The sequence below is a fragment of the Natator depressus genome, chromosome 24 (genome assembly GCF_965152275.1).
Source record: "Natator depressus isolate rNatDep1 chromosome 24, rNatDep2.hap1, whole genome shotgun sequence".
In the NCBI taxonomy this organism is placed as follows: Eukaryota; Metazoa; Chordata; order Testudines; family Cheloniidae; genus Natator; species Natator depressus.
The window spans coordinates 5,398,175-5,516,262 of record NC_134257.1 but is presented as its reverse complement, the minus strand read 5'-3'; the positions used below and the strand labels follow the sequence as shown (position 1 = coordinate 5,516,262).

Genomic DNA, 118,088 nt, shown 5'->3' with positions numbered 1-118,088 from the left:
TTGTCTGCCGAAGTCATGTGTTGTCAATAAAGTTTATTTGAATGGCAGTTGAAGCTAGGAGGCGGCCATGTTGCCAGCACTAAGTCCTGGCAGCGGAGAGCGACAGCTCTGGCGGTGGGCGGGTTAGCCGCGAAATCTCGCGCGGTGAAGCCGGAGCGGACGCCATGTTGCCCGCCGGAGGCATGGGCGGGCAGTCCCGCTCTCGAGAGACCACAGGAGAGGCGGGCGAAGTCTCGCGTGACTTCGAGCGGGGGCGGGGAGAGGGCCGCGGCGGAGCGATGGCGGCCGCGCGGGGCCGGTGGCTGCGGCGGCCGCGCTGCGGGGCGGAGGAGGCGGCAGGGAGCCGGCGCTGCTGAGGAGGGAGGGAGCCGGCCGCGCCGGGCCTCCCCCTGCCGGGCGCCATGAGCCAGGGCAGCGGGACCCCCGGCGAGAGCGGCGAGCCCGAGGCCAAGGTGCTGCACACCAAGCGGCTGTACCGGTGAGGCGGGGCCGGGGGCAGAACCGGCGGGAGGGCGGGGGGGATGGAGGGGAGCTGAGGGGCGACCTGGGGCCGGGGCGGGGGATGGGGAGAGGAGGGTGGGGGAGAACTGGAGATGGGGGACGGGGAGGGTGAAGTATGGGGAGAGGAGGGGCTGAGGGAGAGCTGGGGATGGGGAGAGGGGGGTGGGGGAGAACTGGGGGTGGGGGATGTGGGAAGGGGGCAGGGGATGGGGGAGAACTGGGGGTGGGGGATGTGGGAAGGGGGCAGGGGATGGGGAGAACTGGGGGTGGGGGATGTGGGAAGGGGGCAGGGGATGGGGAGAACTGGGGGTGGGGGATGTGGGAAGGGGGCAGGGGATGGGGAGAACTGGGGGTGGGGGATGTGGGAAGGGGGCAGGGGATGGGGAGAACTGGGGGCGGGGGATGTGGGAAGGGGGCAGGGGATGGGGAGAGGGGGGCGGGGGATGTGGGAAGGGGGCAGGGGATGGGGAGAACTCGGGGTGGGGGAGAACTGGGGGTGGGGGATGTGGGAAGGGGGGCAGGGGGTGGGGGAGAGCTGGGGATGGGGAGAGGGGGGTGGGGGAGAACTGGGGGTGGGGGATGTGGGAAGGGGGCAGGGGATGGGGAGAACTGGGGGTGGGGAGAGGGGGGTGGGGGATGTGGGAAGGGGGCAGGGGATGGGGAGAACTGGGGGTGGGGGAGAACTGGGGGTGGGGAGAGGGGGGTGGGGGAGAACTGGGGGTGGGGGAGAACTGGGGGTGGGGAGAGGAGGAGCTGGGGAGGGGGAGATATAGGGAGAACAGGGGCTGGGGGGCAGCTGGACACAAGATAGCAGGTGGGGGGGTTGGGTCAGAGAAACCTGTGCATGGGGAGGCAGAGGGGCTGTCCTCTTCTCTTCTCATCCCTACCCTGATTGTGCCATTGCTTATATAGGACGGGGAGGGGTGTGCTGAAGAGCTGGGCACTAAACCCCTGTTAATCCCCACCTCTTCCTTCTCCAAAGCAGTTGTATTGTTAGTCTCCAGTTTCTGAGGATCCAGAGGGGCTGGCAGGCTTGGAGGGTGCTGGGCATTCATAGACCTTGTTGGTCACTCTTAAGGGACCCTGTCACTCTAGGTGTTTGTACAGCACCCCAATCTGAGTGGAGGTCTCTGGGTGCTACTGCAATACAAGTCAAGGTAGTACAGCAGGGATGGCATTCTTCTTATAACTTGGAGCAAAGGACAGCTGTAGGCTTCAGGTGTCAGTGAACATTATATCTAGGGAGTGGGGGTATCTCTACACTATGGGGACTATATTGTCATAGCTACAATGCTCTAGCTCTGCTGGCTTAACCCCATAGTGTAGATGCAGCCTATGCTGACAGAAGGTGTTTTTCCATCGCTGTAGGAACACCACCTCCGCAAGCGATGATAGGAAGTATTCTTCTGTTAACCTAGCTGTGTCTCCGCTGGGGGTTAGGTTGACATAGCTGTGACTCAGGCTATGGCTACGCTACACAGTTTTTAGCGACACGGCTGTACTGCTACAGCTATGCTGCTAAAAGCCATGCAGTGTAGCTGCTGTTTCTCAGCAGGAGAGAGCTCTCCTGTCGACAAAAAAGTGCCACCCCTCATGAACGGCAGTGGCTTTGTCGGCAGGAGAGTGCTTCTGCCAACAAAGTGCTCTTCACACCGGCGCTTTTCATTGGTAAAACTTTTGTTGTTTGGGGGTGTGGTTGTTTTTGTTTTTAACATCCCTCAATGACAAAAGTTTTGCCGACCAAGTCCCAATGTAGACATACCCTCAGGCGTGTGGATTTTTCACACACCTGAGGACCATAGCTACATCGACCTAAATTTTAAGTGTAGTCCAGGCATGAGAATAAGGACTCCTGGGTTCTACGTGCTGCATACCCATGACCAAGTCACTGTCCCTCTCTGCTTCAGTTTTCCCATCTGAGTAATTTTTCTTCCTTCTCCTGTAAAATTGACATAACCACGCCTACCTTTGTAAAGCATGTTGAGATCCTTGTACAAAAGTCCAAAGTTTTGACTGGTAGGTTATTAAAAGCATTTCCCTAACTGTGGCTGTGATGGATCTTTATACAATTGCGTGTTTTTTTACATTCAAGTTAAATGACATGTTTTTCATTACACAGAGTGTAGCGAAAAGCAGTGGTTTTAGTTGCCCATGTTGTAGGATGCTCTGTCATGCAGGAGATGCCTACAGCGCCAAAATGTATTAGGGTCTTGGTATTAGCAGTCAGACCGTAAAATACTCCATTCCATACTAACATATTCTGGTGTTCAAGGCAATAAGAAGTAAGTTTTTTATATTTAAACTTCCAGGGTAGAATTTCATTAGACATCTAAGTGCTTGCTGTATTTTTATAGCTGAGATAACTATGTGCTTAGCCTTTAAAAAGGTCTGCTTATTACAAGAGAGGCCAAATTATGTTAGCCAGAAGCCTGTAGCTTGATTTTGTTAAAGAATTTACATTTAGTAAGTCTACTAACATGGCTTGCACACTAAACAGCCTAGTGTCACATCTTGTTCTTCTGTTCAAATGTAGGATTGTGTAAAATGTACAGGTAACTTGCTTTGCAGGAAGATGTACTGTACTCATCATATTCCATGTGCTAGCTGAGGACACGGGCTACGATGTGAGTTTCTAGAAACTTTTGATCCCCGTGTTGATGTGTTTCTTTGATTCATCTCTTCTTGTACGTTCCAGTACAGACTTTAAACTATGCATGAATGGGCTCACCTTTGTGGCTGTAATTGTTGTCTAAGTGTCATGCCTAGTGTCACACAGAGAATTTGTGACAGAGCTGGGAATTGAACTCAAGTCTCTTAAGTCCCAGGCTAGTGCTTCAACAACAAAACCATCCTTCCTTCCGTGCAGAGACTCCTGTGTGAGATTGAGGAATATGCTGTAGGCAGAGGTGGGCAAGCTTTCCCATTTGGCTCTTCTAGTATGTATAATTCCTGAGCTAGTCCAGTCCTGGGTCTCTTAAAAATCTGTCCATTGGGTTAAATTATGTGTTTGTTAACAATATGTGGTTTAATTTGAGACCACCAAACTTGTTTCACCTGAATCCCAAGTCAGAATTGCCTCCAAGTAACCACTAGCCATTCAGCTCTGCATTAACCTTATGTAGTCTACAATTTTAGATTGTACTGCATTATATTATTTTGTACTGATACAAGCTGGAATAAGACAATGGCTGCAGTTCCCCCTGTGGACACATCTCATTCCCACAAGGCTACCCCGATCAGTAATGTTTTAAATAAATAAGATGTGCCATCCTGCCCAATTCCAAAATGTTAATGGCAAGGAAAGAAAATGTTAGATCAGTTTCTCCTCTAGACAAAGAGGACTCATCATTGGATTGTTTCCATGTAGCTTGGCATGAGATGCCAGTCTGTAAAAAGAACCAAACAGGGCATCTGATCTGCTTTCTCTGTGGTTCTGATCTGCTGGCTGAAAGCAGGGATTAAACCCAGCAGGTGTTAAAATATGTAGTGAGGCATGACATCAGTTTGTTAACTCCAAAACGTAACTCAGCCCCTGGTGTCAGTCAGATTAGGACATGAGCAGACTGAGTTATGTTCTGATCAGTGTGTTGTGTATATCTTGTAGAAAACAAATCTTGCTCTCTTTTTTGGCTTTTAGGTTGCAGATACAATGTTAGTTTGTTTGTCCATAGAAACATAGAAAACAACTGGAAGGACCAGTGTCCACTAGTGCCCATCCACTGCAATTTCAGGAAGTTGATCATGTGGGATACACCCTAATGGATGATTCCCCGCCCTATGCTCTAGAGGAAGGCAAAAATACCCAGAAGTTCCCAACTAAGTACTCCCTGGAGGAAAACCTTTCCTGACTTCAAATTTGGCAAGTCGGTTCAACCCTGGTGCATGTGAGCAAGATTCATTACTTAACCATTTGATCCCATTTTTACCCAGCAATACTGTTGATATCCAAATAACAATCTGTTTGGTTTTCTTGACTCTCAGTAAGGGCAATACTGCCAGGTGCTCTGGCAAATTGTCTCCTCAGTCTGTTTAATCTAACTTCATGTGTACATGCAGTGTCCATGTGTGTTGATGTTGTTGCTTAGTTAAGTAGATCCTTACACAAGACTTTGTGATCCCCTTTCGGGTACATATGCAAGAATACAATTCTGTCCTGATCTATGAGCTCCATTGAGCTGTCAGCAATGAAATAATCAGAGTGGTGTGTTCATGTGAGAGATCCATAAAGCAGTTTGAGTTTAATAAATGGCAGGACAAATGGGTCAGTGTTTGATCAAATACAGTTAATTTACACTTCTTTTAAAAGAAGACACATGCTTGCATCACACTGCATCACGAGTTAACATCCCATTTTCAGGGTCTGTTCAGCTGCTTATAAAGAGGTGTTCACTGCTACTGTTTCTGACCCTTGTAGTCTGAGTGACATCATTTTCACTTTTGAGAAGTGTCGTTGTGACTGAGCGAGGCTGGACTGGAGGCAGTACAATTTTTTTGTATTTGACTAGTACGCCAAGAAAAGATGTGGCTTTTTAAACAATAGCTTTGACAGAAGTAAAGAGTACATATTTTGGCCCATTCTTGGAAGGAAAGGAGTCTTTCAAAGGCTTCTGTCTTCAGTATGGGTGGGGGAAAATGAATCAGAAGTTCTGAGTTCTTCTGGAAATGCTAGTGAATGAAACAGAGAAGTGAGCTCTGTTTGATCAAATTAATCTTTGATCCTCCTGTAGTGCTTTGGTAGCAAAGTCTATAGTGAGGTGTAAATGGTAGGACAAAAACTGTAGGATGACAGTTACACAATATCTTCATAGTTATTAAGTTTTATCCATCTAGCTTACTACCTGTGGTCAAAGCAGGGGACCTAGAACTAAAACTCATGGCTTCTGTTTCTGACTCTGCCACTGACTTGCTTGATGTTTGGTGAATTGCATAGCTTCTGTGCCTCTCTTTCCCCACCGGCAAATGTGTCTGTTGCCTATCTACCTCACAGGGCTATTCTGAAATTGGATTGGAGTTTGTAAAGCACTTTGAGGTCCTTGGGTGGAAGGTGGTGGAGTATTCGTAATATACTCTTTAGTATGTGATTCTCAGCCATGAAGAAATACAAGACAAGATAGACCATTAAGAAGAAATTGTTACGTTAAGGGAACTATTTTTTTTGTACATTAGCTATGTTTTCATCTCCCAATCCATTACTTTACAAACAATGATCCTGTTTAGGGACAGAATCATTTCAGTCTCTGTTCCCCTCCGTCCCCCTTTCTTTTGGGGTGTCATGTGAGATGGATATTTTTGTCTTTCTGGAATCCTGAAATTTTTTTTGCGAGATTAATTTTCAGCCTGTGCATTTGTAAAGGAGACTTGATTTGCTAGGAAGGAGCAGCATGTGAAACTATCCGTTGCCTTGTACTGACTTCTGTAGTTTTCAAGGAAACAGTTGTTAGATTCTAATGGGTAGGCTGAAACTACCTTTGCATGTTCTTGCTTGCAGATGCCTATGTGCAAGTCCCCTACACAAACTGTCTGGTGTCCATCTGTGCATATTTCTGAAGAGAAGGTCAGGGAAGTTTCAGTGGGGTGATTTGCTTTATGCTAGTGATGGGGATTTTTTGTGGGGGAGGTTGGTGGCAGCAGAAGTGGCTAATGTTCTGCTTTGTGTAGCCCATATTTGGTCTGTCTTATTCCTTATTTACAGTACAGTTTCTCTATCTTCAACTTCTTGTTCGAAGAAAAATCGCTCAGTTTAGCAATGGAAATATTAAAGTATGTTCAAAGTGGATGAACAAAGACAAGTAAAGAGGAATCTGGGTGGGAAAGAGTAAGTTCCTATATGGTTGATAGCCTGCAGATTGTTGGCAGGATGGAGGAAAGGGGAGTTGGGAGCTGTATTTTAAAGAGAGGATGTGAGGAATGAGTGAAATGCAGAGAGGTGGGTAGGCTGTTTACCATAGCTGATCCAGTGGCCACCAAGTTATAGGGTTGACAGAAGCAGAGGTTAAAAAGAAGGCCCTAAATAATGGAGTGAATTTGACTTGGTCATTACTAAATTTTGTTTTCTTGAACTCCTTTATTAGGTATCAGTCAATGTGCTTTCTGCCTGTACTAGTGTTTGCTGTGGATACTTACAAGATTCTCGGTTTTGATTATGGTGCAGTTGGATGGAATCAGTTTGGCCAGTCAGCTTAGTTCATATCTTCGAATCGTCACATACTTTGTATTTTACACACGTTTGCATTCTTCTCCAGGAGACCCAGGAGTTTCAAGCAGTGACTCATGAATGCAGTTTTTGGACTGATGGTACACTTGATGTTGCCTGCTCAATGTTGCAGCTGGCTTTGGAGAAAACATTTTGTTTTTAATTCAGGTGTTTTAAACTGTTCTGCCAGAAGAATAATAATACTTGGCTCTTATGGAGCACATTTCTTCCAAGGATCTCAAAGTTCTTTGGACTTATTAATTAATGAATCACTACAACAATGATGGGGAAGGTGATGCACAATGAAGGTGAAGAAGTGACTTGTCCAAGGTCATGCAGCAAGTCAACAAAAGAACAGGAACAGGAAATACAGGGCTGTTGATCCTTAGCCCCCTCCTGTAATCACTGAAAACTAATCCATTTTGACTTTTTTTTTTTTAACTGCAGAGGTTAAAAGTTCACACTAGTGTATCAATAGAAGTCTGTCTCATTTAAGTCTGCCAGTGCAAAAATACTTTATATTTGACTCATCAGGTAGTGGTACCCAGTAGCTAAGCAGATGAATTCTAGCATATACTTTATTGGTTACATCAAACCTTTCTTTTTTCTGTAATCTGTTAAGGATAATAGAACTGTTCAAAAATAGTAGATCAGTTGGTGTGATGTAGGGTGGTACAGTTCGTTAATGATCATGTTAAATAAGGCAGGCTTCTTCGCTGGTTGAAGCTATCATGGGTAGATCCTGGATCTCATAGAAGACCGTCACATGTGAATTGTTATCCTGAAGCTCTTCTTTCTGTATTGTCTGGCAGAGCGGTGGTGGAGGCAGTTCATAGACTGGATCTCATTCTCGGTAACAAGGCAGCTTATCAAGAAGTGTTCAAGCCAGAGAACATCAGCTTGAGGAACAAGTAAGTTGGGCAGATGCTGTATTTTAATTTTTGATAGGAGAAATCTAATGTGCTAAGTTACACATGGCTTTGTTTCAGCAGTTTCACAGGGAACTGAGTTTGTAGTGCACCTGTCAAGCAAAGTACCCCTAGTTCTTTGCATGTTCTTTTTGTACAGCTCCTAACGCAACGTTGTCCTGGTTCATGACTGGGGCTCCGGCAAAACAGATAAGTCTTTTCCACTGCGGTTAATGATGATCTGTTTTTATAATTTTATAATTATAATACCTTTAAAATACCTGTATATTGAAGGAATTTCATACATATATAGTGAAGCCTGTCTTCATTTTCCAGGAAAAAATAAAAAATAAGTAAAATAAACTTCTTGCCTAGTAGAGAGGATTCTTTATCTCATGGTTGAAAAAATTTTTACTGGAAGCCATACAGGGATAATTAAAAGTGATTGCTTATTGGGGGTGGTGCTTAGTGCAGGTTTCATTCTATGTAAATGCTACTCTGACAGCATTTTTAGTTCCCTTACTGTGGAAATTTATTATGTGGCTTGCTTTAGTGTTTACTTCTCTGTAAAAGTGTCTTGCAGGTTAGATGCTGATAAATAGCTGGTAAGAGTGCTAGGCTAATTGTATGTGTTCATTCACTCCCTCATTCGCATAATTATTATATCTGATTTTAGCCTGTAAGCTTCTTGTGCAGCTCTGAACACATCGCTGCTGAAAAATAAAGTATATTTATGTCCCTCTTCCACTCTCAAAAGACTTGCAAGGCAGGAGAGTCTGCCGCAATATGCAGGGCTTGGGGGGTGGCTGGAGGGGGAGAGCTTGGGAAATTCTTGACTCTCTGGTCTTGATGTGGTGTGTGTATGTTGGAGGTGGGGGGTGGGCTGCCCCATGAATTGGCAGGCCACAAGCAGTCTTATTACTTGTGCAGAAGAATGGCTCCCAGCTTACAGATGAGGAGGGATACATACAGCTCCCTCAAGAGACTGACAACCCTGCTCCATGCTTCAGCCAGACTGGTCATGAGCAGAGGGGGTGACTGCTCACCGCTCTCCCTTGGGGCTGGGCATGTTGCTGTCAGTCTGGATTGTGAGTGCCCCAGAGTGCATGACCACTAGGTGGCCATGCTTCCCCTTTAATGACATTCAGGCTTTCCTTTGTCCCTAACGCATGTAGTTTTGGTTATATAAGTGGCTACTGCAGCTAATGGAATGGTAAACTTTCTGCTCTGTGTCTCAGGTTGCGAGAGTTGTGTGTGAAGCTGATGTTCTTGCACCCGGTGGATTATGGGAGAAAAGCAGAGGAACTGCTGTGGAGAAAGGTTTACTATGAAGTTATCCAGCTCATCAAAACGAATAAAAAGGCAGGTATCTGTGCCTCTGAGCCAGAAATTCTTGTGCTGTGTGACATGTAAATGGCTTAATTTATTTGGAAACAGCGTCCGAGCACAAGACTGGGAGCCAGAAGCTCCTGAATCCTAATCTTAGCTCTTTCATAGACTTCCTTTCTAACCGTGGGCAAATCATTCTGGCCTTGGTGGTGCAGGTGCAGAGAGCCTCTCCGAATTAGGTTGCTTTCCATTTCCCCATCTCCAAAATAGGAATAATATCTCCATGTGAAGCAGGTGTCGGAATCAATTCATGTGAAGATCCAGAAAAGTGCTAATTAGTTTCATGCTAGAGAGAATCTAGAAAGTCAAATTACTTTTATTATATAGTGCTATGCACATTATCCTGGTGATCTTATCAGACAACTGTCAAATGAACTTCATTCTAATTGGAATACCATGCTGGTCTTATCTAAATTTGGTTCTGCTTTACAGTGAACTGAGGTCTCCTGGTGCCTTCCATCTGAGGATCTCAAAAGTTCTTTAGAAATACTGTGTCAATGAATGTGGCCATAGGACCTCCAAGGTGGAGGGAAGTATTGCAAACAAGTGCTCAGATATCACAGTTCAGATCACAAGGGGTATGTTTATCATCTTTATTTTTTTTAAAAAGGTCAGGAAAGCGAGGTATAGAGGTGTTGTGACTTGCCCAGGTTATTGCAGCGAGTCTGTGGCAGTGCTGGGAATAAAATCCAGATTTCCTGACTCTCAGCTCTGTGTGTTGGCTTCAAGATTATCTTTGCCATCTAGTGAAACTCCATTGGTAGTGCCATAGAATGAAAGTCCTGGTTTGTTTCAGTGCCTCACTATGTACAGATAGCAATTAAAGTGAGTGAAAATATCCTGAAAAAATGAATTCACTTTGAGGTAGGTGTGTGTGTGTGTGTAAATATGTGTGTGTTATCCTATTAGAGGCACAAGTCCTTCAGTCCTGCTGTCCCACAATAGTAAATCAGATGAACCGAGGAGGGAAGAAAGATTGACGCTGCTGATTTTTAGGTGGGATGCTTATGAGAGTGTATCTGCACTACCAAAAAAAAAAGTGTTTGTAACTCAGGTTAAAATAGCAGTGAAGACGTGGCAACTCTGCTTTTAGTTTGGTTTAGCTGCTTGAGTGCAACTCCATGGGCTTCAACTCAGGCTGCTAACCTGAGTTACAAACTGATTTGCTGTCTTCACTGCTGTTTTAACCCAAGTTAAGAGCACACCTTTTCTTGTGGTATGGACCTGCTCTTAGAGGTAGAATCATCTTGGCCTGTTGAGTGTGGCTGATCAGGGAAGGTTTGATTTAGTACTGCTGGAAACAAGGTTATTTTGCATTACCAGAAACCTATTGGTAGTTGTTAAATACACCTGAGAGTGTTGGTGCCTAAATGAAGAATGATAATGTAATCAATGCAGTCGGGTAATTCATAAAGGTTAGAGATCTGAAACCTCTCTTAGATATAGTCTGTTTCCCCCCAGCCAACAAATGATTTTTCTTGTGAGCATTTGGTTTACTCTCTTCCCAAGCTAATGGATCTTTCACCATTTCCCTTGGGAGAATAAAATGGAAATCGGAAACATTTCCTGATTCTCAGCTTGTGTTTTAATTTCTTAATAGTCTGTTATTCCTAGTTATATCTCTGTACAGTGCCTAAGTAATTTCTCCTTTCTTGATGTTTACACCTGTCAAATACTAGATATCAACAATACTGGTTAGGTTATTGAGCAGGAAGGTGGAGTGAATTGCGGGAGGATGGCAAAAGATGAGTTACCAGCTACCTCTGTTTTACCAAGTGCAACTCATGATGTCTGCCGGATTCTTACTGGACTGCATTAACAGGCTCTCACCTGGCTGCCTATTTCTGTTTTCTACAGCACATTCACAGCCGCAGCACCCTGGAGTGTGCATACCGGACTCACCTAATCGCTGGCATAGGGTTTTACCAACACCTTCTTCTCTACATTCAGTCTCACTATCAACTGGAGCTGCAGTGCTGTATTGACTGGACTCACGTAACCGACCCACTGATAGGTCAGTGCCTGATGTGTATTTGCTCTTGGCTGATGCAAGAGTCATAAGCAGATGGCTTCCCCTTGCAAATACTTGTTTCAGTTTCAAAATGCAGAGGATTATCCTTTTCTCATTAGCTTGTTACCTGTTCAAACCACAGGCTGCTCAGCTTTTATTTTCAAGTTAAAACTTTTGGTAATGAAACAAGAGGGGTGGAAAATATTCTTTATTGCAGTCAAACTTCTCTTAGAAAATCCTTTAGCAAGTGTTAATGTTCAGTATGGCAGATCTTACAGCAAATTTTGAAAAAGCACTTACCTCTGGCTATAAAGAGTGAGCAAAATTGTGTTGCACTCTTGTTACCTTCTTTCCTCTTTGTTACATTTGTGTGCTTTATCCCGCATGTGTGTACTAAAATCCTTGATGCTGCAATTGAATCTAGGCAAACCTCTGCACATCTCTGACTTCAGGGGTCTATCCATGTGGTTCCAATTGCAGAAATGGAGCTGAAACTTAAGCTGATCTTTTTTGTATAATAATAATTGTTGTTGTTATCATCATCATTATTATTATTTATATGAGAAAGGAGAATAATGAAACATTGAGAAGGACTTAAGTGGAGAAAAGAGAATTTGGAGTTCGAGATATCCATCTGTATCTAGCAATGGACTATTTAACTTGCTTGTGTTCCGTTCTTAGCTGGTGGAAGATGATTGTATTGCAGTTGGCTTTGAAACATCAGTTTAAAAGGTAGATGTCCTTAGCAACTGTTGCTATAAGAAACATTTTCATGGAACTGCAGGGCTAATAAATCCTATTTTAAATTGTGGCTGGATTTGTAATCCTTGATAGGTGACTGCATTTGCACAAGTCCTGTCCTCTAAGTTGCTGCAGACACTTGCAATTAAAATACAATGAAAATTAAACACTGCAGCATCATTAAAAATGGTGGATGGGGAAGAGTCGTGCTGAAGGGCAGACAACTAAAAATGGGGGAAGTGGGAGGAGGCTAATGGCAAGGTGGCATAAATGGGGATGACAGAGGTACATGGCAAAACATTTTATAGGTTCACCATCAGCTATAGGCACAACTTTGAAGTCAGCGTATTGGTAAAATATCACGTATGCAATGCCTGTAATAATCAGAACATATTCCTCACTGGTCACTGGCTGGTGAGAAGGTGCTGATGGAAGATTGTTTCAAAAACATCTGTCCTGGTGGGACATGTCCCACCAGTGACAAACACCTCCAGGAGTTAAGATGACTTATGCTTGATTGTTGTAGTTAGCTTTAGATCAGCTGATTGGACCCCTCTTTTATTGCTCCTGCCACTTCCCAATGACTGAGTTGTTCTTTTCTGGAGGCTTTTCTCCCTGTAAGACTGCTGATGGCTGTAGCTACAGGAATATGTTTTGTTCTTTATCCCTTTCACCCATTTTATTTCTCTTCCTCCCCTGTTTGTCATCTCATCTTCTCGCCTCCTTTTTCTCCCTGTTATTTTAACAGTCTCGCCAAGCTTATCCAGTGCTGAGAATGCACACCACATTTCTAGTGGCTTGGTGGTGAAAGTTCTGGCCCTGGCTTCAGGACAAATGAGTGAGGTAGCACTGTTAGTGATCGCTGTGAAACAGTGCATTATGCTGCCCTTAGGAGAAGTGAGGTGGCTTTAGAAAAAAAGGATATGTTGAGTCTTATGTAGCCTGAAACAAACCTGCGTTGATCTGTAATACAACACAGACAAAGGCCCGCACTCCGGTCTCAGTGTGTGATCTCTTATGCATATGCACTTAACCGTCATGTATCTCATGAAGAAATATAGGCTGCTGCTGTCTCTTTCCAGCGGTCTTCACCCACGGGCGTGTTGTGATTTGGTATTTCTCATGTAGGCTGCAAGAAACCTGTGTCTGCATCGGGGAAAGAAATGGAGTGGGCACAGATGGCGTGTCACAGATGTCTGGTTTATCTGGGAGATTTAGGTAAGAGCAGTGTTTTCTTGCACGGGGACCTTTAAAATATAAAAGCTGTTGCATGCATAGCAGGGATACCATGATCATTAGTCACCAGTGATAATTCCTTGCAGACACTGGTTTGTCTTAGACCTGTTGTACATTTAGAATTTAGATTGACACAGTTGCATTGCTCTGGAGCAGGGGGAGGGGGAGAATCCACAATTCCGAGTGCCATATCTGTGCTGACCTAACCCCGCTGGATGGAAAATTCTTCCATCAGCCTAGCTACTGTCGCTCAGGGAGGTGGCTTTTCTATAGTGATGGAAAAGACCATTCTATCACTGTAGGCTGCTCCTGCAGTAGAGGATTGTTTGGAAGAGCTACGGCACCGTCGACAGTGTAGACAAGCCCTTACACACATTTGTCACTAACAGATTTGAAGTGAAACCCTCTCAGCTAACAGATCTGTTACAGAATGTGGGGGTCCTGTCTGAGTGCCGCAGACATGGAGTACGCTATTTACTTAGACATTTAACAAGTGTTCTCGGTCTGAATCCGTTTCTGTATAAGAACATAGGGTCTGACTTTCATTTGCACTGCTCTGGCACTGTAAAGAAGTCCTTAAAGTGGGCATAACTTACTAAGTACACGCTAAGACCCTCTGAGCAAGCCTGAGTGGTGCAAGGAGGCCTGAGTGTAAATGAGAATTTGGCCCAACCTGCAGAATTCTAAACTGAATCCAGTGCAGGACGATAATGTCAAAGCTGTGGCCTTTCAGTAGTTAGTACGAAACATGTACATGGGTTGGTCCATTCGGTGGAGGACTTGTCTGTACCTCACAGTCACGACCACAAGAAATGAGTGTGTGACATGATTTAACTTCTTGCTTGAGTATCTGTGTGCGTGTGAAGGAATGAAAGCACATGTGAATGTGCACGAAAAACTTAGAGAGACAGGGTGGGTGAGGTAATATCTTTTATTGGACCAACTTCTCTTGGCAAGAGAGACAAGCTTTTGAGCAACACAGAGCTCTTCTTCAGGTCTGGGAAAGGTACTCCAAGCGTCACAGCTAAACACAATATTGTTCCCTTTATGCACTGGGCAATACCAGGGCTCAGCCTGTGCATGATGTGTCTGTCTTTTCAGCTCGCTATCAGAATGAGTTGGCAGGTGTGGACACTGAACTGTTGGCTGAGAGGTTTTACTATCAAGCCCTTTCTGTTGCACCACAAATTGGTAAGTGAATTGCCATGAATTTTGGGGCCTTCCAGAACAATAAGGTGGCTCACATAACCTAAACCTCTTGTGAAAATGACTGGAAGAAAACACTATTGTAGCAATTGCTCTGCTTTGGGTTACCCTTACGTTTCTTACTTTTGAGAGATTTGTTTTATTATCCAGTTACAATAATTCCCCTTTGAGACTCTCTCTTGCTGGCAAACCAAGGAGAGGAGAGCATCTCTGCTTTAACTCCCAGGATGACTTTGATTTATCAGGTAACTTCATCCTTATTCTCTAGCCGCATCATGCATAAAAGTTCAAATTTACACACAAGTGGTGATGTCATACTTGTCTGGCTCACCCAAGATCCAGCTGCGTGTTGCTGCTTTTGCAGAGCATTATTGCTAATAGAAAAGGAGTACTTGTGGCACCTTAGAGACTAACCAATGCTCAAATAAATTGGTTAGTCTCTAGAGCATTGGTTAGTCTCTAAGGTGCCAGAAGTACTCCTTTTCTTTTTGCGAATACAGACTAACACGGCTGTTACTCTGAAACCTGTCATTATTGCTAATACAACTTTCCCCACTGATATAACTCCACAGCTCTTTTTTTTGACTTACAAGCAGTTACTTTGTGCAAATATAACACAGTGGGAAACTGGGAGTTGGACTCCTGGGTTCTATTCCAGGTGTGCCACTGTGACCTCTTGGGCAAGTCACTTAACACTCTGTGCCTCAGTTTTCACACCTGTAAAATGGGGAAATTTTGCTACATTACAAGGTTAGTGCATGTAAAGCACTCTGATCTTCTCAGTCAAAAGATACAATAGAAGTATGGGAACTTATTTAATAGCTTTCTTGTCTAATGTCTTTTAAATAGTCAGTTGCAATTAAAATTTAGTTTTAATTTCTGTCATGCTCGCTAAGCATATGCACAAATTAGAAATGCATCGATACGGAACAAAATTGACACAGGGTCAATTAATGATTCAAACCTTCCTGAACACACAGACTGCCTGAGCTGCCCTGAAGAAGCTTGGCTGAATAGAGTGGTCTTGCAGAATGCCCTGAAAGGCTTACCAAGTCTGACAGCCTGAATTTGAGAATCAAAGTTGAGGGTTTCTGACTGTGTGCGCCTTTCTAGCAGTATACAGACGTTGAAATGTAGGGTGTCTTAATTAAAAGCCCCAGATGATCTCAATTGTGGGCTTTGGATGTGAGCAGAGGTAGCTAAGAACCTGAACTATATAGATACTTAGAGTCAAATTAACCACTTGAGCTGCATTCAGAAACAAACAATACAGATCATGGAGTACATGTGTAATGAGCCCCCTCAGAGAGGTATTGTTAAGTGGACAGCTGCATTCAGTAGAAGCTAAAGCTTCTGAGTGGTCCTTAGAGGCAGTTTTTGCAAAGAGTACAGTTACAAAAACATAGTGCAAAGCTTTTTCCTTGTTGAGTTGTTGCTATGGCTGACCCCTAAGTGTGAATAATTGGTGTTTATTGATTAAATTTATATAGCATGGTAAATTTACATGGAACTTTTACAAATGTAGATAAGATGTTCTAGCAATCCTTAGCTGACTGGCTAAGCAGCAGTTCTGCAGAGAAGGACCTGGGGATTACAGTGGACGAGAAGCTGGATAGGAGTCAGCAGTGTGCCCTTGTTGCCAAGAAGGCCAGCACCATATTGGGCTGTATTACTAGGAGCATTGCCTGCCGATTGAGGGAAGTGATTATTCCCCTCTATTTGGCACTGGTGAAGCCACACCTGGAGCATTGCGTCCAGTTTTGGTCTCCCCACTACAGAAGGGATGTAGACAAATTGGAGACAGCCCAGCGGAGGACAAACAAAAATGATTAGGGGGCTGGGGCACATGACTTACTAAGAGAGGCTGAGGGAACTGGCATTATTTAGTCTGCAGAAGAGAAGAGTGAGGGGAGATTTGATAACAGCCTTCAACTACCTGAAGGGGGGTTCCAAAGAGGCTGGAGCTCGGCTGTTCTCAGTGGTGGCAGATGACAGAACAATGGTCTCAAGTTGCAGTGGGGGAGGTCTAGGTTGGATATTAGAAACACTGTTTCACTAGGAGGGTGGTGAAGCTCTGGAATGGGTTCCCTAGGGAGGTGGTGGAATCTCCATCCTTAGAAGTTTTTAAGGCCCAGTTTGACAAGGCCTTGGCTGGGATGATTTAGTTGGTGTTGGCCCTGCTCTGAGCAGGGGATTGGACTAGATGACCTCCTGAGGTCTCTTCCAACCCTACTATTCTATTAATCCAAATCAGGCAGACAGCACAGTAGTTTAGGAGAGAAGGGGACAGGTGAATTATTGATGACTATGAGGGCTTGCTTGAAGGAGAAAGGAGAGCAAGCAGAGGTGGGACAGGAAGATGTGAGGGTAGGATGAAGCAGAGTGGGAAAAGGTGAAGCGAGCAAGTAGTCAGAGCCTCTTCAACATGGCTTTGTAAATATCCTTTGTACCTGCTGGCTCTGTACACCTTCTATCATGAACGGAAATGTAGTGAGATGTAAAGGATCTTCTTGCATGAGGATTGTTCAAAATAACACAGGCTTAGTTCACTCTCCTTTTAATTTTCATGACAGGGATGCCCTTTAACCAGCTGGGGACACTGGCAGGGAGTAAATATTACAACGTGGAAGCTACCTACTGCTATTTACGCTGGTGAGTGTCTGTTACATAACATACTGAGGCTGGAGGGAACTGATGTGTCCTCATTGCTCTCCCAGTCATTGAGCCAGATTTTCTCCTTTTTCTTCATGTGTTGCTCCATTTCCTTGCACACCTGCTATTAGTGAGAATGCTGGTGGAGAGAGGTGGTGAAGGCTGCCTCCCTGACAAGACTGTACTGGATCACAGGGCCACCATGCCACCGAATAAATAAATAAAACACAAAGGGCCAGATTTTGAATGATATTTAGGCACTTAAAGATGAAGACAGGTATTTTCAAAAGCACCTAGGTGCTTATAAAGGGGCAGGCAAGTCCCTGCAGTCTAGTGTGGTGCTGCCCATGTGACCCACTTTTAATTTCCCCATGGCAAGGAGAGACCAACACACCAACCAAATAGCATATCCCCTTTTAATAAGGTTTCAGGACCTGAGTGATTACAATAAACAGTTCCTAAGGTTCTCACCTCAGGGCCGTGATTCAGCTCCCAGATTTAAAATCCACAGAACAAAGCTGCTGGCTAGGCCAGTTTCCTAGAGCCTGAGAGAAAAGCACCACTACCCTGCTGCAGCCTGCATGGCTTCTATTCCCCTCTGTCTTACTCCGCTTCCTGTTCCTGTTTAAATATCTCCGTCCTAGTGTGGGGCAGGTCTCCTTGATTATACCCCAGGCTGTCCCTTACAGAGGGAGTGCACTTCTTCACAGTGCCTAATGCCTACTGAAATCCTTATAAATAAATCTATCCCTTCAGCACTTTGAAGAGTCTCACTCAGGACCTATCTTCATATTTAGGTGCCAAAATACCTTTTAAAAATTGAGCCTAAGATTCGTGGCACAGCCCAATCAAAGCCACGAAAAGTAACTGCTGAGAATCCCTGCGGAAAAGTAACTTTTTGTTTGTAAAATGTTGGTATCTTAGTATCCAGTCTGAAGTGTCCTTTGAAGGTGCGTATGGTAACCTGAAGCGGCTGTATGACAAGGCAGCCAAAATGTATCACCAGCTGAAGAAATGTGAAACCAGGAAACTGTCGCCAAGCAAAAAACGGTAAGAACACAAGAGAAGAGGGTGGTTTTGGGACAAGACTTGGAAGGTGATCATCAGTGGCTTCCTTTAGAAACAGGACACTGGGTATGATTCCTGGGGACTTTAATAGGGTCTGGCACAAATCTAGCTCAAATCAGTCGCCAGTCACAGTTGTTGCTGTTTAATAAACTTTTTTTGGATGATCTCAGTCTAGATCCCACTATTGGTCCCTTTAGTGGTGATCTCTGGGAAAGAGGCCAAGGACTGACTAGGTGCAAGGGTTGAATTCCCTTCTCAACCCTAGAGCTGGTTGCTGCAGATCAGGGTTGAGGCATACTGGTGGAGTGGAATATGTATGAAGCTTGCACTGCTACAGCCTATGTACATCCAGCCTGTGGACTTCAGTCTGCCGGGCTGCCACTGAGTCACAAGGACTAAATTTCACTTTACGAAATAAAAAGCAATATGGGAACTCTGGCATCAGGTAGGTACTGAGAGCCCTTTGAATCTAACCCAGCAACCTACCATAACCCACTGTCCTTCACTAAGACCTTGTGTCAGCAATGTAGCCATTTACTTTGTTTTAAATACATCTTTGCTAGTTGTGTTTACTGCTGCCTGTGCAGGAAGTCCATATAGTCATCACCCATCTAGTAGACCAGTATTCATGGTGCATTTAATAGGAAGTCAATAGTATGAGTAACTTGTTTCCATTTATCTGGCCTTGATTTTTAATGCATTAGAATTTTCTGCTAATGGTCTGGTTCTATTCTTAGTGCTTTTCTCAAGTATTATCCAGACTAGTTTCTTCCTTCATGTCCACCACCTGCTTCCAGATATTCTAGTGCCTGAGCCAAATAAATATCATCCAGTAGATATGTAGTTTGTTCCACTATGCATCTCCAGAACCGGACAGATGATTGGTTGGTTGTGTGACGTGGTTCTTGTACTGAGAGAACAAATTTTGTAAATATGTGGATGAAAACTGGAGAAATGAATATTCTTCAACCAGCACCTCTGATTCACAAGAATACTGACATCCTCTGCCTTTACAACTTAAGCTCTTGCTCTGTTTAGTACTGAACAGCCTCAGAATTCTTAACTCCCTTTAATGGTCTCCCACCCCACCACCATTTTTGCCGTCCAGACTCCTGTGTGTATTTCTTGTTTCCAAAGTTTAAACATGATCATAAGTTCTGAAATGGATGGACTATCAATGCCCCTTTCTCAAAGCAGGACTCTCTGATGGCAAAAGCTAGCTTGCCACACATCTGTGCCACTAAAGTGAAGGTGGGAGACCATGAATAAACTAATTTACTAGCAATCCAGATTTACATACACGAATAAGAACATTGCTATCATCTTGCAGCCAAGTGATGGGATACTCACTTAACTGTTTCTCTTTAATCTTTAGATGCAAAGATATTAAAAGGTTGCTGGTGAGCTTTATGTACCTCCAGAGCCTTTTGCAGCCAAAAAGCAGGTAAGGTTACCCTACAACTTCTATCCTCTGTAGGTGACTTGCAGCTGCAAACATTAGAAATGGAAGAGACTTTGCTTTGTACCCTTGCCACAAATGCAAAACCACATATCTTAGTGATGCCTCTACTGAGTCTTTCAGTCAAGAATCCCAAATGTCAGTAAAGTCTTAACACTTCTGTGAGGGAGGAGAGTATTATCACCACCACAGAGAAACTTCATACACAGGGATTAAATCATTTAGTCGTGGTCACTCAGTAAATCAGTGGCTGAGCGAATGTAGAACTCAGAAGTTCTGACTTCCCAATCCCCCAGTGTCATAGTTGTGTTATGATGCCCTTCTCACTGTGTTCAAATGCTTTGCCCAGTCTTAAAATCTGTGCTTCTAACAAGCATTGTCAGAATGACATTGGTGCAAAGGGTCACAATCTGCACACGTGCAGAACAGTAGAGCAGTTCATTATAAACACCTGTAATCTAACCTCCTTGTTCAGGGGAAAGATGCTGTTCTTTCTATAACCTGTTTCTGTTGGAATAAGTGGAAAGCTTTGTACAGTTGCGTGGCTTTTCCTGGATTTTCTGTCTCTGCCAAGAGATTTCAGGTAGCTCTAGGTTAACCCTTTAAATACTGTTTGTTACAGATTGATTTCTGTTAGGGGGCAGTACACACTCTGATTCTCTTGCCCATTTTAATGAATTGATTTGTGCTGGTTGACCCTGGATTTACACTTCACTGTTACTCCATGTAACGCACATTCAGTGGGTGGTGTCTGTGTCTCAGGGTGGAAGAGGAAATAGAGCTCCTCCAATTGCCCGTGTCTGCTATCCTGCTGAAGAGGATTTGCTGGACTTTTTGCAGACAGTTTCTCTCTAAAAGCTGGGAACATCTTGTAATCCACTGTACTGATTTCCATAATGCTGCTTCTGAAGCAGCAAAGAGCTGCAAATGATTCTGGGGTGTGTGTGAGGTTGCAGATGAGAACAGGTGTGGGAGGTCACAGAAGGAAAAAGGTCGAGACCCTCGATTTAGGCTGTTGCAGTGTAATGTTTTAACTACACAGTAGAAGTAACTGATTCTGAAATGTTCACTCTTCTTAATAACGAAGCGTACTGTATATATTGATGCGTATTGCCATATAGTGCCTCCTGACCCAGGCATACTCCCGTGGGAAGAAAGTCACCCAGTGATTATTTATATTTATCCATCTCATGCGGAATTTTTGTGGCTGTTTCTAAAGTGCTTTGAGATCCTTAAATTAGGAGTGTAAAGGATCATATCAGCATCAGATTGAGCTCCAGACTTGTAGAAACCTGTTGACTTTCCATAGCTGATTAGGTCAGTATATTAAAGTAATCAATGAAGAATTAGCTGATGTACTGCTTCATATCCTGGCCATTACTACATGGGATGAAAGGTCAATTGTGACTAGTTTCTCGCTGCTTGGGTCAGCCATGGAGGCAGCATCTTCATCCCAAGAGTGAGGAGTTGAGCCCCTCACTTCATTCTCTAGTGATCCATCCTGGCAGTATAGGAGACACTCCGACAGCTGTTTACTGTGTCACTTTAGTTTACACTCTGTAGGGATGGGAAAGATTGCTCAGATTATCTAGTCTTTCCCCCTCTGCCTGTGCATGATTGTTCCCTTCAGTATATTCTCCAGTGCCTTGTCCTATCTTGTTCTAAATGACTTAAGTGATGACTGAGCTTGCAACAGTTTTTGTTCAGTATCCACATGAACGTTCCAGTTGCCGGGAGCTTGAGACGTAACTGGCTGCAGGGCATTTGAAGAGTAAATCTATTTGTTTTTCCCCCCACGTTAAGCTCTGTGGACTCTGAGCTAACATCTCTTTGCCAGTCGGTGCTGGAGGATTTCAACCTTTGCTTGTTCTACCTGCCTTCTCCTCCTAATCTGAACTCAGCAAGCGAAGATGAAGAGGAATATGAGTGTGGATATTCCTTCCTTCCCGACCTCCTCATCTTCCGCATGGTGATCATCTGCCTAATGAGCGTCCACAGCCTCAAACGGGCAGGTAATCAGTGCACTAACGATGAACACTGGTGGCTCATTGAATTGTAGTGCTGTGAGAGAAGAACATAAATGCTGAACAAGATGACCTGTCTATTCTGGACGCTCATCTTCAATAGAATAAGGCAGTGGTCCCCGAACTGTGGGGTGAGGGGCCTGAGCCAGCCCGCATGGGGGGCAGGGCGGGAGCGCCATTCAGCCCCACTCTGCCTCCAGCTCCACTCCGGGCCAGCCCCAGCCCTTGGCTCCCAGCCCCCAGGAGGGCATGGACAGATTCCATTACGGATAAGGGGAGCCATGACAGAAAAAGTTTGGGGACCACTGGAATAAGGGGACCCACTTTACACAGGTTAATTTAGAACTGGGTAATTCCTATAATCTAACTTGAAATTTGTTAGTTGTTAGTGATGGAGAAGACTTATTATGTTGCATTTAAATCTATCTCCTGGACCAGGTCAGGATTGCTCCCTGCAGTGTATTTTCTAGTGTCCAATTCAATGTGCAATGTCCTAATTAATGATACTTCCACCACTTCCTTTGGGAAAATGTAGATGAAGGATAACCATCTGGTATCGGAAGGATGTCATCACCGAGAAGGAAGAGGAATTGTTTAGAGTGTGCAAGTTCTCTCCCTTCTTGGTGTTTACGTCCTTCAGATACCAGATGGTTATCCTGCTTGCCAACACTTTTTTCACTATAATAGAAAGATCTGCATAAAAAATGATTATTTCCTATCATTAAGGTGAGAGGTGAAATACTATTGATGCCACCTTGGGCTGATTTATGGATTGAAGTTTTTTCAGAAAGTGGAAACCCCTAGATATTGATGCCACTTGTCAAGATGGCTGTGTCCCATGCAATTAGACAGTAAATCTTAAACGTATCTTATTTGACATCCATTTTGCTGCAGAACTGGGGTGGTCTATTCGCTTCACCTCTGTGCTGTCCTGTTGCAGGTTCAAAGCAGTACAGTGCAGCCATTGCTTTCACTCTGGCCCTCTTTTCTCATCTGATAAACCACGTCAATATTCGCCTGCAGGCAGAACTGGAGGAAGGGGAGAATCCAGTTCCAGCGTTCCAGAGCGACGGCACAGGTAATAGGAGGGAGGTGGTGAGTGCTGTTAGCTCAAACTACTTCCCTCTCTGTGGCTACCACGCCCCTTTCCTTAGTGTATTCGGTATGAGCTTTGTAGTGCAGTGCACAGCTGTGGGTTTGCAGAGCTGAGTTTGAAACGCTTTGATCCTTCACTGCCAGGCTGGAAGCACTAGGCACAAATTGTATGCTGAGCCCTGAGGGAAAGGAAGTCCCCTCTTTTACTCCAGAGTGCCCTGTTCTGGATGACTGTGCTTCCATAGGAAGCTATCAGAGGGATGCTTGCTGCTGTGAAAAATAGGGAAGACCCTCTGGGTTCCGAGGCAGCCCATGGGGAAGTGGTGGGGGGCACAGACTAGAGACATTTGCTAAATTGTTGAGCAACAACGTCAGTTTCACAAATGTGACCAAAATGTGTGTCTTCCCTGTCTTGTAACACCTCCGCTTGCTCCTCATTCATTTCAGGGTCTAGTTCAAATGAGTCCTGCATGGCTTTTAAAACTCTCCATTGGCTTTGCTCCAGCTGAACCCATGGATCTCGTCTGTGCCGTTCTTGCTACCTCCTCTGATAAGTTTATGAATGGGCTTATATGACGAGGTTGCCTGCTATAGAAGGGGACTGGACTCGACAACCCAGCAGGCCCCTTCCAATCCTGCATCCTCTGTTCATCTAACACTTCTCTCCCCTGTCCCATTTCATGATCTTACAGTTCATGCAAGAGGCGCCTTCCCTGTTGTCTGGAACAGTCATTCTGTATCTCTCTCCAGCTCATTCTTCTTCAGTATCTCTTCTCCATGTTCACTAAAAGTAGGGCAAGAAGTAATGGGCTTAATCTCCAGCAAGGGAGATTTAGGTTAGAGATTAGGAAAAACTTTCTAACTATAAGGATAATTAAGCACTGAAATAGGGAGGTTGTGGAATCCCCATCATTGGAGGTTTTAAAGAACAGGTGGGAAAACACCTGTCAGAGAGATTCTAGGTTTACTTGGTCCTCCTTCAGTGCATGGGGCTAGACTTGACGACTTCTTGAGGTTCCTTTCAACCCTACATTTCTATTATTGTAGGATAAACTGGAGGGCTTTGGTCTCCAAGGTTGCCTATTGATCAGGCTTTTTATTTTCTTTCAAGTCAATTCAGCTTCGGGGAAAGCTGAAGTCCTGCCCATTTGTTAATTCTGCACAATCACTATCTTCAGAAAAATGGACATTCAGATTTTTCTTGACCCAAGTAATGTACTTGAAGATTCATATTAAACAGGACTCTCCAGTATGTGGCCAGAGATATTTCGGATGATGTAATGACCACGAATTAAAGATGGGAATAACTTAACTCTCATGCTTATAGGTGGAGGTTAATTTAATTAAATGTTGTTGTGTTGGGGTCTTAATCACTGGCCTTAAGCAGTTCCACCGAACACACCAAACATATCCAGAATAATGTACAGACTAGTCTGAACAGTAATAGCTGTATATCTTTAGAATGACGGCATGCTTGTGTAGCTCATTCATTTCTGAAGAAGAGGAATTTAACTTCAGCTTTCTTTCCTTCTTCCTTCCTTTCTTATAAAATTAGTCGAATGTTTCAACCTGTGTCTTGACTACTCCTCTGAGAAAATTCCCACATACCACTGCACTGCAGTGTTGTTTAATAAGCTATTGTGGTTATATAGTTGATGCAGATTCTCCCCCAGCCTTGGTTTTAAATAAAACAAGGTGAATTAAGCATCTTAAGACACTGAGCGCTATCGGCCTAATAAGAAAGGTGGATTAGACCAGTTCAATCCAAGATTACTGAGAGGAGCAGTTCGTTTTAATTTTAAACCTTTTGACATGCATGCAAGTATCCTGCCCCTTTGCTATATTGTCAGCAATCTGAAGTGCATGCAACACGTTTTAGTTGGAAAGTAAAATACAGGCCTGTTTTTAAACCAAGATTTTTATTTTAAATGCATCTCAACTAAGACGAACTAGCCTCTGGTCGGATGACTGAATTCTTGGCAGAAGATTGCATTTTTATCAGTCAGTGAATTTGTTTTCTTCTGGTAAAACGTGTGTATTCCTCTCTTGCTAAGGACCCATTAAGAAGTAAAATTTTCTCTGTAGTTAACTGTATGGGCTCTTTCATTGGAAAGTTGGGCTGGGGAGAAAGTGGTTTTGTGTTTAAATGAATTTTGTACTGGGGTTGCAGTCTTGAAACCTGAAGCCACGTAATGACTGATCAGGTGCATCTCAGACAATATGAAAACAAGCTTCTTTAGACTTCTGCCTGTGTACTCCAGTCTTGTCCTGGACAGACTCCATGTCTAAGGCCCTTGTGGGTTGTATAATATGGATTCCATAACTAGAAACTGGATTGAGATCTGTCCATTCATTTCACACTAGCTGCCCATCTACCAGCCATCAAATGGAAGTGGCTTTCACTTGCTAGGTACAACTTGGGCAGGATTTAAACCAGTGTCATACTGGGTGGAACACCTGTATTTGCTAGGATAAACTTCTGCTGCTGGCTACTGAATGGATCTGGGGATTAGTAAGTGCCATTAGGAGGTAAAGGAATTGTCCGTAATTAAACTTGTCTGTTTCTGTGCGATTGGGGCTTGGTCAGGGAGTTCACATCACTTCACTTGTTGGTGCTTACGTTGACCCATTTGTAAAGTGGGATTATCTCCCAAGGGTGCCTTGAAACATCCTCTGATGAAAGCTGCTATAGAAGTGAGACACCGACGTTTTCCCCGGCTTGGGACTGGCCACCTGGCTGGGTTGTACGTCAAACAGTTCCAAGTTTTTTTTGTTTCGGGTGTCTTTTGCAGATGACCAAGAGACCCGGGAGCCCTTGAACTCCGTTGAGAAGGAAGCAGATGCTGACTTAGCCAACCACCGGCCCAGCGATGAGCAGAGGAAGAAGGACAACAAGAAGAGCAAGAAATACTCCCGTCTCTCCTGCTTGCGCCGCCGGCGCCATCCCCAGAAGGTCGATGAGAGTGACCTGAGCGAGGGCTTCGACTCTGACTCCAGCCAGGACTTCACTAAGGGCAGCGATGGCTCGGAGAGTGGCTCGGAGAAAAGCGACGAGGAGGTGGAGACAGCCTTTGATGTGGAGACAGACTCAGACATGAACAGCCAGGAATCCCGTTCCGACCTGGAGGATATGGAGGACGAGCCAGGGGAGGAGGGATGCGGCCGAACCAAAAGCATGAAAAACGGGGCCAAGGAGGCCTTAAAAAACTGCATGGAGGGGAGCGGGCTGGTGGACTCTAAAAGCCTGAGTGTCTCCAAGACTGAGAATTCAGATGCTGCAGTCAATGGGCCAGGGTCCATGGGCACTAATGAAGCTAGCATAGCCAGTAACCTCCAGGCCATGTCCACACAGCTGTTCCAGACCAAACGCTGCTTTCGCTTGGCCCCCACCTTCAGCAACGTCCTCTTGAAACCAACTCATGAATCAGCTGCCTTGAAGCAGGTAGTGGACAGCAAGCCTTGTGTCAATGGGGATGTGGAGAAGCCCGGCTTCCCTGAGCAAGGTAAGGATGGATACTTGGTTACAAATTATATCTTTACTGGCATGGAAGAATACACAGAGCTGGGTAGAAAATGATTGAGCAGTAGCAGTCTTCTCGAGGAGTGAAATCTATCCCTGTGCAACACTATAGTGCATTACTGTGCACTACCGTGGCACCTGGGAGCCCCAGTCGTGGACCAAGACCCTGTTGTGCTTGGTGCTGTACAGACTCAAGATGGTCCCTGCCCCAAGAGGCTTACAATCTAAATGTAAGAAAAGAGACAACAGACGGATATAGGGAGAGAACAATGAGATATTGTTTGTCAGCATGATACACTGAAGTCCCCTGGAGCCCTGTTTTGACCAGAGTGGGACTTAAGTGGTGGACAGGCTGCCTGTTTGCATAGGAATTAATTTCACCCTTAATGCATGGAAGGCCAGTTCCATACGTTACCGTAAAACGAGAGGGCAGTGCATCAGGACAGTGTTGTATAATATTTCTGTGTGACGTAATAAAAGAGGATTAACCTGTTAACACAGAACAATTTAGTGAGATAACTTTACTTATTGAACTAGTTGGAGATAGTTTGTAAGCTTCTGTGCAATAGGCACAATAATATTTCCAACTGGGTGTTTAGGGGCTTTATTAATTAATACGGAGGGACATTATAAGTCAGTGTGTTTCCCAAAGTATGGGCTGTATTCCCCTGTGGGATGCAAAGGACAAACTGAGGAGGTATCAGTGGAACTTAGTTCTCAAAAGTGTCATCTTTTATTTTTAAAGTCTCTAGCTGTTATGGTTGTGAAGAAAACCTTCAAAATGTGAAGCAAATGTAACTCGTACAGAGATGTCTGCCTGAGTTTTCAGAGAGCCTGACATAGTATCTCTGTGGTCTGAACTGCCCTATTCATTTCAGTGAGTGCTGATTTACATGCCAATGAGAGTTAACAGTGTTGACATTTAAACACTTTGCTGCTCTTCAAAGCGTGTAAGAAAGGAGAGGAAAGGTCATGTTATGAAGATCTATACCAGCATTTCCTAAAGTTTGGGGTGCAGAGGATTAGATTGCAGGGTGGAGATGATGTATCAATTAAGGCTTTCTCTACACTACAGAGCCTGTTCTGGCATAGTTCCCTAGTGTAGATGCAGCCTAAGTGGCAGGACTTCTTCTGCTGGCATAGCTACACCACCTCCCTGAACTAAGCTAATAGAAGCATTTTTCTGTAAGTATAGTTGCTTCTGCGTGGGGGTTTTGCTGGCACATGTTGGCTAGGGGCTGTGAATTTTTTCACACTCTAGATGACATAAGTATGCCAGCATAATTTTGTAGTGTGGACCAGGCATTGCAGGGTAGCAAAAGAGTTGAGGTCAGTTTCATTTTCTTCAAAGGGGGATCAACTTTCAAAACTTTGGGAAATGCTGTTATAACCTGTTCAAAGGGAACAGTCCTGATAGATAGGAGGGGCCGGGGCTACTCCAGAGAAGGCTGCTGGAGGGATGGGGGCATTTCTACAGCCCTCAGCACCATAGCGTCTGGACCACTCCTCAAAATCAAACCCGCTCGGAGACTCTGACTCCCCTTTACGTTCGGAGCTGGTGTCCAGAGAGGCTGGTGCTTTCCACGCTGCACTGGGGCACCTTGGGGACACACATGGCTGGGAGAAGGACCCTCACGGCACCGCGCGGGAGAGTCTGCAGCTCCAAGGAGGTGCTATAATATATATATATGTATATTTATTTATTTATTTATTTATTTATTTTTTAATTTTTTTTTTTTTAATCTTTTGGGGGGAGGGATAGCTCAGTGGTTTGAGCATTGGCCTGCTAAACCCAGGGTTTTGAGTTCAATCCTTGAGGGGGCCATTTAGGGATCTGAGGCAAAAAGGAAAAAAATTTGGATGATTTAGTTGGGGTTTGGCCCTGCTTTGAGAAGGGGGTTGGACTAGATGACCTCCTGAGGTCCCTTCCAACCCTGATATTCTCTGATTCTATGACTAGGTCTTTCTCATCTCTGACTTCTGTGGTAGTACGAAAAGCAGACTTAGCACCATTCTTCTCTGTTGCCCTGCATTGTACAGTCATTTACACCATTGCAAAGTATGTACAAAATGCTACTGTTCTGATTTGCAAGTGTTTCATAGAGCATTAGTGTAAATGCCTGCACAAGGTGTAGGGTAATGGAGAAATGGGCCATTAATGTTTAAATGCCAATGTAAAGTCACCAGCATATCTGTAAAATTAGTTTTGGGTTCTGTGTTTTTGTCAATGCTTCCTGATGAAATTCATTCCACTCACAAAGCTAAAGGTCTGTTCAATTGCTCGTGCTGCAGAGTCTAGCTGAATTTGAAATTTGGGCTGTTTTACTGCTTATTAAATCATAAAAATGTCGTGATTGGAACTTAACTGGCAATTCTGATGATGAATGAGGAAAATAGAATCCAGGTGACTCTCCCCTAGCTGTACTGGCTTGGTGAGCTCTGCAGAGTTCACAGAAGTGAAAACTTGTTTGTGTCAGTAAAAGTCAGCAGATTTGACTGAGTGACATGCAAAGAGCAGAGATGTGGCATTAGGGGCAATTTCTATACACTGTCAACCATAATATCACATCAGTCTTTAGGTTTGTAGGGCCAGATTCTAACTTTTGATGCACAGTAGATGGCACTGCAGATTTCTTAAAGCTATTCAGTGACATGTATTATTCAAACGAAGTAATGTTCTGGGAGAGAACAGATAGAAAGAGAGATGATATAATACAAGTGCATTGTCTGTATTTCAGATAAACCACTTGGGCCAGTCTGGTCTTGTTTGTTAGTCACTCCTTCCAGCTTCCCTTATATCCGGGAGCAAGGAAGCATTTTGCATCAAGCTCAAACCTAGTTTCCATGGGAATGCAACTCTGACAAGGACTCAGGCTTTGCCTAGGCTAAGATTTAAAGGTACAGTGTGAGATCATGTTAACTAGCTTGAGCTAACTAACAACTTTTAAAACTCTAGTCAAGAAAAGGCAAGTTGTACTCTAGCATACTAAATCTGGAGATTTAGAAAGGGATAGATCAAGTTAGCTAACATGATCTAATGCCACACCATTAAATCCTAGTCTAGACAGAGCCTCAGGGCTTGTCTCCCACTTCCAGGGGCGGGGGGGGTGGGGGGGAGGGCAGAGGGGTGACCGATGTGCAGCAATGTGAAAACCCGCTAAATCAACCGCCGATCGCTCTACCGTGGACTTTGGTACTCCACCGGAACAAGAAGCATAAGGTAAGTCAACGGATAAAGATATCACGGCACTTGATGCAGGTGGAATAAAGAAGCATTCTTATCCCCACTGAAGAAAGGATAGGCAGGGAGGGTCAGAGGGTCACTAACTTGCTTAGGATAACACAGCAAGTATGGGGAAGTTGGAAATCGCTCCCAGGTGTGTCAGCTGTTCTTCTAGCCACTAGTTTATTATTACTTTTATTATTTGATTACTGTAGTGCCTAGAGATCTAGAGATGGACCAGGACCCCCTCATGGTAGGGGCTGTACAAATGTAGAACAAAGGGCGGACCTTGCCCCAAGGAGAAATCTAAGTGTAAGAGAAGAGAGAACAGATGGATAAGCGAACAGACAGGAGAGTACAAGGAAACAGTGAGACTATACTGGTCAGCATGATGAGCCTGCTGCCTTCCAAGAGATAGTTACACCAATCAGTAAAATACTGTTGTGGGTGTGTGCGGATGAAGCAGGGAATGTTGAAGCATCTTTCCCTTCCCACTCCAGTGGTGACTCGCTGTGCAAATGCCAATATGGTTTCTTACCAGGTCTCCGCTTGATATTTAACGCAGGGTATCTTTGCTCTTTTCGTTGTTGTTTCAGATGACTTGTCCGACTCTGAAGAGAGCATCACCAGTAACAAATCCTGTCGGAACGAGAGATCCCTCCAAGAGAAACTAGAGATCATAACCAATGAGGGCCTGCTTCCGACTGTCAAGGTGTTCCTGGACTGGTTGAGAACCAACACTGACCTCATCATCATGTGTGCCCAGGTGTGGGGGTTTTGTTTAAATGTACACTGTTAATGACAGCGTCTCAAGTGTCAGCTTGGGTGATTATATTGTGATAAGCCTCCCTGTAGATTCAGGTGGATACATTGTTTGTCCCTTCCTGGCAAAAATAATTATTGTGACTTTAATGTGTATTGTTAAACAGATCCCATGTTGCACCATAGATTCAACAGCAACTCAGTGATGGGGGTAGTGATCTCTGTGCATGGTTTGCAAATCAGTGTGTTAAGTTTGTAAAGCACTTTGGGTTCTCTTGGGATGAAATGTATTATTCATAATCAAATTACTTCCTCTCACTTTTATAACTATTTTTTATTGTTAGGTTCTACCCTACAAATACGTTTTGGTGATGGGGGAACAGGGGATTCAGGGTTATTAAATAGCCCTGACCTAGAAGCCATGAGAATGAAACAAACCCACATCTAGACACAGGGATCATCTATCACGATTGCTATTGAGTCTTCTGTCTGTTTCAACAACTCGCCAAAAAAATGAGAGGGTGGATGTAGAGGCAATTGCTGGTTAGGTGGCCTGCTGGCTAGGTCAGGAGACTGGGCATCCATAGGCCAGAGATTCTATTCTTGACTCTGTTAGTGTCTTGTTGTGTCTTTGAACAAGTCATCCTTGCCTCTCTACCTTGGTTTCCCTGTCTATCAAATTAAACTAAATCTCTACATCACAGGATGTTGAGGCTTAATTATTTGCAAAGTGCTTTGAAGTCTCTGGAAGGTGCTATCAAAGTGCAAAGTATCCTCATAATTATTTGCATCTATCTTGACTTGAAGATTTGCATGACTTGATATATTTTGCAGCCTTTTTTTTTTCCTTCTTCCAGAGCTCCCAGAGTCTATGGAACAGACTGTCCGTGCTTCTGAACCTTCTGCCTTCTGCTGGAGAACTGAAGGAACCAGGTACCGTTGGAGCCCATCCCGTATCATTATCTTCCAAACAAACAATGCTCCCTGCACAGATTCAACTCCTTATTTTTCAAACCTAGTTATCAGTGGTGCTTATAGCTCATTATCCTGCAAGGTGAGAGTAACTAATGCAACTTGGTTTACAAGGATGAGTAAGGCCATGTCTACCTTAGCCTCTGTTGTGTTGAATCATGATTCAAGTTAGTTACCTCCCATGGTTTGGTTAGCTAGTGTGGATGGAGTCAAACTGTACTAAAGCAGGGTACTTGACTGACTGGCTCAAACCTTAATGGAAACTGGTAGCATGCCATAGACATTCCCGTATGACCAAAATGCTTGAACTTTGAAGAACATAAAGCACAGCATAAGACTTCGGACCTCAGCTGTCCTGGCATCAGTGATGATCAGTCACATCTTACTGTATTTCCCCCCAACAATCTAGGGCTGGCTCTTGGTAATGAGGTCAAGGACTTGCTGATTGGCTGTGAGCTTCCAGACTTGAGCACCAGCTTGCTGCTTCCAGAAGACGTGGCGCTCCGTAACCTGCCCCCTCTGAAAAATGCACACAAGAGGTTTAACTTTGAGCAGGACAGACCCATACTCTCAGCGGTGGAGGAGGTGAGGATAGGCGAGCCCTGGATTCTTGCTACCAGCTAAATTTGTCTTGATAGAAACTTTTCCTTATCCTAGCAACGCAGGAGGAGAGTCTAGTTTTATTGTGGGAGAGAGTGTGCCCCAAACTGAAATACCTTTGTGAACCTCAGGATGATTCACATTGCTTCTAGCTCCATCGCCCAGGCAGTGTCCAGAAACTTCCCTTTCCCCTCAAAGCAATGCAGAGCTGCTACCTATTGGTTTCTTTGCTGTGTTTAACCCCTCACCCTCCTTGTCTGGATAAATCAGTTGGGACGAGTCTTGAACCGTTTGCAGGCTATCTCCTTTAGCCCTGTGTCAGTGACGACGACTGGCAGTGGCAGAAGTATTGGCATTGTGCCATACTCATGCCCAGAATGGCTTTAATTGTCAGCCCAGCTGCAGAGTAAAAAGGGCTAAGATCATCATTACTGCATAGGGGAAGGTGAGACATTTAGGGAGAAAGTCAGGAGAGTAGTGGTCCATCTAATTTTGCTATGGCAATCTCTGAACTACCTGATGACTTAGAGCACATTAACATTTGTCCACCTTTGCTACCTGATTTTTAAGGGAATGTTATGGCCTTTGATCTGGGAGCTGCGTTTTTAAAAATGTAAGATTCCAGCTGAGGAAGCCAGGGGATGAATTCCTGGATGTCTCCTCATGCTTTTGGTGCTCTGTGGAGAAACTCTGAGGCAAGATACAACAATCCAAAGCCGAGTACAGTCCCTCCTTTTACCAAAGTCTGCTTAGCTGTCCTGTTAGTTATGTCACCCCTCTTCAGAGAGATGACGACTCAGGTTCCAACGATGGGATAACTGGCCGGCACAGATTGCTCTGAAAAGCCAGATGTCATTGTTCTCTGTTCGAAAACCCTGACTGCAAACATTTCAAAGCACTCTGGCTGACTTTCCTGCACCCCTGACCCCATTTATTTTCTCCAAAGAATTATCATGTCCTGCATCTTCAGGAACATTCTAACAATTTTTCACTTTGTGTGTGTGTGTGTGTGTGTGTGTGTGTGTATATGTATGTGTGTGTGCGTGTGTGTGTATATATATATATTTTTTTTAGTCATTTCCACCTTTTTCTAAAAGTTTAGGTTCCTGCTTCTCAGCTAGCGCAGGCTGCTGCCAGGGGGGTGTGGTACATCTCATGTCAAACCATCTCGTTCCTTGCAGTCCGTGATTCGTATTTGCTGCATCCGCAGCTTTGGCCACTTCATCACCCACTTGCAAGGCAGCATCCTGCAGTTTAATTCGGAGGTCGGGATCTTCATTAGCATCGCTCAGTCTGAGCAGGACAACTTGCTGCATCAGGCCCAGGCCCAGTTCCGCATGGTGAGTTGGAAGAGTCTTAGGCTGTGTCTACACTGCCACTTTCAGCACTAACACTTTAGTCGTTCAGGGGCGTGAAAAAACACCCCCCTTAGCGGCAAAAGTTTTAACGCTGAAAAGCGCTTTATCACCAGGAATGCCGATCAAGCTACCACCGCTCATTCAGGGTGGTTATTTTTTTATTGCCGGAAGAGCTCTCCCCCAGCGGTAAAGCGTGACTACACTGCCCACCTCACAGTGCTGCTGCGGCCGCGTGGCAACGCAGGCTTTGTAGATGTACCCTCAGAGGGGCTGATGCTCTGTCTGTGACATGCTGGCATCCCAGACTAATGTTGCCATTGGCTCCTCAGCCTAGCCGTGTGTTCCTGAACAAGCTCGGTAATGGCTCATAATTGACACACTTTCAGTGCCTAGTGAGAGAAGAGGTTGGCCACATTCCTCTTGGGAAAGCTGCTTGCCAGGAGCAAAGTGCATCTAGGGACAAAAGTCTGTTCCTGTTGAGTCTTGCTGTTTCGTAAGAGGATAATCCGCCCCACCAAGTTGTGAATGAAAAGTCATAGATAATCTGGCGTGCTAATGAATGTGCCACAAGCATTGTCCCCCAGTGTAATGCAGGGAATTGGCTCTAGAGAACTGCCCCACCCCCTGGCAAATCATTATTGTGTAGTCTTTGTGCATGGGAAAAACTCCATCCCAGATTTGCAGCTCTGGAGGGCCAAAGTTTGTTGTACAGAGCAGATGCAGTTCAAGAATTGGCAGAACCAAGCTTTTTTTCCATGCTGTCCCACCGAAATTTACCTCTGCCCTCCCCAGAGGAGGATGGTAATCCATTCTTCCTCTCCCATCGGCTGAGACAGCTGACAAGGTGGGCCAATCATGATGGGGACTTTTGTACCCGCTCATTTCATACAAGCCACCCTCAGATGGTAACAACTGTCCTGGTTGGCTTGGGTTGGATTCAAGCTGGTGACCTGGAGGCAAACAGTTTCTCTCCCTTTACCAGTCCCTTGAGCGATTTGTTCCCCTTTTCTCGGAACCTTTCTGGAAGTACATGCTAATCACTAGCCCACACTCTTCCTGCTAATTTTATTTTTAACTCTATTTTTAAAACTAGGCTGCGGAGGAAGCTCGTCGGAACAGGTTAATGAGAGACATGGCTCAGCTCCGACTGCAGGTATGAGATCCCAGCTGTCAACTAAACCACCAGGTCTGTTAACTTAGAGTTAAATGTCCAAGCGCATGAATGAACCTGGCCTGCCAATCTTCTATTTGGTACACTTATGGAAAAATCATTTTCTGGTCATAGTTGTTCACATCTCATTCTTAAAAAACCCCAAACAGGTCAGCTCCTCTGTTTTGACCTAGTGTAATAAAAACTGTAGAGATCTGCCTCTTAAAACAGTACTGTCTGATCTGAGGCGTGGTTAGAGCAGGGGTACTAACAATCAGGACTCCTGGGTCCTATTTCCAGCCCAGCTCCTCAATTGCTCTGTGACCTTAGCAAAGATCTCCCATTCTGTCACAGTTTACCCTTCTGGAAATAGGTATACGCCTTTCAAGGGTCCTTGGTAAGACATCAGTAAGTCGTCTGGGATATTGAGATGTAAGGCACTCTACAAACACAAAGTAGTATCATTACCATTAGGTGCCCCTGTGAGTACAGATTTGGAGAACTCCATAAAGGTATACCAGATGTGTGCTGTACATGTTGTATATGCTCTCTGTAAAGATAGGGAGGCTCTTTGAACAGCTTATTTTTGTCAAGAAAGGAATAAAAGGTCTGGCTCATGGAAATATTCAGAGGTGTGTGGAGTTTGTGTAGATGCCACATGAATGGAGTGACAGATAAAAACGGTCAGTCTACTCAGGCACCAAGGATGTCTCAGTACAGGCAGGAACCCTTAACCAAGGTGATTATTGCTCAGATGCAGAAAGTCGAATTTACGGCCTGATTTGAGGCTGAGAGGGAATTTATACCTCGCCTTGGGAGAGTTTTCACCATCCGCTGGCCCAGGGAACACATTTGTCAGGATCAGGCGGGCTCATGCCATGCGATTGGGGAAGTGGAGGGGCTGGGCTGCACATGACAGGAGGACCATCACTCTTTCTGTTTCTGCATGAATTCCTAATCTGGTATTGCTGCTATCCTGTTTCAGCTGGAGGTTTCTCAGCTGGAGGGGAGTCTCCAACAGCCCAAAGCTCAGTCTGCCATGTCTCCTTATCTTGTCCCAGACACCCAAGCTCTCTGCCAGCACCTCAACATCATCCGGCAGTTAGCTACCAGCGGCAGGTTCATCATCATCATCCCTCGAACAGGTACAGTTAGGCTCCTGTTTGCGTGTGTGGTTTTGAAGGGGTTCAAGCCCAAAGGCTTTCAAGAGAGTCACGCTCCCTTTGAGAACAATGGAGAATCCTCTCTGTCCTCCAGCTGAGAACAGGAGGTGGGTGTCAGGTGCTGAGCTCTGTTGGAAATCAGGCCCATGGTTCGTGAGTAGCTCGGCAACCTCCAGTAGGTCAGAGGGAACACTGGTGTCTGGATTTCCCCTACAAAACTTGTCCAGTGTTCTTGTATAAATGTGCAAGGAGGTTAGTGACTCTTAGAAAGCTGAGGCAAAGACAGCCCCTGTGTTGCAGAGCTTTGGAGAATGGTTGGCTTAGCTGGTGTGCTGGGGGAATCTATTCAGTCTTATGACAACCAAGTTACCTTGGGTTCAGCCCACATTGCTATGTGCCTTGCCTGATTTGTGGTGGCTGTTTTTGTGATTTGTGTGAAATGAGATGGTGGGCAAGTTCCCATTTCCTTAATGTTTGTGAAGGGCTTTGAGGATGAAAATAGCTATAAATACTACATATTTCCCCCCCAGCTTGTGCATCACTTTGTAATACCCTGTGAACTTAGAACAACCTGTTCTTGTGTGCCATACACCCCCCTTTCCTTCTTCAGACCCCACTCCTTAAATCCTGTTTCTTCCATAAATCCTCCTTGTATTGGTTTCCTCCCCTGCACCAGAACTTCTATCCCATTTTGGTTTTCCTATAGATGGCAAGGTCTTTGGGGCAGGGACACTCTCTCTGTTTTGCATAGTTCCCCATGTATATTCACGACACTTTATAAATAAATGTCCACATCTCAAACCACTGGCCACAGCTGGCATTCATTGGCACCCTTGTTTGCATTCTCAGCAGAGATCAAGGACTTAATGTTTCATGGAAACTGATCTTCCTGTTTACCCCTAGGAAGGTGAGCTCTTCAGGTCAGAGTTAGAGCAATGTTGGGACATTGTAGGGGAGCCTGACCTGCCCTGTTTTGTGGCTAGAGGATCCTATTCCCAAGGGCTGTGAGTTCAATGCTTACTCCCAGCACTAATTAGATTTATGTTTTACTGAAAAAGGCTCCTTGCCTCAGGAGTAGCAGCTGAAAATCATTGCATAGGTCCTTCTTTGGCCATTTTATTTGTAGCTCAGGCTGGAGTCTAACATGGTTCATCAGCTAATAACTGGAGAAAGGTCCAGGTCAGCAGCTGATTAGTTTGTATTTAGCAGCAGCATAAAGTTATTGCCACCTGCCAGAGGCAATTCCACAGCTCCTAGAGTTCATGCCACATGTAGGATTAACCTGTAAAGGCACGAACAAACTAACTTTCTCACTTCTGTTTTTTATTAGTGATTGATGGTTTAGACTTCCTGAAAAAGGAGAATGCAGGCGCTCGCGACAGCATCCGATATTTAGAGGCAGAATTTAAAAAGGGAAACAGGTAAATACCCTTTCCCTTTGGCTTTAAAATAAATGTATCTGTTTCTTATGTAGAAAAAGTCCTTCAAATAAATGGTGTTTTGTTCAGATAGAACACAGAATAAGAACAGAATGGGAAATGGGCACAGTTAAACATATACCAGGGCAGTACGAAGAAGGCACTGGCAGCACAATGATTTAATGTGGTTCATAGATGGATCCCAAAACACACGACTGTTTGACAATCTCTGTGTACCTGTAGGGACCACTTTACTTAGTAATGAAATGCAGCCACTTCTGGTGTGGGAAGTTGCAGCTGCTTATTGATGCACAGCATTTTAGGCAGGAATTGGGGAATGGTTTTTCCAACAGAATTTCAAGCATATAGAATGTAATCAAATCCCCTTGAGAATGAAGTGGCTGAGTGGCTAACAGAATATGCAAACTTTCCTTAAAATCAGGTTTTATATCAGCGGTCCGGTATTTGCCACTGTCTGGTCCTATCTTTAGAAAAAGGCCACTGGGATGATGCTGGAAATTGTTCCTCTCTGGTCTACTCGCATGCACTGAGTCAACACGTTGGATAAAGGAAAACTGCGTGTTCTAATCTATTTGATCTTTAGAAAGTCTTTGACAAAGTTTCTCACAAGAGGCTACTAAGGAGTCATGAGGTGAGAGGCAAAGTACTGTTATGGATTAGAAATTGGCTGAGGAACAGAAAACAAAGATTAGGAATAAATGGTCAGCTTGTAAAATGTCAGAAGGTTAATGGTGTCATGACCCAGAAATCTGTGTTAGGGCTGATGGCACTTTACATGCCACTGATCTGGTGATGTGCAAACAGTGAGGTATCTACATTTGAAGGAACATCAAATTATTTAGGTTAGTTGAGACTAGAGAAAGCCATGAGGAACTTCAAATGGGACCTAAGCAAGCTGGGTGACAGGGCAGCACCTGCTTTTGGTAAACATCCAGCAGTACCAAGGAAACCAACATGCTTAGAATCATACAACTTCCTTTGCTTTAAAATATTGACATTTTCCCTTTTAGTAACCTCCATGTGGACTCAGCAAATCTGCTCTTTCCTCAGGTACATTCGTTGCCAGAAAGATGTTGGGAAAAACTTTGAGAGGCATAAACTGAAGAGACAGGATTTAGATGCCTGGTAAGGTTACAGCTTAGCACAACCTTTGGAGTTCTTACTTTCTCATTACATGCGTGCCAGGTGGGTTTTGGGATGAGGTGCCACCTTTGGGACTAGTTACATACATTTGGGTTGCTAGATTTGATCCTATTCTTCAGATTGTTCTAAACCTGCAAAACAAAGGGGCTGTGAGGTCCAGTGTCTTATCTACTGGAGGAGGATCAAATCTGGCAACCCATACTCATGCAACTAGTCCCGGAGTCAGGACTAGTCAGGACTCCGGGTTCTATTCTCATCTGTGCCACTAGACTGCTGGGCAAGTCACTTCCTTTCTCTTTCTCAGTTTCCCTCCTGCCCTTTGTCTGTCTTGTCTATTTAGATTATAAGACAGTTGGGGCTGCGACTTTCTCATATTATGGGTGTGCATGGTGGGGTCATGATCTCAGGGCCTCTCAGTGCTACTTTTAATACAGATAATGGGGTTGAGAGACACTGCACTGCTAGGATGAAGCTTGCCCTGCAGCTGTATAAACTTACACTTTTGTGGATAAGTGAAATCAGTATCTGTTTACACAGACACAAATAGCGATTTGATTTTTCTTACATCAATGTGACAGGAACCTCTATAAAATATTGGACAGCTGCAAACAGCTGACTGTGTCCCAAGGAAACGGAGAGGATGACACCACAGGGATGGTTACCATCATAACTGGCTTTCAGCCGGATGATCCAAGCAAATTCTCTGCACCCATGCAGGTCAGTGTCTCAGAATAAGGTAACTGGGTTACAACAGCTGACAAAATCCTTCCTGACCCCAGGTAAGGGAAAAAACTCCTTTCATCATCAGCATCCTTTCTGCAAGTGTATTTTCTGCCTGGGCTAGTAAGTGCACTCTTTTTCCACAAGCCTGGGTTATAAATCGTGGCCCTTATTTTCGTTTGCAGTAGGGCGCCTTTACACTACACTGGTAGTGCAAAGGGGTCTTTGGAATGGACATAACTGTAACTTACACCATTTTAAAGCCCCTTTATGATGTCTGAGCAGCGTAAAGGGGCCCTAGGGTGAATACAAATCAGATGGTTTTGGTTCTGCACGGGCACTTCTGCTGAGATTTTCAAAGCTGCCTAGATGCCCAACTCCCATCAATTGAAATGGCAATTGTATGTCTATATCCCCTCGTCTGCTTTGAAAATCTCAGCCTCTGTTTAGGCTCCGCCCCCTTTGGAAGAGCTGTGGCTTCCTATATAAGGAATAAAGTGTGCCCCTTTTCCAGGTTCTTCTCTTGTCACTGATCTTGTGCTCTTGAGGATGGAAAACAGCAAAACTTCTAAAAACATAGTTCCATGTTGTGTACAGGAATTGTTCAGGGTGGGCCAAAGGGACAGAATTTCATGTAATTAGAGGAAAAAAATGACAAAGAGAATTTGAGAAGGCTGTCAGGAAATGTTTCCCAACTTTGAGCTCAGTCAGCCTCAGTCAAAAAGCCCCGTTCCTTAAGAGATTTAAATTTGGTGGACAAAGTTCTGGAGACTCTGTTGTGGTGGTTGGATGATAGATTACTTTGGGAGACCAGTGGGCTTTTCCCATGCCAACGTTCCGTGATATTTTACTGATGTCTTCCCCTGCCCCACACACAGAGTCAAGGAAAAATAAAAATCTAACTCTGAACTACCTAATGAAATAAAAATTCTCCTTCCATTGGCAGTAGGGAAGGAAAAGAGCTTTTAAACTGAGGAGGGAGGTTGATCTTGTGGTGAAGGCACTGTACTGGGGCTCAGGAGACCTGGGTTCATTTCCTGGCTTTGCCACATGTTCCATGTGGAACTTAAAGTGAGTCATTTAATCCCTCTGGGACTGAAGGATAACACTTCTCTCTCACACAAGGGTGTTGAGGCTAATACCATCCCATGGTGATGGGTGGTCATGTAAGTGCCTACATAGATAGTATCATCCAGTCTGCTGTCTTGGCAATGCAGGAAAAAATTCGCTCTGTGTGTGATTGTCTTGTTTTTGTCTCCAGTCTGCTATCCAGGCAGCAGCCAGTGCCAGTGTGGAAATAAAAAACGTTCTAGAGTTCTACAAGCAGTGGAAGGAGATGGGCTGATGGTCAGAAGGGCATCGGGTTGGTGTACCTTTCTCTCCCCCTCTCAGAACGCGCGGTGTCTGAACGAAGGAAACAAAACACAGGCGAGACTTGACACGAAGAAGCAGCAGCAGCAGCAGCAACCATGAGAAAAACAAATCCAGTTCCGACACGCACACAAAACACCCACAACCCACACCACGAACAGACGACTGTACATCTCCAACAGCGCCAACTGCTCTGAGAAGAGAGACACCTCAGCGAGGCCAAGAAGAGATCTCCCCTTCTCCCGGTCGGCAGGGATGGGCGAGAGATGGGCAGTCGTTCATCCCCCTGCTTGGTCGTCCCCAATAGTCAGGCAGCTCCTTGTATGTACTTTATTTAAACAAGCCAAAACCATGGAAATGGAACACAGAAGGGGCTAGCCTCCGGGGCTGGGGACAAGGTTCCAAAGAGTGCTCTTCGTTGGGAATCTGGTGATAGGAAAATGAACACCTTTTTAATTAATTTTTCCATCTTCATTCTTTTAATTCTTGGCATATATATGTGTATATATACATATGTGTGTGTGTATGTGTATGTGTATGTGTGTATATATATATACACGTGTGTGTGTATATATACATATATATATATATATATTTAAAAAAGTGGAGTTCCTTTGGGGTTCTGCATCCTCTTCAAATGTTAAAGAATTAAAGAGAACAAGGAAATGATGATGCTATTTTTAAACAGAAATGCAAAAAAAAAGTTTTAGGAACAAATATATTTATTCCTCTCCGGCCCTTTCCATACTGGGGGGAGTGCAAAGTGATTATTGCCTGTAGAGAAAAGCACCAGACGGAAACCTTCCCTATCCCGCTAGGAGTTTGGTGTGCATTCCTTGCTTTTGTACTTGTTGCGTGTTTTGTGAGCCATGATAGGTCTAGCTTGGGCTGTTTAAGAGAATCGGAGGAAAGGATTCGTTCCTCCTCCTAAACGACCCCCGCCCCCAGCATTAGGTCTTTGTGCAGGGGAGGGTAAAGGTGAATGCAATCCAGGCTAGTTGCTGGCAGTTGTAATGGAGCTGCATTGGATGCTTAGACAGTGGCAAGGGTTGTTGATTTGGCTCGAGCCTGCTGAGACTCAAGAGACAAATCGGACCTAAAAACCTCTCCAAAGGGTCCCTAATTCCTCTTCCTTATTTTGCAGTGGGGTGTTGGGGGAGGAGGGGGCGTAGAGGATTTTCTTAAGCTTATCAACGGTCTCTTCAGTTGCTCTCGGACTCAGCTTCTTCTGTGTAAAACGAGAGGTTTGCAGAGCTTATGTAGTCCCTAGGAGCAGGAGGGGGAAATGCAGTGGTCACTGCAAGTCAGTGTCATCCGGAGCTGGCCCATGGACTGTTCTGTGCCTTTCAGTCAGTACAGAAGCATCCATAAAGGAAGGGAAAGCAATAGCTGTGCAGATGCTGGAATCAGCTCCCTTTGTTTCCTGAGAGGTAAATTTACAAACCTCTCTCCTGCACCCTTTCTATGCATCCTCCATCTGACTTCTGGTAACACTGATACCTGTAAATGAAAAGCACATTGCTATAAAGATCACGAAGCACTGGGTAGAAGTTCCATCTCTGTTGATCTGTGTCCCTGTATTTTCAGACCAGATGTCCCCATCCACTTGAACCAGCAGCAACTATGCAAGTAATGAGTTTAACCCACTGGTCTCTGTCCAGCTCTTTTTAATTTGGCCTGACAAGAAGCTGCTATAACTGGTTATTAATAGTGTACTACGAATGGACCATTTGAAAATAGGACCATTTGCAATACCTGCAGATTTCCCAGCATAACAAATCATACCAGAATTGCAAACTGTCCCATTTGGGTTCAGATCAGTATGAATCCCACAGGATTCATCCACTTTGCAGCTTAGATCATTTTGCAGCCAGCAGCCTTGTTGCTCAGATGAAAGGCCTTGGAAAGCCAGTGTGCTTTAAAGGTGATTTTATTCCTTTGGAAAGCAGAGGAGGGCATAAGGGGTCAGTGTTACTAACCGATTTTCTCTTTGTCTTCACCTGAAACTTGTGGTGCTTTACTAGGCCATGCCAAGAAGACAGCATAAGCAAAAGTGCTGAATGGGGGCTTTCACCTGCTTCTGATGGCTTCCTGTGTTTACAAACAGATTTCAGCTGTGGCATGTCCCCAGGTGGAGTTTAGTGCATGGCATTTATCCTTTCCCACACGCGTGCAGCTGTTTTCTTTTATCAGGTCTTTTTCTGTTTAGCTCATGTTTTTATGTAATGGAAATGCAAAAAGTAAAAAAAGACCTACCTTGTGTATGATGTCTCCATCAGAACCCTCCCATCTGAGTTGTATGAGCCAGAGCGGTGTAGCCTTGAAGGTGAAACCAATTCACCCCCTGCAATTCTGTCCCTGTTTTTGACATGATGCTGACCAGTGCACTAAAGTACACTCCCCGCTGACCCACACGTCTAGGTCATCTTGAATTCTGTCTGGTGGATCAGACTTCTCTCTGACTTGGGTGTTCTGCCCAGCTCCTCTTGGTAGGACGCAAACTGGAACCCACAGCCATGAGTGAGTTGTAGCGGAAGCAAGATCTGCATAAATGAAGCTTTGTCACAGCTGATTACATCTCTAGTCCTCGGAAATATTTTTTTTTCTTCTCCCTTCCGGGGGTGCCGTCTGAGACATGCTGTTCTGGTTTTGTAAAGAAATGGGAATAGTTCTACTGCAGTTAATGTCTAAAGCCCAGGATGGGAGCTGTTCAGATGTAGCATATTCCAATGGCCATGGATGAGATTAAGGGGGGGGAAAAGCAGTGCAAGTGAAGCAGAAACTGAAAACCAGGCCCCCCCCCCCCCCAACAGATCCCATTGGCACTGCAGTTAGTTATGATTTCCAAGGCAACAGTGCAACCCAAAATTGGGACTGGAATCCTAGAGCCAAGCTTTGTGAGGCAGAGATCATGGATTGAGTGGGGGTGCAGAGCAGCTACCCAGCACTGCACAAATGTGACCAGGAAATGAGGATGATGCTAGGGAAGAGGAGAAGCCTTGGCACAGAAGAGATGTCCAGCTTGATGCCACAGCTCCTTGTCTTTTGAAATGGAGTGACTGTTTGAGCAGGCTGTTGATGGGGGGCTGTTTTGACAGTTGCAGTGGGGCTATGCAAGCCATTTTTAAATTTCATTTGTTGAAGGTGTTTTTTTAACCTCAAATTTATTTTGTAACAATAAACGTTGCTGAGCTAAAAAGAGATCCCCCTTCGTGTGTCCAGAAAGAGAAATCAAGGCATGATTTTTTTTTTTTTTAAGGGGGGAGTGTGTGTCTGTATTTTATAAAACATCCCTGTCTTGATGCACTGCCTGTCTAAAGGGTATTTTTGGTCATATCGCAAGTGTTTTGGTCATTAAGGAGGATGGGAAAGGCCCCTTGGCTATCTTCTGTTATGAGAAGTGTTGATTGTCCATTTTGCTGTCTCCATATACATCTTCAACCTCCTTTCTGCTGAGATAGGAAGCTTCAGGCAGCGGTGGCCAGTTTTCAAAGATGCATCTTGAAGCTCCCCAAGCATGCTTTTATCCTTCAAAAATGTGTGGCCATGCAACCGTGATTCAATGCAAGCAACACACTTTCTGTGCCCTTGCCGGATTTAATCTGAACTGGAAAAGGGATGAAAAATAGCATCTGAGTCTGTGGAATAGCACAGCCATAGATCAAGGCACCGAGGAAGATGGCATGTTGTTCCCTCTTATGAAACGTTTTCTTACATTGGGCTTTAATTGGAGGCACTGCTTGATTCTTTTCAGGAGAGGTGCAGGGGAGGATGCTTTCAAGGCTGGATCCCACAACTCACAATGGGCCAAAATTCCCAACTAATAAGTTGGCACAGGTCTGTCAAAAATATGCAGCCATGATTAAATGCATAACTGGAGCTGTGCTGACTTAAACCAGCAGGGGACTTGGTCCAGGAATCTCAAATCCCAGGCTAGAACTCAAACAGAGGTGGCCACTTTTAATGATCAGCAATGGAAGTTGCTAATGCCAAGTATTTCTCCGAGGCTAGATCACTAAATGGCCAGTGGGGGAATGAGAGTTGATGTATCGTGGCCCACAGCACTGGTGCCCGTAGCTGCTTAGCGCTGTGGCTCGGGTCTTACAGGAGTCTCCCACAGCGTTCAATAGCACCACCCTGAGCTGTAGCTGCAAACTGACCTTCCACGCTTTCCTAATGCAACATTCAAGCCTTGCAAAGCCAGCTCTTCCTCTGCGAACTCTTCCTCTGCTAATGCAAATGGTGCTATCTCAGTAGCTACCAAAAACCTTCTTAGACCACGTCCAAACTTGCCCCTGGGGGGAGAAATGTTAGCTCAAGCGTCATAACACCCGCTATGCTGGTAAAAAGAAAAAAAAAAGTGCTTTATGGGGTTGAAACCGTTGTTTTTAATTTAATCGTTTTGTGTGTTTCTGGGCTTTGTTTTTCTTTTCCTTTTTTCCCCCTCCACCGAGTTGGATTCCCAGAAGCTTCAGCACGACAGCTGCATTCACGGAGACTGTTGGTTTCTGGGGGCTAATGTCGTCCTTGATTTCTCATGCGGGTGACATGTTTGTTTTGCCAGCAGCCGTCTATATGTGTAGCTATGGGTGAAAAACGCTGTTCGGTGTGTGTTGGACACTGTACTGTATGGGTAGGCTGTGCCAAAACTCTTTATTTTAGGCTGTTCCCCCACTCTGGTCACACGATTTGTTTGAATGCCGTTTGAAACGACTCAGCTTTTCGTTCTTGTCATCTAGCAAGGGAGCTGTTTAAAGGGGGCGGGGGAATACAGTGGGATACCAGCTGATGATGAAATCAGAGGTCTGTCGGGATGAGAAGGGGAATGACCATGGGTATGGCTTTCCCGTAACCCAATCCTTCCTCTGCTTCTGCAAACATTACAACCAATGTTGAGAGAATGGTTGCTGGGTTGGAGTCAAAGGAGGCTAACGCTCACCCTCCAGACATTTTATAGCAAAAACGACCCCTAGCCTGTGGATTCACAGTTCAATGGTGATTAATCAGGGAGGCGTGGGCACACTGTCCAGGTGATGTGTGTCCTAGCAGAACCACGCCACACACTTGTCAGTTGTCTGATAAGATGAACTCAAAGAGGATTTGGGATACGGGGAGCACAGGGCCTTTTGACCTCTGATTTCATGGCATGCGTCTGACCGTGGTTGGAACACATTGACTGGCTTAATAAAGTACAAGATGTTTGTACCTCCTGATCGCTCCATTCATTATTTCTCCCCTTTTTTGTTTATGATTGTTGAGTCCATCCCTGGCACGCAGAACAGCACCTTTCTTGTAGATCTGTGCCTGCCAGGCTAAACTGGACATTTCTCCAACTACTTTTAAATGTCATTTTCACGCTAACTTCAGAGACGCAGATGGGAGTTCATGGCACAAGTTCTGCCTCACCAGGAAATTGCCTTTCATTAGATTGGCTCCTGGCATTCATGAGTCGTTTTGCTCTCTCCAGTGAGACCGAGTGGGCATCCCTCTTTCTACTGAGTCCGCTGTCTTTGTATTAGCTGGTGAATATGATGCTTGCGAAAGTTACCAGAGACGCAGCCCTAGGACTCCAGTCCTTGAGCCACAGAACAGATGCAGCAGCGTGAAAAGTTTGTGCTCCCTCCCCAAAGCAAAACCAGGGATGGCAACAAGTTTTTGAGTCATTACTGATCCAAACCAGCAACCTAGAACTGAAAGGCCGAGTACCTCATTCTGTAAGTATTAGTGTGGGACTCTTGGTCAACTTGGCCATTGTGGAATCCCCATTGACTGGGGCTTACACAGTTGTTTAGATGGTGTACGGTCTTTGGGAAGCAAGGGGCTGTCTCTTTCCCGGTGCCTAGCACAATGGGGCCCCAATCTCCTATAATAATGGAACACTTCAGCTGTACCAGATGGGAGCTGTGGTCTCCAACATACAATAAAGCTCAGGTCTAGTGTAAGAAACATCTGAATGGACTAGGAACCAAGCTAGTTGGAAATTTTTGACAAAGAATGGGGTTTTGTCAAACTCATATTTTTTGTGGCTAAATATTTTCAACTGAATTTTTCTAAGGGAATGTTTCATTTCAAATGGAATTTTTCATCTCAATTTTTTTGAAAACGGAAGAATTCTCAAATTTTTGGGCCCCCCCCCCCTTTTTTTCTTTTTACACCAAGTAGACTAAAAAAGAATAATGTCCAAGTTTGTGTGTGTCACTTCTTTTTTTCCCACCTCTAACTTCTCCAGAAGTTCTCCCAACTTTGAAAAAGTTCCAGAGTGGCAAAAGGAAAAAATGACTCTCAACTCAGTCACTCGAACTTTTCAAATGTTGAGGAAACAAATAGATTGGTTTGAAATGAAAATGTTGTTTAGAAGTATAATGAAAATTTTTCATTTGCTTGCTGGGAGGGGAGGGGACGGAACGTGTTTTCAACCAGCTCGAGCGGCGAGTAATGGGCTGAAATAAATCAAAGGATCTAAGGTCAGATAATAGGGAAAGTTGCCCTACAGTGAGATCTTAGACCAGTATTTCTCCAATCGATGCATGATCCTAGGGGCGTCATGAAAGGCAATCGGGAAGGGGAGGAGGGTCGCTTCCACTTGGTCAAATTGTCACTAGTGTTGCCACCCAGGCAGCTCCCACTCGATTCGGAGCCAACCTGAAAGGTTGAGAAGATACTGAGTCATAGTGCTCCCAGGGAGGTGGCTAGAACTCCATCTCTGGAGGTATTTTAAGGCTGCTCTGGACTAGTGACTTGATAGCTGATGGGGAGAGGGGATCAGTTCCACCCTGGGAGACTGGATCTCCACTCAGGTTTCTTTGCGCTGCGCCTACATATGTCATAGTGCATCTGGAATGTAGCCTTTCCACCACGGGTCGCCGCCTTTGTTCCAAGCCCTGAGAACGCAGGGTTCAGAGCTGACCTGCGGTCGTATCTTTTAGGAGGATGACCATTGTCAGCTTTAGCCAAACTTGAATTTGTGGTTAAAGCACATAGCTGGGAGTTGACATGGTGGGCTCTGTTCCCAAGTCTGCCACAGACTGGCAGGGATCTCTTTCCTTCGATAAACCCGTCCATATCTCTCTGCCTCTGTTTCCCCATCTGTGAAATGGAGATAATGATACTGCCTTTGTTTAGTCTAGTTAGAGCGGGACAGAGGCTCTTTTTCACCGGGCCTGGGCAGCGTCTGACACACTGGGGCCCTGCTCTCAGTTGAGGTGTCTATGCACAGCTTTCAGAGTAACAGCCGTGTTAGTCTGTATTCGCAAAAAGAAAAGGAGGACTTGTGGCACCTTAGAGACTAACCAATTTATTTGAGCATGAGCTTTCGTGAGCTACAGCTCACTTCATCGGATGCATACTGTGGAAACTGCAGAAGACATTATATACACAGAGACCATGAAACAATACCTCCTCCCACCCCACTCTCCTGCTGGTAATAGCTTATCTAACGTGATCACTCTCCAGGGATTTGTGCTGGAAATGGCCCAACTTGATTATCAGACACATTGTAAGGAGAGTGATCACGTTAGATAAGCTATTACCAGCAGGAGAGTGGGGTGGGAGGAGGTATTGTTTCATGGTGTCTGTGTATATAATGTCTTCTGCAGTTTCCACAGCATGCATCCGATGAAGTGAGCTGTAGCTCACGAAAGCTTATGCTCAAATAAATTGGTTAGTCTCTAAGGTGCCACAACTACTCCTTTTCTTTATGCACAGCTGTAATAGTAATAAAAGTCCGGTTTCCCCAGGTATTCGCTTTCAAGGAAGTAATATCGACAGACATTCAGCAGGGTGGGGCCAACCGAGAGAGCGTGACCCATCTGGAAGGGGGCCTGATTTTCAGAAAGAAGCAGAGCATTCAGCTTCTGACAACCCAACTTCTTTAAGGTGTGTGGCAAGCTGGGCTCCCGAAATCACAAGACACTGGAAAATCTTGGCCTCAGTTTTTAAAAATCTTCCATGGTGGCCTTAGGGCCTGATTCTCGTTCACACTAAGGCCCCTTTACAATGCTTTGGCAGGGGCCGCTGAAGTGGGCACAGATGTAAATTACACTTCCTTTAAGGCTCCTTTATGCTGCCAGTGGTGTAAAGGGGCCTTAGTGCAAAGGAGAATCAGGCCCTCCATTTCCTTCCAGAACAATAAGCTGAGCAGCAGCTTTCTAACGAGGAATGAAGCGTGCCCTGTTTCTAAATGGTTGTGCCAGGAGCCGCACAAAAAGGGGGGCAGTCGGGGACAGCTCCTGCATCCTCAGAATTTTAAAATGTCTGGGTGTTGGTTTGGACTGATCACACCGAGCCAATGCCTGGCATTAACTGGGTCAAAGTCTGGTGCTCCTGATGCACCATTAATATGCGGCTTCTCGGGACACATCCTCCACCCAGCACCAAGGTTTTCGTTCCATACAAACAGCGAGCCCCTGTTCAACTGACCCAGATCCTGCTGCAAAGCAGCAGTACGGGTTTTTGCTGTACCCTGGATGGCTGCCTTCCCCCCCGCCCTCCCCCCCCCCCGGTCTCCCTGGAGTGACTTGGTTGGTGATATTTGGGTCAGGAGTCCCTTCTGTCCCATGGGCTTATTACACCGCTCTGGCTAGAATTCTGTTCTGGATAGGTTCTTCGACAACACTCAAAACCATAGTGTCTGAGCACCGCATGCTGTGCTTGTGGGAAGGGGAGGGAGGAGAAGCCATATTTTTATGGGACATCTTGAGCCTGGCCTATTGAGATCATTGGGTTTAGGATTTCACTGCTCTCTCGGAAAATCCTTACAGTTATACAGTCCTAGCTAGCTCACTTGCAATGTTTCTTGATAAAAACAACAAGGAGTCCAGTGGCACCTTTAAAGACTAACAGATTTATTTGGGCATAAGCTTTCAATAAATCTGTTAGTCTTTAAGGTGCCACCAGCCTCCTCGTTGTTTTTGTGGATATAGACTAACACGGCTACCCCCTGAATGTCATGTTTACGGGGGCACTGGGCCTCCTGGGTTTCTGTCTTTGTTTCTGCCACTTGCTCACCATGTGCTCTCTTCTGAAACCCACGTGGCTATTTATTATTTATATAGCGGTTATGCCTCGAAGCCCAAATGGAGGGGGAGGGCTCCCTGCGCTAGGTGCTGTACACCCATCACAAAACCAGTCCCTGCCCCAGACAGCTTGCATGGCAAGAGACGACCATGTATAGAGGGGGGTATGCGTGGCCCTGAGATGATGATGATTTATATAAACAGCAGTCTCGGCACACCGGATGCCAAACTGTTATCGAGTGTAGGTGTCGAGGGAGAGTTTGACCGAGGATAGCAGCGTGGTCCAGTGGAGAGAGCATCCCATCAGCCAGTGAGTCAGGAGACCTGGGTTCCACTCCCTGCTCTGCCACTGACCTGCTGGGTGTCCTTGGACAAATCACTTTCCCTCTGTGCCTCCGTTTCCCCTCCCAGCCTTCATTTGCCTTGGCTATTTAAATAGTAAGCTCTTCCAGGCAGAGTCTGTCTGTCTGTAGAGCACCTGGGACAACTGGCTCTACTTGAATATAAATAATTGGATTTGAGGGTCCTTTATGGACACAATTAACATGATTCTTAGCTTGACCCATGCTGTGCCTCTGAGGTGGATTAAAGAAGGAACTACAGTCTCCTGGTAACGGTGCTTAAAGTTACATGAGGCCTGTTTGAAATGCCTCATACGGCATCCCAGGACTGGCTTTATGGAGATTCATTCTAGCCCAAAGGATTGGAGTGGAGAGGGTTTGGTTTTAAAAGCCAGCCTCTTTTTGGCTTCAATTCCTGATGTGCATGAGCCTGAATGCTAATCAGCCCCATGGCTGCCCTCTGCTTGAATGGGCTGCAAGATGCGGCTCACGTGCTCTGAGCCGAAGGAAATTAACCAGGAGCTAGTTCTGCAGCCCTTTTAAAAATGCAGGTCATGGCTGAAGTTCATAGATGTTTAACACCAGAATGGGCCATTGGGAATAATCTAGTCTGAGCTCCTGCGTAACATCACCCAGAGCATGGCATCTAATGATTTCTGCATCCAGCCCATATCTTGTGGGTGAGCTAGAGTGGCTCTAGCTCTAGAGAGAGCCTCCAAGTGATGGAGAATCCACGCACATCTCTTGGGAAACTTCTAATGGTTAATTACACTCACTGCTAAATACTTGCACCCTTTGACAATTTCTAGCTTTAGTTGCTGGCCATTGGATCTTGTGGATCTAAAGAAACCTCTATGATCTGGTGTCTTGTACCTATGTGGAGGTACTTGTAGACCATGTTCAAGTCACCTCTTAGCCTTCTCTTTGAGAACATAAAAGGAGGTCAGTCTATTCAAGTCTCTCAGTGTAAGGCAGGTTTCCCAGACGTTGGCTCATTCTTGCAGTTCTCTTCTGCATCCTTTACAGTTTCTCACACTATCTGCCTTCGAGTCCTGGGCACCTTCCGGCAAACACTAGTGCCATATTTTAAACCCAGACCTGTAAAACTGTCCCTTTCTTTTGACAGCTCCTTGTCGAGCATGGTCTGCAACTAAACACAGGAGTGCAACCTTTCTTGTTCCCAGCTGTTCTTGTCTTGTTCCTGTACTGCCATTCTAAGCTCCATGTTGATCACCAAAAGGGATCATAGGCTGTGTTATCTCTATATGGATCAAATAGACCAATTAGAAAAGGAGGACTTGTGGCACCTTAGAGACTAACAAATTTATTTGAGCATAAGCTTTCGTGGGCTACATGCATCCGATGAAGTGAGCTGTAGCTCACGAAAGCTTATGCTCAAATAAATTGGTTAGTCTTTTAGATGCCACAAGTCCTCCTTTTCTTTTTGCGAATACAGACTAACACGGCTGCTCCTCTGAAACAGACCAATTAGTGGGGCATGAGAAATATGCCCAAATGCATTGGTGAATAGGGAGGAACTTACATGCACACTTAATTTTAAGCAAGTGCAAATGCTTTGCTGAATCAGGGACTGGGGGAAATTTTCACAAGTGACAAGTGTCTTGTGTACAGCAGTGAAGTCGTATCTACATGGCAGGATAATGCACGGCAAGCCAGCAGGCAAATCCATAGCGCCAGCTTGCCGCACATGTGTAACTTCCCATGTGGACACTGCTGAACCCCTAGAGTGCAGCTTAGCATGTTGCACTTCTCAAGCAGGCATATGCCACGCTGCGCTCAGGGACTTTCCCTGCGCAGTAGCAGCGACCGCACCAGCCGTTACTGCATGGCGAGCTGGTGCACTCTAGATTCACGCCCTGGCTGGCCATGCAATAACTCACTTTGTAGGCAAGCCCCAGTTAGTTTAAGTGAAAGTCACTAATAATTGTACTTTAGGTCTTCCTATATTATTTCTTTGTCCTCGCTTGGGCATACAGCTCTTCCCAATTTGTGGTCATCTCTGAACTTGAATCTCTCCGCAGGTGACTTTCTTCTAGCTAATGATGAAGGGTGTGAGCTACAGTTGGGCCCTAACAGATTACTGCAGCACCTTCCCCACTTAAACTCCACCTCTATCCTTCTTCAGCTTGATCTCAGCCCTGTGTCCATGCCAGCTTGGTTTAACGGTGACCCAAGGTATTTAGGCTCCAATATTTAGGCTTCCCCTGAAATCAGTGGAAGTTAAGAGGCTAAATACATTGAGGATCTGGTCTGTACTCCTGTCTGAAGCATTCAGGTAAGGTCTATTAATTGTATATTAACCCTTTATAAACGGGCAGGGGAAGCCCAAGATAACATTGAGAGCATTATGATTAATGTCACAGCCCTGTTTGCAACGCACTCCAGAAATCCTTTAGGGGAAGCGTTATGGCCTATCTGACCATGATGATGTCACCAAAGGACACTCGGGATTCGGGGATAGCGAGAAAAGATTCCTCTTTTTCTGGTTTGTCTTCCCCACGCAGCCACCCAGAATATCTTGCGGCGAGGTTCTGAGCTGCACGTGCACAGCTGGGGGCAAAAGTCTTTACAATAATGCCCTGCTGGTGACCTCCCCGTCCGCTCGATGGGAGGGAGCCCAGAAGTAGGGTATGGAATTCCCTGGGAAGACACTAGGGATTGTGAGTTTATACTCTGGAGGCTAATGCCCTTAGCTGGGGGAGGTGTCCCAAGAAGGGAGGGTGCCCGATTGCTTTGCAGTCCCTGCGGTGGATGTTTTAAGACTAAAACATAAAGGGGCGGGGGGGCGGGAATAATGGGATATTTCCAGTACAAAAGCTCCTTTTTATTGACTCTGTTGTCTCCTGATCCCAGCCTCTCAAAGAGGCCTTTTCTTCCCCCTCCACCAATAGGCTGGAGCTGTCATGGGAGGGAGCCCTTGGCTGCTTTCCATGTGCTCTGCCAAGGAATGTGGCTAAAAAAAGCGAGAAAAAACACAACAGTGGAGTAGCTAGGAGGGCCCCTTCCGATGCAGCGAGCTCTGAGCTCCAAGCAGATACCATGAAGCGGTAGCAACGGCTGGGGGATCCCCCTTCTACCGTCTCCGGACCAGGTTTGGCATTTCTTCTGCTCTCTGGCTTTACCATTACCCGTAGGGTGGTCACCAGCTGGCTGATTTCCCTCCCCCACCCTTTCCCTGTTAATACACTGTGCGAAGGGAGCTACCGCCTGCTTGGGGATCGTCTCCAAATGGGACGTTGGAGGACAGGGAGGCAGGACTCCTGGGTTGTGTTTCTGATTTGCTGTCTCTCTCCCCCAAACTCTGTGCCTCAGTTTCCCCATCTGTGGAGACCAGGTCCTTGCTGGTGTAAACTGGCATAGTTACACTGTAGTCAGTCTAGCTACAGTATTTATCTGGCCCCCACTACTTCGCAGCCGAGAGCCTCACAGTCTTTAATCGATTTATCCTCACAGCCCTCTGGAGCGGTAGGGCAGTGCTGGGATCCCCCTGGTGCAGGCCGGCTGGACCTTAAAGGCAAGCTGGGCTCAGCCGGGCCCGTGAGCTAGCAGCTGTCCCTCGGCCTCCTGAGTAACCCTAGCTGCGTGTGAAGGAGACTTTAATTATAATGACTGACCCCATCTGTGTCGAGGGGGGCGGGGGGGGGGTCCTTAAACAGAGCTGTGAACTCAGTCAAGGAGGAGGCCCAGGAGAGAAGAAGCTGGAGAAGCCAGCCAGAAAGAGACCCATACGGAGCTGGCTGGACTCCTCTGGAGGGGCCCTGGAAGGAGCAGGAAGATCCTTGAGGGAAGCTGCCAGTGTCCCCAAGAGAGGGGGGGCATGGAGGGGAAACCTGCCTAGAGGTAGCAGCGTAGGAGAAATGTCGCAGGGACGTTCAAGAGTGGGGGACAGGAGCTGTTAGTTTAGAGATTGACTTGGACCTTTTGTTACCCCAGAAGGGCATTGAACTTTTCAGTCAGCTGGCTGGAGGGCCAGACCCTCGGAGAGACAGGACACCACGGGGGCCAAGGAAGCAGTGACCAGGGGTGCTAGAAGCAAAGTCCCCTGCAATGCTATGTCCAGGCACAAGGGGGTGCTATGACAGGAGTGGCGGTGCAGGGACTAAGTGACTTGCCCACGGTCACACAAGGAGTCTGTGGCAGAGCAGGGAATTGAACCCTGGCATCTTCAGTCCCAGGCTAGCACCCCTATCCCTGGGCCCTTCTTTACAGCAGTCAGGGCCCTCCACCTCAGCAGTGGGTCTGACCCAGGATGATTAATGACAGGGCTGCTGGGGCTTTAGGGCACTCTGAGTCAGGACTCCCAGGTTCTCTTCTGAGCTCTGCCAGTGGCATGCGGTGTCCCCTCCCCACACCTGGAGGCCCCACGGCTCCCCTCAGACCCTGGGAGGTTTTAGCAGTGTGTTGTCTGCAAAGCGCTCGGATGGTAAAGCACTATCCAGGGTGGGCGCTAGGCAGTCTTATTGCCGGGCAGGGGTGAGACTTCATTTGCTCATGATTGTAAAGTGCTTTGAACATGGAAAGTCGCTGAGCGCTTAGCAGCGTCTGCTGGAGAAAGGCCTCTTGATAAGGCTTCATTTCCCAACGCACTTTAAAATCGATCCCATGGCTTCTTTCCTCCTAAATCGTCAGACAGGCTCGGCCGGGGTATGGGAGGTAGGTTAGGGTCTGCTGTCGTGCAGATTCTGTGCCTCCCTTTCCCCTCCTGCAATGGGGATTATGCCCCTCAGTCAGGTGCTGATGGTAGGAAGGGTGGTCTCGATGCAGCACTGGATTGGGGCTCAGGGTTTTACCCAGAAGGAGGAAGTGCCAGAGGCTCCAGGAAGTCTGCTACGGACTTGGCTATTGATACTGATTTTACATGGAAGGTGCCCAGAGGCTATGGTGATGGGTGGCAGTATAAAACCCTACGACACACAGATAAGAAATCTCGGTTCAATTCCTGGCTCCTCGTGTGACCTCAGGCAAGTCAGTTAGGCCCAGATCCTCGAAGGTATTCAAATTTACCTTTCGGGTTCTGGGCCTTAAATCTTTCTCTGCCTCAGTTTCCCCCATCTGTAAAATGGGACTGATACAGCTTTTTGTGAGGATAAACTGATTAAGACGATGAAGTGCTCAGTTAGTTCCTGCAGCAGCAGGAGTCATAATTACCTAACGCACTTCTCTCAAGCATTTTCCTGTGTGTCCTCTGCATCGCAGGGTTTGTCTGATGCTTGTCAGAACTTGTCTTTCCACCTATGAAACCTTCCAGCCAAGAATGCCAGAACTGTTTTCGAACACTAGTAAATTACCCTGCGCCGCCGCCCCCGGGAGATGGGGTTTGTTACCTGTTTAACAGAAGGGCCATCTGAGGGAAAGGACTTTCCCAAACCTCCATCATCAGTTGAGCGGGAGCAATCCTCACTCCCAGCCCCGGTGCTCTACCCACTGGGCCCCGCTGCTGTCTCTTCTGGGTTCTTCTCTGGCCTTCATTGCCACAGCATCTGTCACCGTCATCGAAGGGTCTTTTCCCTCGCAGCCCACCCCCAGGTAGGGAAGGAGGTGAGCCAGGAGGCTGTTGTGAGTATGTGGAGTGGGAGGGGTCCAATCAAAGACAGAGAGGGATTTGGATGGGCCCCCTGCCCAGAGGAATTGAGTTCAAAGATTCCTTTCGCTTTTCTCCCTTCTGACCGGGCCCCTGAGCAGGGCCAGGCTGACCCTAGGGAAGATGAGGTTTCTGATTGGTTGACTCTCAACTTGGAATGTGAAAACTCTCCTTGGCTGGGATGCCTACAGAAAACTTGACAACGGTTATGCCTTGGTGGGCCGATCACTTTCTCCTTGTACACCCCTGTCCGATTCCATCTGTTGTCTCTTTGTCTTTCTGACTTAGATCGGCAGGTCTTTGGGGCAGGGACTGTCTCTTTTTTTTTTTTTGGTCTGTGTTTGTACAGCGCCTGGGACCATGAGGTCCCAACTAGGGCTTTTAGGCACTAGGTTGATGCAAATAATAACGTTCAAAGAAAATCTTCAAAATGTTAAATCTTTCAAATCTGGCTCCGCCCTCCCTCTTCTCCTTCCCCCAAAACGGTCTGATGACTCTCGGTTGGCTAATGCTGTTCAGAGTGACATACAGTAATGCCCAGGAGTGAACTCGATGGATGGGGAGAGGCTAGAAGGCTGGGACGCTCAGAGTCGGGGACAAGGAAATCTGCTTGTCATCTTGGATCATAACTGTAGCAGCTTTGCACAGCCAAACACTGAATGCTGAGCAAATAGCAAGGGGCTGATCCAGAGCCAGATCTTTCTGAACCCCGTTCCAGTTGGGGGGTGGTTTGATTTGGAGCCCCGGTTCAGGGGAAGAGCAGGAGAGGGGAAATCTGACGTGGATTATCTTGGTGGTCAATCCGGCAAATTGGCTCTTTCTGACTTTCTCCCTCTGTTCAAACCTTACGGAACTAACTTTCACCTTGGCTTCTGCTGCTCCCTCCTGACCCTTTGGGAGACACGTGATGCAGATGGCTGGCATTCAATGGAAGCCTTGTGTGAAACTGACAAAGGGGAATTGGTTTCTAGCCAAGGGGTGAGGCGGGGGAGTTGATTTTTTTGCTGCTCTTCTTTTGGCAGGATAGGGCCGTGCTCCCCCTGGGGGAGTCGGGGGAACTCGAGCCAAACAAGGCAATGTTGATTTCTAACATCTGTCGATTTTTGGAGGCTCTTTGAGCTCCCTTTATCGTCACGTGTCTGGTGAATGGTGAAATCTGGGGCAAAATTATGCTTGGTCTTTCCAGAGGCCATTTGTGATCTGTGATGACCTGGAGCACCCAGCTGAGCTCAGGGCTCCATCGTGCCAGGTGCTGCACAGACAACATGGAGCGAGACAGTCCTTGCCCCAAAAAGTCTGGAGCCTAAATGGACCAGGCTGGCAAAAGACGGAAGGGTGCTAAGCCTCTCTGCGTCCCCACCTGTTTCTTGTTTGGCACTTTGATTGTACAGTGTGTGAGGCAGGGGCTGTCTGTGTTCTGGGTCTGTATAGCACCTACTCCTGGTCCCTGACTAGAGTTGCTAAGTGCCCCTGCAATACCAAGAAGAATCATCCCTGTTTTATGGATGGGGATGAAACACAGAGGGACTCAGGCCCAGATGGGGTTTTTAAGGCATTTAGGTATTGCTCTGCTCACGTTCCACAGGTGAGGAGCTGAAGTCTCATTGAAAGTGAATGGGACTTAGGCTCCTAAGACTTCAGTTCCTTACTCAGTTAGGCCTTGCAACATGAACAGAGAAACGCCTCAGTGACCTGTCCAAGGCTGTGCAGTGAGCCCATGAGAGAGCTAGAAATAGAGCCCCCGGGGCCTTACTCCCAGTCTGCTGCTCTAACCACTAGGGAACGCTGCTTCCCAGAGTCAATGAGCCCTGGCTCCCAGCCCTTTGCTCTAACCATGGGACCGCATTGCCAAAACTGAGAGCAGGGGTTTGGGATTCCAGTCTCATCACCAGCTCCCTTAGTACAAACACCTGCCGTCAGCAGGAGTAAATGGAGAAAAGGAGAAGAGATGCGTGCGTTCCCTTCTAGTCCTGGTTCCTTTCACAGATGTGGCAGGGTCTAGTGCAACGTTTCTGAAATGCGGCCACCAGCAAAATTTTTTTTTTATTTTTTTTGCAGCCATGACCGCCTCCAAAGCCTGGGCAGAGATTGGGATTGCCCGCAGGGATCGGCGTCCTGCACCATGCAGCCTCCTCGGGGGCTCTGGGCAGCACCTCTGGGGACGCACCCGGCCTGTGTGTGTAACACCAGAGGCCGCTCTTGACAGCGGAGTCAGCTGTGGTATCTGGTCACCGGGGTGCTCCCCTGCTCCTGCCCAGCCAGGGCACAGGGAGCCTGGGACACAAGCACCAGACCCACCTTCCCTGGGTCGGGCTCTCGCTGAAGGGCCAGAGTGACGGGTTTGTCAGAGCGGCCACCAGCACTCTGCGGCCACCAAAAATGTCGTTGTGAGAATCCCTGGAAGTTGCCAGGGCACTAAAAGAAGAGCTTAAAATCATGCAGTGAGAGCATCCTGGATGCTCGGAAACCAGCTGGCAAATCAAACAAACCCCGAATCTGTGATTTTTTTTTTCCATTAAATCTCACCACTTTGCTAAGCCAATCTAATGACTTTGGAGCACGTGACTCATGATTTTGGAACACTTGGGCTTGGCAATGCTGCGGAATTCAAGCAATCACAGTTTCCGGGCAGCTAGAGTTCTTTCCTGCTTGTGAGATCTTTTCGGACTCTTTGGGGCAGGGGATGCTGCTGCTTCTGTGTCTGGAGAGTACCTGGGACGTGCTAAGCCCTATTCCACAATTCCAGGTGCAGGCTGACTGTATATTCCCTCTGTGTTTGGAGAGTACCTGGGACATGCTGAGCTCTAATTCAATATTCCAAGTGCAGGCTGGCTGTATATTCCCTCTCTGTTGCTGTGCAATGATAATTATTTTGCTGTCTCTCCCCCTTTATTTGCAATGTCTTTCCAGGACACACACGTTCGACCCTCTAGCAAGGGGCTAGAGAAGAGTGAAGCCGCACAGGAGAGTTAAAGGCTCTGAGGGCTCCATTGCTTCCCTCCTGAAGGTCGAGCCACCTGTACCTTTAATATTCCCCACCCCCGACCTAAAATGCTGACGATAAAGTTGCCTCAGATATTCAGGGTTCACCAAGTACCTCGTGTGAGTATTGCCCCACTTCACCCCGATCACGTGTCCTGATCTGTGCAATCCCAGTCTGTCTTTAAGCAGGAACTAGATCCAAACAGGCAACCTTCCACACAGAACTAGTCCCAGCTTTGTCTCCTTTGTTGACCAGGCAACTGCAGTCCCCCTCCTGGAGCTCTCTACAGCATACGGAGCCATCTAGTGGCTAAACATTTTATTAAAATTAATGTTTAAAATCAAATTTACACAAGTTAAGAGGGAAGGTACTGTACATCTGGGGTCGGGCTTGGGTTATGGGGGGTTGCAGGTATCGGTTACAAGATTCACGAGGTACATACATATCACGTAACCAGCATAGATCCAGATTGGGGTGTGGGAGTTTTTAAAGCATCAGTGGATAAATGGGCTCGGGTACGCCACCCATGGAATGTATCAAGAGTCCAAGTCAGTACTGGTGTAGAGAATAAGTACACGGGTGGGGTGCGTCCCTCGGTTCATCAGGGAAGGAAATGGGTTATTTCCCTGGTCGGTGAAATTGCAAGTGAACCCAATATTACAACACAGAACTTTGGGAGGCTCCATGTAATTGGTGCATACAATATGGAGTGTACAATATCAAGCAATCTGTTGAATTAGGAGTGGGGAGATGAAGTGAGCAGGGACCGGGGTTAGTTCTGGTTTTATTTAGCATCTTTATAGGTGATATGGGGAAGGCATGTTAAATGAAATTCACATGCTACCAAACGGGGCCGAGTTGCAAATACCAGGGAGGACACGCACCTGCTGTACTAAAGAGATCAGCTATGGGAGCAATAGACAAAACAAGATTCACCTGAAGAAAGATGTAATTGATGCATCTAGGATGAAAAACAATTCAGCGCACACAGGGCCTCGTTTACCTCTCCCCAGCCGGGATGTAAATGGCGAGGGACCCCAATGGAGTTAGAGCAAGGGTTCATGAGGAGTAATGCCACTGAAGCCAACAAAGGCCAGTTGGGATAAATCTGGGAGAATCAACAAAAGAGACAGACCTGGGAAGCAACTGGTGGTAAAGGCTTTAAAAAGCCCATGCTAACTTCCTGAGCCGCCTTATATTGGAAGGAGGAGGCTGTTCTGTGGTGTGGTGGTACCATGGGTAGGCACCGTCTTATTGTTTTGTTTGTACAGCGCCTAGCACCCTGGGTTCCTGGTTCATGACTAGGGCTCTGGGGTGCTACTGTGATACAAATAATAAAATCTCTTTAGGAGAGGACAGTCATTACGCCCCTCCCATCCCTATTCAGCAGGACCTCCCCCCCCCCAACACACGCACACTTAGTAAATCGCTGATTTGAACAGTGTGGCATTTTGCCGTCTTTTTCCTGTTTGTGTGCTTGTTCAGATTCATTGTGTCCTCCGTATTCAGAATCTTTATCCCCAGGGGGTGTAAATCTGCCCCATTCCGTTGGAGCCAGTGGGGCCAGATCCCATGCATCTGGTGTAAATAGAGGTCACTCCATTGGAGGCACTGGGCCAGATCTCCAGCTGGTGTCAGCGTAGACCCTGATTTACACCAGTCGAGGATCTGGCCCACTGTTCTTTGGGATGAGGTCTCTGTAGGGCACTCAGTTTAGCAACATGCAGTGAGTGAAATGACTCCAAGTGGTGAGGACAGGCTGGGTGGGTGGTGGGTCAGGTCCCTTTCCCCGGCTGAACTTTCTGAACAGTGAGCGTGAGCCAGGCTCTGTTCCCGGAATCCCAGCCCTGCCCCTCCCATGCAGTGGTGATTGCAGGGTGGATTGTTGCATCCTGGGTGGCCCTGCGTCTCCCCTCCAAAGGGAGCTCCATGCAACTCCCAGCACAGAAGCCCACGTGGAAAATCCCCCAATAAAAGAGAGGGGCCCTGATTCTGCTCCTGATCCAGAGACAAAACACCCCCATGCTGCGGGGGGCAGCGGATAGGACTCCGCCTTGGGGGGTGGGAGACCTGGGTTCTCTTCCCAGCTCTGCCACTGACCCGCTGGGCGATCTTAGGCAAGTCACTGCTCCATTCTGTGCCTCAGTTTCCCCATCTGTACAATGGAGCTGTTGATACTGACCTCCTATGGAAATCATTTGGTGATACTGTATAAGGATGTCCAAATGTGGATTTCACTCACTAAGGGATGAAATAATGCCTCCTTTTGGTTCCCTCTGACCTGGTGTGGCTTTTCTCCCCTGGCAGATCTTCTGGGAGGATGGCATCATGTCAGGCTACCGCCATCCAAAGAGCTCTGCCTTGGACTGCATCCTGAGCTCCTTCCAAATGACCAACGAGACTGTCAATATCTGGACCCACTTCCTCCCGACCTGGTAAGTGACTGGCTGGGCTGCACCACATGAAGTGTGGCTTCTCAGCCATGGGGCGATGCCCGACCTGCCTGGGCGCACTGACTCCTTCAATGGGGATACCTGTGGGAGGTGGGGGAATATTTCAGCTAAACACGTCTCTGTCGGGAAATGCCGATGGGTTGAAACTCTTCGTCCCATTTCTGAATGGGAAATTTCTTTGCTATCTTCAACTTTCATGGGGGCGGAAAAACTATTTTGCCACCCGGCTTTATTACCTGGTCTTCACTGCTGGAGCATGGAGGGGTGCCAATCTATTGCCCAAAGCTTGCACGTTATTACGTGGGAGATGGGACTCAATGGGTCCTCCTGGGCCATAGAGTCCAGTCCAGGCTATGGCAGGCAGCCCCATCAGGTCATCCCGTTAAGAAACTGATCAAGCTCCATCTTCAAACCAGTTGGTTGGTTGTTTGCCCCAACTCTTCCTGTTGTGCCGACGGCTCTTTGCCCAATAATCAATATGAAGAAACGACAGCTGGGTCCCCAAGCAGCTGTTAACTCTTCGAGGAATCCGTTCCAGCAATGGAAGCAGGGTGGCCTAGTGGCCAGACCAGGGAACTGGGAGTCATTACTCAAGGGTCCCATTCTTTGGCCTCTGAGGGGGTGCCTACACAGCGAAGAAAAACCCCTGGCTGGCCTGTGCCAGCCGACTCGTGCTCGTGGGGCTTGGTCTACGCCAGTGGTTCCCAAACTGGGGTTTGTGAACCCTTGAAGGTTTGACAGAGCCGTCCCTAGGGACCCCGGGCGCTTCGGCCAGCAGCCCGAGCCCTGTGACCATGACTTCCTGGCAGAACAAGTTTAGCTTTGTTGTAGTCGTGAGTTGTTTGCCTGGACTGCTCAAGACCTGAATGCTTGTGGGAGGAACTCTTTATTTGAGTTGGCTTCTTAAATACCTTCCTGCTGTTTCACGTCTGGTACTCCTTGATGAAACATGTAGGAGGCTGAATCAAAGTGGTACGAGCTACAGAAGTGAAATCTTGGAAGAGCGTTGCCGTTTTCATAATGTAAAAGAATTAATCATGTAATGCTAAATAATAATGTAATGATAAATAGTGTGTAATAACCGTGTCCTAAAAAAACAAATTATTTCCAAGATCACTGCTTCTATCATTTATGCTCAGGTAAGGGACAAAATCCCTGGAAATATTCATTTTTAGGAGGGGTTTTCGTGAGATTTGATATTTTCATGTAAGGGGATCACGGGCTGTTAAAGTTTGGGAACCACTGGTCTACACAGGGCTGTTTCACTGCACTGTAGACTTTACAGCTTGGGCTGGAGCCTCCCACCCCACAGGGTCCTAGAGCCCAGCCTTCTGCCTGAGCCTGGACACATACGTTGCAATGAAACAGTCCTGCCCTGCGAGTCCGAGTCGGCTGGCATGGGCCAGCCCTGCGGGTGTTTAGTTGCTGTGTAGACATCCTCCGAAAGATGGTGTCTAGTGAGTAGAGCAGGAGTCAGGACTCCTGGGTTTCGTTCCCAGCTCTCCAAAGGACCGAGGGCCTAGTGACTAGAACGGGGGCTGGGAATCAGGGAATGGTGTCTAGAGCAGGGTGTACGGGGAGTCAGGAATCCTGAGTTGAGTCCTGTTCTGTTCTCTTCATCTCTGCCTCAGTTTCACCGTGTGGGAACTGAAATGACAGTGCTGCAGAGCTTGACCTAGCAACTCCAGAGGTCTGGTTCCCGGCTCCCTATTCTCAGAGGGTGTGGAAAGTTGGCCAGACCTCATAAAGGTCTGGGGGGGCGCTATAGTCCCTGTGATGCACCATCCCCATTTGTGCCCGTTGACCTCTCAGGTATTTCGTGTGGCGGTTCCTGGTGCTCTCCTCCTCCCTGGATTTCTGCAGAGACGCCTACAACTGGCCTTTCTTTGTCTACATGTTGCTGGTCTGCCTGTACCCCTTCACCTCCAGCTGTGCCCACACCTTCAGCACCATGTCCACCCACGCCCGCCACATTTGCTACTTCTTTGACTATGGAGCCCTAAGCCTCTACAGCCTGGGTAAGTCCGAAGCTCCCATGTGGCAAGTGGCCAGGGGCAGCAAGTTAAAGACAAGGCCAGAGGGTCTCTGGGCTTGTATCTAGGGAGGGGCTCGAGCCACAGAATTCAGCTCTGGAATCTGGATGCCCTCGCCAATTGGATCCACGGTCCTGGGTCAGGTGCAGCTCTGTTTTAACAGCCCGGCTTTTGGGAGTACGCTTCTCCTTCTGGGTCAGCCAGGCAACACCCTTGGCTGCTGTAAATCAGCATCGTCCCATTGACTTCATGACACCAATTTACACCCAGGGGAGATCTGCCCCTGATTAGTAAATCTCACCACGGTGAGAAATACAGGCTCTCCTCTTTATGCTTGAGAGCTCTGAAATGTACTCCCAGCCGGCTCCCTTTCCAGGCCCCTTTGTGCTCAAACACAGCCCCCTGGGCTCTGGAATCTGCTCCCCAGATCGATCTGCCAGAGCCAGTCTGATTTCTCAGTGTTGTACTGCCCTAAAGCCTCTCTCGTTTCCCCCTGAGCAATTGATCAGTTTCAGCTTGGGGAGTGAGTTCTCTCTGTGGACTAGGTTTTGCCAACACCCTGAAGACTAAAGCAGGGCAAATAACAGATTTTTTTTTTTTGATTCACTGGCAATTCTGGAAGAAAAATTAAATTAAAAATTGGACTCCCAGTGAATCAGAAAATCCAAAACATTCCATTTTGGGTTGAATGAAGCATTTAATTCAATGGAGCATTTTGTTCTGTTTTCTGAGCATGTTTTTGAATGTGTTTTAAAAAACCAACCACCTAAAAATGGCAGGAACATTTTGAAATAAGCAAATGGAAATGTTTGGTTTCAGAAAATGCCGAAATGGAACTTTGTTTGTTTGTTGGAATCTTGTTCCAATCGAAGCAATGTGACAAACCTGGCATTTTGGGGGTCACCGAATCCACTTTGCTGTTGCCAAAAAAATATGTTTCCGTTGAAAATCTCTGCCCAGCTCTATTAAGCTCCCAAAGGCGGCTTCATAAAGTTGGCTGGTTTCCCTGCCACTAAGCGACTAGCACAGGGGTGGCCAACCTGAGCCTGAGAAGGAGCCAGAATTTACCAGTGTACATGGCCAAAGAGCCCCAGTAACACCTCAGCAGTCCCCCATCAGCTCCCCCTGCTCCCACCGACAGCCCAGCCGATCAGCGCCTCCCCCTCCCTCCCCGCACCTCTGGATCAGCTGTTTCATGGCAGTGCAGGAGGCTCCGGGTGGGGGGCGAGGAGGAGGAGGAGCGAGGGCACGGCAGGCTCAGGGGAGGGGGCGGGAAGGGGTGGAGTGGGGGGAAGGGCCTGTGACGAGCCAGGGGTTGAGCAGTGAGCACCCCCAGCCCCCCCCCCCCCCCCCGGCCCATTGGAAAGTTGGCACCAGCCACTCCAGCCCCGGAGTCGGTGCCTAGACAAGGAGCCACCTGTTAACTTCTGAAGGGCTCCGGAGCCACAGGTCGGCCGCCCCTGGCCTAGCAGAATGTGACCTGAGTCTTGTCCAATGCCGTCCCATAATGTAGTGTGTTTGTGTTGTAGGCTGTGCTTTCACATATGGAGCCTATGCGATGCCAGACCGTTGGGTTAACAGCACTTTACACCATTACTTTGTACCAATGGCTGCTTTTAACTCATTTATCTGCACCAGTCTGTCTTGTTACTCCCGGTATGTAAGGGTCTATGCAGTACCAAGAACGTATTATGCAAAATATCAGGGCGTTATCCATTTCTCTGCTCTGCAAATCCTCCTTGCATCTGTTTCTTTATGCATAATACACTAACACCCCAGCCAGTCAGCAGATCTGTCCTATTCGCTTGTGAGGCAAATTATTCCAGCACTTCACACCCGTACAACCCTTGATGATTTCAGCAGGGGCTGCACTGAGTGGGTCTCATGCATGATTTCACAAGTTGTTTTGAGTGCAGTGCCGAGTTGGCCGGTGGAACTCCTTGCCACAAGATGCCACTGAATCCAAGAGAACAATCTATGGTTACATTACATAGGATAAAAACAATAGACATGGGGTTTCAATCTTTCAGGTCATAAGCCAATCTTTAGCTGACAAGGGGTGGGGAAACGTCCCCTGTGGTGGGCAGGTTAGTCCATAATTATCCACTGGGCACTTCTTGCACCTGTCTGAAATGTCTGGTTTTGTCCACTGACAGACAAGGTGGGCGAAGTAATATATTTTATTGGACCAACTTCTGTTGGTGAGAGAGAGACTCTTTCAAGCTTACGCACCGCTCTTAGTCAGGTCATCCACTCTCAGAGACTGGATACTGGTTCTCCTGCCCTGGCTGATTTCACTCAACTTGCTTCAGGCAAAGGGTAAAATCCTAGCCTATTATATCATCTGTTCTGTTGAAAGCAGGTGCCTTTATTTAAAATGGTGATCAAACAAATCCCTTTGTAGAGTCATAACCGTTCAGTCTTTAAACGGAACCCGTAGCCAGGTAGCATGAGAATTGGCATCTAGGGGTGAGAGCAGCGGATAGGGCGTCTGGCCTGGACTCCTGGGTTCTATTCCCTACTAAGTCACTGTCTCACTGCCTGACCTTGTAATAACTTCCATTCCCTGTACCTCAGCCTCCACCCTCCCCCAATCATGGGTCTGTCTACACTGCGTGCTAGGCCTAGGCTCTGACTCAGGTTTGAGCCCTAGTCCCTCTTCCATCCACTCACACATCCGTCTGACTCGGCTCAGCAAGGACTCAGGTCCTCAAACCCTGCTCTGGGGGTGGATCAGAAAGCGTCCCACTGACTCGGGTCATTTTTGCAGTGTGGATGCAGCTCAAACCACAGACCTGCGTCAGAAGGTCGGCGTAGTGCAGTGTGGACGCGTTAACGTGGCTGTGAGATGTTGGTCCAGCAATTGTAAACCTGGGTTTCCACTGCAGTGTGGACGCTCAGAGGTGGGCTTGGAAACAGTCCATGAAGCTGCCTCACCGATGTGGGTTCACAATACAGAATAGACCTACCTTAGACGGATAAATAATACTACATACCCCAGAGGGATGGGGTGAGAATTGAATGTCCAAGATTTCCCAAAAGTGGCAATTGGTTTCAGAAACCCAAAGGGGCTTAATTTGCAGAATCTCTGGGCAGCCCAAACCCCAGCTGGCATCTGTGGGAGCTGTCTGAAAATACAGCCCCAGGGCATCTTGAGCCGGGCACCCAGAGGTTGGTGCCAACTTCTGAAAACCGTTGACCAGATGGACGCGTAAAGCACGTTGAGATCCACAGATGGAAAGCAGCAGGGAGAGATGCAAAGTGTTCTTATTTAGTTCAGCCCTCGTGGCCCCAGAAGTGCCACCTGCCAGGAACTAAACAGCCCAGTGGATGTGGAAATAAATGAGTTTTGGTTACATTTCTGTGCCATGACAGACTTCCAAGGGAAAACAGTGCACGAGCCTGCAGGTCAGTATCTCTCCTGCTTTATGCAGTTGGAGGGAAGTGTTGTTAATCACTGTAGGTCTAAGATCTCCTGCTTTCCCAGGTTGCTCCCACTTTGAGCTCCGGTCTTAATTTTTCCTTGATGCTGGTCTGCTCTTGAAATTGACGAGAGCAGCTGCTGCTCCCTCCGGGTCATTGGGCCTCAGTCCCGAAGCTGGGAAATGAAGTGTTTTTAATTTCAAGGGGAGATTCAGGTCTGAAATGTGACTTTGTACGAATGGTCCTGTGTGGAGCTGGGGTTTCTTGCCTCTCAGTTACTCCAGATCAAACCTGGTTTTGTTCTAGCTGCTGCTTCTCCTTTTCATACATTGTCACTAATAACAAAAACCTTTCAGGCCCATGCTGTGCCATCAGGGACTCGTATGCAGTCCTGTTGCCTTCAGTGGGTTTATACAGCTGATTGGAACTAGTAAACAATTCTCCTGCTGCAGCACGAGGAATAAAATCCAGGGTTAATGGTGCTGTACAGGGTTATAGGAGGAGTACAAAACAGCATAGGCTTATAGACAACACTGCCTACCCACAGATCTGCTGAGAAAGGAGTTTTGACATTGTAACTTTCCAGAAGAGAACGGCAATTTCTTTCTTTTTTTACAAGCATATTTTTCACCATAACTTGAAACAGAAATGACCAGGAATGGTGTCCAAGTGCTGTTATGCAAGAATGCAGCCAGACTTGGCAACAATTGTGACTTATTTTCACAACATTCTCAGTGCAGACTTCAATTGTGATCAAATGCCATATACTTCCAGGAGTGGGAGGGGGAGAGGAAATCAAGCAACATTCTGGATTTGGTTATCTGAAGGGATTATATGAATCACAATGAATGGGATGCTTTCACGTTGTTTTTGACTCCCTTCATTAGCCTTTTTGTGTTTTAAAAAAAAACCCAAAACTATCCAATTTTTACAAAATCTTAAGAGTGGTGATAAATGTTCCTCTCTATATCGCCAACCAAATTCCCTGGTTGCTTTCTTGTGCATGAGATCTTGAAAGGGAAATTGACTAGAAACAAAAATTCCCTTGCCTGGCTTGCTAATGCATCTTTGTGTGAAATTCACTAGGAATAAAAAAAATTAAACTGACCAGTCTGTGCATTTTCCAAGCTGCGTGAATTGCAAACAGTAAATTAACATTTCAGTCTAACATGAATTTCATCCTGCTCTCTGCTCTTAATCACTCAGACTTGGATTTTCAAAGGTGACTCGAGGGGAGTTAGGCACTCAGTTGAAAGGCGTTTGGTGTCTGAGGCCACTAGGGACCCTGATCAGATTAGCTATTGCAGAATAAACTATTAGACAGTAGCCGTTCCAGAATAATTTGGTGTCCACACAGTAATATGGACTAAAAGACACTTGTTACAGAATAATTGAGGTGCTTCCAAAGCAGAGTAATTATTCCAGAATAAAATCACTTTTATACTGGAATAGAGCGCCCATTGGAGCTGTTACAGAATAGCTTATTCTGCAATTGTCAATGTCTATGTCGACAAGACCTTTGTCTCCTTTGAAAAATCAATCCCAGCTTCAGTGTGTGAGGGTTCATTTGAAGTAATCTACTTGTGATCATTGCTATAATAATCTGTGCTAATAAACCAGGGCACTGGTAAAATAGTACCGGGGTACTGCATTTTCCAGGCTGACCCATGCTGGCTTCTGGGGGACATGGGGGTCTGCCTGGGGCGATGCAGTTAGTTTGGTTTGGTTTCAGCATCCATTCCAGAACTGAATTTAGTGAGGCTCATTGGCAGCCCTTAGTGACCATGTGGCTCTTAATTCAGATCTCTCCCTGTGTGATTCCCAGTTTCCCGGAATTGGAGTGTCCCCGGCTGAGCAAGGTTTTACGGACAACGGCCTTTGTGTATCCCTTTGTCTATGACAATATCCCGCTGTTTTATAGGGTAAGTCAATTTCAGGAGCAATTTGGGGTGGGGCTCCCTTGCCCTAGGCTCTGTAGGGAAATTTATGAAGATACCACCCTTGATGCAAAGAACTTAGTCCAATACATTCCTGTACACCAGTGGTGCCTAGAGACCTCAGCTGAGATTAGGTCCCATTGCAGTGGGTGCTGCAAAGCCACTACCTCACAGAGCTGACACTCTAAATAGACAAAGGGTGGGAGAAAGGAAGCATTATTCTCCCCATTTTACAGATGGGCAAATTGAGGTACATTTTTTTCAGAAAGGACTAGATTTGCTTTGTTTGCTCTTTGGGGGCAGGGTGTCTTTTTTGATCTGCATCCTAGTCCAGAACTGGGGCCTCTAGACGCTACCCCCATACTAATCATAACTGTGACTTCTGGATGTGCACCATGAGACACCTGGAAGAATCCTGACTTCCTAAGAGCAGGGGCTCAGCACTGTCAGCAAATCAGTCCCTTTGAGGTGTCTTGAGTTGGGGGGGGGCCCCCCAAATTGCAAATTGCTGTTGCAAATGCTGTCCCTGTCCCCACTGGGAGGCTGTGGGAGCGCCAGGGAGGCGTGGGACTCAGGAGAGTGGTTGGAACCCAGGAGAAGGCATTTCCACAGGAGACATTAACAGTTTTTAAAAAGGGAGTGTCTCTTTAATGCCTCCTGCAGTGTTATGGCCAGCAATGCAAACAATAACAGCTTCCGTGGCTTGTTTTCCTCAGCAATGCAGGATGTGACTCATCCTTCCTACAAAGGAACCGCTGGGGCTTTGAATTTGCTCCCAGCAGCACTAGCAGGCAGTGGCTAGGTTTCAGAGGGCGTGGGCTCGGCGGGCGGAATACAACAGCAAAGGGAAGTGGTTCTTGGTGCTGTGGGATACAGGGGTGGGTGAGACCTTCCTGCTCCTGGATCTGCTGCCAGAATCTGCACCTGGGTCTGGTCTACACCTAAAACTTAGATCGACCTAGTTACGTCACTCAGGGATGCAGAAAAGTCAACCCTCCCCCGACCCCCGAGAGACATAATTAAGCCTGGTATAGACGCTGCTGGAAGAATTCTGCCATTGATAGCTACCGCCACTCAAGGGGATGGATTAACTACAATGAGAGGGGGAAAACCCCTTTCACGGCTGTAGCAAATGTCTTCACTATTGGGGCACAGCTGTAGTGCTTGTAGGAGAGAGGTAGCTAATGTTACGTAGCTAACGTGGGGCTCTATCCCTTCAGTGGGGCTGGACCACCGAGGTGTTGAGCCTGCTACAGCACTGGCTAGCGGAACTGGGTCTCTGAGCTCAGTGGGTAGAGGCGTTGTGCTTTTTGATCCCCAGGTCCCAGGTTGGATCCTGGCTGCTGATCCTGGAACCGTAGGGTTAAGAGAGACCACAAAGGTCGTCTAGTCTAACCCCCCGCCAAGATGCAGGATTTGTTGTGTTTTAATGTGTGATGACCCACCCAGGGGTACTGCATTTCCCAGGCTGACCCACGCTGGCTTCTGGGGGGAGGCTCGGGGGTCTGCCTGGGGCGATGCAGTTGCCGGAGTGGGACCTAAAGACTTAGGCCCTGCTTTGGGAAAATACTTAGGGCTGTAAGGTAGGCAGGATGGATAGAGCCTTGGGGTTTGCAGTCAGGAGAGCTGGGTTCTATTCCCAGCCCTGTTACTAAACCTGCTGGCTGATCTTGGGCAAGTCACTGCCCCTCTGTGTGCCTCAGTTTCCCCTCCTTGTCTTGACTGACTACACTACAAACTTTTTCTGTGGGTACGTACCGTGCTGGGGCCGCCAGGCAGCACCCGGCTATAAACGACATGGAATGATGCAAAGGAAGGCAAATGTTTTGCAGTGTCAGGCTTTCCTGGTGCGACACTTAACTCTCACCAGGCTTAGTGCTTCTCACTAATTCATCCTCATGGCTTCTCGCTGAGGTACTCCGCTGTTCCCGTCCTGCTTTGACAGAAGGGGAAACTGAGGCGAGGGAGGGAAGTTACTTGCTCAACTGAGTCTGCAGGAGAGCTGAGCATAGAACCCAGGAGTTCTGACCCCCAATGTAACCGCTAGACCGCACTCCCACAGCCAGGTTAGAACCCAGGCATCCCCACTGGTCTTCCCTACCACTGCTTCTCCTCTCTCCCACCCCATCCCCATTTGCCCTGCAGCTTCTGTTCTGCTTTGGGGATGGCTGCACCTGGAATGATGCCACCGCGGGTTACTTCTACCACCTTCTCTTTGCCCTGCTCACCGGCTTCCTCTTTGCCTCCCACCTGCCGGAACGCCTGGCGCCCGGGCGCTTCGACTATATTGGTAAGTTGGGGGGGAGGAGACCCGGCTCCTGTACCCCAGACCGCTTTGCAGGAGCTGCGCCCCTGTGTCTCGACACCCTGTCGCGAGGCCAATCGACCATGGCCAGCAGGGCGTGTCGCACTGTGATGGCTTCCCCCCTCCTGCGGCCTCGGCCCCCCCTGTTCTGCCCCCAGTTGCTCACTGGGGATTCCAGGGGCCTGTGACCTGCCCCCTATGGAGGGCGAGGTGCCTGACCATGCCCCACCCCCTGGCTATCCCAGTCACCTGGACGCTGCAGACCCAGCCATGCTCAGGAGCCCAGCACCGGACCCCCCCCAGCCCCACTGTCTAAATCTGGAGTGACTCCATCCACCAGCCTCCCTGTCACTTAGCAACCTATGGGGTGAATCCCAGGGAGTCGGGGTGTGGGGGGCAGGCCAGGTGCAGAAAGGTCCCTTAGAGCCTGGGGCCAGCTGGGAAAGGGAGGAGGGGTGTTTTCTTGGCATCCCTCTGTTCCCATCCCCCCAGCCCAGGTCCAAGCCCCACACCAGTCCCTTTCTAACCTTTTACCCCACGCCAGCAGCTCAGCCCCTTCCTGTACCCTACACACACACACACCCTACTCCCACCAGCCAGGTCCCTTCCCCCACCCCACCTGCCCCTCCCTGCATCACAACAGGGGGTGATGACTTCCCCCCCCCATCACTTATCTCTCGGCAGGGCACAGCCACCAGCTGTTCCACATCTGCGCGGTGGTGGGCACTCACTTCCAGCTGGAGGCCGTCCTGTCAGACGTGCGCTCGCGGCAGGCCTGGCTGAGCACCCGGGCCCCAGCGCCCGCCTTCTCCGCCACCTTCGGCACCGTCAGCCTGGCCCTGCTGGGGAACCTGCTCATCATCGGGGGTTTCACCGTGGCCCTGCTACGCTGGCCGGGCGGCTCCTCCATCCTGCAGAGCACCGTGCCCGAGGCAGGCCGCCCCAAGGAGCAGTGACGCCTGCCCACCCCCAGAGACAACGGGTGAGGGCGGCTTGGGGTCTGGGCTCAGAGGGGCCTGAAGGGAGAAGGGCCCTTAGCGTGTGTATGTCAGTGCCTGGCGGGATCCACCTCTCGTACCTCAGGACAGCTCCGTGCGGGAGGGGCCGTGCCCTTCTCACAAGGTTCCCTGACGAGCACTCCCTGAAGTGGGGGTGCTCTAACCTAAGGCTGAGTCTCCAACCCTAGATCCAGCTCTCACCATTAGCCCATACTCCCCGAGAGCTGGGAGAAGAACCCAGGCGTCCTGACTCCTGATCCCCTGCTCTGACGCCCTGTAACAGCAGCTGTCCTCCCATGAGGCTGCAGACATGGGCCGCTGGTATGTCACCAGTGATAAGAGGCCTCCAGAGATATTTGTGGCCATTTGGCTTTGGGAACTGGGCATGATCCAGGGTTTTCCCCTGTCCCTTTATCCCCTGAACCAAATCCCAGGGCTGATGCTGTCCCCTTCTAGCCCCTGGATGGCTTGAAATCCAAACTGGAATGGGGCAGCTTGACTCCATTACTGGCCAGAGACAAGATGAGAGGCCACAGGTGGCTTTAGCAGGACTCCTAGGTTCTATTTCTAACTCTGGGGAGTGTGATTTTTATGGCTAGAGCAAGGGGCATAGGAGCCAGGACTCCTGGGTTCTATTTCCCATTCTGGAAGGGAGCCTGGACCTAGTGGATAGAGCAGAGGACTGGCAGCCAGGACTCCGGGGTTCAATTCCCAACCCTTGCACTGACTCAGTGTGTGACCTTGGACAAGTCACTCCCTGCTCTGCGCCTCAGTTTCCCGATCTGTAAACAGGGCTAATATTGCTCACCCACCCTGCCCAAAGACCTTGGAGATGCTCGGATGAGAGGCAAAGCAGGGGCCCTACCTAACCGGCTAGAAACCCGCATGTACAGGACCCCGACGTTTGCGTAGGCTCACACCAGTCACTGGGGCGGGCCAGGTGCAGCTGCAACCACCACCTGCTGATGATCATCCCCTTTCCCGGGGCAACTGGGGAGGTGAATTTCATAGGTTGGCCTTGGCCCCGGGCCTGTGTTTTGGGCTCCCCTGAATTTATCTAACTAGCTGCTGGCCTCTGTCACTAGCTGCCTATCACCACCTCCCACTAGCTCCGCCTGCTAACCGCAGAGCCACATCGGTTCTCTCCTGGCTGCCCCGCCAGCCTGCCAACGTCTCACCTGCACTGTCCTGCATCCCCAAGGGGAAGAGCTTGATGCCAACATGCCAGCTGATGTCCTGGGGCACCAACCATCAGAGCCACACACACGAGCCTCTGGTGCTTGAGCTAAACAGCCCCCTCTGAAGCTGGGGGCCGTATCTGTGGATCAGGCTTGGAGAGGGCCCCGTGGGCAAGGGGCTTGGTGGGTCTATGGACCGAGGTGAATCCTGTCCTCCGCTCTTATGTTCCTTTTTTACCAACCGATGGCAGGAGAAGTCTGGTGGGTGCCACCCATCCCAGGTGACCCAGGGCTCTTCTGCACTCTCAGGAGCAGGGCTGCCAATTTTGGTTGGACGTGTCCCCGGGGGGCAGGGGGTCATCACATGACGTGATCTTGAATGAAAGATTCATCTTTAATTCCTGGAGAGTCCAGGGCAATCCTGGAGGGTTGGCAGCCCTAGTCAGGAGGGGCTGACATGAAAACCAGGCTGGGGCAGGGGGAATGTGGCAAAGATTTGTGTTTTGCAACAGGGCTAGTTTTGGTGGGAGAGCAGGCTTGATTCAAATCGAGATTGTTAAACCTGCATCTGGCTGAGAGAGTGTGTGTGTGTGGTTTACTGTGTATTTTTGTGGGGGGTGTGTGTGTGCGTGTGCGTGGTTTACGGTGTTTGTGTGTGTGTGTCTCTGTCTCTCTGTCTCGCTCTCTCTCTGTGTGGGGGGGTTGTGGTATATTTGTGCGGGGGGGGTTACAGTGTATTTGTGTGGGGTAAGGTGTGTGGTGGTTTACGGTGTGTTTGTGTGTGGTTTATTGTGTATTTTTGTGGGGTGTGTGTGTGCGCGCATGTGGTTTAGGGTGTATTTGCGTGTGTGTGTCTCTGTGTGTGGGGAGGGGTTTATGGTGTATTTTTGTGGGGTGTGTGTGCGCGCGCAGAGTTTACAGTGTATTTTTAAATCTCCTTCCAGCTCTGAGTATAAAATCTCACTCTCGACTCCCCCTCCGTGACCTGTCCAAGGAGAAGTCCATTGTCCCCTCGCAGGTGATGCCGACAGAGGGTTTGCACTGCAGCCCCTGTCTCATTTCAGCTCTCCTGTTGCATAGACTCTGCGCTCAGCTTGACACCCTGGCCAAAATCTGCCTCCAGGTCCCTCCCTGAGGGTGTCTGCCCGGCAAGCTGGGCACTGTGATTTGCACAGCGCGGGTGGACAGAGGTTAGCTGGAGCCGAGCTAGCGCTAGTCTGTCTACCCTGCACTGCGAATCACACCGCCGCCTGCAAGGCAGACATCCCCCCCGGCCCTGGAGGGTCTGACGGCGCTCGGAATCCGGCCCCGGGGAAATCCGTGCGCTCGGAGAGGTCAGCTTTGTAGCGAGAGCGCTGCACGAAGCCAGCCCTGCCAAGCGCTGCCCAGCTGGAGATCCCCACATGGCTAGGGTCCAGCACTGGGGGAACTTGTCCCGGAGAGTCCTCAACAGCCATCAGTCCGGAGGGGGTAGCTGAGAGGGGTTACGGTGTGTTATAGGGCCTTCACGACAAGGCCAAATCATCCGGAGAGGTAAAGGGGGGAGATGTTGAGGTTTGAGTTGAGGGAAAAAGCGAATGACCCAGCCTTGGCTCAGTGTGACAGTTATTCTGGGGTGTGTAGAGCTGACAGGGTGCTAGGAATAGGCCCTAGGCTGGTAGAAAGATGGCGTAGCCAGGGCAGCAAGATGAGTAGTTTTAAGTGGTTCCCAGTAGGTGCTGAGGAGGAGCTAGTCAAGGCAGCGAATGCAGTAGCCAAACTTAAGAGGCCTGATTATTTTCCACGCCTCTCCCGGCCCTTGTGTGAGTGTGAGACACTCCCAGATCAGAACGGTGGCGTTTTTTCACTAGTGCAAGGAACGGCAGGAGGAGTGGGAGGGGCGCAACGTAGAATCAAATCTTAAGATGCTTTAACACTCTTGCATGGTGCTTATGTCCTTCTGTTTGCAGGTGCTAATGTCAAAGGCTAATTAAAAAGGCAGGTGGGAAGACCTCGTTAAGCAAAGAGAACAAACCCCCAAAGGCTTGGCTTCTTTGGGGACTCTCCTGGACTCTGTTCCCCACTTTGAGGAGGCACCTGTTGGTGTTTCCAGCACCCCCATTCTCTGCACTAGATTAGGGTCCTGGCACCAGCAGCTGTACTGAAATCACTGGAGATCGAGCTGCTTCAAATAGGTCCGGATTTGGGCCGTTGCCTCCCTCTGTGCTGTCTCTAAAGTGCCCAGCAACTGATCTTGGCTGTACGGCTAGCAGGTGAGATCCTGGCCACCTGAGAAACCAGTGGCCAAACTCCCATTAACTTCAACCGAGCCGGTGTTGTACAGACCATATGTCCGTCTCTCTGCTGTAGGGCCCGATCCTGCACCACTGGAAACAATGAGAGCTTTGCCCTTGACTCCAGCCCTGTGTGGGATGTGTGTGGGCGCGCACCGGCCCGTCGAAAAGGCTGACTAGTCTGGAACTCCCAGAGGCAGGGCTGTGCCAGGCCCCTAGCGGGTCGGAGCAGGGTGTTTGTTGATGGTAACTATTGGAGCTCATCTTTCTCCACCCACCGACAGATCAATTTCCAAACAAACTCAAGTTGCTCCACATGGCTGGCCAGACTCCCAGTGGGCATTGGCTTCTCTCCTCCCTGAGCTGGGCGCGCACCGAGTGTTTGTGATCTGGGCTGCTCCCAGCCGCTGGGCCGGATCAGCCCCAATGGCTTAGCCCTGAAGCCCGGTGCAGAAGACGGAGGCAGACGCCCTGGGTCTTAGGCAGCCACCTAGTGGCATTGTGTATGTACTGCCTTGTTCCTTCCCCTCCTTGGGTTGGCTTGGGGTTGCCTTTTTTCACACTAATCATTTTTGCAAGGCTCCCCTGCAGTTAATGACCCGTTGCCCCACTTCTCCCACCTCCTGTTGTACTAGACCTGACTTCTGTCTAGTCTTGTACCTGTACCAGATTAACCCCTCGGTGCATCTAGGCCTGTATTCTCCTAGGAGCAATGAGTGATTGTTTCCATGACAGGTTTCAGAGGAGCAGTCGTGTTAGTCTGAATCCGCAAAAAGAAAAGGAGGACTTGTGGCACCTTAGAGACTAACCAATTTATTTGAGCATAAGCTTTCGAGAGCTACAGCTCACTTCATCGGATGCATCCGATGAAGTGAGCTGTAGCTCATGAAAACTTATGCTCAAATAAATTGGTTAGTCTCTAAGGTGCCACAAGTCCTCCTTTTCTTTTTGTTTCAATGACAGGCAGTCCCCCCCCCACACACACACACAATCCAGGCTGAGTCTGAGTGTTTTGAGACGCCTTGGTGCCTTCTGTGCTAGATCGGCCTCCATTTACCCAGAGGCTGGACTAAATCCTCAGCTGGCGTAAACTAGCATTGCTCCATTGAAATCAATGGAGTTCTGCTGATGAACACCAGCTGAGAATGGGGCAAATTTTGTAGTTTGGCGCCCTGGCATTATCTACTGCTGTAACAATTCACCTTTTTCTCTTAAAGAACCCAGGTCCCCCTCTGGCTATCCTGTGTTCCTCGGGAGAACCCGGAATGCAGATAAATGTCTGCATGAAGCCAGTTTAGCAGGGGGTAGATTTACAGCATTAAAGTTCTTGTGTGTTGCAAGGGGCTGCCTGCGATTCTGCTATGCTCCTAGTATTTATCACCCGTGTGGCCAAGGTACACGGACTTGCTTGTCAGATTAGATTTTTTTCCCCCACCTTCCTCTGTAGCTAGAAGCCTGCCAACAGCAGCAACAGACACAGCAATCTGCACGGTGAGCTGTGCCACTCATCGCTTATTTCTCACGGAAGGGGCCTCAATTTAGCTGCCCTGCAGGTCGGCACCAGAGCAGCCTTCACGGTATAGAATCAGTCTGACCAGCCGGCTGTCCTCTCCCTGCCTGAATTCAGGGAAGTGTGGTCATCTGGGGGTTAAATCTGGAATATTGTGGGTGTGGGTCTGTCTGTCTGGCAGGAGGTGGTTGTTCCAGCTCCAGGTGAGAATGAGATCTAGTGGTCAGAGCAGGAGATTTGGGGAGGGGTCAGGAGTCTCCTGTCAGTGCTGTTGCTGACTCGCTGGGCCTGTACAGAAGGAATGGCCCAAGCGCGGGGCCGTGCGTTGATATGTGAAGCTCAGAGTCCCAGTTGTAGCTATGCCTCTGTGTAGAGGCCCCGATCCTGTGAATCTCTGAAGCTCCCGTAGCTAAGGATTATTCACCCCTTCCCAGGATCGGGGCTGAAGGGACGTTTTTCTGTGGAGTAGAACAAACGGCTCCTCTCTGAGATCGCTCTGCATTCGACGGGACCTTGCCAAAGCTTCTGCTTTAAACTCAAGACTGGAGAATCGCTTGGCAGGGGGGCCTAGAGAATAAAGCTGTGGATGGGGAATCAGGAGAGCTGGGCTCTTTATGTGGCTCAGCACGTGACCCAAGAAAAGGCATGCCCGCTTGTGCCTCAGTTTCCCCATTGATAAAATGGTGATAATAGCTGTCAGCCTGCTTTATAAAGGGCTTTGAGACCAATGGATGGAAAGCGTTTTATAACGGCTGGGTATTAGACAACCCGGGGCTGTCGTCTTCTCCGTCCTACTGCATTTTGTGGGGTTGAGTCTGTTTTTCCTAAAGCAACTTCCTTGCTGTTTTCTGATGTGATGAAAGCGAGCACTCACTAGATCCCAGTGCGTTTTGTATTTTTCTCCCTATTTATTGTAGGTAGTGATGGTGGGGGTGTTAGTCCTGGCCTATTGATTTGGGGAGGGAACCCTGAATCGAAACTCGTCTTTGGAAGGGAAAGATTTGAGCCAGTGTCTAGGAAATACCCACTCCCATTGACTTAATTTATATGTATACTCCATGTGCTTTCTGGGCATAACACGTGCAACTAACTCTGAATGAAAGGCCTGGATCAGAGGACAGAAGCTGGCCGATGTGATCAGACCCAGATAGGTAAATATCAGGACCAGCTTTGATAGTGACCACTGGATGTAGTGTCTGGGAATGGGGTGGCATCCCTTTTAAATAGGTTGTGAGCCCTCTCACGGGCCTTCCTGGGATGCCGGTTTGTTTCTTTGTTCTCTACATAAGGTTATGTTTAAACCTCCGTGACACACAACCACGATCACTGTCTCTATGCAAACATACCAGGCCTAGCTACACTGCTGCTGTTGGCTTCTGAATTAGAAAGCCCATGCGTTATTTAAAGGGATCCAACCCAATTCCTCTGCGCTGTGGAATAGTCTCCCAAGGAAATCGTGGGGGGACTGTAGTGCAGGGAGCCTCGCCTCCCCTGGTTCTAGGGGCTGAATGGATTGATCGCTGGCTTCTCCATTTCTATCTTTCAAGGAGGTTGGAATGCACTTGCCAGGTGATATGGTTGCATGAATTTCCACCCCACTCGAGGGGACACGCTGGCAGTTGGAAGTTGGCTGCTGCCCTCCTTTGTCAATTAGTGGGTTGAGAGCTGCCGCTGAGATGGATTATTAATATTACCACTGTTGGGCAGGCAGCAAACCTGCCTGTCTTGGAGTCCGTCTGTCTGGGACAGCCCCTTGGATAGACTGCACTGTGTCTGCTCTGGGGGGGGGGGGGGGGGGGCTTGGTTTTTACCGGCATGCGTGTGTGTGGCATAAACAGCTTTAAATCAAAACTGGAATAAACTTTAGAACAAAAACTGGCTTGTTCGTTGTGTTGTTTTCCCTCTCAGAGGGGTCAGCGCTTGGGAGAGCAGCCCGGCTGCTTGCCTCAAAGAGGAAGGGCCAGCCAATTCCCTCGAATACCACAAACCTTTGCCCAGAAGCTGTGATTTCTGTTAACACTGCTGGTTTCAGAGTAACAGCCGTGTTAGTCTGTATTCGCAAAAAGAAAAGGAGGACTTGTGGCACCTTAGAGACTAACCATGAAAAAATGGGTGTTTACCACTACAAAAGGCTTTCTCTCCCCCACCCCACTCTCCTGCTGGTAATAGCTTATCTAAAGTGATCAGTCTCCTTACAATGTGTATGATGATCAAGTTGGGCCATTTCCAGCACAAATCCAGGCATTTTTTCATGGTTTGTGTGTATAAAAAGATCTTCTGTACTTTCCACAGTATGCATCCGATGAAGTGAGCTGTAGCTCACGAAAGCTTATGCTCAAATAAATTGGTTAGTCTCTAAGGTGCCACAAGTCCTCCTTTTCTTTTTGTTAACACTACTGAGTCTCTCCTTTCCCCAGCCTTGAAAGCAGCGGTGACTTCTATTACATTCCTTTCATTCCCCTCACCTAAGCTGGAGGGTTCAAGAAGAGGGACTGGAAGCTGGGCCTTTTGGGTTTGATTCCTGGCTCTGCCACGGAGCGCAATCCACAGATGGGCGCAGGAAGGGCTGGGAATCAGGACGCCTGAGTTCTGTTACCACCTCTGCTGCAGGGTGCTTTCCCAGGTTATGAAAGAGGGGACAAGCCTTGCTGTACCGGACTCTCCGGGGAAGCCGGGAGGTTGAATCCATCAAGGTCCGTGACATACACTGAGGTCTACTCTCGGAAGAAGCTGGGGGCGTAAGGAGCAGAGGGGGACACGAGCCAGCAAATCTCTGAAGAGTGTAAAGAGCAAGGCGGGAGGATTATTCAGGGCCCCACAAAGGGAGTGATGGGGTGAAGTTAAACCTCAGCTTCTTACCTATGGACTAGCCTGCCCCTGCCATGGCCACTGCCTTGCTCGGGCTGGTTTCCCATTAGCCCGGCTGCTCTAGCTGAGGTCTCTGAGCCCAGAGGCAGGTTCCCCTTGCTGCTTTGGAGCTCACGCTTAGCTCCTAAAGGGTTCAGGGCCGGGATGGTCTTTTTGTTGGGTGTTCGGCCAGGGCCTTGCACTGATCAGGGCCCCGGGCACTACCGCATATGTTAATAAGGAAAGCTAGATAAGGTACTCACATGGGCTCCCTTAGAGTAGCAGGAGTGCCTCACTCGAGCAGTTTTAGCCCTGTGAGGTAGAGCAGCATTATGGCCCTCATTTTAAAGACAGGGAAACCGAGGCACAAAGGGGTCTCACAGAGCTGGCAGTTGAATGCCGGGCTCCCAAGTCCAACCCTAGCACCCCAATCTGCCATCCCGTCCCCCTTCTCTTTGTTCAGCCCAATAAATGAGACAGCGGCACCGTTCCTCACGTTTATTTTCTCACATCATTGAAGAAACATTCCATAGCGCAAAGCCAGCACGACGCACCTGGCCCATAAAGGAAACCGTCAGTAAAGCATTATAGATACAAGCGCAAGCGCTCCAGGCTCAGTACAAGGAGCAGGGCTGGGCTGGCAGCTTAGGGAACATAAAGCTTGTACGTTTAACACACAGTTACAGGAATCAGCTTGGGGCAGAAGATCTCTCTGCTCCCTGCTGTGCTTAGGTATCAATTCCTCTTTCTCTCTCCCCCGCACTGGGATGGACTTGGGTGGATCTCTGGGCCAGGAAGCTCTAGACCGCCCCATAGTATCTTCGGTAAGCCTTGTGGAATCCAATGTGGTCAGCCAGCTCGTCACAGTCGGGGTTGAGCTCACAGATCTCACGCTTGCCCTCGAGAGGGTCGATGATATCATAGAACCTGCGTGTGAACAAGGTGGGTTAATGACTGATAGAATGGTCTCCGTGGTTGTCTAATCAGCCTACGTGCAAGGATCAGTGCACCTGCCTTGGGAATGCACCCACCTCTAGGGTGGAACGTGGCCGCTTTTAATCCTGGGCGCCATTGCTGGGGGCTGTTAAACAGCTGCCGCGTTCCACCCCCGAAAACAGCCCTCAGGAATGGCACACAGGATTGAGTTCTCCGGGGCTGCCATGCAGCCACCTCTGGGGTGAAAGCAGCAGCAATGCTAGGCCACGGTTGAGGGCAGGGAGGGAGGAGTTCACTTATCCTGTTCCAATTAGGGTGACACTGAAGCAGGGCGATGCCTGGGCGTTACCGGGATGCGGGCAGGGCTCCTGGGCCCTGCCAAAAAGCAGCCAGGGCTGCAGTCTGGTTTACTGCATTAACTATACAGGAGCCATTAGTGGCTATGGATCTGGGCCCCAGTGCTGGGCATGCTGCTGTCGCCTCCAAGGGGCCCTTGGCTGATAATAGACAAGCCCCAGGTACAGGAAGGCAGGCCCAGTGGTTAGCATGCTAGCCTGGACCTTAGGAGAGAGGGGCTCAGTTCTCTGCTCTGCTACAGACTCCCTGTGTGACCATGGGCAAGTCACTTAGGCCCAGCTCCTGATTAGGGAGTGAGATGCCTTGAGCCCTTTGAGGCTGGGGATGGATCCAGGGGCGTTGGGAGTCTCACAGGCCACCCCTCCCAGCCAGCCCCCCCCAGCCAGCCCCCCCCCAGATTAGAGCAAAGTATTTCAGCTGTCAGGGCTGACACCGAGAACAGGAAGGGCTGGGTGCACCAAGGAGGATGAATCAGTGAAGGACTGTAGGGTTCCTATGGTAACGTGGGCCTGGTGAAAACTTCAGCTGGCCTGAGCCTGTCCACACCCCCCACCCTCCCGCCGGCTTCGGAAGGGGACCCCAGCGCCAGCAGCGGGCTGTGGGTCGAGCACATGCCCGTGGGCCGCGACCAGGGCTTTACCTGTTGTAGACATAGTTCCGTTTGTGTCTCCTCACCACCTCAGCGCTGTCCTGTTTGGAGATGAATGCTGCAAGGCCAGGAAATAAAGGAAGCATGAGGAGAATTGCTCCAAAGACCCAGCGTTGCTGTAACGGGACTGCCCTGTTGCTGCCCTGCACGGCTTCGGTGGAAATCCCAGACACCGAGCAGCTGCGGCTCTGCAGGATGGGGAAAATCTTCCCCCCTGGTTATCCTAGGGTCAGAAATAGCACCCAGGAGTCCTGCGTCCCTCTCCCCACCCCCACTCTAACCACTGGACCCTGCTCCTCTCCCTGAGCTGGGAAAGGAACCCAGGAGTCCTGAGTCCCTGTCTCCCCTACTCTAGCCACTGGACCCCGCTCCACTCCCTGAGCTGGGGGAGTCCTGACTCCCAGTCCCCTGGTCTAAACCCAGGTTCACACTGACTAGAGCAGGGATCTTGCATTTAGAGCGGGCGAGGGCGTCCATGAGCACTGCTGGAAGGCTCCCTGAATGGCAGGCAGCAAAGCTGGATCACACATGGGCCGGGCCTCACCTTCAGAGCTGGGCGAGTCGTTAGCGCTGTTGGAATGATCCGAGGCTGCAAGGCACCAAGAGAGAAGTGGTCAGAAATAATATGCCCCCTTCACCAGTGAGCTGCCCAGGCTCCAGGCCCCTGAAAGCCCATCTGCTGTCGGGGCTGTGCAGAGCTGGGCTGGTAGCGCGGGATGTTCTAAAGGTCACAGATCTCCGCGGAGGGGAAAGACTTCAAGGCCAAACAGCTGCCGGGTTTGGAGTGGGCCTCTCGCTAGCGCTTTAGGCATGTTCATGATGCTTTGTGAATCTATTGCAGCTGGAAACAAAGCTCTCCACGTCCCTGACGAATGCCCCCCAGCCTGCTACAGCAGCATAGTTATTCCCCTGGCACAAATGGGGAAACTAAGGCGGGGGCAGCTAAGCGCTGTTGTTACACAGCGAATGAGATGCCAGTATGCCCCCAGCCCAGTATCCTACGTGTGCTCCTGTGCGAGGGAATGGGGGGGGACTGAGATTTTCAAAGCAGCGATAGGGACACAATCTCCAATAACGTCAGTCAGAGGGGGCCTTAGCAGCCTGCGGGTAGAAAGCCCCCGGTTAATGCATCTGGCAACCCCCCGTCCTCGTCTTACCCCCACGGCACAGGCACAGGGTCGCCAGTGCCAGCAAAGTCAGCAGGGTGAGTGTCTTCATGGTAGAAGCCGGTTTCGCTGGTCGCTCTTGTCTTGTAGGATGCTCTGCTGATGCCTGTTGGAGCCTGTGGCTCACAGGCCACCATTTATACCCTGCTGCTAGTCCTGGTGTGGCTGGGTAAAGGGCCACATCCCCCCTCATCCCGCCCACTCCGGCTTCGACCACAGGCGGGGAGGGGCCTGGCCCTGCTGCCAGATCTATTTGGAGCCCATCCGTCTGGGCCCAAGGCTGCCAAACCCAGATGGCAATTGTGGTTTCAGGCACCCCTGGGGTGGAAAACAACCCTACGTTCTCAGGCCCAATGGGGGCCCGTGTGGGCTGGGGTGGAAAACAACCCTGCGTTCTCAGGGCCAACGGGGGCCCGTGTGGGCTGCAAGGGAAGGACAAGGGAGGGGCTCAGGAGCATTGTCAAATGCAGAGACAGGCTGAAACTGTGATGCTCAGAGCTAGCTCCCAACGGGCCTAAAGCTCAAGGGTGTTTGGGGCTGGGGGGAGGCATTAGGATCCTGTTGTAATGATGAGATTCTTCTCCCTCCCCCTGGCCGCCCCAGCATAGGGGCTGCATCAGAGGCAGGCTGGGGGTGGGGGGGTTCATGAGGGACAGAACGCCACAGTCCCCAGCTGGTGTGACTGGTTCTCAACCATTTCCACCTTGAGACCCCGGCAGGGGGACCAGGCCCAGCTGTTTGCGAGGACCCATGACTTGGAGCAGCCCTGAGGGCGCTCTAAGCTACACTGGGGGAATTGTTCAGCTCCAGGCCAGCCCAAGACCTGGGGAGGAGGGGGATGGTTTGGTGCCACCTTTCCCACCCCGCATGTTCTCTGCTCCCTGCAGACGAAGCGTGAGGTCTGCGTCTTCTATTAACATCTGCTTAACTCAGCGGTCCAAACAACCGCTCGGAGAAAAGCTCTCTTTGTAAAGATGCCACGGCTTGCACTGCTTTGTCACTGCTCACCGAGCACCCAGAGAGCGGGCAGCGCAGAGGCCTCGCAGCCAGAAATACCCAAGAACTGGCACAGATTATTGGGAGCAAATAACATTCCCCTCGCTCGGGCTCTTCATCCAGGGGACTGAGCGCAGCCCATGCAGACGTAACAAAGCTAATGCAGGGCGGCCAATTGATGATTTTTTTTTTTAATCCCCAAGCTCATGCTAGGTGGTGGTGCCTTAAAGGGCCAGAGCCTGGCATCACCTGGTTTTTATTTTAAAAAATACAAGCAGTTTCTCACCCTTATGGCTCTGGAGAAAAGCTTGGAACTGTGCCACCAACTCTTGCTGTGACCGTGGTGTCCTCCCATTTCCTCCCCCCTCCACTGCTACCAACAGCGCTCTCATGCCAGCGTGACGCCAGCACCGTACCTCTGCCCCCGACGCTGACGCTGCCTCGCCCGCTGCTCCGGAAGCAGGGCCTGGCTCAACGGGGAGCTGGACACGAGCCGCAGCATTGTCTCTACACAGCCTGGTTTCCGTCAGCCACTTGTCCGGCTGGAGAGGGCCTGAGTCCAGGCGCGCATGTAGCCCCACGTTAGCAGCTCCGTTCTCATACTGCACGGGGGGGGGTTGAGTGCTGGCTGGCCATCAGCAAGCGTGCCTGAGTCCCCGCTCCCTCTTTCACAGGTGAGAACCGGGAGCATCCGAGGCAAAGCAGACCTGGTGCTCTTGGGGCAGGCTTGGCAGCAGAGGCCTGCCAGGTGACGCGCTTGCGGCCTGTAATTGCTGCTGAGCTGCGGAAGTTTTCTGCCACGGGCCGGCGGGGCTTTCCTCTTCATGAGTGTACAGGGCTCTTAAGCTGTAATTTTTTTTTGCCTTGCAATTTGGTGCACATGCCTTCCCCGGTGCAGCCTATCATTTAAGCTCATTTCCTGAGCTCCAGCCCCAGCATGGCCTTCAAACCCTGGGGAGGAAACACAGCACGGTGCCGCTCAACCCTTGCTCACCCCAGACGCTGGTCGAGCCCTCTCAAGGAAGCTACGCAAAAGCAGGCAAGCTGCTCTATGCCACGTTCACCAGGCAGGGGCCATGGTGCTCCTAGCAGTGAGGCTGAGGACTGAACTGGTCCCCTGCAAAGGAGTTGCAATTGGCACAGACTGGCTGGGCCCAGACCTGGAGGACCCAGGGAGCCTGAACTGCCCACTTAGCCCAGGTAGGCAGGGTTGGCGCACATGGAGTCTGGGAGAGCTTGCCCTGCTGTGCCTCTTCTGCAGACAGCACCCTCTGGGTCCCCCAGCTGCTAACCCAGCATTTCGCTCCAGGGCTCACTGGCCAGCACGGCCTGTTCTAGACCCCGGAGAAGGCAAGCAAGAGGTGCTCTGTGGCCATGGGGCTGCATTCCTCAAGCTCACTCATGCTGGCACCAGGCAGAGGCCCAGGGTGCCAGCACCCCCCAGCTCCCTTAACATTGTCTCAAAATGTGTGTGTGTTGGGGGGAGCATCCGGGGTTTTCTGGGCAGTGTCCACTGCTGTCTCGCTCTCCTTGTATCTTTTGCTCTGCCCCCTTTTAATTCATCCCCCCTGGATTTAGCTGATCTGTCCTCACTCCTGAGGGGGAGGTTGTTATGGTTTGGGGGCAACAGATCAGCAGCATCTGTATGGGGACTCAGGAGACCTAGCTTCTAGATGCAGCTCTGCCACTGGGTGACCTTGGGCGAATCACAGCCCCGCTCGGTGCCTCACTTTCCCTATCTGTAAAATGGGGATAATATCGACCTGCCTAGGCAAAGTGCTTGGAGCTCTACTGTTGAATTGTTTTGTGGCCCAAGGGCAGTACTTAGTTCACTGCACAGCTTCATGCAATTCTAAGCTCAGCACAGACGGAAGAGCTGAATGATCCCATTTAAGCAGGCTGCCTTTCAATGGGACACGCAGGTATGTTCTTTCAGCAACCTAGCCAAGTTTACACGCGCAGGCAGGTTGATGTAACCACGTCACGTAAGGGCGCAAAGTTTTTCACAGCCCTGCGTGCGTAGCTCGGTCAATCTAGTTTTTAAGTACAGACCAGGCCTAAGCCACGTAAGTGCTTTTGGAAAATCTGACCTTAAATGAACAGTTATCGACTCACTTCTGGTGAGCAGCACGGAAGGCGCACGGAATGTGCTTGGGCCATGTGGACAAGAAAGGCGAAGGCATGGGGTGGAAAGAGGCACAAAGGATTATGGAAGAAGCAGTAGCTTGCAACCTTCCAGGCCCGCAATGGGAGACAAATCCCTGCAGTCAGGGGCAGGCTGGGATGATGTTCTCAGGGCCATGTCTGGACACAGGGCTGAGCTGACATGTTCTAGTTTTAAGCTCTTTGTTGATGGGCCTGGCATGGAGCGAGATGGCTGGGCACATTTTAGACCTTAATCAGGGTGATGGTCTGCAGTAAGCAGGAACTCTTTGCCCGTCAACCTCCGAATTTATCCCCCCTGGAGCTAATGTGCAGGGCTGTTTAAACCCAACTACCCACCCCCTCAGCTTGTGCACGTTTGCAATGAGAGGGCTTTGAGTTCATGGCTGGCTTGGAATAGAAAGCGGTTTGTTTTGAATCGCCAGCGCTCCTCAGGCCAACGTTCCACTTCCAGTTCCTAACCACTTCCAAACCTCGCTTTGTCTGGAGGAGGCCCCTGGACTTTGGGGTGGGAGAGAGATACTGTGGGGAGCTTAAGGCAGCCAGAGGCTGTCAAACAAAGCCGTAAACCACAGATCACTTGGGCCAAGTGCGCAAAGTCCAAGCCAAGAACAAGGGGTTTGCAGGCCCAGTTTATTTAGATTATAATGCAGCAAGGCAAGCTTTGTTTACAGAAGAAGAAAAATATACCTCATTTGGTCAGTCTCCACTGCTGTGACTCGCTTCTAAAGGAACTGACATTTGGGTACAGTGAATCCATTGCCTGTCTTCACCATTCACAGTCTGGTGCTGCACAAGGATCAGCTGCCCTTTCTGCATATCATTTCAATAGTGGCTTTTAGTTAGAAATGTAAATTCTTAAGTCCCCAAAAACGTCAGCCAGGAAAAGGCTTTGCTAGGTAGGGGTGTAACACACAGATACTAGCAGGCCAGACGCCTGCCGGAACTTGCCTAGGAAATCAGTCACGCACCTAATCTGAACAACGTCGTTTGTCTGATCGCGGCCCGGAGGAGTCCCAACCCGCATCTGGATCCCACGGTACAGTCACATAGGGAGACAAGCCCAGCCTTGAAGAGCTCCCAATCTAAAGAGACAAGACAGACCATCTCCCCATTTTATGGATGGAGAATTAAGGCAGACAAGCCCAGATCCTGAAAGGTATTTAGGCTCCTAACTCCCAGGGAAACCCATGAGAGTTAGGATCTGGGCCGGAGAGACACAAGAGAACATTTTAAAAAGTGTCTTAGGGACTTGCCCATGGTCGCACAGGAGCTGTGTAGCAGAGCCACACACTGCGTTCAGCTCTCTTGAATCCTAGGCCTGTGTCTTAGCCCTCACTGTTAGCTCGAGTACCGTGGTTCAAGCAGACACCGGCTGCCAGCACAGGTGGAGTTTACTCACGCTCTACTGACCCAGGGCCAGCAGGTCCCTTTTTAGTGATGTGCTTCTGTTTCCCTAGTTAATGGGGGGCAGTTCATAAGTCTTCGTGTTTTATGCCCACCCTGCACTAAGTCAGAATGGTGCATTGCACAAGTCTAAATGACTACAGCGCTACAGAGAATCAGGCCTATTGCATCTGGGCTCTGGGAAGACAAAACGCCCAGCAGACCTTGTTTGTCTGTTTTGGCAAAACGTTCCAGTTAAATTGCTGCAAAGACTACAATTAACCACATAATAATGGGTTAGAGCAGCTACGACGAAGGAAGTGTTTATTTTTCTTACTGGGAGGCACTTGTTAAAGGGGGAAAAAAAAAGGCAGGTGCTAAGATTATAAAAACAAGTGTTATTATGTCAAAACAACATTCCAAGTAACTATGTACAAGGGATTCATCCACTGTACCAGTGTAACATCTCTCTCCCCCTGCTTTAGACGGTCACTTGCCTTCACATCTACAGACTGTTCTGCTGACAGAAATCCCATGAGCTGAAGTTTTGGTATTTGCTTCTTTCCTTCAGATGTACAGGTGTGTTACTTGCTGCAGAAGGAACCTACGACTGGCTCTATTATACTCCTGAAATCCTGTGAGTGGTCATAAGAGCGATCAGTATTAAAAATTCGACGTTTAAATGTGGAAGGACAGAGTTCTCTCTGTTTGGTAAAGCTTTTAAGATAGTGCAGCATGAATGCACAGATCTGCTGTAGCTTTCAAAACCTGTGTGAGATCTTCCTTCCTGTTGAGCTTAGTTGGGAATCGGGAGTTATTGCTGATTTTCCTAAAACCCTGGTGCAGTTGCTCATTTCAACACATTTTGAACAATTATGTCCCATAACTGTTTCAGTATATCCAATTTTCACACAATGTTGTAAACTGTTCTCTCCTTTCTGTCTGACAAATGAACACAAAAGCTCGGCAAGTCAAGTTTTCAGCGCGATTTGAGTGGGTATTTATGTAAATGCACAGAGAATCCCACTTCCGAAAAGATCTGCAAGGCTTCACCGATGAACATAAACCCCATACATGAAACTCCTGCAAAATCTTCCCCTGCCTCCTCATTCGGGCTCCTGGAACGTCATGATTAGTTCTCTCTGTTCTTTACTAATTGCCTGGATAGAAGAAAAAAAATTGGTGAAGTCTTTCTCCTCCACAAATCCCACTGTTCAGGAAACAAATGCAGCACTGATGCAAAAAAGAGCATCGTTTCCATACTTGGAGACAGGACAGTGTAACACTGTTGACAGCATGTGCAGAATACAGCTCATTCATTGTTCAGATGCATTGATCCAGGAACAAGGCCCCATAAGGGAAGGAACTGCACGTACACAAACACCACCCTAGGCAAAACACTCTGCTTATGAGCACAGATGCAGGACTAACCCCCCCATGCCCTGCAAATGCATACGAGTGAAATTATGCATTTAGAGCCGACTTTTCCAGAGAGCTCAGCATCCGTCTAGATAAGGGCCACATCTGTTCTAAATGCTCAGCATCCGGCTGCTTCCACTAAGACACCAAGGCCAGATTTCCAAACAGCTCAACATCCATTGGAGCAGCTCTTTGGAAAATGTGGCTCTAAGAGCAGGTGCAAAGGCAGCCCTGGTGAAAAGTCTGGCCTTAGGGGTCTGAACAGTTCTTCTTGCCATTACAGGGACAGTCTCATCTTCCTCTCTTCTGCATGTCCTAACAGCTGTTAAAAAAGAACTTACATGAATAAGCAAAATCTCATGGGTTTCCTGACTCTTCATGGAAGAAGGGTGATTATACATGGGGACCTCACTGTGGGATGTAGGCAATTAACAGCATTATGCAATTAGCTGATATGCAATTAATCAGAGCAGCAACAGATGCAACACAATGAAGCTAGATTGGGGCCTTGGGATTTGTGCACATAAGCAAATTCTGCAGTTGAGTGCAGTTTGTTTGCAGCTAGCATTCTTGGAACCTTCTATTCCAGTGCGGCCATTGTCTATTCAAAGTGGTGAGACTGGGACACTCTAGCTCAGTTTTCTTGATTTGGAGGCTGGCTGGAATGGAGATTTTACCTGCCATGCTTGCTTGCGATTTTGTATCTGCTGCTGCATCTCTGAGATTCTCTCCCGTCCGGCCAATACAGACTCTGCCAGCTTCCTGTTCTCCTCTTCCTTCTCTTTCAGGGCTTTACGCAGGTATGTCTGGTGCTTCAGGAGGTACGGCACCATGGCGCTATGAATATCTTCCTCTGGGATCCCACTGGGGCGCCTGGAAGTGACAGGGATGTTGTTGAGAGGACTGGGATGCACCAACTTTGCATGGTGCTATACTTAAGTGCTTTAATTGGAACATGTAATATTACAATAATTGATCAGGCCCTCAAGTCCAGTATCCTATCTTTGGCAGTGCCCAACAGTAGAAGCTTTAGAGCAAGGCGAACCCACCCCATAACGAACCTGTCTCACTGTGCCATGATGTAGGTGGGGGGGAAGGGAGGAATCCTTTCTGACACTCATGCAATCAGATGATGCCCTGAAGCATGAGATTTGATTAACACACATCCTCACCCTTGAACACGAAAAGCTACACATATTATTGGTGAAAAGATTATCCAGCCTGCCTTTTAAAGACAACACAATGTGACTCCCAGCACTTCCAGTGGCCAATAAGCCCCAAGGGCTACACACCATGTGAATTTTCAACATATCAGGACACCCCAAGCAGCTACGGTTCAGAGTAACATTCAGCACAAGAATTTACTTCCCCTCCAACTCTATGGACATGGCACAGAACGTGTGATTCTAGCACACACAGAAGTCCAACTAGTTGACCGAGTCAGAGATTCAAATAGACTCAATTAAGTGGAAGGTGCACTTTGGAAATCAATTTCCTGTCGCGATACAGTAGTATGATTTAAAAAAATCCCCTCTGCCATTCACCTTGGGGTGAAATTCACCCCGGGGTGAAATTCACCCCTATCCAGAGGGCCATCACAAGATCTATGCACCACTTCACTTCCACGGGGTTTAATGTGCTGCACAAGGGTCAATTTTATCTCTTTAAGAATCAAAGGAACAGGTCTCCAATAAACTAGCACAAGCATACTTCCAACATGCCAAGCAGAGCACTGCCTACCACGCGGGCTCTTCCCGATTCTTTGCTTCCTCCACAATTTTATCCATCGAGGCAAAGAGCTCCTCAAGATTCCCTTCCTCCTTTATCTCACGAATCTCCTCCTGCAGAGGAAAACCACCGGGGATTCAAGAACGATAACAAAATGGAAGTACAATCCATGGACATCTCTCTGCTTGGCCCTTCCCACTGTGAGCGCAAGACCTTCTCCTCTCCATGTCCTTCGAAACAGGAAACAAGTACAACCTATGCTTTGCTTCCTCAGTCTGTAGTCAGCTCCAGTGCATTTGCTGCTGCTCATAGCTTTACCAAGTAGCAGAAGAATGAAAATTGTCCCAGTCTTGTCAGTTGCCAGGGAAGCTATTCAGAACTCTGCAGGCAGTCATGAAACTGACAGGGATCAAGACAATTTCCCCCACCAGTACAGGTAGGCACTGGGGAAAGACCAAAAAAAGGGGGGGACAGGGAAGGGTATATTAGTTGCAAACTTGCTTAGGATCTCAGGGAACAAATGATCAGAGCACACTGTATTGAAGCACATAGCTTTGCAGTTTCAGGAGTACCACCTAGTGATTGGGAGTCAGATCTGAGGTAAGTCAGCTGTTTTGTGCCTTGTCTATAAAAGTTTACCCATCTGTAAAATGAGTAATATAAACCTGTCGTACAGGGTTGATATGAGGCTTGATTCAATATTATTTGGAAAATGTTCCAAGACCTTTGGATGAAAAATGCTGCAACATCCAAAGTGTTATATTTCCCCATACACCTTTTGGGATGTTACAAACAAGTCTTTAATTCTCAGCTAAACATTTGCAGTTCTTACCTGAATGGAAGTTTGCAGTTGGGATATAAACTGATCATAAATACTTCTGGTCATTTCAGGCTGGAGTTTATAGAAGCGATGGTAGCAGTTTGCAAACCTCTGGTAACTGCAAAAGAAGAAGAAAAAAAAATGCAAACCAGATAAGTGGTTTAAAATACCACACACTGGAAATTACAGAGTTACAACACTGTAAAAGCCTGATTGAAGATTCATGTTTATGTCAGAAGAGAACGAAATGGAAGTAAAAAATATTCTGTAAAATTGTTCATAGTTAACAAACCATATGCACAACTGATCCATACACATCTGTAGACTGGTTGGTCTAACAAAAGAGCACCAATTCACAAAGGTTTTATTGTGTTCAAAGGAACAGAACAAAATCTTTATTCACAGTCACCTGTAAAGGGCCAAATTCTGCACTCAGTGACATCTACATAACCCCTCTGAAATCAGCAGTATCGCAGTGGTATAACTAAAGGCAGAAATTGGCTAAATCAGATGGGTTATCCTTCATTTCCCTTTGTCAAGCTGCGCTGATGGTGCATGGCAACTGCAATCAGGAAAGCACTTTGGAATCCTTTGGTGTAGAAGGAGATACAGTAAAACTAGTTCTTACGACAGTAAGCACAGACAGAGCAGAATGGGTGATTTGGTGAATGGCTAAGTAGGCAGAAAGGGAGGCCGGGGCCCCCTCAGTCATCTGCACTTATTGCTGAACCTGCAGCCAGTAACTGTTGGAGAGATCTAGATTAGGAGTCGGTTTCATCTCCTCCATAGGCGGAACTGCTGTGTGAGCAGCTGAACCCATGGCAGGATCTTGCGGGAGATTAGGGAAAGAGGATGAAGCCACAGGGGTTGGTCTGCACTTACCACCAAATGCGTGTTTGGGAGGGGTGAATCTAGACAAGTGGTGCATTTTTTCCCACAACAGGGCACCTGGTCCAGGAATTATTAAGGAGGTGGCAGGAACAGAGTGGAACGGGTACTCACTTTGCTAGGTCTTAAGACCTAGGGTGGCCCCTCCATCTCAAGGAAATACAAGACAGCTGTATGAAAGGTATCAGATGCTGCTTGTGTTTAAGGGCAGTGCCTCCCCCCACCAGAATTACATTTATGGCATCAGTTTATCTGCAGGTATCACAACACTTGGGCCCTTTGCACAATTAGTGTTTGAAATTAGAATTTTTTTAAAACTCTGATCTGATGTTCTTTATTGGCTCTGGGGGGCAAGTCACTAGGTACTAGATAAGGGGCTGGGCAGGTGTACTGACATTACTACCCAGAGGGAGACAGGGAGCTAGACTGAAGGCAAGATTCCCCCTTCTCCCAACAGGCTGTGCAGCTAGATTTAAAAGAGCCCCTCACCAGGGTGTCCAGAGCTCAGCCACTGGTCTCTGACAACACATGGGAGAGAGAAACAAAACCCTAGCCAACTACAGAGACCTAGCCACAAGTCTCGCGTGATTTCCGCCTAAAGTCTCGCGACACTTGCCCCGCCCCTTCCTCACCCCTCGCGAGACTTCCCGCTCGAAACCCCTTGGCCTCCCGTTCTCGCGAGATGTTGTCCCCTCACCTGCCAGCGGCCACCAGCTTCTCCAGGAAAGCGTCCACCACGGTGTCGAAGAGCTGCCCGCGGCCCGGCTCTTCCTCCTGGGCTGGCAGCGAAGAGAAGCCGCCAGCGGCGGCGGCCCCCTCGCCCTCCGCCCGCGCCGGGCCCTCGCCGCCAGCCGCCGCCATCTTGAACCGCCAAAGAAATCTTCAAGCGCTCGGATAGTCCCGCCCCCGCTTCTTCCGATTGGCTGAGGCGGGAGCTCTGTCCCTATTGGTGAGATCTCGTGTCACTCGGGAGAGTAGGCCACGCCCCGTAACAGCCTGCACAGCGTCAGCTGGTTCGGTTCCTTTGTCCTTCCCCGGCGCCCGAGCAGATCCTCGGCCAGCCCCTGCCCCTGCCCCTGCCCCGGGGGTGCTGGCTCCGCGCGCAAGCCCCCGTTCCGCGGGACTGGGTGGCGGGAGTCCCAAGAGCCCGGCTCTGGTAGAGGCACTGGTGCCAGCTCTTGCAGTTTTATTTTTTTAGCCCCAGGCTGCTGCTAGTCCATTGTTTTTCTTCAAGCCCAGTGATCAAGCACTGGCTGGGGGGGGGAGGGATAGCTCAGTGGTTTAAGCATTGGCCTGCTAAACCCAGGGTTGTGAGTTCAATCCTTGAGGGGGCCATTTGGGATGTGGGGCAAAAATTGGGGCTTGGTCCTGCTTTGAGCAGGGGGTTGGACTAGATACCTCCTGAGGTCCCTTCCAACCCTGGTATTCTATGATCAAACCCACCCTGGGATCCCTTCTGAGTAAAAAGAACAGGAGGACTTGTGGCACCTTAGAGCCTAACCAATTTATTTGAGCATTCTGAGTGTGGAGGAAAGCTGGCAAAGGGGACCCCTGATGCACCCTACGCCACAGAAACCAGAAAACAAAGAACACACACCTTGGAAGCTCCTTGAAAAGACAGGTTTCAGAGTAGCAGCCGTGTTAGTCTGTATTCGCAAAAAGAAAAGGACTTGTGGCAGCTTAGAGACCAACCAATTTATTTGAGCATAAGCTTTACATCGATGCATCCGATGAAGTGAGTTGTAGCTCACGAAATCTTATGCTCAAATAAATTGGTTAGTCTCTAAGGTGCCACAGGTACTCCTTTTCTTCTTGAAAAGAGAGTACGTGTGGGTTAAAAGATCAATATACTGTGACAGGGTCAGGCCAGATGGCTATAGGAGAGTAATCTTATTGGGATCCCCCCCGCAGCCTAAGAAGGGGGTCCACAAGACCTGGAAAACCAAATAATTACAGGGAACAATTAATGAACAACAGGGACAGGAGTGTAGTCAAATACAGGAGAGTAATAGAAGGCAGATATATTAGCCCCAGGCTAAGTAGATCCCTTTTCCCTGGGTAAGGTAACAGGGAAGGTTTCAGAACAATCAGGAACCATCTGGAGACAAGACAGGCAGGCTGATTGGCTGCAGGTGTTCTAATCAAAAAGCTGCTAGAATCAATTAAGGCAGGCTAATCAGGGCACCTGGGTTTAAAAAGGAGCTCACTTCAGTTTGTGGTGCGTGTGACGAGCTGAGTGTGAGAACGTCCACTGTTGGAGGACTGAGGTGTACAAGCATTATCAGACACCAGGAGGAAGGTCCTGTGGTGAGGATAAAGAAGGTGTTGGGAGGAGACCATGGGGAAGTAGCCCAGGGAGTTGTAGCTGTCGCACAGCTGTTCCAGGAGGCACTCTCAACAGCTGCATTCCACAGGGCCCTGGGCTGGAACCCAGAGTAGAGGGCAGGCCTGGGTTCCCCCCAAATCCTCCCAACTCCTGGTTAGACACAGGAGTCGTCAACCTGGACTGTGGGTTCAGAAAAACGGCCAAGGTGAGGGCTGCTGTGAAGCTCCAAGACGAGCAAATCCGCCAATAAGCGCAAGACCCACCAAGGTAGAGCAGGAACTTTGTCACAGTACATACAGACTTGAATTCAATTCTTGAGGTTCAGATACGTAGTAGAGATGAGCTTGTAGTTGCCAAAAGTCCTTTTAGAAATAGTTCATAGGTTAGAGTCCAGTGTCCATATTCAGGGTTACTCCAATCAGTGATTGGGGATCTCAATCCTTATGGTTTGTCTCCCCGTCTTGAAACCCAAAGCAGATCTGGCAGGAATCATCTTTGTGTTCTGCATCTCCACAGCCCTTATCATCATGGGGTTCCACTCTATGACTAGGGCTGTAACTAACTACTACACTGACAGCTTTGGGGTTTGTTTGTTTTGTTTTTTGTAAAAGTCTCATGTGTTTAAAAGTAATCAGTGGGTAGGGGCCTGGCTCAAGAGCTTTGAACACAGGGGGTTGGAAATTCATTTCAGTGCTATGTGCCACTTTCACTTCTCTGTGCTATAAGGATAATACCCATCTCAAGGGCATACTGGGTGATTCGCTTCACATTTGTAAAGCACTCTGCAATACGTTAATCCTTTTCTGCACTCCCCTGGGAGAGAAACACATGGCTGGATAGTAGGTGTAGGGGAAATACAATTACAAATCCCGTTACATGAAAGTATGAATGGAAGCGTGTCTAGTACTGACTTCACAAGAGCTCAGCTTGAGGGGCGCAAGAGCCTTCTCCTTCGCATTTCCCATCATCAAGAGCAGCCTTCCTGTATTATTAGTACGACACCATCGCTTAGGAGGTCTCCACATCTATTGGGAGCTCTCTGGGACAGGAACCTGTCATTTATAATATGGTTTGTACAGGGCCAAGCACAATGGGGTTCTATCTGGTTGAGGGCTTTAGGTGCTACTGAAATAAGTGTTTAACAGACACCCTAAGCCTGCACCCATTTACATGGGTGTCAGTCAAGCACAACACCTTTGAAGTAAATGGAATTAACAGTTTCACACTGGTGTAAATTAAGGAGAATCAGGCTGCATCTCATTTATAAATGACTTATAAGTCAAATGACTTTGACTTATCCCACCTTAGATGTTGTAGGTAGAAATATATTGGGGCTGCAGTTAATAAGCTGTTACACAAAACAGACTACGGTTTCAGAGGGTAGAAAAAAATCAAGTTAATTTACGTTTTGCAATGTTTGCAAGGTATCAAACCAAGATAGACGCATAATGAGATGATCAAATAAATAATAAAAACTTTAATTACACAAAGACATATTACAGTGCAACAGTGAAACCTGTTAAACATACACAATACATTCACCCAGCATCATATTTTAGAACAGGCACTGAGTCGTATCATTCTCTACTCCCACTGTGACAGATGTAGGCAGTCAGATTCCAACATCGTGGCTTCCAAACTCATTCGAAGATTGTATTGCGTTGGGACGCCACTTTATTCCCGCACAACAGTTCCTCTAATACCATGGAAGCCCTACAGTGTTCCATTCCCAGATTTCTTCTTGCAGCCTGGCATGTAGGTATGGGAAAATTCAGATCACACCACCATATATAATAACAATTAAGATTGGGCCTGAGAGAGTGGCAAAACTTCAGAATACTCAGTTATCTAGAGGGGTTTGCACTTGGGATAAAGACAAATGCATGGATTTCATCAGGAAACAATTATACCCACTCATCAGTTTACTGATAGGATGATCATCTACTGTACATAAAAACCAACAGTACATCAGAAAGGCTGGGGGTGGGGATGTCAAGAATAAATTGACAATATGGTAACAGATGAGCAAAATTCATTGGAAATACTGTATTACCACAAATTGTCACAGCAGAGATTAACATAGTCACGCCACAGCTGATAAATGCCCTTGAGCAGAAAAAACAATCTAAATGAATATAACCACAAAGGGTTTGAAATGCTTTATCTGCCAGAAAAGATACGTGTTTTAGCCACTACAGGCTGATTAGTATAATATACTATCATTCTGTTGCGACATCCCCAGTGGAAACCTCTGCCTGATTCAGATCTTAAGAACTGATTGGATATACTGAGGCTGGATGGTTTAATGAAAGTGATCAATTAAATCTGAACTATGTGAGGAAGAGGAATAATCCAAACTGGGCACAAAACAGATGGCTGGAGATGCCAGGTTACTGCAGAAAAACAGAAGGAAAACAGATTGCCTGCATTCTTCTGCAGGACAAAACTGCACCGCTTGTAAAAGTTAAATCCAGACTAGCTGAGCTGCACATCAGTATGAAGGGACACTTAACTTGCTATCTAGTCAATTTCACAAGGGATTGCAGTTTCAAGTACTACACAGGCCTCAGTCTATGGTTTCCCAGAATGTGTAACCTTGCACGATATTTAAATCTGACACTTTGCATATACTCATTTTCACTGTTCAAAGACTATCACTTTCTCAGTTAGTGCTAATCTCCCCTGTTGCTCTGGGAAAGCAATGTTTTTTAAAAACAGAAATGTGTTGTGAAATCACAAAAATTGGGACGGGGACCCCACAGGCAAATGTAGAACCCGAGGGTTTGTCTACACTGGCACTTTGTCTGCAAAACTTCTGTCGTTCAGGTGTGTTAAAAAAAACCACCCCGAACGACAGAAGTTTTACCGATGAAAAGCGCCGGTGTGAACACCACTTTGTCGGCAGGAGAGCTCTTCCCTGCCGACAAACAGCAGCTACACGGCATGCCTTTCAGTGGCACAGCTCTCGGGCATAGCCATGTCACTAAAAGCCTTGTAGTGTAGCCATAGCCTACTTTCAATTCTTTTAAAATTGACGAGGTTTCAAATTGAAGGCATCTCTAAGGTTTCTTAAATTTGACAGTGCTCCTGAGATACATAAGCTCATTAAGATAGTGCACACACCTCCCCCCCAAAAAACCCCTACCCTCTCACTTGTTAAAAATGGTCAGATACTCCTGGTTTTTTTTTAAAAAAAGAATCCTCATACAACCAGTACCCCATTTCCTTCTACAGATCAAGGCATGGATACTATGCAAGCGAACATTCCAAATTGAACCGTCAGTCTCAGAAGACAGGATTATAACCTTCCCTGCAGAAGCCGCTATTATGAAAACACAAATATCTTTCAACAAGAACAAAAAAAATCAAAAAAATTAAAGAGCTGTTTGCTGGCTATGCTGCTTTGAGTTGGTTTATCATACTGGCTCAAGTGTGAAGTGGGTCATTTGACGAACGCAGCTCTCTTCAATTGCAGAAGCACTCAGTGGCATTACCAGCCTCTGTACATGGGTTGAAGACTCAACTGTTTTATTTTTTAAAAACTGTACTGTGATACATTTAGTCCTTTATGGCCAAATCCTGCCCTCAGATCCACAGACTTCAGTGACAGCCACCTGTATGGACTTCAGAGAGGAGATTCTGGCCATTTGGTCAGTGCTTTTCAACCCATTCAGGATCAGTGTCTGGCAGCTATAGCACAGTGTCTGCTCTGCATGAGGGGATGTATTCCAGGTCACTCAATTCAGTTAATAAAACAATGGTAGTTAAAAAAAAGCAACATGACTCCAGAGTATTTGAAATCGTTACCCACTAGAAATCATAAGTTACCTGCCTGAGTTAAGAAAACCTTCTGTTTTCAAATGAAAGAGGACTAATTTATCATAGGATACAATTTCAGTTTACTTACAGCGTTGAAGTCCACAGTAGGACTATAACCCTTTGCTATATTTGACACCTCACCTGCATATCACTGATGTTTCATATGTACATTATATATCACACACACACAAAGCAGTGTGTTCCTCCTACAGCATGCCCAGGGACAGGGAAACTCATTATCCCAGGTAATTTGAACAAAATTTTTTCCGTATTTACTGGTTTAGGACCCACATTTTCCCCCCTGCAAGTTCACGTGGTTCGATTCTTAATGTTGATATTCTTCTCTTGCCCCATCTTTCTTTTTAAGGGAATAGGGTTTTGTATCGTATTATGGACTATAGTGTATTGAAGAAGGGAGTTCTATACACCGAGCATTCATGCACATAGCTCAGAGGAGAGCAAAGTCAGGGTAAGATGCTGGATGTACCAGCTGGCCTTCTTGCCTCTGTCTAGTTCCTGATATGGTACCCATCACCATGGTGTGTTAGCACCTCATGGTTATCCTCGTAACATCCCATGTAAAGATTACTATTTTCTCCGTGTAATAGAAGGGGAACTGGAGCACAGTGCCCAATGTCACACAGGGAGTCTGAACTTTGACCCTTTATTCTGTGCCCCAGGGCTGACTGTGCTCACTCTAGCTGCAGAGTAAACCAGGAGCTCCTTAAGTCTGTGCACATCTGGGGCTCAGGGGAAGCCCATGCTCCACTGAGGGCTAGAAGACAGATGGACAGCTGAACAAGAGATGGACAGCTGCAGTGCAACAGGGTTGGCACCAAAAAATCATCATTAAGGTAGTCAGATGGATGAAAACAGGCAGCCAAGTATCAGTCTGAGCTATATGAATCAGTTATTTGGAAGTAGTGGGTTATCTACTCGATCTTACTGAGCCCCCACAACCTCTATAACTAGCTAGGAAAAGCAAGACCTGGGAGCCAGAGTCTGCTCTCCATCACAGGATGCAAGTCTGGGGTAATGTGACTAAGAATAGAATCGGACCCACTGAGTACAGGCTCGTGCTGCACAACTTGATTCGGAGCCTTAGTTTGGTAAGAGACAAGCCATAGTTTGGAATAAGCTTTTCTCTACAGCAAAAGTTGGTGAAAACCCCCTTCCTCTCCCCCAGACACAGGATTTTGATCTATTCTGTAGTAATGATACTCAGTATCTGATACATGCACACCTATCAGGTATGGATGGAAAGGCAGAAGCGATTTTCCTTCTTGCATCCTATGTCAATTAAAGCAAGTTCAGCTTCTACTCCTTAGTCACATCCAGTTCAATTTGCACCTAAAGACAAGGCAGTTGAGCATTTCCATCACTCTCTGGATTTGTTTGTGCCTATAGAAATTAAGGGTGGGGAGCAGCAGACATTTCCACTGGATGTAGAATGTTTACACTCACATTTGCCAAGGGCAAAGAGTTAACCAGTCAGTCCCTCAATAAATGTCTTCCCCTCCCTACCCAACCCTGAAATAAAAAAAAAAAAACCACAATTAAAAAAAAAAGATGATTAAAACCTGAATTAGGAGCCATAATTGCCATTAGCCTAAAGAAACAAACAGCTCAAATGTTATTTAACTCTCCTGAGCATCAGAACACCAGCTCTGACACTTGGAAGATGTGCAAGGAAGTGAAATAGTTTCCAAGAATATACAAAAATTATGTACAGATCTATTCAGAAAGTGGTAAGCAAGGTCTTAAAAACTGATCCAGGTATTTGTTACTCTCTTCCCTCATTTTTTAAAAATAAAAAAAGGATGTTTGAGAAAAGTTTTACTATATACATATATATTATATATTTTTCCACCTCCCACAATACCCCTGCAATTAGCAGACTTTCCACCAGGAGGCCCTGCTAGAGTTTGTACATTTCCCCCCATATGGAAATTTGGCAAAATTCAAAGATTACAATTCATTTCAAGAATTATTATTATTTTTTTTTTTTGCTTAACCCGATAGTCTTTCATTTAAGAGAGATCAGGAAATTGTTGGGTTTCACTCACACACCTGGTTGTCCTTGAATGAATTGTCAGTCAAAAGCTTTGCCATACGTTTGTTTGTTTTTCCAACCGGATAGCAGTAGAATGTTGTGTTGCAACAGACCTGAGGAGGTGACTGCAGCTGCTCTCGATTCTGTCCTCTGCTGTGAAACTACACAATCCTGTAATTGCGGGAGACCAAGGAGTAGCCCAGCTCTCTCTCTTTCGCTGAGCTTTTAAGCACTGTCTCAATCCATAGGGTTTATAAGACGCTCTCTCACTCAGCGTTTGCTACCAATGTCTAGAGTCTACAAGCTCTGGGCGGAGGCTCAACTTCTTCAGCGTTTCATACCCCACCACTATGACGATGGTGGAAGGGGTGGCGGATATGATGCGGGCGGAGAGGCCTTTAGTGAGGCCCCATGGGCCTTCCTCTGCCATTAGCTGCTTGAAAGTGAGAATGATGGAACTCTTGCCTTCCACCTGCAAAGCCAAGAGTGAAACTGTTAGGAGAGGCGATTGCTCAGAGAGGCAGCTCGGGCAGTGGCAGATAAAACAACTGCATCTGTGGTAGCATAAGGGGTTGTTCTGCAATAAGACTGGAAGATATTGCACTCCGTTGAGCTCCTTCAAGGGGCATACCATTGAACTGCCTTCTGGTTTTTAATGGAGGGGGAACCATAGAAACTAGAGCACCAGATCAGACTCAGGGTCCCTCTAGTCTGGTGCCCTTGCTCAGACAGTGGTCAGAACCAGCTACTCCAAAGAAAGATGCAAGAAACCCCAAAGAAGACTGTAACTGGGACTTCGCAAACCTGCGGTCGGACCCTGCCTCAGTTTCCCCACTCCCGTGTAAGCTAGAGGCCAGCTCCTTGGCCAGCGTGTCAATGAAGCTCCCACCAGCATCAGTATTTCGTTCCCTTTTCCAAATAATCCATTTATCCAAACACAGTTCATCACCACACAGGTAAACCAGGTATTGCCACATGAACCCTTCTAACACCTATGCCTCAGAGGGCTTCTTCTGCTACCTATACAGTGGGATCCTGAGTCATGTCTTGCACCTAGCTAGTTTGGCAAGCCGCCTTCCAGGTCCTTTCCCTAGCCCAGGGTTTCCTGTAGGAGCCTCTCTGCAGCTCTCCCAACTAACTGAGCTGCTTGAATTTTCATCTAGCCACTTGCGAGGCAGCTGATTCGTCACATGTGCAGCTAAACCCAATGCCCTTAAAGGACCAGCCCACCCTGTGACAACGCAATGATGCAACAACCTGCCCATAGTGGAATTTAAGCACTTGCATTATTTTATGTTTTCTCCATCACCCTATGTGTTTACATTAGAGACCCCACAAGCCTGGAGTTTGTCTCGGGACAGAATTTCACTTCCTGCTGGGTGCTGCCCACATCTCCAGAGGTGGCTGCCTTTCAGCAGTGTGACATGTATATCATTTGGGGATGAAAGTGTGCCATGTAGGTGTAAGTTCTAGGTTATTCTGGCTGGCTCCTGCTCACTGCCTCACAGCCGCTCTTTACATGCCAATTTATTTGAGCATAAGCTTTCGTGAGCTACAGCTCACTTCATCGGATGCATACTGTGGAAAATACAGAAGATGTTTGTTTTTATACACACAAATCATGAAAAAATGGGTGTTTATCACTACAAAAGGTTTTCTCTCCCTCCACCCCACTCTCCTGCTGGTAATAGCTTATGTAAAGTGATCACTCTCCTTACAATGTGTATGATAATCAAGGTGGGCCATTTCCAGCACAAAAACCTAGATTTGTGCTGGAAATGGCCCACCTTGATTATCATACACATTGTAAGGAGAGTGATCACTTTACATAAGCTATTACCAGCAGGAGAGTGGGGTGGAGGGAGAGAAAACCTTTTGTAGTGATAAACACCCATTTTTTCATGATGTGTGTGTATAAAAACAAACATCTTCTGTATTTTCCACAGTATGCATCCGATGAAGTGAGCTGTAGCTCACGAAAGCTTATGCTCAAATAAATTGGTTAGTCTCTAAGGTGCCACAAGTACTTCTTTTCTTTTTGCGAATACAGACTAACACGGCTGTTACTCTGAAACCTGTCTTTACATGCCGACGCTGTTACAGTCTGGAGCGCGGAGATGGGAGATCAGGAGAAGTGCAAAGGAAAAATAATATGAGCTTTGACCAACAAGAACAGAGTTTCATAGGAGTAGCAAGGGATTGAAATCAGGGGGGTATTTTTGTGCTCATCAGGTCAGGAAATAAACCAAATAAAATACACTGGAGAAGCAGGCTGGTATAATTGAATTTAAACTGTACCAGGGTACTAGCATGGATTCCGTGACCATTGTGGATAGGGATCTTTCCCGTGAGAACAGTGCTACAGATTCCCCTAGAAGTCCGTCCATAGCAAGATTACATGAAATTTACACAGGACCATTTCTCTGTTCATACCAATCCGGGAACCCTGTGACCAACAACAGTCTCACAACATGGCTTTAGCTAGCAAGGTTCTGACCCCACTCTGGACAAGCCTTTAATGACACTAGATCAGGAGAAAAACGAAGGGGTAATCTCCCCATTTTACAGCCACGGAGAGTTTTTAACAATCCATCGGAGCACCTAGAAATAAATGCTAGAAGCCACTGAGAAAAGAGAAAGTGACTTGCTCACAGCTGCACAGATCAGTGGCAGAGCTGGGACAGTACTTGTGCTTTGTGACTCCCAGTCCTGCCCTCTAGCCTCTAGACCACGCTACCTTTAGGACAAGCTCTTACCTGCACGCGAGCCCTGATGACATCCATGGGGTTGGTCAGAGTGGAAGCTGTTGCAGCTGCTAGTGGCCCTGATATAGCTTGGAGGAGGAGGTGTGGACAGTCTTTAGGTGTCAGGCGAGAGAGCTGTTCTGGGAACGGGAGGGAGAGTAAAGTTACAGACACGTGTATATATGTATATACTCAGCTGTTCTGTGCCTCCTTCCAGCCAGAACTTCCAGCATTCACCCATACCAACTTCACGGAGTAGGATCCGTGTTTTACAGATGGGAAAACTTGTTACATACATATGCACTGCTCACATGCCTCATTATGTTTCTAGGACTAGTTTGTTTGCTCTAATATAAAGACACTGCATGTTGTCTGCAAAGATTCGTATTAAACTGACTCCTCCATAGGCTATTTAAGTCTCCAGAAGGGTAGTACCTAGTGAATTGTAACACTGCTTCTTGCTACATCCCTCCAAGCCGAGAGCGATGTGTTCTCTAAAGAGCTTACCACACTGTGGGGGCCATCGCTTTCTTCATTCTGCTTTTACATGTTAGTATATTAAGTAACATCATGTGTAGTTTTTAAACACTTACACACACACACAGACAGAGCAATTTAATGGCCGTTTCTTCAGGAAAGAGATTGTTTATCATAGCAATATAGGGCTGGAAAAGACCTCTCAAGGTCATCAAGTCCAGTCCCCTGCTCTCAGACAGGCACACGTAAACCTAGACCATCCCTGACAGGTATTTATCCAACCTCTTCTTAAAAACCTCTCATGATGGAGATTCCACAACCTCCCTTGAAAGTCCATTCCAGAGCTTAACTGCACTTCTAGTTAGAAAGTTTTTCCTAATATTTAACCTAAATCTCCCTTGCTGCAGATTGAGCCCGTTGCTTCTTGCCCTGCCATCAGTGGACATGGAGAACAATCAATCACCACCCTCTTCATAACAGCCCTTAACAGTTTTGAAGACTGAACAGGTCCCTCCATCCCAGTTTTCTTTTCTCAAGACTAGAAATACCCAGGGTCTTATCCTTTCCTCATAAGTCAGGGTTTCTAAATCTTTTTATCATTTTTGTTGCTCTCCTCTCGACTCTCCAATTTGTCCAAATCTTTCCTAAAGTACGGTGCCCAGAATTGGACACAGGACACCAGCTGAGGCCTCAACTGTGCTGAGTAGAGTGGGAGAATTACCTCCCATCTCTGATATATGACCTGCCTTCTAATATACCCCAGAAAGGTATTAGCCTTTATGCAACTGCATCACCCTGTTGACTCATTCAGTTTGTGATCCACTCTAACCCCCAGATCCTTTTCAGCAGTACTGCCATCTAGCCAGTTATTCCCCATTCCCTGTTTGTTGTACAGGTTCATATTTTAAGATGTACTTGTGTCTGCTTAGAAAACAAGGAGAGAGCTCTAGAGGCTATTTTGGCTGCAAACCCAAAACCATGGATCATTTCTACTGGTGTACTTTGTGCCTCAGGGCAGGTCACATGATGACTGTATTGACAGATCAAGACCAGAGTGCTGTGCAAAGATATAAACTAGAAGCATCCAGAGCATCAGGAGCTGGAGGAAAGGCATTCTGAGCCTGCATCCTGGAGATCTCACCACCTTTCTGGGAAAGCTGACCCAATAACAGAAGTTAAGATGATTCTTTAAAAATAAATATCCAAGTAGCAATGATCAGGTTTTGGGAGGAGAGAATGGAGCTTATCTGAACCGTGGATAGTTTATGCCCCCACACCTTTTTAAAAAAGCACCTATACACCGTGGAGATTTTACAACCCAACACTGCGCTTTGTGTGTTGAAGTAGCAGCTGGATGAAACAGGGCAGAGCAGATTTCAAAGGTAAGGATTGCAGCTACTGGGAAGCTCAAACCACAACAGTGTCCCAAGAGCTGGACAAATAAGAGCTGTGGCATTAAAAGCAATGGTGCCGACTGTAACCAGCAAGTGGTCCAAGACCCACGTACCAAGGCAATTCTCTGCCTCGCTAATAGGATCTGCCAACTCTGAGGAGTGAGCTGGACACCTGGGATGCCTGTATTTTTAATGGTGGCAAACCCTGAGAATCAGTGAAGTGCACTGTACTGCAATCTGTTACAGCCAACTTAATCCAATAATCACAGCCAACAAATCCCCTTGTGGAATCACACACCAGCCAAACAGCTAGTGGGAGACAAAGATATCAGCTGGGCTAGCAACTTTACAGTTTGGTAACAGCCCGAGTATCACCTGCATTGTACAAATTAGCTGAGTCCGGAGGCATTCTGCACAGGAACAATGATCTCCTGAAAGCTTTGTTATGTCACACAGTGGTTCTCAACCAGGGGTACGCGTACTCTTGAGGGTACGCAGAGGTCTTCCGGGGGTACATCAACTCATCTAGATATTTGCCTAGTTTTACAACAGGCTACATAAAAAGCACTAGTGAAGTCAGTACAAACTAAAATTTCATACGACTTTATACTTCTCTATATACTACACGTTGAAAAGTAAGTACAATATTTATATTCCAATCAATTTATTTTATAAGTGTATGGTAAAAAGGAGAAAGTCAGCAATTGGTCAGTAATAATGAGCTGTGACACTTTTGTATTTTTAGGTCTGATTTTGTAAGCAAGTCGTTTTTAAGTGAGGTGAAACTGGGGGGTACGCAAGACAAAAATAGGTTGAGAGCCACTGACGTAACAGTAGGCTTGGCCCGAGGTTTAAAACCTATTGAACACAAGCATATCTTGTTTAGACGCACAACCACAGCTGAACTTGCTTGTAGCTCCATTTCCTGGCTCTGCTAAGGGATTTCATACCCTGGAAGTCTTTTTGCAATCTAAAGGGCCCCACATTCCACACTTGAGAAAGTACAAGTCACACGTATGAAACAGTTTTAATTTTCAAACCATTACGTGAACATCAGCTCTTCCACACTCCTGTGTGGGAGGCAAGTATGGTCCACAAGTAACTGATGGGGAAGTCCTGGCAGATGTGCCACGTGACTTGCCCAAGGCCACACACAGCATATAAGAGCTGGGATTAATACTCAAATTCCTGGCTCTCAGTCCTGTGTGTAGACCAGCGGTTCTCGACCTTTTTTCTTTTTAAGGCCCCCCCAACATGCTATACAAACTCCATGGCCCACTTGTGTCACAACAACAGGTTTTCTGCATATGCAGTAGGTTAAAAGCCAGGGTCAGTATTATGGGGTAGCAAGCAGGGCCCCGTGAAGGTAAGTTGCTCAGGCTTTGGCTTCAGCCCTGGGCGGCGGGGCTCAGGCTTCAGCTTTCTACTCTGGGCCCCAGCAAGTCTAACGCAGGGCCTGGTCTCTGGTTTATTTTGACGGACCCCCTGAAACCTGCTCACAGCCCCCCAGGAGGCCTGGACCTGTGGTTGAGAACCACGGGGTTAGACCATGCCACTCTCTTGCCAGAGCTGAGGTCTATCAATGCTTCGCTCTCCACTGATTAAAGAATGTGATCAAATGGGATACAGGCCACCTGATCCAAGAGATGATGGCTGCTCAGTGCTCCAGGGGACAGTCATGCCTCCCCTGACCCGCTCTCTGCCTTTGTGCCTTGTGGGGAAAACGCCTTTCCAGCCCCTAGTCAGTTCAAGTGCATGAGTGCAAGTCACTATGGCTGGGACTCTGATCTCATTTACAGAGATAACAGCCTTGCTCTGAGACGTTTAGGAATATTTATGTAAAAACAATCCCCAAACAAGAAGAAGGGGTGGACTGACCCTAGGAAAGCTGCCCTCCTATGCTGCCTAGGGCCCTTAATTACCGTGGCCAGTCCTGGGCCTGGACATCTATCCCAGGATGATCCTTCTCTTCTCCCTTCTTTGTTGCGTTCCCTCTTCTCCGCTGCCACTGCCTCCTCCTGCCCCTCCGACTTCTCCTCCCCAGAAGGCCATGTAGGGAGGGTCTGATAGGGCATTGTAGGGCTTGGGGCGTTGGATTCCCCGCCCACGCCACCGGCTGCATGTTGTGCTCTAACCGCCCCATGCAGTCCCTGCTGGTGCGCACTAGCTATCGAGTGCACATTAATATAGGCCAGCAGGGTCCATTCTGGGCAGTTAGACTGCAACGCATCCTGTGGGTTAGGTGGTGAATCCATCACCTCAAACAACTGCTGCAGCTTGCCTCCTTTCAGAGTCTCACTGTGCAGTGCACAGGTGCCGTGGGGCGGTGGAGAATAACGCCAGCGGCCGCAACACTATTTCCTGTGTTCGTCGGACCTCAGTAGCAGTGAGAGAGATGCACTTTTTTAACGTGTGTGCATGTTTACAAAATTAGATTGCAAAATTAGTAGATTGAATCCTGAATTAGTAATTTCATAATTACATGTAATACTCCTGGGGGAATGCTGCACCACTGCGCAATGCAGAATTTTGCAGAACTTAATGTTGTGCTCGCAGAATTTCCTTTCCCTCACAGGAATGGGCTGCAGTCCTGATAGCCAGCACTGGGCCCAGCAGACCCCAGCTCACAGAGAGAAGACACTGCTGGGGGGAGGGAGAGGGAGCTAGAGGGTTCCTGGCAGCTGCAGTTCCCAGCATGCCCTGAAGGAAGGAGTGGCGGCGCGCAGGAAACTCCATGCAAGCCTGGGACCAAGCATCAGGCTTTCCTTCTCGGTCCCTGGGCTCCGGGGGAAGAGAGCAGCAGGTGTCTGGGCTGGGGGGGCCATGGTTGAGCTCTGGAGGGGGGCGGTATCTGGGCAAGGGGGGCCCTGTGGCTGGGCTCTGGGAGTGTAGGTATCTGTGCAATGGGGGGGGGGGTGGGTGGGTGTCCTGTAGCTGGGCTCAGGGGTCCTGTGGCTGAGCTGTGGAGGGGAAGTGAGTGCAGGTATCTGGGCTAGGGGCATCCCATGGCTGGGTTATGTGGGGGAGGGGGTTCGGGTGTATTGGCATGGGGGGCCCCACAGCTAGGGAGAGGTTGTGGTTGTCTGGCCCCCTGGCTGGGCTCGGGGGGGGGGGGTGGCGGGGAGTGAGGGGAGAGTAAGGGGACAGAGAAACAGGAACTGGGTTGTCATAGGGGTTTCTTTAACTCTATTCCTGGGGGAATTTTTGTATGTCTGTCTGCTCTGTTACAGACATACTTGCAGACCGGTATTTTGAAATAAATTACCAAAATAATGGAAACTGATGTGATTATGTAGTGTTATTTTGACAAATAAAATTTGCGGAATTTTGCAGAATTTTAAAATACTGTGTGCAGAATTTAATGTTTTGGGGCAGAATGCCCCAAGGAGTAATGTCGAAAAAAAAAGGAATTACTGAAAATCAGGCAGCATTCACATTTCAGCACTCAGACCCCAAAGTGCCCAGTAGCTGCCCATGCCAAGTCATTGCGGAAGCCTCCGTGTTTCACCTACCTGCATAGAAGTGGTAGAAAGGCCACCATACGGCACTGTTGGGAATATAGGTGAGCAGAGAGGCCACGTAGCCCCTGTAGAAGCCTCTCAGTCCGTCGGCATTGAAGATCTGTACAAGGATGTCCTTGGTCTGGCCGAAGACCACATTACGTTTGCAGTCTTGGTACCGCACTTTGAATCTGCCCATGCTCTCACCCTCACGCTGCATCATGAGGTGTTGGGAAACGACATCTATGGGCACCGTGATGCTCTGTGCCACCAGAGAGGCTGAGCCGCCGGCCACCAGCGACTTGACCACGTTGCTGTTGTTGTACTTGGATACGTACTTGCGGGTGAGCTCGTAGGTGGTCACGTAGCACTGGCCTGAAATTAGGGTGAAGGTGTTGACCAAGAAGCCCCGGTACAGCCCAGCTGCCCCTTCCGCCCGCAATATCTTCACAAAGGCATCAAAGGTCCCGTTGTAGAGGCTCTTGCCCTTCTGGACCTGCAGCCGTGTTCGGATGAGCGTGAAGGGGTAAACGCTCACCCGGATCATCATGGTCATGCAGACACCAAACACATAGAACTTCTTCTTGTCCAGATGCTCCCACTCGATGATTGGGATGTTGCGTTTGTCCTCCATAATTCCCTGGAATGCAGGGGAATTAAAATTAGTGATCATCAGATAGTCTAATCCTTTGGAAGGTGGAGGGGAGTAAGGGACTTTTTGGATTAATCCTCCTTTCTCCGTTGGGCTCAGCCGTGCAGTGACCTTCCAGCTAGCCAAGGGCTGGACTAAGTCCACTTAAGAACCAGCCATTATTATAAACAATGATGTTTGTGGGGCCTGAGTGAAACAAGTGGCCTAGCCTCTTGGGCACCCAGCACCCAAGCTCTGATTGCCTGGGGGGTAGTGATGGATAAATTTGAGGATCCCACAGTTGGCTAGCAGTCAATGAGAAGGAGAGATTTTGCCATTAACAGATGAACACACAACCAGAAAGTGGCTATAAGGACTTTGTACATGAGGACACACCTGGTTTATTCAAGCCTCTTGAGCACAGACATGTCTAGGCTGAGGTGGTCACTCAACAGGATTTGCCATGAGGCCCCACAGTGGTGTTGCTGAGTCTACCAGCAGTTATCCCTGCACCAAGTTAAGAGGTACCAAATTGATTTCCCCCATTTTCTGAGATTAATCACTCTAACACACCACCAGCAGAAAGTGGATCAGCTGCCCACATCATGCTAGGTCTCCAGTAGGGTGGATAAAAATGTATTTAAAACATTTTTTTTTAAATTTAAATTAAATACAGGTTTTTAAAAAATAAACCTATTTAAAATTAAATTTGAAATAATGACAACCTACAGTAAGACCTAAATTCATTGTAATCTATTAAAATAACACCTAAATATAAAAAATATTTAGTACAGATTTGCTGACAAGTTTTAAAGAAAATCAAGCCACTGAACTGGTGCAAGTTCCACGGCTAAGCACCTGGAACCAGTGTATGAAGTGCCAAACCAGTTTTTGATATATTCAGAAGATACAGAGAAAATATTGTCTTCACTTCAGTTTATTCAACTAGTTCAGTTCAGTGACTAGCCCAAAGTTAAGAAACCAACCATGAGTCTCCTCTTCCAATCTATGAATAAAAACTAGGTGTGAGAGGGCAAAATCTGCTCGTACTAAAACCTTGAAGGACAATGACCAGAAATTATCAGTTCAATCCAGTAACTACAGCTAATACTTCCTTTGTTTAATAAATCAGGGCAAGTCTACGCTACAAAATTAAGTTGACCTAAATTAGGGTGGTGTACAGCCACCGCAGAAATTACTGCAGTCTTTCATGTCCACACTACGCCCCCTCTGTTGGTGGTGCACATCCTCACCAGGAGCGCTTCTACTGATTTAACTGACAGCATGGGGCACTGACAGCTCGGAGACCAGCCACTGCACCTGCCAGCCCCACGTGGGGCGGAGAGGCTCTGGCATGTCAGCCCTGCACTTATATCACCTGTTGCTGTCTTCGACAGCCTGAGCTGGGCAAGCAACGCAGTGTCTACACACACACTGCATCAACCTAACTACCTCGACCTAAGCATTACGCCTCTCACGGAGGTGGAGTTATTAGGTTGGTGTAGCGGGCGACTTACAACAGCAGGACCAACACTGTAGCATCATAGACGTTATACAGAGTTAGATCAACGGAAGCTGCCCTACATTGACCTAACCCTGTAGCGTAAACAAGGCCTCAATTAATTTCAAAGGCAATACATTTTTTATAAACTTTTTTTCCTTATGTATCCAGTGCATTTAGGGTAGCTTGATTTAATAAAAAGTTTAAATGCTGAATTTCCAAAAAGAGCTTGACTCATATCGTAAGTAAAAAAGTTAATCTAGCAAGAAATGCATCATTCACCATTTTCTAACGTAATAAAAATGTAAAAATTAAGAATTTCAACAAGGGTATGTTAAGCTATAGAACTGCTTCAATAATTGTGCATAGATATGGTATATCCTTCTGATTAGCAAAAAGCAGCACCACATAAAGTGCAAAGGCCATGTTTAACTGCAAATCAGTATGTTTTAATGATTACCAACCAATGAGAATCAATCTTTATTTAGGAAAATATAAATGGAAAACATGACTTAAGTTAGGATCATAGAAGGTTAGGGTTGGAAGGGACCTCAGGAGGTCACCTAGTCCAACCCCCTACTTGAAGCAGGACCAATCCCCAATTTTTGCCCCAGACCCCTAAATGGCCCCCTCAAGGATTGAACTCACAACCCTGGGTTTAGCAGGCCAATGCTCAAACCACTGAGCTATCCCTCCCACAAGGTTTCCTAGTTGTTGATTTAAATTATGATTAAAATCCACCCTGCTCTCCAGAATAAGGGAGAACCTACTCATAGTGAGAACCCCTCACTTCATGCTATCTTGACTTTAGTTTTCTTTGGAGTGGCATGGCCATGATCCAACTGATAGGGCACCAGCTGGGAGGAAACCCAGATTCTATTCCAGCTCTGCTATGACATACTGAAATCTTAAGTATGTCACCACACCCCTCTGTGCCTCAGTTTCCCCCTCTGTAAAATAATGCTTACTGACCTTTGTGAGATGCTTTGAGATCTATGGATGAAGAATTAAATATTACCTCTTATTGAGCATGCAGAGCAGGAAAATTTTTTGGCAACCAGGGCAGCTTCTTCCCTGTCATTCTGAGTTCACTGGTGCTGCTGGCCTTCAGGATCCCACCCTTCAGGTCCTAGGCTGTCTACAAAGTAAAGGGTGATATGTTTTGAAATCTCTGAACAAGATCTTAGATTCATCGCATGAATCACAGCTGTGTTTTTTCATGCTCCTCTCATTTTTCCCTCCCCCTCACTGATTGGAAATGCAAGTCAAGGGGTAAAGTTAAGAATAAGGATTAAAGGAAGGAGGAAGTGAGAGCACAGATGTAAACAAGCACAGAATTATGCAGTGCCTCTAAGGTGAAGACAAAGAGCCTGAAAAGGAAGTTAGTAAAGATCATGGTTCAAGGAGCCCACCACAGCCAAGGAGATGCAGGTTGTACTTTGATGAACTTCGCTCATTTTAGCCATAATCACTTTCGTTACTAGATAATCTTCTCTGGTGCAATAATCCTGAAATACCCGTTATGCCTCCAGCTACGGCTGCACTCACAGAGTCAGGGATCAGAGCGGAGTTTCAGTACAAAACAATGACTCCTTGGGGCCATATGGACATTCATGCCACAGAACACCGTGATCTCCAGCAGCAGGACACAGTAAGAGGTTACTCACAATTCAGTTTCCCCCTTCAACCCAGCCGACCCTACTTAACACAGGTCTCTCTCCTCACCTAACAACCCACCATCTGATCTCTGCTGAATTGCCCGCCATGCCATAAGCCAACGAGTGCCAACCTTTGTGGGGATGTGTTTCTCTGGGATAAGATTCTGAGCTGTTCGTCCCAACTCCCATTGAACTGTTGTGCGCTCACCTGCCGCGAAGCTTGAGCTGATTGTTTGGAGCAGGCCTAGCTCCTTGGAGAGTCAGGGCATCCACGAAGGAACAGGAGGAAGGCAGCAGGGACGCCCCAGGACAAAGCCCAGAGGCACTTTGCTGAGCTAAGAGGGGAATGCTAGAGCACAAGTCTTGGTGGTTGGGAACCACTCCACTGTCAGCAGCCTCCCCAGACAAACTCTTTGCCCTCCCATACCTGAGGCAGTACTGGGCGTGAGCACAAGCGGGGAATTTATTACAGGAAAGGATTCGAGCCTTTATGCACTTGGGATCATTCAAAAACACGGGCTATAGGCTTCCATTTCCTGTGGAGATGCTAGGAACAGGGATGATACAGTGCCCACCCCTCCACACCAGCGACACTGAACTGATCTGGGTGTTCCATAAACCAAAGGAAAACTCACGATCTGTATAAGAGATCAGAAGAGCAGCCAATAGGTCCCCCGCATTTCTCACTAGAAGGTCTGTTTACTATCTCAAGTAAAGCCATGGAAGGCAGCAAGTGGAGCTTCCTGCTGCTTCCCTTATTCAGTTTCCGACTATCAGCAGAAACAGACGGTATTTGATTCTCATGCAGTTCCTGTAAACTGAAAACAACCCCCTTCACATCAGTGCTGAAGAGGTGGAAAGGTACAATGCCCAGGCAGCAGCCCTCAGTGACAAGCGCTCCTGAAATGCGTATAAATGAGAGACTTGACACAGAGAGCCATGGCAACTCACCCCTCACGTGACACTACCTCTGCTATGTTTCACAGTAGCAGCCGTGTTAGTCTGTATTTGCAAAAAGAAAAGGAGGACTTGTGGCACCTTAGAGACTAGCCAGTTTATTTGAGCATAAACTTTCGTGAGCTACAGCTCACTTCATCGGATGTATTCAGTGGAAAATACTGAATGTATCCGATGAAGTGAGCTGTAGCTCACGAAAGCTTATGCTCAAATAAATTGGTTAGTCTCTAAGGTGCCACTAGTACTCCTTTTCTTTTTACCTCTGCTATGGTATCCCCCATGCCCTTCTATCTACAGGCTCTAAAGCATCATACCAAGGTTAGCCATATAGCAGTGGCTTGCAAGACAGCTCTCCGAAGTTGAGGATGCTCCTCTTTCACGCTGAAGAGGTGGCTGGTGGTAGGCCTGACCCATGAAAAGTGTGTTTGGATACATTCATAAATTCTACAGGGGAAAAAACCCATGAGCGTAATAGCCTGGATTTCTATAGCACCGGACCTATCATCTCAGGATCTCAGACAGGATTCTTCACACACCCGGGTATAGACAAGTAGCGTTAGCTCCATTATACAGACATGGAATCAAAAGTACACAGGTGAGGGGATTTGCTCCAAGGTCCCACACTTAATCAGTGACAGAGTGAGGAACAAAGTCGCTGCTTCGTGAACAACTCCCCACATCTGCCTCTAATGCCTGTGCTCTAACCACTCAGGCTGGGCCAACAGAAGGCCAATTTTGCCAGTATTGACCAAGCATACAGTATAGTTTCCTCCTCTGGCAAAGTTTGCCCCAACCCATCATAGACTTCACAGATCTAAATCTGGGAACTCCCACCAGACAGTGTTTGTCACTAAACATTACAAAAAAAAAAAGTCAAAATAAAGTTATAATATCCAACTGGAACCAGATTATTGTTAAACCAAACATTTCCCATTCCAGATCAAAGACTCCTCCCTGGGTTCAGTGTAGAACAGTCATATCGGTCAGAGAACATCCTGGTTATGTAATACAAAGGTCAGAGCCATTCAGCTTTAGACACAACTTGTACAACTTGCTTCAAAGGGCTTGTCTACACTTGAAAGTTATTTCAGATGAAGGTAGAATTTAAAGAGCAACAGCTCCCTGTGTGGACACACTTATTATAAAAGAGTGCCTTTTCTTAGTTTTGTTTAATCCACTTTGAAAGCAATAGCTATTCTGGTCAATTTCCCTGTGTAGACAACCCCTAATCACACAGATCAAGACAGCTGTGATAATGCCACTGACTGCAGGGACCCTATGTTTGCAACCTACTAGGAAACCAAAACGGTCAGATGGAATATTGGAGTAACTGACAGTGTTAAGTTATTGTGAAGGGCTTGATTCTCAGGTACACTAAGGCCTCTTTACACAGCTCTGGCAGTGAAAGGGAGCTGTAAGGTGTAACTAATTCATGTCTACTTTAAAGCCATTTTACAGTGATAAAAAGAAGCCTTAGTGTAAATAAGAATAAGGCCGCAAATTTCAGGTTCTATCAATAACGGTCAAATAACCAAGACTATGAGAGAAATTTGCATGAAAACAATTTACATATTTTCTTATTCCCTTGGAAGGAAATAGAGGATTTTAAGGTGATGAAATCCCTTCAAAAGTCCTTTACATTTTTAAAAAAATATTTGCTTACTATCAGCCAACAAAATGTTTAAAGAACTTCAGCAAACATTGTTATAGGCTTCATCACAACTTCTAATGATGCTCAGACTGGAGGGTGAGGTTGAAAATACCAGATGGTATTTGCAAAACAACAATCCGAATGAAAAAAAAAAAAAAAGGTATCCTATTTTACCTGGTACAAAAATAAAACCATGACTCACTGCTACCGCCAACTGAAAGAGACAAATGGAATATAAGAAAGCTAAAGGCTTGTCTACACATACAAGTTGTTCCACTGTAACTACACCAGTATAGCTAAAGCAGTAAAACCCTCTGTAGTGTCTGGATATATGTATATATAATCAATATAAAAGTGATTAAACTGGTACAGCTATTCCCATACAAGAAGGGGAATAGGCTAAATCACTATAAGGCACCTTTGTACCAGAATAACTATGCCCACACTAGGCTTATACCAGTAGAACTATTTCAACATAAAAATCACACCCCTTAACCAACACAGTTACACTGGCGGAACTTTCACCTATAGTCCAGGCCTTCAACCCAGTCTGCCCCGCTGCTCAATGACGGGTTTAGAAGTAACGCAGCGAGGTCAAAAATCATATTGACTTTACCTGTGTTATTAGTATCACCACTGATTATTAAATCCATGGAACTAGGGGAGGTCTAGTTTACTTCTCAGAGCATGCTCATTGTGAACAATGACACACTGGTCACTTTCACTTTTGGATCTAGTTAGTTTCATTTGTTTGGCTCTCAAGCTGTTGCAAGAGCTGCAATGCTTGGCTTGTAATGCCTTCCCTCCACCCACAGGAGTTTTACAAGTCCAAAGAAACATTTGCATTGGTTTTAGGTTCTATACTGTGTTGATTTTATTACTGAGACCATCAGCTCCTTGGGGGAGAGACTGTACTTTCCTCTATGTCTTGTTAATAACCACCTTCATTTGAAATCTAAATCTAACAGACAACGTTGCTTTAATCCCATCGTTTGCAAGTGATGGAAGCAGGGCTATGGCAGTGGATTAATCTCTAAAGGAGATGAGTGGGGGAGAGGAGTGCCTGGCATCACTAGGAATGTAGCCTGTGTCAAAGGAGGCCAAGCAATGATTGGAACCAGAGCCCAACCTAGTCTCAAACACAAACTGATCAACACAATTTGTACCCCTTTAACACAGGCCGGCTGATCTGTTATAAACTTTTTGCTGTAACTGTATTTAAACAAAAAGAAAAGGAGTACTTGTGGCACCTTAGAGACTAACCAATTTATTTGAGCCACTTTATGCATCCGATGAAGTGAGCTGTAGCTCACGAAAGCTTATGCTCAAATAAATTGGTTAGTCTCTAAGGTGCCACAAGTACTCCTTTTCTTTTTGCGAATACAGGCTAACATGGCTGCTACTCTGAAACCTGTATTTAAACGTGATTCTTTGACCAATGAAGACAGGGCCTTTGTTTGCTCCAAACCAGAATATCTCCCAGTCAGCATACTAATGCCTTGGCCTGAAGTCCTGGGAGTCATCCAGAAGTAGGCTGAGAAACTGCCACCCCAAGATCTATGTTGCCTCTGGACTCTCTCTAAACACAGGAGGTCAAACATTCCTGAAAGCCAGGCCACTGAGGGTCTCCTAGTTTTAATTCTTGTCTCTGTACTAGGCCAGAGGGAACCTGGGCTGGTTAGGTGGCTCAGCATAACTAATTTTTAATAAATACTTCACACTTTTATACCATTTTTATCCTAGGATAAAAAAATACACCTTTTACAAACATAAGGCCTCACAGTGCCTCTATGCATCATGCTCATTTTACGTAGGGTGAAACTCAGTCATGGAGAGGTTAAGGCCAATACTTTCAAACACATACACTGATTTCAGTTGCCTCAATTTTTGGGCACCCAAATGTGGACAATCCATGGCAGGTTTTCAGAAGAGGCAAGCACCCACAACTCAAATTGAGAGCTGATTGGGGTGACCTACTGGCTTTCTGGAAAGATCCAAAGCTGCTCTTCTGATCTACTGTACAGATGGTGAACTCTCCCTTGTTTTATGGAGTGTGCAGATCAGCTGAGGGTCACTGGTAAGGGCTACTCCTTGCAGTGGAGGGGCAGGTGCTGCACAATTTTTATTGAACCCAAGGCTATAGGTATTTAATTTGGGGCACCCAAAAATGGACACATGCAGAAGTCAGTAGACATTTGAAAGTTTTGGCAGAAGGGACTTGCTGGGACTAGAAGGATCCTGTTCTCCCCTCTTCTGAAACAGCACCCCTTTTTGACTCCACCATCATTTCACATCACTGCCTGGCCTGCAGCTTTATCCCCAGCTGCCCCTCCCTAGCACCCCAAGCTCACCCCAGACCTCCCACCCCAGGCCTTGCCACCCCATCTGTCCCTCTCCCCATGACCTCCCCCAAGTTGTGTCCTGCCCCATCCTCCCTTCAAGGTGTCCCCGGCCTGTTCCCTTCCAGCATTCTCACTAGTTGCCCTCCCAGAAGGCCCCACTCCATCCTTCCTTCAAAATGCCCCCGATATCTTCCCCAGACGCATCTCCTCAAATGCCCTTTTCCCTGGACCCTCCCCCAGCTCAACATCCCCCAACTGCCTCTGCCCAGCCTCTGTCCCCCCCAAGGTGGGGACTGTCCCAGAGCCTCCCACTGCCCGCCCCCCAGCTCCTCAACTCTCTCACCTTGCCCCCAACTGCCTCTCCAGGCCCTCAATTATCCCAACTGTCCCTCCCCTGCCCCACCCTGCCCCCCCAAAGTGGGCCTGTCCCAGAGCCTCCCACTGCCCCCCCCAGCTCCTCAACTCTCTCACCTTGCCCCCAACTGCCTCTCCAGGCCCTCAATTATCCCAACTGTCCCTCACCTGCCCCCCCCAACTGCCCCTCCCCTGTCCCACCCTGCCCCCCCAGGTGGTCCCTGGCCCAGAGCCTCCCACTGCCCCCCCCCCAGCTCCTCAACTCTCTCACCCTGCCCCCAACTGCCCCTCCCTGCCCCCCAAGGTAGGCCCTGTCCCAAAACCCACATTGCCCCTGCCTGGCCCCTCATATGTCGCACCCTGGCCCCCCAACTGTCTCCCGAGCCCCCCAATTGCCTCCCCTGGGGCCCCCAGCTGCCGCCCCCACCCCAGGTGAGCGCTATCGCAGAGCCCCCTTGAGACCCCCCAGCTAAGCCCCGCCCCCTGCGCGGCCGCCTCTCACTCACCTCGGGCGGGCGCCCCCAGGCCCCTGCTCCGCCCCCATGGCGCCCCCGAGACCTGGGCCAGCAGCAGCCGGCACCCGCCCCACCCCCCGGCCGGAAGTCAGCGGAGGGAGGCGCGGCTCGCGTAGCCGTCCGCTCGGCCAATGACCAGCCCGGCCTGCCCCGCCATCTTAGGTGCGGGCAGAAGCCTCGCCCGGCCCAGTTCCCTCGCGTGATTCTTGGCCTTAACAAAGATGGCGTCCGCCCTCCTCTGCCCCAGTCAAACATGGCCGCCCGCAAGGCTTAGTCGTGCAATGAGCATGCGCGCTCACAGCTTTCCCCCCCCTCCAGCCAGCTTGGGTTCTGAGGCTTGCAGCGTGCAGCAGCCACGTGGGCTGCAGGGCAGAGAGGGGGAGGGTGTGGTGCCCCTTTGAGTTGGTGGGTCCTGATCTGGGGGGCTTGGCCAGGTTGCGGGGGGCTCTTCGAAGATTAGAAAAGGGGGGTCAGCCAGGAATTTTTCAGGGTGTGGTTCCCGATGGAGTATGTAATTGGCATCGAAACAGGTTCTCTCCAGGTGTTTGGGGGTGGGGGGTCACCCACCCATTCCCGGATGTTCTGCAAATGGCGTGGGTCGGCTCCTGCTGCCGTGACCCCACCCTCGCCAGCGTGACTTGGGGCACATGTCTGCAACGTCATGCTGACAAGGGATGCCTTTTTTAAGAGCATGCTGCGGGGGAGGGGGGCATTTTTAAGAGCTCACTTCCCCACCCCCGCGGGTGCAGCCTGGGGTGCATGGTGCCTGGAAGATCACACCGCAGGGTACTGTTCCCTCTAAGCTGTGTGCATGTGGGCATGCACACGGATCCTAAGCCCCATGCACACGGCGAAAC

At 47.7% G+C, this 118,088-nt stretch overlaps 5 protein-coding genes across 6 annotated transcripts; 2 read left to right on the top strand and 3 right to left on the bottom strand.

Moving 5' to 3' along the window:
• The first annotated feature begins 385 nt into the window (after nt 1-385).
• On the top strand, nt 386-45,097 carry SMG5 (SMG5 nonsense mediated mRNA decay factor). 2 transcript variants are annotated; one of them, XM_074938925.1, is made up of 22 exons: nt 386-478; nt 7,507-7,605; nt 8,841-8,964; nt 10,849-11,005; nt 12,872-12,961; nt 14,081-14,170; nt 16,759-16,837; nt 17,762-17,887; nt 19,281-19,349; nt 21,168-21,376; nt 22,329-22,466; nt 25,276-25,986; nt 29,823-29,992; nt 30,846-30,921; nt 31,370-31,545; nt 32,742-32,900; nt 34,012-34,071; nt 35,054-35,213; nt 36,562-36,652; nt 37,721-37,795; nt 38,392-38,530; nt 39,795-45,097. In XM_074938925.1, the coding sequence occupies exons 1-22, from the start codon at nt 402-404 to the stop codon at nt 39,876-39,878; spliced, it is 3,159 nt and encodes a 1,052-aa protein (XP_074795026.1). In that variant the 5' UTR covers nt 386-401; the 3' UTR covers nt 39,879-45,097. The 2 variants fall into 2 exon arrangements, with proteins under 2 accessions (XP_074795026.1, XP_074795027.1); XM_074938926.1 differs by lacking the exon at nt 386-478 and adding an exon at nt 4,152-4,385.
• Nucleotides 45,098-52,231: 7,134 nt separating this feature from the next.
• Nucleotides 52,232-71,120, top strand: PAQR6 (progestin and adipoQ receptor family member 6). The gene is made up of 8 exons (XM_074938107.1): nt 52,232-52,371; nt 57,772-57,963; nt 60,152-60,279; nt 62,110-62,315; nt 63,860-63,986; nt 67,579-67,675; nt 69,836-69,980; nt 70,680-71,120. The coding sequence occupies exons 2-8, from the start codon at nt 57,913-57,915 to the stop codon at nt 70,949-70,951; spliced, it is 1,026 nt and encodes a 341-aa protein (XP_074794208.1). The 5' UTR covers nt 52,232-52,371; nt 57,772-57,912; the 3' UTR covers nt 70,952-71,120.
• An 8,176-nt stretch (nt 71,121-79,296) lies between these two features.
• On the bottom strand, nt 79,297-82,388 carry BGLAP (bone gamma-carboxyglutamate protein). Its single transcript, XM_074938502.1, has 4 exons — nt 81,901-82,388; nt 81,288-81,332; nt 80,735-80,801; nt 79,297-79,728 (listed from the first exon to the last, which is right to left on the bottom strand). Exons 1-4 carry the CDS (start codon nt 82,100-82,102, stop codon nt 79,602-79,604), a joined length of 441 nt encoding a protein of 146 aa, XP_074794603.1. The 5' UTR covers nt 82,103-82,388; the 3' UTR covers nt 79,297-79,601.
• A 5,011-nt stretch (nt 82,389-87,399) lies between these two features.
• PMF1 (polyamine modulated factor 1) lies at nt 87,400-92,195 on the bottom strand. The gene is made up of 5 exons (XM_074938148.1): nt 92,007-92,195; nt 90,434-90,539; nt 89,614-89,714; nt 88,551-88,746; nt 87,400-87,614 (listed from the first exon to the last, which is right to left on the bottom strand). The coding sequence occupies exons 1-5, from the start codon at nt 92,168-92,170 to the stop codon at nt 87,561-87,563; spliced, it is 621 nt and encodes a 206-aa protein (XP_074794249.1). The 5' UTR covers nt 92,171-92,195; the 3' UTR covers nt 87,400-87,560.
• A 2,945-nt stretch (nt 92,196-95,140) lies between these two features.
• SLC25A44 (solute carrier family 25 member 44) lies at nt 95,141-117,324 on the bottom strand. The gene is made up of 5 exons (XM_074938146.1): nt 117,223-117,324; nt 110,773-110,892; nt 107,635-108,262; nt 102,264-102,391; nt 95,141-99,979 (listed from the first exon to the last, which is right to left on the bottom strand). The coding sequence occupies exons 3-5, from the start codon at nt 108,254-108,256 to the stop codon at nt 99,788-99,790; spliced, it is 942 nt and encodes a 313-aa protein (XP_074794247.1). The 5' UTR covers nt 108,257-108,262; nt 110,773-110,892; nt 117,223-117,324; the 3' UTR covers nt 95,141-99,787.
• Nucleotides 117,325-118,088: the final 764 nt, after the last annotated feature.

Excerpts from the sequence above, each read along its gene's own strand:
- PAQR6 (XM_074938107.1), top strand. The coding sequence starts at position 57,913 with ATGCTGACGATAAAGTTGCCTCAGATATTCAGGGTTCACCAAGTACCT. Across the intron at positions 63,987-67,578 it reads AGTCTGTCTTGTTACTCCCG|TTTCCCGGAATTGGAGTGTC; the intron begins GTATGTAAGGGT and ends TGTGATTCCCAG. Across the intron at positions 69,981-70,679 it reads CGGGCGCTTCGACTATATTG|GGCACAGCCACCAGCTGTTC; the intron begins GTAAGTTGGGGG and ends ATCTCTCGGCAG.
- BGLAP (XM_074938502.1), bottom strand. The coding sequence starts at position 82,102 with ATGAGGGGGGATGTGGCCCTTTACCCAGCCACACCAGGACTAGCAGCA. Across the intron at positions 81,333-81,900 it reads CCTGTGCCTGTGCCGTGGGG|CCTCGGATCATTCCAACAGC; the intron begins GTAAGACGAGGA and ends GGTGCCTTGCAG. Across the intron at positions 80,802-81,287 it reads CGACTCGCCCAGCTCTGAAG|CATTCATCTCCAAACAGGAC; the intron begins GTGAGGCCCGGC and ends CTGGCCTTGCAG.
- SLC25A44 (XM_074938146.1), bottom strand. The coding sequence starts at position 108,256 with ATGGAGGACAAACGCAACATCCCAATCATCGAGTGGGAGCATCTGGAC. Across the intron at positions 102,392-107,634 it reads TTTCTACCACTTCTATGCAG|AACAGCTCTCTCGCCTGACA; the intron begins GTAGGTGAAACA and ends TCCCGTTCCCAG. Across the intron at positions 99,980-102,263 it reads TCATCAGGGCTCGCGTGCAG|GTGGAAGGCAAGAGTTCCAT; the intron begins GTAAGAGCTTGT and ends TTGGCTTTGCAG.
- PMF1 (XM_074938148.1), bottom strand. The coding sequence starts at position 92,170 with ATGGCGGCGGCTGGCGGCGAGGGCCCGGCGCGGGCGGAGGGCGAGGGG. Across the intron at positions 90,540-92,006 it reads AAGCTGGTGGCCGCTGGCAG|TTACCAGAGGTTTGCAAACT; the intron begins GTGAGGGGACAA and ends CTTCTTTTGCAG. Across the intron at positions 89,715-90,433 it reads AACTGCAAACTTCCATTCAG|GAGGAGATTCGTGAGATAAA; the intron begins GTAAGAACTGCA and ends TTTCCTCTGCAG.
- SMG5 (XM_074938925.1), top strand. The coding sequence starts at position 402 with ATGAGCCAGGGCAGCGGGACCCCCGGCGAGAGCGGCGAGCCCGAGGCC. Across the intron at positions 30,922-31,369 it reads TGGAGAACTGAAGGAACCAG|GGCTGGCTCTTGGTAATGAG; the intron begins GTACCGTTGGAG and ends CCAACAATCTAG. Across the intron at positions 31,546-32,741 it reads TACTCTCAGCGGTGGAGGAG|TCCGTGATTCGTATTTGCTG; the intron begins GTGAGGATAGGC and ends CGTTCCTTGCAG.